Source organism: Vidua macroura, chromosome Z, assembly GCF_024509145.1.
Source record: "Vidua macroura isolate BioBank_ID:100142 chromosome Z, ASM2450914v1, whole genome shotgun sequence".
Taxonomy (NCBI): domain Eukaryota; kingdom Metazoa; phylum Chordata; class Aves; order Passeriformes; family Viduidae; genus Vidua; species Vidua macroura.
In genome coordinates this window covers 81862721-82005220 of record NC_071611.1, presented here as the reverse complement: position 1 = coordinate 82005220, position 142500 = coordinate 81862721, and the positions used below count along the sequence as shown (strand labels likewise).

The following is a 142500-nucleotide window of genomic DNA, read 5'->3' as shown; positions in this document are numbered from 1 at the left end:
CTGAAATATTCACACAAAGTAAACAAGAGGAGCACAAGTGTAGCCAAGTCAAATTCAGCTTTCTGTCTCAGTAAACACTTGTGGGAGCGTTTTTAGAAGCACATTTCTAGCCGTGCCTCGGTTTTTCAGAACTTCTAAGTACTGTTTTTTACAGAATTGATAAAAGTAATTAATTAAAGTAAATATTAAAGTATGTAAAAGTGTATAAAAGTATATAAAAGAACAAAGAACAGCAGAAGGAAACTTCTACAAAAATGAGAGGACTCAAAGCAATGAAGTCAGGCGTGAGTCTCGCCCTTTGTACCTGGACCCAAACTGTCAGGTTTTCAACCCCAGCCCCTTTTTGGCTGCCTTCTCCCCCAGAGATGCCCGCAGCAGAGAGGTGCACAAACACTCCTTGCGCAGGTTACCTGAGCTGGTCTGCTCCCGGGTGTGCCCGGAAACACATCCGAGGGAGCTGAGGGAGCCCTACAGCCTGAACTTCACCTCACCCCTGTACTGTGCGTGTCAGAAATTGGGATCACCGGGTAAATGTACGGCTGGAGCGCCAGGGAGGAGCTTTTCATCACCGGTTTGCCACTTTATGGCTGTTCGTGGGAGCGGTGGGTGGGAGGGCACGCGAAGGACACACCCTTTGGTGCCAAAAATCTCGATTTTCCCCGGCTCTGGTGTGTGTGTGTGAGGGAGGACACCTCCAATGGCAGGTTGCCTCCTAGTGCCACGCTCAGGAAATGACTGAGAGGCCAGAAACCACCAACACCAGGGCAGGTATTTATTTCATCGTGGTCCCACACCTCAGCGACATTTAATGCCTGCCTTTGTGCGCGGATCGTAATTTTCAAATGGAGAGTAAAATTATCTTAAGTCCACTTAAAGAAAAAAAATCCTAAAAAGGTGTTGTTTTTTTTTCTTTAATCCACCACAAAAAATGTTGTTTCTGGTTTCTGTGGTGGGTTAAACACCTGTTTTATGAAGTTTGTACCAGGGACAATCTGCATGTTTTTTCCTTACTTCAAAATCTAGTTTAGCTCAGTCAACCATCTGTTTTAGTTTTTGGTGCAACAAACCATTACCTCCTGCATCGCACATAGGATGAGAAAAGAAATATTTGTCCTAGTTCCTTTCCTTTTTCTCCTGAGGATGCCTTTTGGAACCACAACTCCTCCATCCTCGTCCCAGAGATGAGAATCCATGGTCTTTGCTTCTCCTTGCTCTCTTGGCAGAAGTAAACCTTTTTTTTGTTGTTTTTTTGTTGGTTTTTTTTTTTTTTAAAATCTCCCACCCATTCCAAATCTTCCAGTGCGAGCAGTCGAGCGAATTTCACACCTCACACCACTGGCAAAGGCATTTCGGGCACGCTGACAACGCCCTGCTCAGTGCATTTTTGGGGAGGAGCAGAAGGTACAAGTTTGTCGCGCACGCCGCTGGGAGCAGCTCAAGGGAGCGTTTTTTGCTCCTTCCATTTCCAGCAGGCACTCGAAGGAAACAGCAGAGGACGATGCCCAGGGTCTGCAGCAGCCCCGGGCAGGGGATGGGGGCGCCTGGGGCAGGGCTGGGGGGGCTGTGAGGGGGTGGGTGCGGGTCAAAGGGGGCACGACCAAGGCTTCACCCACCTGAGACCTCCCGGGCGGCCACGGGAGCTGCCTCACCTGCAGCATCCTATCCTGGAGCATCCTATCCTGGAGCATCCTCACCTGCAGCAGCCTCACCTGTGGCAGCCTTACTTGAAGCATCCTCACTTGGAGCAGCCTCACCTGGAGCATCCTCACCTGGAGCAGCCTCACCTGGAGCATCCTCACCTGGAGCAGCCTCACTTGTAGCACCCTATCCTAGAGCATCCTCACCTGTGGCAGCCTCACCTGTGGCAGCCTCACTTGGAGCATCCTCACCTGCAGCAGCCTCACCTGCAGCATCCTCACCTGGAGCATCCTATCCTGGAGCATCCTCACCTGGAACAGCCTCACTTGGAGCATCCTCACTTGGAGCATCCTCACCTGGACCAGCCTCACTTGGAGCATCCTCACCTGGAGCAGCCTCACTTGTAGCACCCTATCCTGGAGCATCCTCACCTGTGGCAGCCTCACCTGTGGCAGCCTCACTTGGAACAGCCTCACCTGGAGCATCCTCACCTGCAGCATCCTCACCTGCAGGAGCCTCACTTGAAGCAGTCTCACCTGGAGCATCCTCACTTGGAGCATCCTCACCTGTGGCAGCCTCACTTGAAGCAGCCTCACCTGGAGCAGCCTCACTTGAAGCAGCCTCACCTGGAGCATCCTCACCTGGAGCAGCCTCACTTGTAGCACCCTATCCTAGAGCATCCTCACCTGGAGCATCCTCACCTGCAGCATCCTCACCTGGAGCATCCTATCCTGGAGCATCCTCACCTGCAGCATCCTCACCTGGAGCATCCTATCCCAGAGCATCCTCACCTGGAGCAGCCTCACCTGCAGCAGCCTCACCTGGAGCATCCTCAGCTGTGGCATCCTCACCTGGAGCAGCCTCACCTGGAGCAGCCTCACCTGGAGCAGCCCCACCTGCAGCAGCCCCACTCCCAGGCGGGGCCGCTCTGCTGCGGCACCCCGGGAGCGGCGCCTCCTTCCCCGGCCGGGGCGAGGAGGAGGAGGAGGCAGCCCCGAGGGGAAGGGACAGCAGGAAGGCTCCGTGTGAAAAACCCTGACCGAGCCGACCCGCAGCAATCGCTGGGACAGCTCCTCGCCTTCTGGGCAGAGGCGCTTCCTCCAAAAACACAGCACCAGCAACAAAGTGCATTTTTACCAATATCTGTTGGCTCTGGGCAGACCCTGAGGAGATCAAACCCCTCTGGCTGCGAAGCCTGACCCAACACAAGGAGCAAAGGGAGCCTCGAGTATCCGCAGGAATTCTTGTTTATCCTCGGAAGGTCAAAACCTACCCCAGTTTCTGTTTTCAGCTGAACGTGGGGAGGGAGCTGCTAAGGTTGAGCTCTTGAAAAAACCTGTAATAATAAAATTGTCTGGAAGAAGAGGTTTGACTCTCTCCTGCAGGATTCATTACTTCCCCAATAAATGCAACATGGCACTTCAACATGTTTGTATTGTGACTTCACTAGCTTTTGTTATGTATTTGAAATATAATAATATTCGATAATGGTTCATGGCAGAGTTATTTTTAAAATGTATAATAGTGACAGCATTCAGACATATTGCAGACTTCATTTGAATGAGAAAAAGTTTATGATTCACTTGCCTTACAGAAATTGTATTTTACTGTCATTATCAAAATTACATTATTTAAGTACTGCACGATTTTCATACCAAATTATCTTTTCACAGGGAAAAAAAAAATCACTGTGGTAAATTACAGTGTATTAAAATTCTGAACACCATTTTCATATTACATTACAAACATTCTTTGTGCATTGTTTCTTCGCTGTAGATTCGCTCTTTCCTCAGATATAACCCAACATGAGATGCACAAAACTGGACTGAATGGGGAAGAATATACAGGAGATGCTGGTGCTGGGCTATGCTATGCTAAATGTGAATGTTAATTATCTGTGTTCCATTATGCTTATCTTCCCGTGGATTTTTGGCTGATTTTCCAGGTCCAGGGTATCACCAGATTTTGGTTTGTTTTTTTTTTTTTTTTTTGGTACGCATGGATTAGGTTATTGTGTAAGGGTTGGAATGGCTGAGAGGGTGAGACCAAAGAAATGCAGTAAAAATCTGCTGGTTGTGGAGCTGTAAACAGTTTCCAGCAGAAACGTCTCTGCCCACTCTGCTCAGCCCCAGAGCCTGGGGAAGGGGGTTGGTTTGATTGCTTGAACTCAGGGGTAGCTCTTACTGCTCCAGGTCGGTGATTAACGAGGGAAACGAGGCTAATGGCAAGAGGAGGTGCTGGCAGCCCAGCATTTATTCTGTGGAACCGTGCAATATCAGATAAAAGCAGTACTCACGTCACACTGGCTGCAAAACCGGCACTTTTTCAAACACACCTGAACCTAACCAGGCTTTCTTGGTGTTTATATCGCAGAAGACTGTGGCTGGAATGAATAGTAGGTTGTCACCCAACGGTTAACGCGACAGTCGTAATTAATGATTAATAAACTGATTAATTTAGAGATGACTCGGCAGCTGAACAAGCCGCCTCTGCCCTCCTCACACGGGACATCCCAGGCCCAGGAGGGAATTCCACCCCCCACTCTTTTTTTTTTTTTCTTTTGGTTCTGTGACAAGCCCCACTCCTTAAATGCCGATTATTTGTCTAATCTGTTTGGCTGGAAAAGCTGCACCGTCGGTCAGAGAAAGACCAGGTGAAATACCCACGGGTCGATGTGGAAAAGACGCAGCCAAAAGGGACAGCACAGGATTGGTGTGTGAGGCAGGGGCCTGAAATTGCGACCCCCGTGAGAGCAGCGCAAGGAGGGCCGACGTCCGCACTGGATTTCGCGGGGCTTCACTCAGAAACAAACCCAAATCTGGTCCCACGGATGGGGATGCTGTACTGGAGCAGGCTGGGTGGTCTGCCGAATAACGCTGAATTTCACAGCGGCAATTGCGTAGCTGCGCAAAGAGCAGAGCGTTCCCGGTCTCTCCCGTCAGAGGGGAAGCTCTGGAGCCGCTGGAGAGGCAGAGCTGCGCCTGCCACGAGCCAGCACAACATCGGCGTGGGGCAGGGCACGCCAGGCGTGGGCACGGAGCAGCAACGACCTCCCCCTGCATTTTTTTAATCCTAATGTACGTGGTGTCCGGGCAGGTACTGAGGAATGGGGTGTAACTGGTAGCAAGGGGAACGCGCAGGTAAACCTGCCAGGGCTGATCACTGAGCAGTCCTAAAAAAATGGCGAAATCCAGCGTTTAGAGAGGGGGGGGGGGGTGGAAAAAAAGGTGGTTTGCCATCAGGGACAGGCCTAACTGGAAAAATCACGCCCTCGCTAGGGAGGCCCACGTGTTCTCCATGCTGGAGGAATTAATTCCATTTCTTCAGAACACAGAGGGCAAGCACATAATGTTTGGGATGGGAATATATTTTGGGTTATTCTATACACACTGTGTAGCGTCCACACACTCTTCCTTTTACCTGGTAGAATTTTATTACTGTAAATACTAGAAATTAAATAAATTCTATATATATATCCTCATCACCATTGAAAACCAACTTCGCATCACCAGTGCTGTGAAACCACAGATAAAAACAGGACTCTTGTCCCAACATCATGGGAGATATGTTATGTCTTGACTCTAAATAAAACCCAAGCTTTCACACAATTCTATAGGAAATACAATTTTTTTGCATGTATAAAAAAGAATTTAACTTCTGGTAATTTAGGATGCATTCCAATCCAACCATCCAGAAAGGCCAAATGATACATAATAAATGATTGTTGAGGAAGAGGTATCACGTTATCTGCCTTGTCCACAGCAAATTATAAACCTATTCTAAACCACAAATGCTGACTTCTTAATCAAAGAAAACTACTTCCAATAATTTAGCTGCAGGTTTTTATACATCTGCGAAGACGTACGTCAGTCGGAAAGATGATAAAATGTTTTCAGAAGATCAAATGTTATTTAAAAATTCATATTGCTTTATGCCTTGGAACTGTACTGCCAGGCCTTTTCATTTCCCTTCAGCGTGGCCATAGGCTCTGTGGTCTTTGCAGCCAGAAATAAAAACACGGAAATGTGGGTTTTTTTGGGTTTTTTTTTCACCTGAACGGTGACATCACGGGGGGCGTAGCAGCAGCCTCTGAATAGCCAAGGTGGCAGCGAGATCCTGCCTCCTTCATCCCAGCCAAGGCAAGGCTGGCTCGGGGAAAGGGGGCTCGGATTGGGTCCCTGGAAACAGGAGATAACGAGCCACAAGCAAGGGGATAATGGGGTGATCGGAAGACGTGGAGAACGTCAGGTTGAATATCATTAAAATCTCCCTGGCAGCGAGCGCTGCTGTGCCGGGGAATGGCCTCGTCGGCTTCGACGGGAGCTCCGCCAGGGCAAGGTCTCAGGAGCAGCCCCGGTGCTGACCCAGAGCCCACGGGCTCTTTTGTTTTTTGTTTTTTTTGTGGTTTTTTTTTCTGTTTTGTTTTGGTTTTTTGGTTTTTTTGTTGGGTTTTTTTGTGGTTTTTTTTTTTTTTTTTTGTTTGTTTTTTTTTGTTGTTGTTGTTTTTTGGGGTTTTTTTGGGTTTTTTTGGGGGGTTTTTTTTGTTTGTTTTTTTTTTTCTGTTGGTTTTTTTTTTGTTGTTTTTTTTTTTGTTTTTGTTTTTGTTTTTGTTTTTGTTGTTGTTTTTCCCCATGCATCTCGTGCATAATACCCTGGTTAAATAAACTGGATCACGGGGGAGCTGACAGCCCCTGCGCCTGCTCTCTCCTGACAGACACAACCTGCAGGATTATGAACTTTAGCTGCTGCCTGGCTCCAGAAAGGCAGCAAGACTAAATATTGGTGGGAAGTGCCTCTGCACAAAGAATCTCACTCATACGTTGCTGGGTAGGCACCAGTGATCAAATGCGTTTTAATGCTGTAACTCAGTGAAGTGCCATAAATGCCAAATATTAAAAATCACATTTTCCCAACAGCAAACATGATGCTTGTGTGAATCCCCTGCACATAGGTTTTGTGGTTTTTTTTTTTTTTTTCAGCACCTGGTCCAGCCCTCCAGCCTGTCCATCGTGTTTTATGCTCTGGCAGATGCTGACGTGAAAGTTTCTGTCTCCCAGTGAAGTTTCTGTCGCTCACTGGTTGAGCTGCTGGTGGGAGAGAGGAAGGGGCTCACCCATTTTTATTCATTGCTACATGGACCGCAGTCAATGAGATGTAGAGACCTGCAGCACTCATCTGAGGCTAATAAAACCAGATTAAATAAAGTTCCTGTGGGTTTTTTTTGGGGTTTTTTTTGGTTTTTTTTTTTTGTTTTTTTGTTTTTTTTTTTTTAATGTAAATTTATTAAAACCTCAGGATCTGTGTGTGGGGAAAAATAACTAGACACCTCCTCATTTTTTTAACCTGCAGCACTTGCTGGTCTGTTGGAGAGAGCTTATCCAGTTACTCCAGCACTTTGTGATTATATTAGTTTAACCCAACGCAGAATGACACAGTGAAAGGAGTTTCACAGCTCTTTTTTTGGCATTTGAGCTCCTGTGTTGTGATTCTCTACATCGTTTCCCCTGCATCCCTGAATGGTGTCCACCTCTTCTTGCAGCACTCTGATGCGTTTGAGTTCTGTTTCACTTTGGGTTTTGTTTCACTTTGGGTTTCCACAGCTCCAGCACAAAGTCTGCCCCCACCCTGTGTACTTCCTCGTGTAATTTTGAGTTTACTAATTGAATTTCAACCGGATTTTCAGAGTTTTTCCTCATTTCCAACGAAAGTTTGAATTATCACCCTGCCCTTGACCATGACCTCCACTTGCTGTTATCTTCAGAGTAGAGAAACTTCTTGTGTTCTATTAACTAAGCCATTGCTAAAAACTGCTGTTCGGTACTGGACTAGAGGAGAACCCCCCCGGTGTGAAATCCCATTTGATAATCTGTTTCTACTTGGATGACGTGACACCTGTGCTCTCCAAACGCAATTTTCAGTAAGCTGATTTAGTGATTTCATGTTCCCCTACCTCGCACACGAGAGCTCCGTGGCACAGTGGCACGAAACTCACTGAGGCCAAAGCTGTGCCACGTCCACAGCTCCCTCCTGATGCCTGTGACTCTGTCACGGAACAAAGTCAGCTTGTTTTTGACCATGACCTGCTCTTGACAAACTCATCTTGGCTGCTGCTTGCCTCTTTGTTGACTTTTAGAAGACTGCAAGAATTTTAATTAATTAATCCACGACTTTCTCACTTGATTTTGGTCTTCGTACTACGATGCCTTTGAAATGCCCAGTTGTATTGAATATATATATATTTTTTGTCCTGGCTTACCCTTTTTTTTTTTTTTTTTTTTTTCCAGTTTGACCTAGTTTCCAACTTCCTGTACTCTCTTCTTGTGTTTTAAGCCATTGAAACATGCCTGATTTAGCTACATTCATTTCTACCCTGCTTCTGCATTGGCAGAGTTCGTGGTTCTGCCTTTAATATAGTTTTTTAAAGGAGCTGTCAAGTCTATTGGATATCTCAGACCTGTTCCCCAGAAAATCTTTCCATTTCTGTGTATTTATTGAACAACCACTTCCTGACGACCATTTGTTTTGTTTTGCTTCAAACTTCAAGCCGATTTTCCTCCTGTTTTCCTGCTTTCCTACCTCACCTCTGGAGCAGTTGAATTTCTGCTCCAGGGTTCCAGTGTTTTCACACAATTCCATCAGTTTACAAAAGCATCATTCACTTCAGCAGTGCACAAAAACTTCGATTTTTTTCCTGTTACTTTCACCCACCAGCTGGTAACCCACCCAACTTCTTTCCCACCCAGGCCTTGGGAAAATCCCTGCATCATCTGGACATTTAAGAAAACGCTCTCTGCTGCCCTCCCCACCCTTCCAGGGAAACTTATACCCTCACAAATTAATATTCCAGTCATGTAAATTACTTGAACAAGTGCCTGCTATGCTTATGAACTTGCAGTTTTGATCGTGCACCAGGACTTTCAGCCCTTCCTGTTAATTCACCCGCTTTTTGCTGCGCAAAATTTTAAGATACTGAGTAGGTGGCTTCATCTTCCTGCTTGTTCCTCCACTAACCACAAATATCGTAACTTTTGGTATTTATAAATAGCGTAAATATCCCCAGATATTCCACGTGTAGCCCTTTGGGCAGAACTTCCCCCGTGTCACTGTTCTGACCTGCCACAACTACTGCCAGGAGTGTGAAAAATCCTAAATTCTGGCATTGCCTTTTTTCCAGCATTTTTGAAGATGGACATTGCTTTTTTTTTTTTTTTTTTTTTTTTTTTTTTTTTTTTTTTTTTTTTGGTAAATGCAAAAGGAAATAATGACAAAGACTCCTGCAAAATAGTGTGATGTTAGCAGAAGTCTTCAAGAACTCTACTGAAAAAACTAAACTAGAGGCGAAATTCAAAGGTGGTTTTCTAAATGCTTTTTAAAATAAACCCCAGTTTTGATGAAGTTATGCAAAATGTGAAATTTTCTGCTATTTAATAATATTAAAATTCCCTGGGTAATACTGGAGCTCCGGAGATACTTAGAGGAGCTATTAGGGAAAATTTGGCGGGATTTAGGAGAGTCTTTCAGCATCTTGTGAAAGCACATTTTCTACCAGATGTTTGTAAAGAAAGGGGAAAAAAAGCATATTTTGATTCCATTGAATATTCAGCTGCATGAGAATCTTTGTCTTCTGAAAGCCCCTTAAGCACTTTCTCTGTATCAAATATTAAGAGAAACTTTCATTAATTAATACCATTTTTTTTTTTTTTTTTGCAGTAGATGACAGAGATTGGAACTTCCTGAGGAAATTTTCTGATGATCTGGAAGACAGGTTCTTATTTTCTGTTGCTTTTTTTTTTTTTTTTTTAGTTTTTCCAGAACATTACTAGCTGGAGAGTGGTGGAGCTCTCAACATCAGCAGAAGACGCTGTTTGTAACGCAGAACCCTTCCCGTCACAAAATTACGTGGGGGAAAAAAAAAAAAAAAAAATCTAAAAAATAATCTATTTTAACGCCACCGATAATCACCACCACTTAATAAAAGCGGAAGCACGTCGCATTCCTGTGGAGGGATTCGCTCGCTCTCCCTCTCTGCTCAGGCTCCAAACTCTCCGGGATGCTCGCACGCCTAATTGCTGCCGCCGGTTTTCCACACCTCCAGTTTATTCCACTTTCCCGAGGAAAACCCAACACCTGAGCGAGGCGATGTTCTCCCCCAGCGGCCGAGCAGCCTGGGAGGCTGCGGCCGCCCAACCTCCAGCGGACACGGCCGGGCGGGCGCCCCGGGGCTGCTCCGCTGAGCATCACCAGCGCCGCTCCAGATGTTTTGGCGGCCACCGCGGCCGCCCAGCTGTGCCGGAGCGGCGCGGCGGGCGGCTGGGCAGCCAGCGGCGGGCAGGGGATGCTCCGAGCGCCGGAGGGGGGGGGGCTCGGCGTGCTGCGGAGCAGCGCGGGGGGCTCCGCGGGCGCTGTGGAAATGTCTCGCTTCGCTCACTCGCCCCCTTCTGCCCCGTCCCTTCCTGCCGGGGCAGCGCCGGGGGGAGCGCGGCGGAGCGGCGGAGCAGCCTGCCGCGGTTTAATTAGCCCAGCTGAGGGTTAATTGCAGTCCAAGGCGCAGGACCGAGGCCAGTGGGAGACAAGCCTCCCGCGGTGTGCCGGATCCAGCTGGGACAATCAGGGAATTGCCTCCCCAGCGGCTGCCGTGGGGCTGTGTCCGGCCGTGTGCCGAGCGCGGGGCTGAAAATTCAGAGATGTTTTTGCCATTGCTGGGCTCACCCAGAGCCGAGGCCTCGTCCTGCCCCTCGTGTGGCCGCGCTGGGAGGCCGGAGGGGACCCAAACTGACCCCAAGGGATGTCCCAGCCCGCTTGGCACCGTGCTGAGGGCGGGAGGTGGAGGGCAGAGGGAGGAAGGGGATGTCGGCAGCCGTGGTGTTTGTCATCCCAGTCACCGTCACAGGTGAGGGGCCCTGCCTTCTGGGAGGTGCTGAAGGAGAGGCAGGGAATGAATTCCTTCTCTTGCTTTGCCTGTGTGCGTGGCTTTTGCCTCCCTTGCCTTCCCTTGCCTTCTTTATTTCAACCCACGAGTTCTCTGTGTTTTACCCACCCTGTTCTCCCCCGCCAAGTCCCACTGGGAGTGTCCATGAGGGGCTTGGCTGGTGGCTGGGGTGACACCACGACTCACAGACACCAGTGTCACTTCTGAGCTGGTGGAAACCCAGAAACTGCAGCAAATCCACAGCCCAGCTCAGCCCACAGCCACTTGTCCACATCTTACCCACGGATGTGTCCCCAGAGGGAGCCAGCCTGCTGCTGTCCCAAAACAGCAGAATGACCCCTCCCAGCCAGCAAAGTGACAGCCAGCTTCATAAGACAGGGGTCTGCTGCACAGTTGGATCTTTTGGTGGATGTACAGAGGGCTAAATCCAGTCTCCCAGCCCGAGAAACCCAAAGGCACCAACAAAAAATGCACCCACAAATGTAATTTCAGAAGTGTGCCTCCACTGTGGGCATTCCCCAGCTGAGGAATGTCACCCCGCAGCCTGGAGCAGCTCATTAATTTGCACATTCTCCTCAGTACAAAACAAGCATAGGTGTATCATTCAGGGCTGGGATCTCCTGCTCTCCCCGGTGTTCCATCTGTTTCGGTAGCTGCTGGAATCAGATGTTTCCAATAAAAGTTCAAGGAGCCCTCAGTGAAGACGTGCAGTGATCTGCCCAGTATCTGTCCGTATCTGACTTGTTTGTTCTAAGATTGAGGGAAGATTTGGAACCTAAGGTTTTATATCTCCCTCTGTACATGTTTGCTTTGGTTTATCTGCTCTGATTTCGAATGTTCTTGCCGCTCATAAAAAACGTCTGCTTTCTTTTGTAGCTTGGAAGCTGCTTGACCTCAGTTATCTGCTGTGGCAACGTGTTCTCTCATCTGAAGTCATGTGGTTTGATAAAATGTTTTCTTTCATTGGTGGTGAGTTTGTAAATACTGATGTTCCACTCTCCCTTTGTACGAAACAGTGGGAGCAGAAGCTGTCAATATTTTTTTTATTCTGCATCAAGCCATGAAATCAGCATTGGCATGGCGAGTCAGAGTCAGATCTGCAGAGAGATCCTTCTGCAGGCACACTGCCCGAAATGCCCTGCCAGTGCATCAACAAAGATCATGAATTTTAGGGAAACAGTACCTTCAAAGTATTGATTTTCAGTTAGGATTAACTTTTAGAGGCTCAGGAGGAAAAAAAAACCCTCTAGGATATGGACCTGGAAAGGGCCCTATGCTTAGAAGCGAATGATTTCTTCTCATGACCTTCACGACCTTTGGAAATCTTGGAGAGATCCTTGGAGTTTCTGAACCAAAACTCTTCCATATCTGAACTCCACGCAGTTTTTCCAAGTTTCGTGTTGTTTGTGCATGAGAAAACTTTGGACACAAGGTGGCAAATGCCTGAAGCTGCTTTGAGTGGAAAAAAGGAGAAGATGGCTGAAAAAGACAAGGAGCTGATTCTTGTGAGCTGCAACCTGAAGCAAGTTTTCTAAACAGCAAGACCAAGCATGTTAATTCTCCTGAGGTTGTAGAAAAACTTGAAAAGATAAACATAATTCAGTCTTTTATAGGTCGCAGTAGCAAGGGTTTGGCTCAGAAAAAAAAAAAAACCCAAACAGAATATGCATATAGGTGTTTCATTGGAAGTACAGGATTTAACAGGGAATCTGAATTAGGGTGATGGTGGATCTGAAGTAGGAAGTCTGAATTGGGGCAATCTGTTTGGTGAACCTGGGTTAGAGGTATTGGCTCTGGGCACCACACGTGAAACCCCCCCCCCCCCCCACATGAACACTGAGTCAATCCTTCAGCACCTGGGGTTGAAGTCACTTACCCTTCATAAGGAGAAGAGTTAATGTTCATGTGTGTGCCTGTGCGTCTAATCAAAGTGCTATCTTTTTTAGACGGCAAAAAAAAATCAGGCATTAATTAGCAGGAAGTAGCGGAGTTGGGCCGAGAGCCGTGTGGAGAATACAGCTGAAGGAGCAGAGCGGGCCAACCTGGAAAAAGCAGGAGGCAGAGCAGAGTCCACTGAGTGATGTAAAGCAACAGACTGGAATGGTGAGCCATCCCGAGCAGGGAATTAAGCAGGGAATGGAACGGGCCAGCCAGCCAGGAGGCAGCAGGGGCTTACTGGACAGCTCTGCTTTTAATGAGCCTCTCGCAAAGCCACACTTGCAGGATGTCAGTGGTGCTCCTGCTGCATCTATCTCACTTATGAACAGATGGATTCTCTGCGGCAACGGCAGAGGCTGAAATACCCCAAAGGCACCGCACTGCCCCCGCAGCCCCTGCACGCGATGGAGCCGTGTCACGACATGGTGGGACGTGTCACGACAGGTCCTGAGGCGGTGATGGATACGGAGATGTTGCAGTTCCCGGCAAAGGTAGCTCTGCCGATGGCAGGGATGAGCCCACGTGCACCGAACGTGAGCTGAGGGGCAGCCCTGCTTGTAGCGGGAAAAACAAGAGCGACGCGTCCAATTGCTCCCCTCCGAAAAAAAAATGAAATACCGCCCAACTTCCTAAAAAACCGGCGCTCCCAGGGAGGTCCTTCCATCCCGGGAAAGAGACAAGCAGCTGTGCCAGCGGGAATTCTGGGAATCAGGCACTCTTTGAGACAGAAACATGCCTCTGAGCATGTGCCCAGGGGGAAGCGTTTTTGGAACCCAGAAGAGCGCCGCGTGTCCGAGGAGGGCCGGCGGAGCACGGGAGGCTGTGCCGGCCCCACCGCGACCGGAGCCAGCTCAGCGGGGAGAGGCTGGGCCGGGCTCCCGGCTCCGGGGTCGCGGCAGGGCTGGGGCCGGCTGGCTGCTGCGGGGTCCCGGGCAGAGCCCCGCGGGGACCCTGCGAGCCCGGGCGGGACACGCACCGGGCACCGGACACGTCCCCGCGCCCGCCCGGCCGCGGCAGGGGACCAGGGGGACCCGGACCCCGCTTTCGGGACATCGCTGCCCGACCCGGCCCGTCCGGCATCCCCCGGGCCGAGCCCGAGCATCGCTCCCGCTCCCACTTCGCCTTGGCCGGGCACCGCCGTCAGCCGGAGTGGGAGGAAGAAACATTAACTCCAGCAGCTGTTTCTTGACCCCGGCTGTCAGCCCTGCCCCAGAACGGGGCGCGCTCGGGTCCTGCTCTTGCTTTTTTTTTTTTTTTTTAAATTTTTTTTATTTTTATTTTTATTTTTATTATTACCTCTAAAAATTTTTTTTCTCAAAAAAAAAATTTAAAAATATTAAAAAATTAAAAAAAAAAAAAATATAAATATCTCCAGATTCGGAGAGCCCAGCCATGGCCACACACGCACACACACACGAGCGGAGGCACGGCGAGGAGTTTTTCGGGGTTCAGTGCGCGACGTTGCCCCCCCCAACACCCCCCAACACCCCCCCTCCGCCCTTCCGCCCCCGCGCCCCCCTCTCCTCCCGCGGGGGCGCGCGCGGCTCCCGCACCGCCGCGCGCGCCCCCGCGGTCCCGCACCCGGCGCGGCCGCGCGGAGCCGGCGCTGGGCGCCCGCAGCTCCGGCAATTCCCCAGCATGGGCGGCTTGAAACTGCTGGGGCTGAATAGCATTTGCTGTTCCGTGCCCGCACCGCCTCCCGCCGCCGCCGCCCGGCGCCTGGCGCGGCTTCTGCTCCCGCCCCGAGTTGTGCTGACACAGGCGCTGCGCCCCCGCCGGCGCTGCCCCCCGCGCCCCGCGACCCCCGCGGGGGTCCCGTCCCCCCAGCCCCGCCCGGCCGTGCCCCGGGTGGGGGACGTGCGGTACCCGCGGCTCCCGGCGCCGCTTTGCCCCGTTGGTTGTTGTGGGGGGGTGGGGGGGGGGTGGGTGGTTGGTTCAGTCTTTTTTATTTTATTTTATTTTTAAATGTTATTTTATTTTTAATATTTAATTTTTTTATTTTTAATTTTTTTTATTTTTATTTTTTTATTTTAAATTTTTTTATTTTTATTTTTTATTTTTTATTTTTTATTTTTATTTTTTATTTTTAGTTTTTATTTGTAATTTTTTAATTTTTAATTTTTATTTCTTATTTTTATTTTTTTATTTTTTAATTTTTATTTGTAATTTTTTATTTTAATTTTTTAATTTTAATTTTAATTTTTAATTTTTATATTTCTATTTTTTATTTTAATTTTTATATTTTTAATTATTATTTTTAATTTTTATATTTAAAATTCTTATACTTTAAATTTTTATTTTAATTTTTTATTTTTAATTTTTTTATTATTTTTAATTTTTTATTTTTTAATTTTTTATTTTAATTTTTTTTTATTTTTAATTTTTTTTAATTTGAAAATTTTTTTTTTTAATTTTAATTTTTTTTTTGGGGGGGGGGGGGTGTGGCGCGGGGGGGTTGTGCTTTACTACACGTGCGGAAAGGGAGCGGCGTCGCTCGCGGTGAGGGCAGCGTCGCTCGGGGTGGGGTTTCACTGGAGGCTTCCTGGCGAGGAAGAGAGGTGCCAAAAACGCCCGTGCTTGTCCCCCCGCGGGAGGCGGGCAGGGCGGGCAGGTGTGCCCGCACCTGCAGCGCCGGGCCGGCCGGAGCTGCGCTCCCCGCGCCCGCTCCTCGAAGTTGCTTCCGCGCCGCCCGAAAAAAAGGGTTTGGGAGGTTTCGGGGGAACCGCCGGTTTGGGTGGTTTCCTCTTGGCTTCCGTGTCCTCGGAGGGCTCTGTGGAAGGAGCGTTTAACTCTTTGCGGGGCTCGGCACGCACACCCCGCGGGCGCTGGATGGACAGCGGGACCCTCCGGCCACGGCCGGACGCAGCCCGGGGTCACGGCCGAGGGAGGAAGGGGAGGAAGAAAGGCAGAGTCGCCCCTCGCTGGGGTCCGCGGGGCGTTTGGGAGGCACGCAGGAAGGAATCCCTGCCTGCTCCCGGCCCCGCTCCGTCCTCCCGAGCAGGGAAAAAGCAGCTCTGAGGAGAGCCTCTGCCTGCAATGATCCTGAAATCAGAGAGCCTGAAGTGGGAACAGTTCAACTGCTAGAGAAGGAGGTCTCTGGGAAGACCAGTTGTAGCTGAAGGAAAATGTCAGTGAATTGTGAGCACACTGCAGAAGGTCTGCGTGACATATAGATGCCTGCAAGAGCAAGAGAAGAGCCCCAAAGGCCAAGGAGGTCATTCAACTTTATGTTCCCACAGCCTGACTCTGACTGGAGCTGTTGTCTCCCACCTTGCAGAGCCTATCCCAGCCACTTCACACAGCCTACAATTCCAGCAGAAAGTATACACACGGAAGCCACGTTATAAACACCTGCAGAGTAAGGACTTTGAGAGGCAGACGGCTGCCAAAGACATCCAGTTAATCTACAAAGAGGCTGGAAACCAACCCAGCCCCTACCTGCTCTAAGTGTTCCTTCAGAGACAAGATGCTCTGGCAAAATTCTGGCAACTCCTTCTACCAAACCAAGCCTGAACCACCCTCTGCATTGTCTCTCCCACTTTTAATGTCCAATCTTATGTGAGGAGGTGGGCGCTGGGGCGAGGATGCCCTTGTGGGTGGGTGTGTGTGTGTGTGTGCACGGCGGGGGACAGGGTGTGAGGAGGAGGAGGAGGAGGAGGGCTCTGAGGGCTGGGGTGATCAGCCCCTCGCTCGTCCGGGAGACTCAGCCTGACCAACTCGGTGGGTGAAACAGTAGTTGTACGCCGTGTACCAGGAAAAACAAACAAACAAAAAAAAAATCTTGAGCGCATTTGTTGTGGATTGATCGAAGGATGTTTATCTTAAACTAGCAGGGATTATTCTTTTCCCTTCAAGGCAGAGTGGGAGAACCTCTGTGACTCCTCAGGTCCCTACAAACCTCCTTATTTTGAGGTGGTCAGTCATATTTTGAGTTCCTCTGAGCTTGACTTGATTGCAGCTGGTGAAGAACTTGTGTCATGGGTTTTTAAAATAAAAAAAAAAGCCATGACTGTACCAGTGAAAGCTCACTGATGTGTCCTGGAATGTCGAGCTGCCTGAGCACAAAGCAGGAATCTCTCACTGCCCTTACAGGAGAAATCTTCTAAACTTTCTGGAAGATACCGTGGTAGTGCATAAGTTGTGTTTCTTTCTTTTTTTTTTTTTCTGTCTGTCCTTCTTCTTCTTTTTGTTGTTGTTGTCGTCTTTATGTTTAGTCCAACTGTGTTTTGGGGAAAAGTAGTTGGAATTCCAGTAATAATTTGCTGAACATTTGCTTCTTTGCCAGCTGTGGGTGCAGGTGAGACATCAGCAACCACGCTGGAGGACAAGTCTCCAGATACAGAACCAAGTAAATACATATTATATATAAATCTATATTGCATATAAATTATATTATATATGGCTGTAATGTATAATGTCAAATATTACATGTGTAAGTGCGTCCTGCAGGGTTGTTTAACGCAAGTTTAATAACAATGCCAGTGTAGAGAACGTGTTGCACTGACCCTAAAGATAAATCCAGTGCAGCAGGAGTGTTTTCCTAAATCCAGTCAGAACTGTGACGTGTTCCACATCTTACACAAAGATTACTGTCATTTTAACTTCATTCTAAGTGCATCTTGTGCACGTTCTTAATCCAGATGCAGCGTTTGCCACTCATGAAGGGGGTGGTATCTGGGCAAAACTGTAATAATCAGAGTGTGTAAGCATGAGGCTCCTTTGCAGGACCCTTCAGCTGCTTCCACAGAAGTTGGTGATGGAGATCTCATGGGTACAGGATTAGTTTTCTAAAAATATTATGCTGCTACAAACAAATAATAATAATAACAATAATAATAATAATAGTAATAATAATAATAATAATAATAATAATAATAATAATAATAATAATAATAAATGAGAAGAGTAAGCACTTGGGAAAGCAAACTCTTTCATGGCCAATGCAGACGAAATTCACGTTTTTCTGAAGTTTTCATGGTAAGTTTTTTGCTCCTCCACAGTGCAGTTGATAACCATCTCTGTGATATTCCGTGCAGGAGCAATTTCACGTTGGTGCTGATGCCAGTTTTAACCCAAGAATGCCTTGCCTGCAGTTGGAATCTGGTCTGTGGTGTCTCCGTCGTGTTTTTACATGCTTAGCAGCAGAGCGCTCATGAAGGCATGGTGCAGAGAGGCTGTGCTGGTTTTATGGTTAGCTGAAACATAGATTTAGGTTTGAAAATGAAGGTGCTAAAAACTGGATAAATGAGGTCTGCATAAGCAGTTAAACAGCGCCTAATGGATTAAACTACAATAAATACTCGATGTGTACTTCTTTTTCTGCAAAAAGTCACATTGTGTTGTCCAATTATTAGAGAAATTTCTTAGGCTAGAAGGAGCAATTGCTGATTTTTTTTTTTTTTACCCCCATCATTTATGGTTATTAGCTTTTGAATTACTTTGGGTTCGGGCAGCAGTTTATTTATTGGTACAGTGGCTACCAGTCTTCTTGTCATGAGTCATGACACAGTATTTCAGTTATTTAAGATTTTGTGGACAAAATATTGAATCTTCCCTTCTTGTGGCAAAATTTACAATATTAGGAAATGACTTAAATAGTAGGCCAAACACCCATTCACACGTGGCTTAATTCCTCAGTATGTGCAGTTAAGAACGCACAGGCATGTGAAACGTGGATTTAACATTTCAGTGGCTCTCCAGAACGTGAACATGGCCAGCAGAGGAGCTCGGTGGCAAACTCAACTTTGAATTTATACCCCACCAGTTGTGCAGACCCCAGCTGCAAAGCACATACTGACTGCACAGTCCTGGAGCAGACAGTCCTTGTGTAAGTGTAACCTTTTCAGTTGAAAGTGCCCCAAAATTAAGAGCTTTTTGCTTGCTGACGAGAAAGATTAAATCTGGAGCCACAGGGCTGAGTTTGGTAAGAGAAGAATAGGGACCTTGGCTAACAAACAAGTTTATTTTTGTGGGTTTCTTACAAAAATTCTCCCAACAGTTTCCAACGCCCAGGTCCCGTTTTGTGTGCCCTGTATGTTTTCTGTTTTGGGGGGAAAGGGTTGCTGCATGTTACACTTAAAAGTCTTGGTACCAGTGCCTTTGGGTGTAGCACCGCCAGGCTTGCGTTAACCTTTGAAAACATTCTAAAAATGTACCTTTGTAAACTGGAATAATGGGAGCACGGGAGCCTGCAGCCAGGGTGAGAGCAGCAGGTTGCTTGGCTGTGCAGCTGTATTCCCTGTAAAGAAATTAACTGGGCAGGGTACAATGAGCACTGGCTGGTTCCTGCGAGTTGAGGGGGAAGGAGTGAAACCAGAGCAGAGCTCGTTGCTGCTGCGCTTTAAAGCAGGGTGTGAGAGGAATTTGGAGCAAGAAAAATGTTTGGGCAACCTTTTCCTTTTGTCTGAAGAAAGAAATAAAGAAGAGGGAAAAAAAAAAAAAAAGAATAAATCAGTTCATTTGAGAATTTTTTTTTTTTTTTTTTGGTCCTTTTTAAAGGGGATAGTTAGAATGATCCTTTTCCTGCCAGGAAAACAATCCTCATGATGTGTTAGGAAGTTTTTCCTTGCACGTGGAGGAGGACAGCAATAAGACAGGGGCTTCCACCACGGCAACAAGCCCATTGTTTTTTTGGTGTTTTTTTTTTTTTTTTTTTTTTTTTTTGGTTTGTTTGTTTGTTTTTTGTTTTTTTTTTTGTTTTTCTTTTTTTGTTTGTTTGTTTGGTTTTTTCTTTGGTTTTTTTTGTGTTTTTTTTTTTTTTTGTTTGGTTGTTTTTTTGTTTGTTTGTTTGTTTTTTTTTTTGGGTTTGTGTTTTTTTTTTTTTTTTTTTGTGCCAGCACCAGAGAAGCGAGTCTCTGATGCTGGTAGATCCTGCAGCTGAAGCCTTGGGTTTACAGGAATCAGGAGGGGATAGCCAGTGGGGAAATCAGAGAGGCTGGGGAGGACAGAGAAACTCCCAAAAGTGACACTGGAAACCCTCCCTCCATCCCTGTGAGGGAGCCCGGGTCCTGGCACCACGCTTGGCCACAGTGAAGGCTCCTCTGGCTGAGTGGGGGGGGCCTTCTTCTTAAAATCAATTTCATAATTCTATCTTTCCAGCCAGGGTTTAAATAAGAGCAGCAACAACAGATTAGAGACTGAGTAACAGAGCATTAAAAAATACACGGCTGCTCATTAAAAGGGTTTAATCTAATTGTGCCCTCAAAAAGGTGGGCAAACACAATGCAGATGAACCACTAATTACCACACCGGAATGCTGATGTCTAAAATTAACAAATTGAAGCTAAATTCTCTGTTCTGACACTTCTGAGTGCTAGACTTTGCAAATGTAATAGCATTGAACGCGTTATTTTATGCACAGTATGTATAAAATACTGTCAGTTCTGCTAATACAAATGGTGCTCTTCAGAGAACCCCTTTTCTAGAGGGAAGGTCACCTAAAATCCTGGAAAATTTCCATTTTATGGCAACAAAGAAATAATAAGTATAATTTTAATCCCTTAACATTTTCCCTAAAATTCTAAAGGGTACTTCTCCTCAATAGGAGAACCAAAATCAGAGTGAAGATTCCAGAGAAAAGTGCAGTCAAAATAAAACCAAAAAGAATTTTCAGCCTCTTCAGTATTCTTCAGGCATTTCAGTATTCTTTTTTTTTTTTTAATGTCCTTGAAAACATATCCTAGGGTGATAAGGAATGCAAAATTTTGGGGGAGTTATTTTATTACACATAAACAAACAAAAAAAACCCCACAAACAAAAAATCGAAACAACCCCCCCCAAAAAAACCCAAAAACCCAAACCAAACCAACCCCCCCACAAAACAAAACAAAACAAAACAAACCAATCAAACAACAACAACAACAACAAATACCAGAAGAAAGAAAATGCTTAAAAACAGGTTTATCTCAACCTCCAAATTCTTACCTTATCTGGAAAGTAGCTATTGCAACCTTTTAATGCAAGGTCAGCACAAAAACAAAGGCAGAGATAATGCAAAGGTTATGAGGCTGGTTTTGCTTTGTGTGGTGGATTGTGGGAGGACAGATGCACTTTTTTGGTTTTTTTTTTTTGGGTTTTTTTTTTTTTTGGGTTTTTTTTCCTTTTTTTTTTTTTTTTTTTAATTTGATTGAAAACTGCTGCTTTCTTTAACTTTCCAAGCATGTTTTAATTGGATTGCAAGTATTATACTGACTCCTCATTGATAAAATTTAAATAAATAATGAATTTCAGCTGCAACTGAAACTGATTGATACTAAGAGTGATTTTAGCATGGAGGAGTAACTTTGTGTGACCAGAATGACTCGAAGTCCAAACAAAATTGCGACACTGAAATGGGAAAATCTCTGGGTGATAAAATATGCTTTTTTAGCAAGTGATGAACAATGCAGGCATTCCCCAGTGAAATAAAACTCAGGGAAATGAGTATAAATAAAAACCCAAACGAGCTCTGATTCGTACAAACTTGTCCCTGCACACGCCTTCAAGAAATATTGCATACGCTGCGATCAAAAGGATCGTCTGCAGTTTCCATATGATACCATCACTTTGTGGCTGGCAGTTCATGCTGCAGCTCATGGATACAAACTTTGAAGAATATTAACAATATCCCGTCTAATGACCCTGTGTTTTTTTGCGCTCCCTGCCTCGGCATGTCTGCTCAGGGAGAGAGTTTCTCCTTCCTCCTACCAACCTTCTCTCACTGAGAGGGTCTGTGACGTTGCTCACGCTGGCAGAAGATGTAGCCTGGCACTGCAGCGCTGAGTGAACAAGCAAACAAGCAAAAAAAAAAAAAAAAAAAAAAAAAAAGAACACAGAATGGCCAAGAATGAGGCATTTCTTCACACTGCCAAGCTTTTCTTGCTCATCCACCCCATTAGGCAGCGGGTCAGGGCTGGAGTAGAGCGCATGTAGGACAGAAAAGTCCTGTTTCTGGGGTTCCTTTTGAACATGGGTTTCTCAGGGTGAATCTGTCTGAGCCAGAGCACTCCAGTGTTTCCACCACTTCTTCATAAAGCTGCAGCTCAAACAATGTCTAAAACACTGGGTAAGGTCTGGCCAGCTGTAACTGCTGGTGCTGTAGTCTTTGTATTTAAAAGACTGCACACAAACAGCACGGGACAAAAGGACCCAGGCTTGGAGGATGGATACATGCTCCAGAGGCAAGGCCAAGTGCCAGCAGAGTCATGAAGTTTATGTTAAGCATTGCACTGTAACCACATGCCCTGGAATGAATTACTGAGCTTCTTAAATGGTCATGCTAATGTTTTTACTTATGAGTTCTTACCTGTAGAGGTATGGTCTCATAATTACGGTAATTACAAGGCTTATGAGTCTCATCACTCAAATCACCTTGCTCCCTCAAGACATTCTCAAAATTGCTATCTGTCTGATTCCCACACACCGAAAAGGTAATTTTGGAGTAAGGTTTCCACAATGAAAAAATAGCTCGAATAGTCAGGGGGAAGAAATACTCAGCTCTGTTATTCAAACCCCTTCTTCACTTGCAGTTTTCCTTCCTGAGCTGACTGAACCTCTTGTGAGCAGGGGCTGGTGAGGAGCACGGTCGGTGTGGGGTGTTGCAGAGTGAGAACTGCAGCACCGAGTTTATTAACTGGTGCCTGAGTTAATGCCCAGCAAGAGATAGGAAGGAAGAAATATTTCTCCGTAGTGCCACCACTGGTGTTTCCAATACTGAGAGCTGCACTGGCAGCTCAGGATTAAGGTGGCTGAATATTTCTGGGCTTTGGTTTTTTTCCCTTTAGAGCTGTAGAATCATGGAATCACGGGTTGGTTTGGGTTGGAGGGATCTTAAACCCACCCAGTGTCACCCTTTGCCGTGGCAGGGACACCTCCCACTGTCCCAGGTGCTCCCAGCCCCAGTGTCCAGCCTGGCCTTGGGCACTGCCAGGGATCCAGGGGCAGCCCCAGCTGTGCCAGGGCCTGCCCACCCTGCCAGGGAACAATTCCTGACTGCCAATGTCCCATCCAGCCCTGCCCTGTGGCAGTGGGAGCCATTCCCTGTGTCCTGTCCCTCCAGATCCTCGCCCAAATTCTCTCTCCAGCACCCTTTTAGGTGCTGATATTAATTTATTGTGCCACTGGTTAGTGGTTCCCACTTGGATGCTGAGTGATTTCCTGTAACTTTTTGGATGCAGCCATCCAGCCAGGACCTTACCCATCCAAGAGTCCCTCCTTCAAACCTGTCTCTCCAATTCAGTGCCAAAGTCTGAGTCTACACAGAGCTAAGTAGTTCTGCTATGAAGACAGAAAATTATTTAGAATGCAAAAGAAATCTTGTATCCTACAGGGAATAGCTGTATGCTTAATTCTGAAAGTTCAGAATTGCCTTATGGCTAAATATGTGCATGTGTGAAATCTGGAATTTGTGGAGATGGTGGCTGTTAGCCCCCAAATACATAAGAGAAAAACAGGAGAAAATGTGAAAGAGGAACGTTTAGAAATGCACCCTTTCACAGTATAGCAAAGAGTTATTTTAAAAAAAAAATACTGTCTTTTGCAAGAATATTGAGTATATTTTGTATCTGAATTAAATTATTAAAGATATATGACTTCTGCTTTAAGACCCTAATTAATGCCTCTCTGGAAGGAAGGTGGAGGGGCATCCAGTGAAGAGAGAGGATGCTATAAATAGAAACCCCAACAAGAGGGCTGCTACTGGAATGCTCACGATACTGTGGAATCCAAACAAGCAGACAGAGTTCAATAAATGAAATGTAGGGTAACATGAGTTCCACACTCTGAGTGTTGTATCTCATTTATGTCTGACTTTACATCACGTACAGAACACTTACAGTTGATGTGATTAGTGGCAACGTGAGATTTATAAATGCCTCCCCTTTAGCCTTTTCTGGATTGAGCTGGAGTTGCTCCATTTCATGTCCTCTGGAAAGGAATACTGGTTGCTGAAGTAACATTGGCTCCTCAAAAGGAACCAAGGGAATTGAGGGCAACGTGGGTCACTTTGGACCTTTCATCTCTAATAAATTCAAACATGGTAAATCTCCAGGTGATTTTTGGTGGCAGGGTTCTTAAGAAAACACTGACAATTATAACAAACTTGTATTATCTCTGGTAAGCCTTTATTTGATTATATTACCAATAGTAACAAAACAGTAGGGACCTGAATCTAGACTTGTTAATGTTTTATTTGCTGATATGGTGAATATGGTTACAAGCTTGAGCCCTTAAAGCACCATTTCACAGCTTCCCATTCCCAACCACACTGCCATAACTCCTTCAGACACCAACATTGTGGCACCTGGGAAAAAGGCTTTGTGGTGAACATGTGGCGCTGGGTTAAAGGTTGTACTTGATGGTCTTAGAGGCTTGCCAAAACTCAAAGGTTAACATGAAAAAAAAAAAAAAAATTAGGGAAATTACCATTTCTTGCTAGAAATACCTTCCCTAAGCTCAATTAAAAATGTTTCCTTTTACTTACTTAATATCATGTCTCAAAATCCTTCAGTTACCGTGGTCTGATTATCTCATCATCCTGCCTTCCCTTCCCTTTTACTCTGAACAATACTGTACATTTTCATAATAATTATACTTTGATTTTCTATACACCCATGCTCTCACTTGAGCGCCTGAAAGGGCCTTAAGTACTACCGAATTGATCTTCCAAACACCTCTTCCATTATCCTCCTCATCCTCATTCTGCAGGTAGGTGGAAATAGCAGCAAGGAGCCAGTGACCTGCGAAAGGCAGGGGCGGAGATGGAAGAAGGCGAGAGCTGAAAATGGGGTGACACCAGCCCCCACCGTTATCCCCCGGCAATTCCCCAGTTGATAAAACAGGATAGAGCAGCTCTTCCTCAGCTTCTGGAAAGCTGTCACCCCCCAGGGTGCTCTTGGCCACATCAGTGTGTAAATGTTTTCCTGGAAAAGGCGAGGTAATTTACCGGACAGACAACGTTTGTAGGCGCTGCTGCAAACGTACGCGGATATGTATTTTTACATGAACGAAATACGCCTAGCCCTAAAGCCGCGTCGTTTGACTGAGCAGGTGAGGGGACAGAAAATGCTACCAAGAGTTGGGATAAAAGGGATTTAAGCAGAAAGTGACCTGGATTTGGGTAAACTGTCGGGTCGGCAGACAAAAGAACCCACGGCTGGGGAAGCAGTGCTCGGGATCGCTGCTGCTGGGTGGGTGTCCTTTGAGCTGGTGCTCGGGGGCACATTCCGCTGGTCTTACATGCACAATGACCACCTCTCTGGCCTCTAAAAATCCCCTACAAGCGTATGCGTCGTAAACCGGGGATCCACCGTTTAATTTTACACCTGGTCTTGGCTTCGTTTCTCGAACGTAGCTGGTTTCTGTGAAAACTCCTGGGAAGAGAAACCGGTCTCTTCAGCGCGATTTGGGTCTGAGTCTTACTGGACTTAACCCGGGCTGGTCATTCCTCAGGTGCTGCAGCCCCAGCGCCTGCCCGGATAATGCAGAGTGATTGCTGGGCTGAATGAGCTCTGGCACAGCCGCCCTGACTTCAGCGGAGCCGCGCGGGCGGTGGGTTTGGCCCGTGGATCCCATTGTTATGGTAAGGAGCCGTCAGCGCCGAGGAGCTAGCGCTGATGAGCTGCTGAAGGTAAAGCGCGCTGCTTCGCGGTGTTATTAAATAAATCATTCAAATTTCGGCGACAGATTGCTCTCAGGCTCTTCTCCTGCTGACTTCCTTTGACTCCTGCTGTATTATTTACCCCGTGAAAGGCCGGGGCTGGGGATTGGAAGTGGTTTGGATAACCCCCACGCCCTGCCCTGCCTGAAATCGTCCCGCGTGGAATAGCCGTGCTGTAATCAAATACTTCAGTGAGCCCTTGTGCCAGGGGAAATTTGGTCAAGTGGGGCCAGTGCTTTCGGGAATCGTGGACCAAAAGTAAGAAATTCCGAGGTAAGTATTTGGTGGGGCGACAAAAGTACTGAAACTGCAAGAACCTAGTGTTGAAATTCTACTGACACGGTTTGGAGGGTTGGAGCCCAACAAATCCCTTTTTTTTGCACACACTTCTGCAGTGGAAATTGTCAGCAGTTTCAGGGTCAGGAAAGTATCCCAGCAACATTCAAAGGATCATCTTGCTTGATATATGCAGTGATTATGCAGCATGCTGCAGGTTTCAAACTTTATCTGAATAAATGCACAGATGTTATGGGGAGAAGAACCACCAAACCCAAACAAAACCAGATTTGATAATAGCTCTAATTTAACTGCTGATATGACTTTTGGAGGTTCTGGTGAATTCCTGGACTCTGTAATTCAAAGAAAGGAAAAAAAAAAGTCTTTGGCCTTGTCCAAATAATGATAAACAGAAGCATGAGTGCTATAAATAAATTTATTTATTTAACAGAATATTTGGTGAAGTCTAGCACAGACATGATGTTTTAACACATGCTAACCTCTTCATTTCAGGCAGCAGGTATTTTCTGTGATGTAAAGAAAATTCTTATCATTAACAAATGGGAGAAAGGTATATTAAAAATGTAGAGTTAGAGGGCATGATCTTCTGTTGGTGAGGACATTAAAACTGGGATTTTCTCCAGTGCTACAACTGTTGTATTCGGAGTGCTAGAGAGTAGTAAAACTATTAGAATTCCTCGGGGAGGGGAGGCCTGAAGGAGAACTGTATAATCCCTTGTTTTAGGGCACTTTGTTTCTGCACCCATTTAACTCACATTTTTAACAAGTGGCTTTGAAATGCTCACAGGGAGACCATCGCCAGGCTATGCACTTGTGCTTAAGAGACATTTAATAACTTTTTTTTTTTTTTTTCCAAGTAAACTTTTAAGTTTCTTACAGAAGCAGCTCCAATCTGCTATTCATAAACTCACACTAGTATTACCAGCATGCCCTCTGACAGCACAAAGCAATTTAATTTCATCATTGCAGGCCCACGTCCACAGACCACTGGATGTTTTCTAGGGTACAGAAGCCCAGCCCTTCACAACTCCCAAAGACCTCCACAACCCATGACAATCCCCCCCCCGTAGCTCCACAAATCTCCCCAAATCCATATCTGCCCTATAGCCCCCTGAGATCCCCCAGAACTGCCCCAAATTCATGATAAGCCCTTATATCCCCACAGACTCCTCCTGAGCCCCCACATCCATGGTAAGTCCCCAGAACCCCTCCCAACTCCCCCAGAGCCCCCCGCTCCATTTTACCTCCCCATTAACCCTCCTGTCCCTCTAGAACCCCCAGAGCACCCCAGACCTCTCTAGAGCCCCTTCAAATCTATAACACCCCAGAGCCCCCCAATTCCTGTGCACTCCCAAAACCCCAAGGAAACCCCCTACAGACCTACCCCAACCCCCAAGCCCCCATAACTCCTCAACAGCTTTCCCAGACCACCACAAATCCATGATAAACCCCATTACCCCCTATAGCCTCCCCAGACCTCCCCAAAGACCCCCACAATCCCTCTACAGCCCCCACCAGACAGCCTAGAGTGCCCCAAATCTATAACACCCCAGAGCACCCCCAATCCCCTTGTGCCCCTCCAGCCCCCCTTAGACCCCCATAAGCCTGCAAAAACCACCCTACAGCTACCCCAAAATCACCACAGCCCCCCAGACCTCCCCCAACCCATTATAATCCTCCTAACAGCTCCCCCAAGCCTCTCTAACATCCCAGACCTCCCTTAAACCCATGATAATTCCCCTTTAGCCCCCTCAGACACCCCCAAACCTCCCCCAAAGCCCCTTGTACCCCTCCCCAGACCCCCCCAAACCCGGGACACCGCCCCCACAGTTTTCACCCAGCTGCCATCAGGAGGTGTTTTCACAGCTCTGGCGTGTCTCCAGGGTGCCAAAAGAACACTGCAGTTGTGCTGCTCCACTGCTAGGTATGTAACTGGCATTTCCTCCTGGGATCTGAGCAGTCAGAGAAGGATTTCACGGTCTCTAATAAGAGAAATTAGCTGTTACTAAAATAACAGGGAGTGATAACACTCCGTGGGTAACAACCTTACTGGGAAGGGCAGCAGCTGGAGCATGAGCTTAAGCTCCAGGGCTTGTCGCTTTGCTGTCGCAGGCAAAGGGAAAAACAGGGAAGAAAGGAAAATGAAACCAAATCTAACTCTTGGGACGATGCCTGTGGTGATCCTCAGAAATCCTGGGGTCAAACACACAGATCCCATACATCCCTGCTGTGCAGGGTTTTGTGTGCATGCAGTGCTGTGACATCAAGGACAAGTGTGAAGTCCAACCTGCTGGGACACAACCTGTACTGCATGTATCATACATTAATTCCATAACAAAAATATACAGAAATACTTTTAAACTTGTGTTACTTCTTGCTTGGCTTCTGGATAGTTTCTGTTGTCGAGCTACTTTATTTTCCAAACAAAAAAAAAAAAAAAAAAAAGAAAAACCCCTTTCACCTGTGTAGATTTTCCGTCCAGTCTTCACCTGGATCAGTCTCCTTAGGTAAAACAATTCTTTAGACCTGTATCAGAAGAGTAATTTACTCTGGAGCTTAGCAATAGGCTTAATTTATGTTATTTGCATAAAAGTAATCCTAGTTCTAATCTACCCACAAAAATATTTCACACACTGCACTTTAAACTTCTTTCTGACTTTTTAGCGAACCCGACACTGGCATTGTAGTTTGCTGGTGTAATAAAACAGGAGAGGAAGACTAACTTGCTTATTTATTAGAATTACATATATTTACTCTAGTTCTAAGTGTATCCTCTTACTGTAATTTCATATAATAATGACCTCTGCTCCGCTGTCTGCAGATATTTTAATGCTGTTTTGACCAAGAAGTTGTGAGCTAATTAGAAAAAAAAAAATATTCTGCATCAAGCAGTCCTCCTCATTAGCTGCAACGCCCCCCAAATTCAATTTCCCTTCCCAGGAGCAACACTTTTAAGACCTTCAGCTGTTGCTACCTTTTGTATGAATACCGCCAGTATTTCCTAGATAGCCTGTCTCAAGTTGAGTTTGATATATAAGGGGTTAATAGGAGAAAAAAATAACAACAACAACAAAAATCAAAACCAAACAAAAACAAACAAAAAACAAGACTGGAACATGAATAACAGTAACTTGAAGAGAATACAAAACAAATGAAAAAAAACCTCTGAACTCTGAAAGACTTATTCAACTTTTATGTAAAATGAAAAAGGTAGGAAAAATTGCTAAAAACAGAAGGTGGCAACAACTGCTGCATTGTGACTGTTCTTCCTTCAGTGCTGATTGGAAACATTTGCCACTGGAGTGGAATAAAAACCTTCATGAAAAATGAATGCTGTTTGTGTACCTCTCAGTTTATTTCCTTTTGAACTTTCTGCACAGTCACAGGGCCCAAGAGCTCAAACACTCGAAGGCACAGAGTACGAGTTGACAAAATTCATCTCCATTCACCAGCCCAGCAGTTACCACAGTCTTCAACAGGTCACTTCATTCCTCCTTTTCTGCCAGCAAAAGGAAAAATAACACTACTTGTGTACCTCACAAAAGAAGAGCAGTATTACAGTGATTACTGAAAAAATAGGGTTTGTTAACAATTTTGAAAAAGTAACTGTCCACTTACCGAGTTCCGTCAGGAAACAGGATTTTGACTACTAAGTCTCCTGAACAAACACAGCAGAAAAATGCAGAATATCTTATTTTTAATTCTTATTACATTATTAATACAGAAAATGAAGAAACTCTGTGTTATAGCGCATGTGAAATGGTTTGAGCATGCTGTCCAGCAGCCTCACAAGACATTCTCAGAAGCATTTTACTTTGGCTACAGCATTATTTCTGATTTGGCACACCTGGCAATATTCTTTTGTTACAAAACTTTGCAACACGGGTACTGCCAGGCACTGGCAATAGCAGATTATTATCTCTTTTTGTCCTAGCAACATCACTCAGTGTCAGAAATTAAGAGTAATCAAAGAGCAAAGTGTAAGAAGCAGCATCAGAATTACTGCGAAGAATTACTTTGTCAGGAGATGAAGCACACTGAGGAAGGTTCACGGGATGAAATGTAGATGGTGTTAATTCTGCCAGTCTGGGAGCTGTAATGTCACCTTTCCTCCTTTGGAGAGGGGAGCGCTGCATGAACTGCTCGACTGATCAAGGAGTTTGGGCTGGAGCCGCATTTCCTGGGACAAAAGAGCAGGATGAAGAGATGAAAAAGACCTTTCAGAGGTCATTCAGTCTGGCTGATAAAGGATTATTCTCCACGATCTTTATTTAGTTCAGTTCTAAAATTCACAATCAACTGAGTTCCTACAGCAGCTGTAATTTACTCTGAAAATGTTTTCGTTTTGATATTTGATAAAAATTTGGTATTTGTCTCAATGATTTTGCTCATTCATCATTATCATCAGCAATGATAATGTATGAAAAACAGATCTAGTCTAAATGCATAGTAATATACTTAGAAGAAAATTAAATGGTCTAATGACTTTTTAATGCATTTAAGTATATAAACATCCCAGCAGCGACACAAGGAACAGGGCTATTAATGCTCTTGCCTGGCAGAGATGAGATGGAAACCTGAGGCATTTTTTTTTTTTAGGCAAAAGGAGGAAGAGAGAGGAGAGAACCCCCCACTTTGGGACTTCTCGTCCAGTAATTTCAGAGCCGCAGCAGATGCATTTCCCTTGATAAAGAGGCACACACTGCAATCTACTGCAGTGCCCTGGCAACGGGGCTGGAGATGACCAAGCTGATACCAGGTGCTGCAAGAAACAGAATTTCACTCTGCTCAGCCTTATTTTTTCAGCCATGGCAACTCCTTTGCCAACTTTGATGCAAAATCAGGGCCCTCTCAGCCGCTTTTTATATGAGCCATGTCTCAAACCCAAAGATTCTTCCCTAAGATAATCCAGAGAGACAGTAACAAAGCTAAAATTAGAAATCAGGAGCTGTAGCTTCCAAGGAAATGCACATTACGTGACGTTTTTTTCATTACCACATGCATTTACTGTTAGCAAAAATGGCCCAGAGAGAACACTCCACAGTGAAAAATCCTCCCCCAAAACTCAGGGGTGAGTGACAACATGGTGTTTTACTCAACAAATTAAAAAAAAATTCAAAAGAAACAGTAAAGAATGATATAAATAATTAATTCTGATGATTAAATAAGGGCTATAGCATCACAGCCTGTAATGGCATCACCCAAACTATGCAGCTGATTTTAAAAATGGTGTATGCATTGAAGATACCAATCTGTGAAGGCACCATAACCTGTTCAAAGAATACAATTAATACACATAATACAATTAATAATTCTCCAGAATAACTTAATGAAGTAAAACTTCGTTTATATATACACCTAATGTTGAAAACTGCAAACTTAGATGGAGTATTTCATTGATCAGAAGTGGTGAAAATCATCTTTACACGTGGACTCTGGAATTTATTTGAAGGATTTGGCTGCTAACAGGGATTTTAAGAACTGATTTTAAGAAAGACGCTTTACCTCAGGAATAGAAGAAAAAGAAAAAGAGAGAAAAAGAGAGAAAAAGAAAGAAAGAGAAAAAGAGAGAAAGAGAGAGAAAAAGAGAGAAAAAGAGGAAAAGAAGAAAAGAGGAAAAGAGGAGAAGAGAGAAAGAAAAAAAGGAAAAGGAAAAGCGAAAGAAAAAGAAAAAGAAAAAGAAAAAGAAAAAGAAAAAGAAAAAGAAAAAGAAAAAGAAAAAAAGCTTTTGCCCTCCCGAGCTCTCCACACCCAGTAAACTACAAGGAATTTAGGAAATGCACAGCTGGGAAAATGTCACATCACAACACACCATTTGCATACAGAAGCTCTCCTAGAGTAGAGTGGTCTCCAGACTGGTGGGGTAGCTGTGGTTTGCTATACACACAACAGTCCTAGAACTATTTAAAGCAGTGGGTTATAGCTAAATAGGTAAAACAAACATTTTATGTCTATCCTGTTGTAGTGCATTCTGCACACGCTACCTTGGACCGCATAGCTGGGCCAGGCAAGACTTTACCACTGGAAGACGTATGGTTTAATAGACTCTTTAAATTAAAAATAATTCCGACAGCACTTGCGTAGCAGAGCAGCTTCCATGCTCCTCGCAAATTCTCAGACCTACAGGCAATTACAGAAACAGCGCAGCCGGGTAATGGAAGGAACACTGGAATACGTGCTGGCACCTCCTGGAAATGGCCTGGGAAGTGCCCAGGTGATCCCCCCGCCGCCACCTTAACTCCACACCTCAAAAAAGCAACAACATTATGTATTAATGCAGCGGGGACAGGAAGGTGACTAGGCCTGCTGTTGCCTGCTTGGTGAAAAAACAACCTGGGCTGGGCTGGGCTGAGAATCACGGAGGGCAGGAGGAGGAGGATGGCAGCACGGAGGGCTCCTCCAGGGCTGGCCGGGCACCCGCACCCCTCACCGGGCTGGGGTGGGCGGCTGCAGCCCCCAGGGTCCCCCAGGACCGTCACACCCCGCCGGCACCTCGGCGCCGTCCCTCCCTCACGGCCCTCGGCCCCTCATCCCTCATCCCCTCTGCCACCACACGCCGCTTGTCGCCCTCAACCCTGCAGCCCCCTCAGCCTTCATCCCCCAGAGCTCCTCATTCCCTCGGCCCCCCTCGTTTCCTTCGCTCCTCTCGTTCCCTTTATCCCCTCCTATGCCTTACGGCCCTCAGACCTTTCATTCCCTGCATCCCGCCTCGCCGCTCTCATCCCCCTCGCTCCTTCATTCCCTCACTCCCTCTCATCCCCCATTTCCTCATTCCTTCATCCCCCCATCCTTCTCATTCCCTCACGCCTTCATTCCCTCATCCCTCTTATCCCATTCTGTCACTCCCTCATCCCCTCACTCCTTCATTCCTTCACCTCTTCATCCCCTCATCCCTCTCATCCCCTCACTCCTTCATTCCTTCACCTCTTCATCCCCTCATTCATTCCTCTCATCCCCTCATTCCCTCACTCCCTTCATTCCCTCACTCCCACATCCCTCTCATCCCCCTCGCTCCTTCATTCCTTCATTCCCTCATCCCTCTCACTCCCTCATTCCCTTATCTCTCTCATCCCCCTCGCTCCTTCATTCCCTCATCTCCCTCACCCTCTCATCCCCCTCATCCCTCTCACTCCCTCATTCCCTTCATTCCCTCATCTCTCATCCCCCTCGCTCCTTCATTCCCTCATCCCTCTCACTCCCTCACTCCCTTCATTCCCTCATCTCCCTCATCTCTCTCATCCCCCTCGCTCCTTCATTCCCTCACTCCCTCATCCCCGCCATTCCCTCTCCCATTCCCTGTCCCCCCATTCCCGCCCGGCGCGCAGGCGCAGCCAGCCCCCCCCCCCCGCGCCCGGAGCGGCGGCGCCGCGCATGCGCAGCGGGGCGGGGCCGGCGCGCTCCCGGAGCGGCGGGAGGAGGAGGAGGAGGAGGAGGAGGAGGCGGAAAAAGAGGAGGAAAAGGGAAAAGGAGGAGGGGCGCACGGTACGTGAGGGGCGGCGAGCGGGGCTGGTCCCTCCCGCTCTCCCCGACCCTGTCCGCCGGGGCCGGGAAGACCGAGGAGAGGAGGAAAAGGAAAAATCTCTGCGGGGCTCGCCTGGCCTCCAAGCCAGAGCCGGCCAGGCCCGTGTCTGAGAGGGACGGGCCCGTCGGCTCGGGGCTCCTTCACGGAGTCTGGAGCAGGGAAGGGCGAGAGGGGATCCCATCCATCCATCCAACATCTGCCAGGGCTGCCAGAGGCTGGGCCGGGCTCTGCTCGGTGCTGCCGGCGGCAGCGGGAGCAGCGCTGCCCATAAAATCAAGGGCAGCGAGTTGCAGGGCAGCAGGAGGAAGAAGTTGTGTGCGTGGAGGGGCAGAGCCCTGGAACAGCTGCCCAGGGAGGGCCTGGAGTGTCCCTGTGTGGAGCCATGCCAGCCCCAGCTGGACACGTTCCTGGGCAGCTCCAGAGGAGCCTTCCAGCCCCAGGGGTGTGGGATTCGGTGATTCTTCACAGTGATTCTTCACAATGCAAATTCTTCACGATTTGCATTCCTTCGTCAGGGCTGGGGCACTTGGGGAATTGCAGAAACACCCGCGCTGTCTGTTTCCTGCTTTTCCCCTTTCCTGGCATCCAGGAGGCACAGAGCCTTGGGTTAACTGCTGTTGAGAGCAATGTGTTTCAAGTGCTAATAAATAATTTTTGTCGTGGGCAGACAGGATGATGATGTGACTCAGGGTCAGATAGCGAAAAATAATGAGCATTGTGGGAGATGCTGTGTCAATTGTATTTCTTGTTAAGGAGAGGTGTGATCTGGTTGTAATGGTTACAGGTTATTGTTGTCATAGCCACTGACAGGACAAGGGGCATGGCTTTAAAATTGGAAAGAGTAGGTTTGGAGTGGATAATGGGAAGGAATCCTTCCCTGGCAGGGTGGGCAGCCCTGACACAGCTGGGGCTGCCCCTTCATCCCTGGCAGTGCCCAAGGCCAGGTTGGACACTGGGGCTGGGAGCACCTGGGACAGTGGGAGGTGTCCCTGCCCGTGGAACAAGATGAGTTTTATGGTTCCTTCCATCCAAACCATTCCGTGATGCAGTGGTTTGTTTGTGGTGCTGCAGTGCTGCCTTATCTCCACAAACACATTAAACCAGCTCTGTTTGTGACACGTCCTCACTGAAATGGGCAAGGGGAGAGGGGGGTCAAGTAAAAATGACCAAATTCTCAGAGAAAAAAAATCATCTTCAAAACCCTGTGAGAAAGCCCTTTGAGGGACAGGGAAGGTTTTGAAGCCATATTTTTGGGCCACAGAGAGCTGCACTGCACTTTTAAGGAAATACATGTTAAAAGTGCAGCTCTGGGCTGCCCAGTACAGGGAAGACACCACAATACTGGAACCAGTCCAGCAAAGAACCCCAGAGATGATTAAGGGTGATTGGTGTATGAGGCAAGGCTGAGAGAGCTGGGATGAATCAGCCTGGAGAAGAAGTGGGATCTTCTGAATGTCCATAAATACGTGGTGGGAGGGAATAAAGAAGATGGAGCCAGGCTTTCTTCAGCCGAGACAACACCAGAGGCAGCAAGCACAAACTGATGGGTAAATGCTTCCAGGTAAACAGAAGTAAAAATATTCCCTGCTATGGTAATTGAGCACCGAAACAGGTTCCCTGGAGAGGCTGTGGCACCTGCATCCTTGGAGATAACCAAAACCCAAATGTAAGCAATCCTGAGCCAGCTGCTGCTCAGGATTTGACGCTGCTGAGAGCAGGGGGAATGGACCAAAGGTCTCTTCCAGCCTCAGCTGTTCTGCAGGTCCATGATTCCGTGATGGAATTTAAGTCTTTGTGCTATTTAAAGCAATAAACCTATTGCTTTTTTTCCCCCCTATGATTTGTTATTTTACTGTTCAGGTGCTATGACTTAGTGAAACTTCTTGCTGTTCTTTCTGATCTGCCAGCACTAACCTTCGGTTTGCTCTGCAGGTGTCCTGTAGCATGGCAGGTGAAGAAGACTTCTTTCTGGGGGAGAAAAGATTCAAGCAGTGCTGTGAAGACTTTGTTAAACATTCGCAGCAGATAGGAGATGGCTGGGAGTGGAGAACTAGCAAGGTAAAACAATCAGAGTGTTGACTTTCAGAAACTCTTGGTGGGCTTTTTGGGCTGTTGACTACCACCACAAGCTGAAACATCCTTTAAACTGCACAAGTGTGTTGATGTGGGGGCTTAGGCCAGTGCAGGGGTTGAAGAGGGCTGTGGATCTCTGAATCTTGGCCAATATATCAAAACCCTTTTTCAGCTGTGGGCAGGACCACACTATGAATGTGAAATCTAATCCCTCCTACTCTGGGCAACTTTGTGTGGTTTTATATCCAAGGTTCACTTTAACCCTTTAGGCTGAAACAGCACATAGCCTTTGTTCTAGATCCTTAGGTTAGTATTTTCCTTACAATACCTGTCAGTTGCATACAGCAGCCACAAATATCTGCTGGTATTCATGATCAATCCTCATTATTTGCTGCTTCTCCATAACTTTCAAACCTCTGCAATAATAACTACATATTGTTTCTAGGTCATTAATCAAAATTTTAAATAGCATAAGGCTAAGACTAGTCCCAAAGGACCCCATTAGAATCACTTCTTTTATGATGATTTCCCCATTTTTTAAGTTAGACTTTGAGATCTGTGAATTAATAAATTTTCATCCTATAGCATGTGTAAGATTAGTGTGGGATTGCTGTAATTTGTTTTTAATTTCCACTTGTGGAATCCACAGATATCTTAGGGAATTCTGAGCATGTATTGTTCCAACTTTTATGTTTATCAGCCGAACATGTCTTCTGAGATTACATTGACAAATTCTGTTTTCCTTAAGAAAAATGCTTTTACTATACATATTTTTTCATTTACTGAGTTCTGTATGACTTTTGTTATTTTGCTCAGGATAATGTCAAACTAATATGTGAATAGCCACACAAATTATCCAGTATATGTATTATAGTGTATAAATATATATTGATACAGTATATAAAAATTTATTGTTATAGTATATGAAGATGTATTGATACATGATGGCTTTCTCCAACATGTACGTTTTCATGTTCTCTCTTTTATGTATTCTTTCTCTTGTGGAAAATCTGCTAATCTAGCTTTTTTTTTTTTTTTTAGAGTTTAATGGCTTCAGTGGTTTCCCATGTTTTCATGAATTTTTTTGAGAAAAGTCATGCTTTTTCCAATGTGTGCCATCATTTTCACATGTGTAGTTGTACATTAATATTTGTAACCCTTTCATCACAGACAATCAAAATTTCAGTAAGAGGGAGGACCTTTGACTTAGATTTGTTAAATTTATGAGTTTTTATAACAGTGCAAATATTAGCCAAGTGTTACAATGCACCCTTTCTTACAGAAAACCATTGGAAACTGTAGATTTCAGTTCAAGGCTATATTTGTGAGGATTTATTCAACAAAGAAAGATGCTCTGAGCCTCTACTGGGAATTTAATACATGGGTCAAAGTCTGAACTTTCTGTGAAATAAGAAGCTTTGCTGGAAATAGCAGAATGAGATAGATTCTTGTTCTCATATAAAAAAATTCTAAGAGGGTTGTTTTCTTTTTTTAATGGGCCAAATTGGCGACTCTGTGATTTCAGTGTGTGATAAAAACCTGGCCATGGAGACCATCCATTTACAGCGTGGAGTCTGGGAAGAAAGCTTTTCCTCAACAAGATGTCTCATTGTCTTTTTGCCTTTTTTTTTTTTTTTTTTAATTTAACTGGCATATGTGTTGTGGGTAGTTTGGGGCACTCTTAATTTTGCTGATGTAATGCACTTGGATCCCATTCCTCATTCCTGACTCACGTGAATAGACCCATTGATAGCAGTGAGACCACACAAGTGAACCAGGCTGGTAGAACTGTGTTCCTGTGTTGCCGTGTTTTCTGTGGAGATTAAATTTAGATGATGAAATACTCATTGTTCTCCTGGAGCTGGCTCTTGGTACATAAGCTCACATGGCCCAGGCAGAACCCTGTATTTATAGCTGTAAGTGAAATGTTCCAAATGATGTTATTTTTATAATGTGTTTTCTTGGTTTGGGTTTGTTTTTTTTTTTCCCCACCGGAAGAAAGCTGTAAAAAAGCCAAGAGCACCTCTACTGCAGGAGCTGGTGGAGCTGAACTTGGGTGCTGCTGTTAAGGATAAATGGTTAAATCTTGCTGTGGAGGTCGTGATTTAGCTGAAGTAAATGAGGCCCTTTATGTTTGTTTCATATTTAGTGAGCTTAATCCAGGTAATCATACCAGAAGCTGCATTAGTTCCCTTTGGCTTTTGGTACAGCTGCAGTAGGAAGGGACTCCCTTAGCACATTAGTGGGATCAAGGTTCTGGCTACAGCTGTGATTTATAGGGGTATGGAAGAGTACAAAACACTACGGAGTGCAGCAGGAGGGATGCTGCTCCTTCCTGACTGCTCTGATACACAGCTACAGAGACTGCTGGCTCCATCCATCCATCCATCCATCCATCCATCCATCCATCCATCCATCCATCCATCCATCCACCCATCCACCCAGTTTTCTCGTGGCACTCACAGAGTGCAAGGGCTGTCAAGTTTGTCTGCGCTCTGCTGGGGGGAGGAACCGGTTCAGGGAGGAGGAGGCTCAGTCCAGCCCTGCCCTGGCGCGGCTCGCTGTGCCTTGGGGCATTTCACCCTCTGTGGGTGGCTGCAGCCCTTCCTCTGCTGCTCTTAGTGGGACAAATACCTGTGCAGGTATCTTTCCTCCTGCTCTCACTGTTGGGAAGCTGCACGAGGAGGCACTTGAGAGGAGCAAGGAGACGCTTGAGAGGGTGTTGATGAGTGAAAGAAGTGGATTTTCTATCACCAGTTTAGGCTTAGCTTTTCTTTCGCCATTCTCTGCGCTCTGGGCTCCTCCCTGCACAGGCTGCACTTAGCTCCGCAGCAAGGACTTGCAGGAAAGTTTGGTGGGTTCATGCTCTTAACGAGATTTGTTGAGAAAATAAGGCATACAGTAGGAGAAGTGAGCAGTGTAATTGCCTGTACTGTTATTCATGCTTAAAAATCAATGGAAAAAGTACATGTCGAGAGCATTATCCTTTCTTAAATGCGTGAAACTTGATCAGAACAAAGTAAACAAGGTGCTCATAGTAGATTTTGGAGGTGTGTTTGATCTAGGGCGTCTTTGGAAAGAGAGAACTAGTGTGTCAGTATAAAACCTGTGATGGTTTAAAGGTAAAAATAAATGGCATACACTGTGTCAGCAAAGGCAAATTAACCAAGGAGTTAAATCATAGTTAAGTTGCAGTCTTGTCAAGAAATTTAATGCTATGTTAATGAATTTTGTAGCGAGACTGTTTTGAATGGAATCCTTTTTCATCAGATGTTGTGCATATGCTCTCTGTTTGTCTAAAATAAAACGTAATGGAACAGCTAATAAACTGCCAATTTATTTGTTTCCTTTAAGAAATAAATCCTCGACGTGCAACTACTGTTCTTTGTGTTCTGTACATGCTTTATTCCTTTCAGAGCGTACCCGTTATTAAACGCTTTCTCTCCTCTTGCTCCTAATTAGGAAAAATAAAATGTGCAGGTAGACAGGCCAGTAATGCAGGAAAACTCCTGAACCTTTCTTCTGACAATCTGGGATTGTACAAGGAACAGCTGTGGGCTGTGTGGCCTGGGAAGCAAAATGATAAAATGTGAACTGGGAGAAGGCACAGCTTTGTCTTTTTTTTCTTACATTTGACCTCAGAGGTGATCAAGAGGAGGAAACAAGCTGTGACTCTGCATACATAAATTCTGGAGTGGTTTTGTTTTGTTTTGTTTTCAGAACTTTGTAAAGTTAGAGGGGGAAACAGCAAAACCAAACCAGCGTCGCAAGAGTTGGGAAGTTACTCCTGGCATGAATGCTTTGAAATAGGTCAAAATCGTTAATAGTTCCTCTTCTCTTCATCACCTTGGTGCACTGCCTTCCCGTTCTTTGGCACTTATCCTGATCCCCAGGGTGCAGTTGTCTTGTTCCATTAATAGCTATATTAAACTTTATTTTTTCCTGTTGAGGTCTTTGACTTTCTTCAACACCAAGAACTGGTGTAAACTATCTGTGAGAAGGTGCTGAGGAGCACTGCAGTCATCAGTGCCTATAAAAAGACTTGGAGCCTGTGCCTAAACACCATGCTCTGTTTATTTTCTAGAACAGTGAAGGCATTTAGCATTTTGGTTACAGAAAATTTCTTTTTTCTTTCTCTTTTTCTGAACGCAGGACCCTGGTGATGGTTATCTTAGTAAGACACATTTCCAAGTAAGAAACAGACACATCCCACCAGACCTCAAGGAGAAAAACAATGATAACACTGAACAAATGTTATTTGCACAAGTAGAAGTAAGTACAGATTTTTGAACTTACGTGTTTACAAAATAAGTAATAAAATTAAAAACCATTGTGCTAGTAAGTCCTTCCAGCAAGCCTTCAGATCTGAAGTTACCAGTGGCTTTTAATTAATTGTCGTATAGTTATAGGAAAACTAATTAATACACCTCATTGAGATGTACAGCTGTATTGGTGATGAAAATTGGGAAGAAATGAAAAAGATTCCAACATCCTTTATGTAGGTGTTCTCCTCACAGAATAATATTTCTTAGCATTTTGATTCACTAACATTAAGGAAACTTTTTTTTGTGTGTGTATGTTTGGAAAAATCAAGATTTATTTATCCTAGAGGTAAATGTTAGTTAAAAGAATAAAGGAAACTTTGAGCTTAATACTTACTTGAAGTGATATTTATTCAATAAGACTTTTATACTCAGTGGCTACTTTTCTACTGTGAAACTGACTTAAAGACTGAGGAATTTTTTGAAACTGGTGGCGGGCAATGAGATGTTTCTGAAGGAAAATAAATGTGTTTCTTCAAGAAGATGAAAACTGTTCATTAAACAGTGGTTGGACTGATCTGAATAATTATTTGCTTGCTTGAGTCTTCATTAGACCTCCAAATTATTGACTAATCAGAATATAAATGACAGGGATTCCCTCCTTTGTTATGTTGTTACCATAAATAAGAAAATAGATCTTGGGTTATAATAGACTGAAAGCAATGTATCCTGTATGCTATAAGCTGTTGAATAGGTGGATGTGGTGAACTTTGCAGTTACATTTTTCTGTGATTCCTTTCCCTGATTGCTTTTTTTTTCTCCCACTGAGACTCTGGTACATTTAAGACATTTCTGGTCTGAAATGAGTATTCTTTTGGCCTGGTTTCTGAAGGAAATGGCTCTTAAAACAGCTGTGCTATTAGTCTGTGATACAGTCATTTCTACTGATTTTTGAGCTCACTCACAGGTTTCAGCTGCATTTTAAAGAGGGATAGATATCCAAGTCATTTAAGGAATAGATGAGGCATTCTTCAAGTTTTTCTTTAAATTATATTCTAGTATTTTGTAAAAAGAAGGTGGGTATCAATGCTTCAGGGGTTGTTATTTAATTGTCATTAACAACAGTGTTTGTATACTTCAGTCCTGACTTGTAACAGCAGATTCCTGTTTATATTGAAAATTGCTTTTGATTATTGTGACCTTTTTTTTCCTTAAATAATGAATCAAGTCTTCATTACAGAGTGCATTTTAAAAGAACACCTCTAAAAAGCTACTGAGTCCTTCTTCTGGTGTCAGTTACAGAAAATACCATAAAACAAGAAAGACTCCAGAGTCTCTAACATACTGAAATGTTAAATACACAGGAATATTATAATAAATAAAACACTGAAATAAGCTTCCAGGCCAAACTTTGTGTTTTATCAAGATACTGAAGTGAGTAGTCCTTGAGATATTTGGAAAGATTTCTTTGTTTTGAGCCACAGTAACGTGCAGGTTGGAAGGACCCTCTGAGAGAAGGAGCCTTTGTGCCTGTCGTGTAGGAGCAGTAAGGATGAAGAGTGAAACAATAGAAAGGTCTCAGAAAACTATGGAGGTTATAAAACCATAAGAAAAATAATTAATTTCTTCTCCAAAATGTTCAATGCCTAATAGAGATGGTGTAAAATTTACATTCTACATTGAGCTGAAGAGTAACCAGACTGTTAAAGTTATTTAATCTATCAAATAGGAAAATTAAATTTGCTTTGGATGTGTAGAGTAAAGCTGTGCATTTAACGCTAAGAAATATGAAAATGGTGACTGTAGAGAGGTTACATTTTCTTAGGCAGAGTAGTTCCTGTGTAAGATGCATGGTCTTTTTCACAGATATTGAGTGCTAGAGACCATTTCCACTCTAATAACAATCTGTTATTTAAATAGGTGTTAGGTTTTGGATTTTTTTTTTTTTTAGTTTTAATATATGTTGTACCCATAAATCACATGGTGTTACAGAACTACTGCAATCTGTTTGAATAAGTTATTGAAATACATTCTGATGAAAAGCAAAAGTTGTGGTCTTGGTGGAAATTGGAAAGGTTTCTTCTCCTATATCCATTCAATATTTACTATTTTTTTTTTATTTTAGAAAAGTAATACATTTTATTTTTATATATTTGGAGCTTAAAAAAGCTCTAAATAGGAAATAAAATTTATTTTGGAAAAAAAACCCAGCCATTGACTGATAGTTGCATATTTCACAATTTTCAGTTCCAGAATTTTACTGTTATGATCTTGATTTTTCTATATTATATCTCTGTTATTTGTATCTTACTGGAATATTTCCATCTGTCTGATCTGATCTCCTCCAAGGTGTGGTAGATACGATGCATGTGCATATAATAGTATAATTAACCAGGAACAGTAAGAAAGGAAAAATACGGAAATTAAGATCTGAGTAATCAACATTCATTGTTAGGAACAATCAGTGTTGGCACAAATAAAAAAACACTGTGGTGTGGAATATGCCAAGCCACAAGGGGCCAGAAGATTTTCCTCCCCTCATCCTGGAAATCCAATTCAAAGGTTAGAAATAACACGTTAGTTTTGGCAGGCAAGGTGAAAATTTGGAGGAAAAACAGAAAACAGATTTTTGAAGTGAAGTTATTGATAGTGAGGATTTAATTCCTATGTAAGGGATTGAACCCAAGACACATCAGGGAGGATGTGATGTGGAGTAAATCATAAATATATCCTGTTGTAGTGGGGTACAGTTAGGATGTTTAAACTGCAGAGGGGCAAAATTATCATTGTTATACTCTTTTTTTAGTCTGTGAAGAGACACTGAAACCTAATGATATGATAAAGAAAATACACAAATAGCCTGAAGTAACTTTATCCAAATAGAAAATCAATTATCAGTTATCACAGTCTCAAAAATGTGCTAATCTTGTGGGGTCTTTTGGAAACTTGACCAATTTACTTGGAATTTGTTTCACCTCACTGATTAGCACGGACAGTTATTGTTTCCCACTTTCCATCTCATTGATTGGTCTGTAAATATCAGGGGCCTTCCTGGTAAAGGAGTGATGAATAACTTTGTATTCTGGTCTTTTCCACAGAGCAGTCTGTATTATGTGCTGGTTCCTTTTATACAAGTTGTGTTTTCATCTGAAAACCAAGAATAAAATTCTATGTGGGTTTCTTTCTGCTTATTTTGGGTATCTGCAATATCGAGCTTGTCACTTAAATCTTTGTTTCAGCCTGAGGAGGTAAAAAAGCATTTTTGGGTATAAATCAGTTGACCTATTTTAGGTGTCTCCTCTAAGAGAGGATGAGTCTAAAAGTGTGTGTTTTTCCTCAGGGGTGATCAAGGTTGAGCTGCGTGGCTGTAGATGCCTGCGTGTTGTCATGTGAGCCCCCTACAACAAAAGGTGGCTCTGGGCTCCTTACAGCACGGGGAATTTGTGCTGGTGTCTTCACCGGAGCTGAGATTTCACTTTGATGGTGGAGCTCATACTTAGTTGAGAGTCGTGTTTTGTGAAGTAGCAACTTCAAGACAGTTTAAGGAAGTTTGTCTTTTTCATACTTGGCAGTGTCTCAGTTGTCAAGCTGTTTATCTTAATGAGGTGTCTGGGGATCCTGTCTTAGGCAGACCCTATTTTTCCATTTTTCCATCCTCCTGGAAGAGGATTCACACTGTTCTTCTGGTATGCCACCCTCTGTTTTTTGTGGTTTTACTTCAATCACAATGTTTATTTCAACATTCTGATCGGTAAACATAAACTACTAATGACATTACAACAGATGATAAACTGTAGGCCAAGTTCTGACCAGTGAGATGAGATTCAGTCCCTTGGATATGAGCTGAAGAGTCATAAACCTTTTAGAGTCTCTTCCAAAAGAATAAAAATAGCCTGAGATGCAAAGAAAAGGACAGATAGGAACACACGGGCGCCATTTGAAAATTTTAAAGTTGCCATTTTGTTCTGGTTAAATTTTTATTGAATCAGTTGTTGTCTTTCTGAGCTGTTCTGACTTTATGCCAGCTGAGTGTCATCTGTACTTTTCCACAGACAGCATAAATCTTGTGTAACCATCATAAAGCGTTCTGGCTAATTCAACAGCAATCTTCAGTATGCATTTTTTCTTGATCCAAATCAAATCTGTCCTCCCAGGACATCTGTCAGGGTCTTTATCAGTGAACATGGGACTGTATCTTCTTTCCTAGCAAGGACAGAACAGTTACATACATTATTGCATGAATTGTTGATAAGGTGAAAAATACTGTACAAGATTGAAAGTGAAGGTAGTTCTCCTGCCTCAAAAGAGCTTATACTCTGAACGAGTAAAATGGGAAAATCTGGATTCACTTTATGCATTCTCTTTGTTTGTTATTCAAATAGCCCAAGGGAAGCAATAACTTGGAGTAATAATTCTCAGTGTGTGGTTTGTCTCAGCTCCTCTGGGTATTGCAGAAGAAGTGAGTCAGCACGGAACCATTCCTGGAGCTGGAGCCACTGCCACTTTATAAAGGAGTGGGCAGGTTGGGAATGCTGAAGGTCTGTTCATACCTGATACTGCCTTTGGAAAACAAGCACTGAGCCCCAGCAAAAACTGATGAAGTTATGCATTTGCTGCATTGTGGGCTCCACCTTTGCTGGCAGCTGTTCATGGGTGTTGGTGAGGATCTGCCTGATGGGGGATGTGGGAATGAGTCTGGCATCTTTCTTAAACGTTGTAATTCCATAATTTGCTGTTCAGCTGTGCTTTTAAGTTTGTAGAAAATAGAAAATGACAATTTTTAGCAATTTTTAATAATTTTTTCTCCAAACAAATCCAATATTTTTACAATTAAGAAGAGCTCCTTTTAGGTTTTTTTTTTTTTCTGTGCAAAAATAAATAAGATGAACGCAGTGTAAACATTTGCATAACCACAGTATTTGTTGGATGGTTAAGTGAAAACCCAGCAAACAGTGCTTAAGGAAAAAATGTAAACACATTTAATAGAATCCAGCATTCACTGCAGGAAATAATGGAAGTACCTTAATAAAGAGGAAGAAAATCAAGTATTGCATACCCAAACCATCAGTTTGTAGTAAATGTGTTGGGCTCAAGAGCAGTGAAGTTGGTCATGTACCAGCACTGTTTTCAAATGTCACAGAAATGAAACCCAAATGGAGACCTGTAAAAAATAAATTGAGAAACGACTTATGCTGAAGAGTTCTAAAGCGTATTGCAAAAACACAGTGAAGATCCTCATGATTTTGCTTAAAAATCTATTAATCTGAACAAGTGGAATTAGCCTTTATTAAACCACAGGAAAATATTCCAGTGTGGATTTTATTAACTGTTGTCTGCATGGAAAGGCTTGGCGAAATAACGGCATTGTTTGGAAATATCAAGGCTGGAAGGAACTTTGGTGTAAGACGTTACCCCCCTTCCTCGAGCTGGAGAGCCCTCAGAAAAAGCAGAATTCCTCAGGACAGAAGCCACCTGAGTCCCAGTCCTGCTTTGGGGCTCCTCCTGTGATGGGATGCCTGAGTCTTCCAGGAGGAGGTTTAAATGCTTCTGCTCCTGTGAAGTTCTGGAGGCACGGGAGGTTTTTGTCTCCCACACAGAGACCTTTGCGCATCATTTTCTGCATGTCACGTTGGAATCCTGGCAAATCTTGTTAGCAGTAGTTACATTTAGTTTCCAACAGCTTTGATGACATGCTGTTGGCTTGACTGTCGTTGAGGGTGGTGGGACCCTCATCTGAATTCTCTATCTTGCACATTCTTTGATTGCTGTTCTGTTCTACCCACTAATAACTTTCCACAAATCTTAGGAAATATGTCAAAAGCAAGTATATAAGCTAAATATGATGCATTTGGGAGAGCTGAAGGAAGACTTTGTATGACCCCCCCCCCCCAAAAGTGATTCATTTTCTGTTTAGATGTTAGCATGGAGTGATTTCAGCTTTTTATCTGCCATCTTGGTATTCAGAGCTGTCACTTAATATTAGAAAAAAATGCTACATCAGACACGGGAAAAGATGCTCCAATTAAGGTTTGGTAACTGAATGTGACAGTTTAGTTGGAGTCACCCTGGTTGAAGGCATGATGTCATTCCAGCACAATGTCTTTCTTCTGCAGTAAATAAACCTTCATTTCCTGTGGAGCGCACTCTGAGGCTGTGGGAAGTGAAGGTGATTTTCCCAGAATCTGAACTTTGAGAGAGTAGTAATGCCAGAGACAAAGCTATTTATAAGCTCGTCCTTTTGTCCTGGTGATCCTGAGTTCTAGATATTAAGAAGGGGTATTGTTGTTTTGTTTCCATTTAGTGCATTTTCTCATGATGTCTGGAAAGGTGTTTTGAAAAATCCTTACGATGCTTTAAGAGCATCTAGACAAGATCAAAATCAAAGTATTTACACTTTTTTAATTCTTCAAATTAAAATTTAATGAAGTAATTCTAGTTTAATTTAATGTCATAAAAGTACATTTTGCAGGGGTTTCTTTGTACAGTAAGTCATTATTATGAGATTGTAAAAAATAGTTTTTAAAAGTTGTGCCAGAGCAGCCTTGAACTGTGGCTGTCTTCACAAAGTAAATTGTGTTAATTTACCTTAGAACTGTGTGTAATTGCATATACAGCAGCAGTATCAGGCCACACAGTCACTCACCTACGTGGACTCTCTGCTTCCCCTTTCAACTTGCTGGGTTAATACGATTTTTTACAAGTCTTGGTGACTCTTCCATCAAATGTTTTGATGCTTGGCATGCCTTGATAGCTGGGCAAAACATCAAGAGGTCCCAGCTTCTGCAGTTTTATCAGTGGAAAGGCTTGTGAGAAACTAAAATCTTTTTTTCTGTTTCCAATTTAAAAAATATTACTGCTGTGGTCTTAATAGGAGAGACAGTTTTGAAAGAAAAGACATTTTTCCTTTGTTACATTTTTCACCTCCTCTCTCTCCCTCTTTTTTTCTCCTCAAAAAATGTTCAAAATGCCATGAACGGAGGAGATCCTGAACTGATGGCCGTATCAACAGTGCTTATGTTGGCACATTTGGCCACACTTTGGCTTCCTTTTATTTAACACATTGAACTAAAGCATGTTGTAACACAGTACCACTGTGACATATCCTAAGCAATGCTGTGTGCCTGGGGATAACAGGAATGAAGACATTGGGGGGGATCTAAATTCCCCAACTTTTGTGCAGTTTTGATATCAAGACACTTTAGGATGCAGTGGAACGTGATTCACATTGGTCATGGTTGCTCAGAGTAGTTTAATCACTGAAACATACACAGTGCAGAAGGATTTTTTTCTCCAAGCACATGCATTGAGATGTGATGTTAAATATCACAGAAAGATTAATCTTAATATTATTGCATTTCTGAAAGGAAATCTCCAGTATGTTTGTAACAACCTGACCATGCCAGGTGTAGGTGAATTTTGTAGATAAATACACATTTTCAAATACTTAACGACATGAATTCTCAAATGAGAGACACGACACTGTAGTGTTTGTCGATACTGTTTTACCACAATAGAAACAAAATCACAATCTAGTCAATTGTTAGCATTTTACTTTTAATGGTGAACCTCAAAACACTTCATGTTTCCAGCCTTGCATATATGCCTGCTTTTGTTCCTCTTAAATTAAATTGTACTGTTTCAAAGTTATGCTCTGATTTTCTGGGGATGATGATGCTCATCTGTATGGGAACAATACTTTTATTTTGGCCAAGTGCCTGTGCTTTTAGCAGTGTCATATGATTATCCTTCAGTGTGTTTGGATTGCTCGCCTGCAGCACACAGGTCGTGTTGGCTCAGAGAGAATATTGCAGATTTAGGGCCTCAGAGTGGCTTCCTGAGAACCAGGCTAAATGGCCAAACTTCCATATGTTGCTGCTTTGTGTAAAATTCATGGTTATTGTCCTTTTAGCTGTGAGGTCCAACTGTGAGTTTTGTTTCCTTCCCAACGCCATCTCACTCTCATTGTCTCTCAACTCTCAAGATACATGAAAAAATGCTTTTCTCTCCTTTGTTACAAAGAATGGTTGTGATTTTCTGCTCTTGAAAAAGATGCAGTCTCATACTTTCTTTTCCCCCCTGCATGATAAGGTTTACTTTACCATAAATCTTTTTGTTAGCCTTATTACTTAAGAAGCAGCCACTGCAGGTTTGTATTAATATTGTAAATAAAGCAATTTAGCTTTTTTCCTGAGGTCAGAACGTGGTGTTTCTCGAGAACATTGTAGAATTATATTGTGTAATCAGTGTGTGATTTTGAGGTCACGTCCTTTCTAGATATAACTAAAGAGCATTGAAGTTCACTGAAACTTAGGAACTTGTGCAGGAAAATGTGTTCTAGAGTTACAAATTATTTTTCATGAATGATAAAAATATCTTACTTTTCCCCATACAGACCAACACACAGAGAGAAGATACTGCTTTTTTACCTTGTAGGAGTCAAGACTTAATATATATACTTTAAAAACACGTCTATATATAAAGTGTGTATATAACATAAGACTTTTTTTGTACTGCACTGGTACTCAACATGATGCTGCCAGTGCAGAGTGCTAAAATTCGGTACTAACGTGATTATGAATGTCCCAATTTCAAAATTTTTATTCCAGTATGTGTCAGGAATTAATTTGGTTCTGTCAACTTCTATGATACAGGTGTTTTCCTGAATGAGCAAGACAATAGATCTTTTTAATACAGACTAGGTTTTTTTTTGGTTTTTTTTTTCACTTGAATTAGTTTTGTTAATGTTGTGTAATCTTTCTGCCCTAGTTTGCCAGGGACTAGTTCAGGCAGCACTTGGACATGCTCACTGACTTTTTTAAATGAGACACTCACTTCTACTGAGTGCAAGATACTGAGAGCACATCCTGAGCACAGGGGACATTAATGCTTGGGAATGGAAAATACACTTCTTGGCATAAATGGATGTAATTGGGAGTATTTCACTTAATGGGTGGCTTTCTTACGATGATCATGGTGGTAGCAATGAAAGTGAGTTATTTGAGTTGACTCAAACATCTCTTACCACTGTTTTTCTCTGGATTCTGAGGAAGATATAATGTTGTACACTAAATAAGATTTAAGTTTGCTGTTTGAAGAGGAAAACAATAAAGTGTAAGAACTTGTTGAGATCATGAGATAGACATTTTTCCGGGATAAGTGATCAGTGAAGTTGTGGAAAGGCAGACATGTCTAGTATGGCAGAGAGAAAGCTGAGAGACAAAAGACTTGTGCTGTAGGTCGTACTTTATAACATAAGCTTTGTGTCCATCCAGTGATTTTTGTAATATGATCATTAGTGTTTCCATCTGTATTTTGTGGTTTTCCCTATTTGATAGGTTGCCAATAAAATCTCTTTCTCAGACAGCTGAACCTAGCTTGCAGACTGACAGGGCACAAAAAAAGAGAAAAAACCCACCTTCAAAGGAAAGCACATTAAAAAGCTTAGAAATCACCCGAAAGCGTTAACGGCTCTGTTGGCTGTTACACGATGGGATGCAGGAATTGCAGTAATGTTCTCTTCCATCTGGTGCCTGCAAACTTGCTGTTTTCGGAGGCATTCACTGCTGTAGCAAACTGTTCACTTATTCATTCTTGTGTACTTGCCCGTTATTCTTTGGAAAAGACTTGGGTTGAAAGCGGCTCGGTTCTTTGTTGCAGAAGTGCTCAGTGTCAAACATATTACAAGGAGATGTCAGTCCAAATGCAAATACCATCAACTCTCAAAGCCTCTCCGCATGTTGTGTGTGTTTGGAATGTGCTGTGAAGGTGTAGTCCCAGGAGCGAGGATCTTGACTGACAATACTCAAAGGAAAATCATGCAATATCTGTGCCAAAACGTCTATCTCGGGCTGAAATTTCAATTTCCGCTTTAAATTTCCTGGCTTGTGTTAGCTAACATTGCAGCCTTGGTTTTCCTTCTTTTCCTAGGATCTTGGTGGTTATTTTCTTTGTTGCATCTGGACTGGTTAATTTTCAGGAAGGTGAGATAGCAACTGAGTGGAAGGTGTCGCTGAGAGGGAGGAATGGTTTAAGGAACTAAAGCAAGTGGAGACACATTTCTTATTGCCAGACCATGAGATAAAGGAATTCATATATAATTTCTGAGCACAAACCACTCAAGAATGTCCAACTCTTGGTCATCTGTGAACATCTAAAGTCACTATGTTCATACAGCAGTAGTCTTTGGTGATGTGTTTGTAGCAAGATGGGTTAGCCATCACCTGTCATACATGATCCTATCCCAGAATTTAAATTAGTCTCTTCAGTCCTGTGGTGTTGAGCAGGTAGATTAACTTGTTAATAGTTTTCCTGGAAGCGTTACAGGAATTCCCAGCATTCTGCCTGTTTCAGTTGAATGTTGTGTAATGATGTACGTTTATGTAAATCTCGTGTTGATTTCAGAAATTGTGAGCAGTATTGGGCTGCGTTGAGATGACCTTGGAAACATTAACTTCAGTATATGTAAATTTTCAGGTGCTGTACGATGTGCTTTGGTCTTTTCCAGCTTTTTTTATTTTCTGGAGGGGTTTGGTGCTGCCTGTATTGTGTGTGGGACCTGGCACTGCTGTATTTCCACGTGCTGCAGGTGCAGTGTCTGAAATGCCGGCCACCAGCTCTGCCCTTGAGGGCCTCAGGGCTTTTAGGATGAAAGCCTAGCTCTCACAGGCAGGTATGTGGGAGCCAGTGGTTGTGCCTGCTTTTGACTCAATTCCTTTGGAATTGCTCTGAAGGTTAAGATTAAGATTCTGTTTGTCACCACAGTGTACTCTTGAGGTTGTTTTGTGCTTTTGAGTACCTCTAAATTAAGATATTATCTGCTTGAGCTCAGGCAGCAGCAGTGCAGATGTGAGTAGATGGTCACGGTGACCTTCAAAACCAGTTATTTCTTCACCAACTAACTTGGAACTTTAGCCCTGAATATGATTTAATGATTCTGAATTAAGTGTCTAGCTTAAGCAAAATGAATTCCATCTTCCAGCTTCCTCAGTACTTCAGTTAGTGCTTGTGACACTTTTGTTTTCCCTCCTACGTACTCAGTGAAATCCATACTTTTGGGATGTTGGTAGGTAATACTGATCTTTTTGGAAGGGAGGTGTGTCAGAAGAATTAAACGTTGTTATCTGGGCCATACAGTTTCCAGCACTTGTGGAAGCTGAGGCAGGTGTCTGAGCTGACCTGGACCTTGGCAGCAGTGGGTCCTTTGCCTCTCTTCAGCAGAAGCTTCTGAGCACAAATGCTTGGGAAAATCAGGCCACGAAGGCACTTAAAAAGAGCAATGCCAATCCGAATGAGAATCTCTGATTTTGAAGGTATTGCACAAGATTTAGAAGCTAAGGCAAAGTTAAGCTGTACAGGTTTACAAGAAAGAGCAAGACAAGAGCTAGAAAAGCTTCCTATATGAAATCCTGAAACCTAGTAGGATGCATGGAATATATTTAAACATCTCCTTTGCAGGATTCATGTCTTTCAGCAGAATCACAGCACGTGTTCTAATACATGTTTAATGTATGTTTAATTAGTCCAGTGTTTAAGATGCTGAAGTGTAGTTAAAAATTGAAGAGAATATTGAATCAAAATTTTGATCCCATGGTCTGGTATAAGCTAGAAATATTTAGCACTCAGAAAAAAAAAATCACTACTGCTATTATTACTACTGTCCATTTAAATACAAATGTAAATGGCAGACTGTCTCATGGGTTTATAATTTCAAAAATATTTCTAATTGCTGCCCATTGTTAGATGCTTAAATTCCATATTCCCTAAGTTTTGTCCTATATTTTAGAAGGATAGAAACACATTTGATGTTGAACGTCAGATGTAGTTTTTGTGTAAAACATAACTGCACAAATTTGAATTCTGAGAAAAATGTTAAACCTTGGAAAGATGAGACTGCAAAAGGTCTGCTACACCACGGTTAGCAAGGTATAACACTTTCCTTTGGATTGTGTTAGAAAACCTGTTTTGATCTGTTTTTCTGTGATGTGTGCTTCACTCTCTGCCCTTGCTCCTTCTCAGAAATTCTTCTTTCTGTGGAGTGATGCTAACCCCATTTGAGCAAAGTAAAGGTTTTTAAAGATAATTAAGCTCCTGCAAGTTTTATGGAGGTAAGTGGCTGAGTGGAGGACAGGCCATGAAAGTTCTCTGCCTGAGGTAATTTACTGTGTGCCAGAGAATCCACACGACAAAGGCCTTTGTAAATGTCCCAGCTGGGGCAAGAGCCCTCTCCTTCCTCGGGCCTAACACTTGATGCACATCTGAAGGATAGAAAAAATCAGCCAGACTAAACATTTCAAAGTAATTCCAGGTAATTCTGGGCTTACGGTATTTAGCAAGCAACTTGATAAGCAATTTCAAAATATTTTGTCATCTGAATTTGAGGCAATACAAAATAATAAATATGAATTGATTAAAGAACTATGCTTGCATAAAAAAAAGCAACTGCTTTTTTGCTATTGATTTTCCCCCCTCTTTCCTCAAGTGCCTGTGCTTTAGGAAGACAGGGAGTGCATCTGATGGAATGTGAGTATTCCTGGCACAATATGCAAAGTACATGGATATGAAAACATTGCATTCTTTGGGGGAGCCCAGCTTAACTGTAGCTGATACAACATTTGTCCCTGTGAATGGCAGATTTGAATGCCTATGAACAATAAGAATACCTTGGCAAGGTTTTTTTTTTTTCTCCACTGTTAACCAGATCTGTGGTATTGGACTTTATTACCTGTGCCAGACTTTTTACCTCATCTACCAACTCTGCAGATTTTCTTTGTCTCTGCATAGAAAGTGCTGCCACAGTAGGGTCTCATTATAGAATTTTATTTGAAACCCATCTCTCGAAATATCTCTAAAAATAACTAGACTTTAGTGTCCTTTTTAAAAAAGTCTTTCTGAAAGCTGCTGAGATAATACTGTGACAGAAATCTTGGTAAAAAAGAAGAAATAGAAAAATAACTTGAGTGGGGTGCTTGGTGATGTTTGTCAGTTAATGTACTTCATTACCTCCCAAGTGTAATCTCTGTTCTGTTATACTTAGTTTTCTGGAAGGCGTTCTCACACTATTTCAATTAGCTGGTACTTTCAGATTTTGTCCATTGGTATTTTAAACTGTTTCTGAGAATTCACTTTTACCTGTTGTTTTTCAAAGGCAGCTGTGGTTCACAGACCTTGTTACCATGTGTAAACAGTTTGTAGCAGGTGTTCCATCATCTCTTTTTTCAGTCATGTCTGGGAATCTTGCTGTGATGAGCCGTTCCCTTAAATGTGTGAGGCCCTTCATAAAGGACAGCCCTCCTCAAAGATGTAAATAATATGTAATTAAAAAGCATAATCAATTTTCTGATATGTTAAAGAACATTTAATGGCCATGCTTGAGTAATACAACAAAGTGCTTAAGCAAATCAAATCAGAATCAAGTGCTTCAAAGTTTTTAAAATAATAATTATTAAGAACTGAACACTTGACAACTTTGAGCTGAACTTATTAATAATTTGTAGTCATAGAGGGAGGGAGTGAATGGATGAATAGAAAGAAGTGTGAAGAGTAGGAGGGAAGTCTGCTGATGCAATACTTTGATAAGGAAGAGGATGAGCCCATTCTAGTATTTGACAGGCATTTTTTTTTTTTGGTAGCTTCATAATGCCAAAAATGAGATTGCAAATAGTTTAATTTTCAGCAGCAGGAGAGCAGAAGGGTGGGGTTTCCCTGCTTTTTATTTATTTTCCTTTTTCCCTGTCTATCTTTTGAATTGTTTTTTACTTAAATTTTCCCCTACCAGTATAAAAAACCTGGATATTAAAAAAATTCTTTTCTCTGTAGAGTAGATACAGCTGTATTCAGTTGGTCCTGAATACAGGACTGTATTCCGTATTTTTCTTACTATTTTCTTAAATAATAAAAACAATTCAGAAAGCTTCTTCAACACTTCTTTCAAAAAATAGGTTAGGGATATTTGTTGTGGGACTGTAAGTCAGTTTGAGAGGATCTACAACTTTTTAATTTAAAAGAACAGTTGAAACAAGATTTGAGTAGGTCACTAATTGGATTTGAAGTCAGACTTGTAGAATTATTTCCCCCCACTAATCTATTGCAAGTGGCTTGTTGATAACTATGGCATTATTAAATTTAATTACTATTCTGGTTATTCTTTCTAAAAATGGTGAGAGTCTTTGGTATGTAGCAGCTGATGGATTTCTCTCAGCAAAGAGAACAGTCTCTGTGTTTTTTAATGAGCAAAACCTGAAACTCCTTCAGACTTGGTTTTAGCATGTAGTAAGAATTACAGAACACCTAGCCTGAGAAAACAGGCTCAAAAGGATAAATCATTAATTGATTCTGTTGAAAATAAATAGATGGACAACTTGAGTGTTTATGTTTCTTAATTTCCAAAGGGCATATTTTAATTTCTGGAAGAGGTTTAATGGTTTTGACCTTTCTTCAGTCAAATGTGTAGGATAGTCTGAGAGGCAGCCATTGTACCAAGATCATTAGGAAAAAATCCCCAACGCTTAGGAATGGCACAAAAGTATAATTTAAGCTTTTTAGATTCAAGAATTTTCATAAAGAGAACCTGCTTTATATATGGAAAATAGGTCTGAAAAGATGCTGAGACAAATACCAGAAGGTTATTTAACCATGCATATAGCAGTAGTAAAGAAAGAGAAACAAGCCCAGGGAAAAGATTGCAGACAAAATTATATTTTACTCTGTTCACCAGGTAAATGGAAATAAATTCCTATTTCGAGTAAAGATTATTTCAGTTGAGGCAGGATGTCTGGCGAGGATGTGTCTGATGAGTAACTACTGTAGATAGTAGATGCTTCAATCAAGGGGGAAACAATTTTTGAAAGGAGATCATGAAGTAGAAAGTAAGAGATAACTTCTACCCTAGAATTTCTGTCAGGTGTCAGAAATCTGTGGGCTTTTGGGTTTTGTTTTTTTTTTTTTTTTTCCTATTTCAAAATGCAAAAAGTTATATATTTATTCGTCTAGCATCAGTGGCAGTTAAAGTTCTCAAATCCTCAAAGAAGATTTAAGTAAAGGTTGAATATGGAAATAGGGTGGAATGCAAGGTGATGTTACAGAAGGTAGTGGATGTATTGAAACATAATCTGTGATCTGGCAAAAGAACTGAGTGACTGGACAAGGACAGTTCAGTGCTCCTAATTTGTGTAGAGTTTAGTAAAACTTTTTACTACAGAAGAACAAAGCTGTGTGATAATACCACAAAATTTCACCCTCAGACAAATCTCATTTTTTAAGTTGTGATTGCAGGACAGGGAGTCGGAGAGGGTTAATGAAATTTGCTGATGGCAGAATATCTGGAGGCATTGTCAATACAGCAGAAGGTAAGAAGCTCCTGTGGAGAGAGCCAGAGGAGCTGGAGGTCTGGCACAACAGAGCCAGGATGAAATTTAGTGCTGCAAAGTATAAGGTCATGTGCTTGGGGAGTAGGGGTAAGGTAATGCTGCTTCAGGAGCTTGTGGCTCATTAGTTGGAAATGACTGAGGAGGAGAAATAAATGGGTGTTTTAGTTGATCATAGGATTACTGTGAGCTGCTCATGGGCATGAATGAAATAAAGAGAGGTTTAGGTTCTGTCTGGCTGTTGCTCTCTGATGAAATTGGTATTAAACAAGGATGTTGAGGACTCGTCTGTCATGTTGTGTGTTTAATTACAGCTACTCCCGCTGAAACAAAAAATAAAGAGAATTAGAATAGAACGGATTTTTTTTTTAATGTTGATTGGAAAAATCAGATTGGGAAAAGAGAAAAGACCAGAAGAATTCTTGTTTAGTGTTAAAAAAAAAAACCTGAAAGGAAATATTATTTATCTCTGTTAATATGTCGGGCAAAAAAAGGTTTGAAATGCCAAGGAATGAAAGAAAGCTCCTTAAACTAAACTGTCATGTTGGCAGTTGCAAACTGAACATGGATAAACATGCAGTAGAACCAGAGAAGTGGGATGCTGAAACAGCTTTCCAAAAGGAGCCATAGGATCCTGAAGTCAGCTAGTTTGCAGATAAAAATGTATAAATGCAGAAGAAGGCGTTCTGTGATGTTTGATACCTGCGGTAATGAGATACTGAACTTCATCACCTTGGAGGTCCCTTAGCCTCCTGTTCCACAGATCATTGCTCTTTTGTGTAATCTGTGGCTGCAGTGCAGGATGCACATTTAGAGTTAATGCCTTTGTTTATATGTAAAATCAGATCCTGCAAGGCTGCTTGGAGAGCAAGGAAATCAAAGCAGAGGTTGCACAAGAACAAATATTTTCCCTGTGTGAAACGGGACCCTCATCTTTACATAGATCTGTGAGAGAGATTTTCACTTTTGGCCTAGATGAAGGGTCCTGAAAGCCTGGGATCTGATTTTGAGAGTGTGTGATCCTCAAAATCCCTCAGATTTTATTCTTTTAAAAAACTGTCTCCCAAGTTCTGTTTTCTTGTGAAGTTCAGCTAGGAGTTTCTTCTTTTATGTCCTGATGGATTAAAGAAGGAGAATACTGCAAGGTTAGTAATTTATTTCACCTTGTAGCCAGGCTTTGTCTTGAAGCAGTGAAACACTCTGGTCTTTAAAAATGCCATCTTTAATGACACACAATTTTAGATTATTCATAGCTTTAGATTTTTACTTTTTTTTTTTTTTTTTTTTTTTTTTTTTTTTTTTTTTTTTTTTTGCTTATCTTTTTTTTAGCTCTGTTGGAAAAAAGCCATGCTATTTTTTTTCCTGACAACATAATATTTTTCTTTCCTGGGTGGAATTTGTTTTCATTTTTCAGTCATTTGGTGTTGAAAAGGACCAGAACTGACAGACAGTCTTCTCCAAGGAGGATGTGTAACAGGAAAGCAGCAGGCAGGTAGAACTTGAGATAAGTTTGGGATTTTCTGGAGCTCTGCAGGAGTCCTGCCAAATGGAGGGGTCCATATGAGCACCTGGAGTCTCTCAGGTGGTAGGAAAACACCCTGGCAGCTTCTGTACAGAGTGCCTTAGTTGAAGTTTTTACTGAAAAAAAAAAAAAAAAAAGAAGCTAACCCTGATGACAGAATTATAATTTTATGTGATACAATCTGATATTAATATGCTCTTTTTAGGTTGATTTTGTCTGAGTGACTCAGTTCCCAGTTGTGATTGGCAGCCAATAGCAATGATATGAACACTGTCATGTTTCCTCATGGAGATGACAGGGCTTGGAGCAGACAGCATAATTGTTTGCTTTTCTGCACAGGTTCAGGTGGGATTGCACTGCTTTTGTTCAAAGGAACAAATTCATGGGACTAAAGAAGTCACTGTGTAAAATATCAGAGACAAAAGACTTATGTGGAGGGAAATGTAAATATAAAAAAGAACGGGCATTAAGTAAATTGTGCTAGACATTGGCAGCTCAACAGATTCTAATCTTACACCTTAAAACCAAATTAAAATCTGTAATAACTTTTTTCACTTCCCAGCATGGCATATGCTTTTTCTTCAGGCTTATCTCCATAACTAAGAATTCAATATTACTATTTTTTTTTTCTATTTTAGGTTAGCAAAGTTACATGTTTCTATCTAGCATCTGATTTTTCCCTTTGCCCATTCCCAATTTGGCTTGATTCTATGTCTATTACTTAATATCTGCAGTATCAACAATTCCTTTAATGCCTGTGTGATTAAGAGATAAACCAAAAAACCAGTTATTTTGAAAGCACCTAATATTAAAGGGATGAAAGACATAGAAGTTCTGTTGAACCATGGCAAAATGGAGCAAAGCAAATACATCATAGCTGGTCAGTCAGTTTTGGAAAGCTGTGTAACACACTCATCATCCTTCATAATTTTAAGGAAATATATGTATTTTTAGTTTTTGTTGTAAAATTCTTTTTGTGTGTATGTGCGTTTGTCTTTCCTCCAAAGACTATATAAAAAAGTTGGTATTTTCTTCTACAGAGGAAAATGTGGGAAAAGAATATGTTCAGTTGTGTTTTAAGTATGCTTTTGGCACCTATTTCTGTGATTAATGCTTTTTTGAATAGAAGACAAAATTTTCAAAAGTGTTAACTTTCCTAGTGTTGAAATTACATTTTCAAGTTGAAGATACAAACAAATCTTGCATTTACTGTTGCTTCTCTAGTGTGCTGGGTTTACACTGGAAGTTATTTACTAGCATGGTAATACGATTAATTCTACAGACACAGCTGTAGTGTTTTCCTGGGTTACATCTGATAAAAGTCTTGCACCACCCGAAGAAATGAATAAATTTTGGTGTTTGCAGCTTTGGGTATTACTGCATTCTGTTCCTCAAGGTTGCTGGAAATGGAATTCTTTCTGATGTGAGGGTCTCCACGCTTTGAAAATGTTGTCTGATAGTTCACAGAACTATTTGGCAGTGACTTTGTTTTTAAATGAGTGTCTAGCGCAGAGAGTTGTTATTCTTCAAAAAGTGATTTGTTAGATTGTTTCAAAGCACGGTTTTTACGGTTGTTAAAGCTGTGAAGGTGCCAGGGCGTGCTCCAAGGTTGTCTGAGGCATGATAAAGTTGTCCTGTAATTAGAGGTTCTCCTCACCTCTGGTGAAGCATCCAGCATGTTTTTTACCATTTTCAATTGTAAAATTAAACAGTTACCAAAAGGACTTTCAAAATACAAAGGTATTTTACTAACGAATGATTACAGCCCAGTAACATTTGATTTAAATTGTGGAATGTTTGGATTTGAAAACAAAGATATCTAAAATATGTGTTGAGTACCTTCCTGCCATCACTTGTTTTAAAGCTTGCTGATGTTCATAAACAGAACCAGTTTTGAAGTTATTTTTCTAAAATAGTGAGCTATGAAGTCACTAATTAGGGTGGGTTTTTTTTTTCTTGTGTACTTTTAAAAGTTTTTTGTTTGTTTGTTTGTTTGGGTTTTTTGGTTTTGTTTTGTTTTGTTTGAATGATTGGAAATACTCAACATGTTGGCAGTAGGGATCAGGATAACTAAATTATACTCTCTGTTCTGTTGTGATTTTGAAATGTTCATTTGATCAAAGCTTTTTACTTTTCTGTCTCTGTTTTCACAGAGTAGCTCTTACTTGTAGGGGTTAGAAGCAAACAGAATGAAATAACTTCGTAAAGTGATCTTGATATGGAATATTCACTGAGCTCTCTATTGTCACTTTGTATTGGAAAACCTTAAAATATTCACTGAAACCATTAAGGCAAGAACTTTACCTTGAATTAATCCATCTCTGCATTCCAATGTTTACTTTCCTTTCAACTATTCCTGTGTTAAACAATAAAAAAGTCTATTTAGGACTTTGCCTTTCCTGTTGTGTCTTGGTCTTCTCGGGTTTATTGCTGAAAATTTTACCTAACTTCTTTTAAGAGTGGAGCTGTAGGATGAGCAAACACGGTGCAGCTTAAAAGTCATATCACTAAAGACTGTTTTTGAGGACAAAAAACCTCAGTACAGAGCTGTTTGATATTTATGTTACAAATGGTCAACTATCCTTGGAAGTTGGAACAAACTTTGGGTCACATCAGAACTATGTGTAATCAGTATTTAGTGTAGTGCATTCCTCTTCCATCCTAAAACTGGTTGATAATAAAAACAAGACAAATGGGGTTAAATTTCTGTCTAGCTTAATGTCACATGTTTTAATGTACTGATACGAAATAAATGGATTTTCTGTGACTGTGAAGTGGGTTTTATTTTTCTCTTTTTTCAGAGTTATGACTGCAGTTTTAATGCATTCACTTTTCTTTTGCTTACTGCTGTGTGGATACAGTATGTGTGGTTGCAGTACAGGTGAAGGCATCAAGAGAATTTCTGAATAGAAAATCCATATTCTACAAACTCAGATTCTTTTCAAGGAACCTAGTATTCTAATTAGACAAATGAAGTAGTTCATCTAGGATCAGAATAATCCTATTGAAAATGTGACAAGGTTTTAAACTTTTCTGAAATTTTTTTTTTCTTAACAAGTTTAATAATCTGCTGCATTGCCCAGCAGAGCTGTATTTGTAAAATCTTTTCCCACTAATGCCCTCATGCTCACTGCCAGGATTATCAAACCGAATGTCCAGCTGATTCCGAGTGAGCCAGTTCAGATTTATATGGCACACTTTAATTTGGAAATTCTGACATTTTCTATTTTAATATTTACCATCTCAGACCAGAAGGTTTTTGTCCTGTGAAAAGTGCTCATATTTAACTTCCGTATTGATTAAAGAAAAAGACAAATGTTAAGGCAGCGGATTTTGTCGTGGAGTGGAAACGGCAGCATTTGGGCGAATCTCAGCATTTCTGGTTCTCTGCTCTGGGTGTAAATCACGGCTGAGGCAATGAGCTCTGTGGAGTGTGTGTGGGATCCCTGGTGGCAGCAGGGAATGAGGGGCATTTGTCTTGTGATTTGTTGGCCCTGTCAATACTCGTGTGACAGGGGAGAGCAGAGCTGAGATCAGCTCGTGGGCAAGCTCAGCGTGGCAGGGCTGGTGTTATAAACTCCATTTCCTGCCACGCTTTCCATCTCCTGCTCTATTGACTGTGCTGCCCAGCTTTGTATCATCAGCAGAATTTGTCAACAACCTCCTGCTTTTGTGCTCAGGTTGTGGAGGAATATTGTAACTAAGATTACTTTGCAGCCCAGCTGTAGAGGTGCTTTGTTAGTCGACTGTCTCCTGGTCAATAATTTTCTTTTTAGCTTTTCACGTTATTCTCTCCCCTTTTCCACTTTCTTGTGTATTACATTTTGAACATAATCCCCATCTTCTCCACTTTAAAGAACTGCTTCCCATTTGGCCTGATATCAAATATTTTACTGCATCCAGCCAGATTGCATCTCCTGCATTTCCTTGTCCACTAATTCAGTTATCTTATCAGGGGAAGGTATCAGGTTCCTTTGGCTTGCTCTTTCTTTGACAAAAACCAGTGTTAAGTTTTAATCCAATTTCCATAGCTCTGCTTGATGAATTATTCTTTCCTTCAGAAATTGTTCTAATCCCTTTTTGCCATTTGTAAGTACCACTTGAATTTTGGCAGTTCTTACTTTCTTCTTTAAACTTAGGCTTCAAGAAGTTGGGTTTTTATGCTTGCCATACCTCTTTTTTGTTCTCTATAGGGGTTTTCTTTTCAGACTCTTCGTATCATTTCTGAGGTGATTATTCACTCAAATGTGCAGTTTTATCATTTATATTGTTTTCAGTAGTTCAGGGTGTAAGTTTTAGGAAGTTTTTGTGCCTCTGATTTAAATAAATTTAAGCTTCTTCCAAATTCCAGTTCTTCCCCATTTAAATTTTTCTGCTTTAACTCATGGTCTCCCTTATTTCTCAAATATTTTTAAAAACCTAAACATAGATTTAGAAGGCTTATCACGGGCAGTTTCTGAACAGATGCTGAGTTCAAGAGGACCCATGAAATGCTCGTTCTGTGGTTCTGTGGTCACCTGGACAAGGCAGGCCAGAACACATTTCCCTGTCCACCATACAAAGATCTGATATAAAATCCCCACCTCTGCTTCCTGAACTTGTAAAATTCCTGTCTGCTCCTAGAAAGCAGAGCACGGTCTTGATTTTCCATTCAAGACATTAAAATTTCAATAATCTCTGCCAGTCTGATGGCAGATGAGATTCCCACCTGACTTGGTGTCTTGCAGTTGGTTATTTTTGAGATTAAGCAGGACCCAGCAGTCAAATAAACTTAATATCATATATGCACCTATCTTCATGTGTTTTTACTTGTATGTAATTGTAATCTTTGAGTCAGATTTATTTTATGTAAGCAGCTATCCTATAATCATCTTAGAACTTCGGTTATCCACATAAAAATATTATTGTTTGTTAATTCAGGAAATTTAGGTGAAGAAATAATACCAACATTGCATCCAAAACCACTGGAAACATAATTTTCCTGCAGTTTGTGTTTGTTTGTTTTTGTGTGGGTTTTTTGTTTGTTTGTTTGTTTGTTTTTTAAAAAAATTTAAAAAATATTTTATTGATATTTTGTATTTCTTCATCTGTGCTTTTATTCTCTGTTTGGGTGTAACAGGCAAATGTCTCACAACACTTTTCCTGATTTAAAACTAACCGTGCCAGGATCCTTTAAATATGAGTGGCCATGGTGCCTTTTTATTGAGAGAGGTCAGTTTTGTGTGAGTGCCTGTCAGCATTTGGACTTGATGGTTTTAGAGGTCTTTGGCAGCCTAAATGATTCCATGATTCTACAAAATCCAAAGCAGAATCCTCAGGGAAAGAAGTCTGCTGTAAAAAAGAGTTCCACAAACCTGCACTCACACTGTGCATGGGTGTGTAGACGTTTGTAAAAACAAGCAAATTGATATAAAAGTGCATCATTAACCTTTTTTTTTTTCTGTAAATTGGGTGGAGTCCTCTGGAATTCAGCTTATGAAAGACCCTGGGAGCTGGTTTCTGCAGTCATTAATTCCTGATCCACTCATGTGTTACTTCCAGACTCAATTAAGTCAGAAACTCTTCTTTTACCTAAAACATGATGGAACAGGGACTCCAGCAGTACTGTTTGAAATATCATATGGACACCAAGCCTTTTTTCTAAAATTACTCGTTCAGGGATTGCAGTTGAGTTGCAGAAACCTATAAACTGAAGTTAGGAAAAAAAAAAAATCAATTAACTTGTCTTTGATTTTGGTGCAACACTACAATTTGTAGCCTCTGCCTTATGAATTAAGCCATGGGATGGGATATTAAAAATATATTAACATATTTTTAATTGCTTTTTCTTCCCCAAATTCCCTGGTTTTGCACTTGGCTGAAGTTTAATATTTAGGGAAGCATGGTCCTGGTTGTCTCCAGTTGATTCCTTTACATTACCAGAGACAATTTAAGTAGTAAATATCTTGCTGTGGGACCCCGTTTGGGGTACAAGCAGCAGCACGCAGTACAATTAAAGGTTCTTGCAGCAAATGTTTAGGAAAATACTTTCCAAGAGATCTGCACATGATTAGAATTACTGAGTGCTCTCCTCTCTGGCTTCCTGTTTTGGAATTGAATGCCTTCAGGACACTTGGAATATCTCAGTTTTGAGAAGCAAGAGCAATTTAACCAAGTCTGTACTTCATTGTCTTAGCTATGATTTCAGTTAGTTGCAAACAGGGATAAATATATGGAATAACCCCTGAGATACCTTAATCAAATGGAAGGAATAAATTATAGAGCAGCTTTTGAGGGAAATGAGAGCAGATAAAGTGTCCCAGCAGTCAGAGGCACATTCTGGCTCTTTCTCTGCACATGTGTACAATTAGTGGCTCTTTCCTTGCTTCTTGTTTCCCATCCTGTGGGATAATGAGTTTGAACATTTTTTGGAACAACTTGCTAATTGCTTGAAGTATTTTATGTAGATTATTTATAAAGTTCGAAGGGAAAATTTGATATGGTTATTGAACAGTTTTATACAGAACAGTTTCTTGAGGTCCCTCCACCTAGTTCTGAGAATTTAACTACAAGAATAAGTCTTTGAAATTAGATTAATTTATTTGACAATTCAGCCTTTAAGCTGATTTTTTTTTTTTTGTTAGAATCCATGAGCTTGGCCAAGTGCAGTTTTGAACATCTGTACCATTTCTTGGTGTTTTTAACCCTTCTGCCACAGTGGTGGTGTCTGGTCACTGTGTTTGTGGGTGCTCTTGACCCCATGTTTCCCACCACATACAGCAGTGGAAATTCTTGGTTATTCTTAATTCTGAACTGGGCTTTCTTGTCAAAGAAAACATAGTTTGAATGGAGACTGTTAGAAGAGTCATTCCAGACAAAAAACATTGTCAATAATTCATGCAGATTTTCTACTTGGCTTTAAAGAATTGTAAAGCAAATTCGAAGTGGTTAAGTTTGCATCTGTATGTACCACATTTCTGGAAATTGAAAAGACCATGTAACACTCCATGGCAGTTTTCATTTGAGATCAGACTAACAAGGAAGTAATTCAGTACTTCTCTCCAGCCACTATGAATGTCTCCAATATACATTTGGTGTGTTTGTGATCAATGACATTTGATAACTTCGTGTTTGTTACTATTTGGAGTATTCTTACAGAGTATTTTGTTTGAAAATGAACTTAAGGGCCTTTGACCTGCCCCAGAGTGAGTTCAGAATTTTGTATTTTCTTTGTGGAAGTGATTACAGAGTTGAAGGTAAATACATCTGTATTGTATAATTTATGAATATAATAAACATCTTTTCAGAGTGGGCAAAAAGCTGAACATACTTGACTTGGTAGGGTCTGCCCCTGTTCCATTTAAAAATGTAGTTTTTATACTTGGGTATTTCCAAATGCAAGCAGTCAATGGATCCTAATGTGCTATCATTTTTTGTCTCAGTGTAGGAACAAATTCAGGTTTTCTTTTAGAGATTTTAGGAGTAACTTCACAACTATTTTGAGTAATTTCATAATTATTTTTAGTGATAGCTAAAATTTTTGAATTCAGGCTATTTTAAGTGGAAAATAGATCATCATAATTTAGTATCATCTTCGTGTTTTCTTAATAAGAGAATAACACATGTGCTTTAGCCCTAACATATAGATAATAGGATTGGATCTTTCACATCCAAATAAGCCAGCTGTAATTAAGCCACGTTGTTTATGATTATTGTTTCTAATGGTTGTGCTTATCTAATACAGTCTATGGCCAAGCATAGGTTAGCATCTCAAGTAACTCTCAAGATGTATCATTTTGTCAGATATTAACTTAATCAGTTACCATTTCCTTTTTCAAGTGGTGAGCATCCAACTGTTCTGTTTCTTGCAGTTAAGTCACTGTCCTGGTGTCACAGCTGTTCCCTTGGAGTGTCCTGGGTGGGCACCACTGCAGCCACTTCTAATTGCAACCCTTAATTTCAAATGTCTTGTTTTCACAGCGCCAGATTTTGTGATAATTTGAGCATTTCTGTCTGTAACTTTTCCACCAGAATTACTGTTAAACACTGTCTGTCAGTCTTGGCATCGTTTTCATACAGTTTCCCATCTGAGAAATTAATGAGGATTTGAGTTTGTCTTCTAAAAAGTAAAGGTTTGTAGGCATTTGCTGTCAGTCTCCCTGTTGAATTAAACGTGGCCAAAACTGGGTTGCTGCTGTGATTCACAAAGCAGAAATAATAATCCTTGTTCTAAAAAAATAAAGCTGACCTAAAATACAGCTGAACTGCTACTGTTGTCTTCTAGTTTAGCTTTCTTTTTTTCTTTTTTTTTTTTTGCCTGTTGTAAAGCACAGAGCCCAGTCCTGGAAGCACTTCAGTTCCAAAGAAGCAATAATCTTGTGGAATAGTACTTAACCTCAAAGTAGTAGCTTTCTCCAATTTGTGCAAATGGAAGATAATGACAAAAAATATGGGAAAATCCTCAAAAGGAGGCTCAGGGGGGACCTTGTGGCTCTGCACAGCTCCTGCCAGGAGGGGACAGCCGGGGGGGTCGGGCTGTGCTCCAGGGAACAGGGACAGGAGGAGAGGGAACGGCCTCAGGCCGGGCCAGGGCAGGCTCAGGGTGGGCAGCAGCAGGAATTTCCCCATGGAAAGGGGCTCAGGCCTTGGGAGTGCCCAGGGAGGGTTGCAGTGCCCATCCCTGGGGGTGTCCCAGGAATTCCTGGAGGTGGCACTCGGAGCTCTGGGCTGGGGACAGGGTGGGGATGGGGGCACAGCTGGGACTCAGTGTCTGAGAGGGATTTTCCAGCCTCAGTGATCCTGGGATGCTGTGGTTGTTGCTGGAAGGCAGGTGGCAAAAATGAGTGGGTACGGGCACCACGATCTCCGACTGCTCCTTATCCCACCGTACTTCCATGGAAAGAAAACTGCTGTGAATTCCTCAGTCTGAGGAATAACATTGGCACAGAACATTGGCAGGGGGGCAGTGGAGGTGGTTCCAGGTGGGGCTGCTCTGATCCTCTGTAAGGTCTGTGTCTGTAGCTTCAGGGAGACCTTCCTTTCAGGAGTTGTAGGTCCTTTGGGATGGCCCATCTTCCCTCAGCAGATGAGCTGTGTCCCTCTGTCTCCTTGGATTTCTTTGCCTCATTTCCCAGATTTTCCCGTCATTCCCACCAGAAGAGGTTTCCTAACACACCATGCTTTTCTGTTCCAGCCCTGTTCCAGCCCTTGTACTCTCTACTTTAAAACAAGAGAAAATGTTTCTTCTGTGGGAGGAGAAAAGCCACCAAATTCTGCATTTTATATGTGACAACTCAGGAAGAATGTGGAGTGATTTTGTAACAACTCCCCACCTTTATATGAAGACAAAATTCATAACTGTTCTGTTTTCACGGTCCATTGCTTCTTTTGCTTGAAAAGGCTTTGCTTTCACTTGCGATAGTGGTTTTGAAGCAATCAAAAGACAAATCTAATTTCCAGCTGTTAGAAATGATGGTTCATGCATGAGGAACTACTGCAGTTTTATGTGCCATGTCTTTTTGGGGTGGAAGTCTTGGTTTTGGTGTTTTGGTATGCCGTGAATAACAGAAGGTTTGGGGGCAGGGGGGAGCTTTTTGGGGGAAATACTTTGAAAAGGACTGGGTGCTTTGATAGTGTCATGGCCAGGGTGCTGAGTTCAGTCAGAAGATTTCCCTTTGGAAAATGGGATGTTTCAGAGATCCACTACCTGTTTACCTTGACTCCATTGGTGACATAGTGGCTTTTCAGGGCAGCTGCATCTTGCAAAAGAAAGCTCCTTGCACACAGTATTCCATGCATCACCAAATGATTTAAGAGCCACTTTCCTTCTCTGTTATTGAGTATTTAACCAGGTCCTTCACTTGGATGACTAAACTGTAAGAAGTCCAAGACAGTGGGGAGGATTTTGTAGCTGCACACAGAAAATAAATCCATAAGATAACTTCGTTATGCTTCAGACCACTTTTGTTATCCTTGTGTTTCCCTCATCTGTCACTAGTGATATCAGCACTAGAAAGCACCTGGAGGTGGTTGGATCCCACATGTGTTCTTCACTTAAGAGAGCAGTTTATCAACTTACATAAAAATGATGCAATTGGTGGTAAAGCGTTTTATACAACATCCATATTACACTGAAATTCTTCAGGGAGATGTCTGCATTTATACAGGCTGTGGTAGAGTGGGCTACTTTTGATTAGAGCCCGTAAATTTGGGCACAGTGTCTACATTTAGTAGTGATGAAAACCAGTGACAATCAGGAAATGCACTCAGTGTCCCCCTCCCCAGGCAGGGTCACCTCGCTGACCGCTGTGACCTGTGACAAACAGGTCTCAGGGCTGTTCCAGGCTGGGGGATGAGCTGAGATCCTGCACAGGAGGGACCAAAACCTGCAGGAAAATGTCCTGCAGAGGCTGGACCCGCGGGGGGCTGCAGCAGGAACTGGATCTGGAAGTTTGGATGCTTGGGAGAACAGCCAAGAGGAGAACAGAGATACCATCTCACTGCATGGCCACACCCTGCTCATCAGCCTGCTTTAAGTCTCCCTGATGAACACTGTCCTACCATTCAGTTTCTGTGCTCAAATCTCCCTGTTTGCCAGGGGAAAAGTATTGGAAGAGCTTCTCCTGAAAGTTCTTTTGTTTCGGTGGTGGCTCTGCACCTCTGAAGAGAGAGGAAGAGTGATACGTTTTCAACTTTAGAGGCTGAAATGAAATTAGATGTAAATGTATTCCAAGCAGTGAAGGCAAAATTGCTTACTAATCTGCGTTGCATCTCCTTTTTCCCCTCCTCACACTCAAAGCAGCATTACCAGTACCTCTGCCTGTGTCACCTCTTCCCAGTCCTGCTGTGTTCCTGCAGGAGCATCTCCCAGGAGCCTGGACAAGGCAGGCGTAAACAGAGGCCAAGGCAGCAGGAAAGGAGATGTGGAACATGGGAACTGGGAGAAGGGCAACAGCATCTGGACATACAGGAGGAATGTTTGTTTGCACCACTTCTCTTACCTTTTCCCCCAAAAGGGGGCCTGCTTCTTAATTTCTAAGGGGATTTAGGCTGAGCAAGAAAGTCTGTCTCACTGGGCCTCTGCAGGCGAGGTGGAGATAGGAAAATACTTGGTGTCAGTAGGGAAACCCATTTTTTTTTTTAGGTGATTCTGTCACCTTCCCAGTTTACCCTGTCTGCCTTGCCTTTCCTTCATGGTCTCCCTCCAAAGGTACCTTAACCCACACCTCCCTGCTGCCACCAAACTACCCAAAACCACAATTTCCTCTTTCCTGCTGTCAAATTAACTTGTTGCCACAGGTTTTAAACTTGCCTTCCTCATCAAGAGGAATAGAAATAGTACAAATATGTTATTCTGCCTTCAGAATGGCGCCTGGCAATGTTTCTTACCTATTGATTTAAATAATTTAGCATTTTAAAAGGAACAAATCAACTTAATTTGTTTTGGGGATACTTAAAGGTTGAGGACAATTTTATATCAATTAAAATCAGTGGTAATTCATTTATGATGGAACTAATGTAATTAATTAGGTAGTTGCTGCTTATCTTCTTTCTAATACATACATTACTTTTAAACATCTGCTCAATAGTCCATTATGATAGCACAGGAGTGATTTTACCTGAGAGCAGTAGAGGAGCAGATGCTTCCTGATGACAGCTTCCCAATTTGTTTAGGAAACAACCAGCCAGTCCTGGATTCACAGTTTTAACTTGAAGCATGGCAGGCGTGCAAGTAAATTTGAAAATCAGAAACAAAAACATTGAGAAACAAGTTTCTTCGTATAATTTTTAATGATTGCAGTTTGGTTAAAATGCCTTTTTTGGTTAGTGTTGTATATCACATTTTTTAAGGCTGATGTTTGTGTTTTGTGCTTTTTTTTTTTTTTTTGTGGTGTCTGTACACATTAATGTTTTGCAGCAGTTACAAAGCCATCCGAATTTAAATTTGATTTCAGTGTTGTCTAGTACAGTAACTAAAATTCAGCATTAGCTCAAAAAGAGGAAAATAGGAAAACAGAAAACAGGAAAATCGGAAAAGGAAACTAGAGAAAGAGTTAAAATAGGCTATCATGGCATATGTAAAAATAAAGTGTCAGTTTTGCTTTTTTAAAATAAATTACACCTGTGTTTTATATTTATGGCTTTTTCAGTACTGGTTAAAGAGTGAAAATGAGGTCTTCTGGGCTGATACAGAACTGTCTGAGGCTCCTTGGTTCTAGTGACCCATTTGTAGATTTTTAGATGTTTCAAAGATCACCTAAAATGACTGTACTCATTTTATTCATCTCATCAGCAAAGTTCATCTCATCAGCTACAGAGATACCATCAAAACTTGTAGGCTACAAAATGTACTTTCCCTGCAAAAATACTGTGGGCCGTACTTGCAGAGAATGTAAAGAGCACGATTGCACATCAGTGATGTGTCTTTTTAAATCAGAAAACGTGAAATTGCTGTTTCCTGAGAGGAAGGGGGATTAGAGTAGCCCTGAGAAGGATTCAGCTGTTTGCCTTTGTGCGCAGATCTAAAATAGTCACAAATTAGTCATTTTACCATTATGTAGAGAGCGCAGTTTATGCAGACAGTCTTTTTTCTAGAACAGTGGTATTTAACACAGAAACAGGTAGTCTTGCCGTTTCCAGAAGTATCTTTTAGGGCAGGGTAAGCTGGTGACTAAGCAGGAGGCAAGGCCGTGGTATCTGATGAAACATTAATGCCTGAGAAGCACCATGGAGGCTCAGTTCTGAGCACAGACTCTTTCTCTTCCCCACCCCTACACACATGAAAACCAGTCTGTAGCTGGGTTTGGTTTTTGTTGTTTTCCTTTCTCACAGGCTGCTGATGGTCTCTTTTGCTATTCTTACCGAAGCATTAATCAGTTTTAAAGAAGGTTCAGTGTTATATAGAGAAGAATTTTTTTTTTCTTATTTCTTTTTTTTTTTTTTTAAAGCTGTATTTTACATATAACCACTAATGATCTGTGTGGGGAGGAAAAGAATGTCCCTTCTTGGCCTGTCACTCATGTATGTGGGAGCTGGGCATATCACACCTGTCTTTATCTGGCCTGTGACATCAGGAACAGCAGTCAACACTGTCCTTCTGGCAGTGTTGACCTTAGGATCTCTTCACATACAGTTTTTAAAACTAGGTTAACCCAGAGAGCATGTTTTCAAACATTCCCATTCAGTGCTTTAGGCACTTGTTTCCCCATAAGCAAAAATCAGCCATTTTCCTGCAGACATCTGGGATTTACCAGGAAACCTCTGCTCCGTGGCCATCTGTGATCCTCTCGCTTCGTGTCCAAAAATTCATGGGCAGCTCCTTGGTCTGCAGCTTCCCAAGGTCTGGGCTTTCGTTTGTGGACTTCTGTCCCTCTGCCTCAGCAGCATCTGGGTGCCTAATACACTAAACCTGGGGAAAGTCACATCAGGGAAAAAAAAACCTGAAAATATCTTGGGGGTCATTACTGTTAAAGTTTATCAGTTTTTATGTTTTTTCACATATCGATTCATCCATTGCTGACTTGACTAAGGATGTGAGATAAAAATGCAAAATAGCTTTAAATTTCTGGTGTGTTGTATGAACATTGTGTTCAGAGGATGCTGGTTCTTCTTTTCTGCTCAGTCTTTCTCTGTTTTGCTTGGACAGATACCATAAGTCAATATTCAGGGTTGCTTGGCAATAGCCAAGTCATGAAATGCACGCCCAACCTGTGGGGCATTATGGTTGCTTAGTTCATGCATGTAAATTTGGGGGTTTGAGCACTGAACAAGTCCACACCCAGAGTGTCTTCTTGGAAAGTTTGTTCTTATGTTTAATCTTAATGGCATTGTTAATTTAATGGTTCCATTTTCAGAGACACTGAGTTATGACAGCTTTTAGAAAAGTCCAAACAACTGCATGCTTAGCACTGTTGGAATATTAATTTGAAATGTTGTGAAATTCATGCTGCAGCTGTGGTATATCTCAATGCAATTAGTTTCATCTATTTTGATTTGTTTCAAATCTACCATAAACTTTAGTACTTTACACCTGGAATATACACTAATAGGAAAAAAAAAAAACCTTCTCAGTTTTATTATTACATTTTATGTTATTATTATAATTACATTACACGATGTATTTTATATTATTAACAAAAGCAACTCCTGGCAAAGAGCCTTTAAAGAAAGTAGATCAGAGGATTTTTGGTGGATACATTTGATTTGTCTTTTGGCAAGCAAAACTGGATTATTTAAGGATACACTTCTAAAATGGTCTATACTGAATGTAATGAGGACAGGTACAGCTGTAGTCCCCTTATTGTGCCAGTTACTGTGCCATGAAGATTTTAGGGAGAGCCTTGGTGCAGCTCAGAAAGATCTCAGTTCTGGAAAGGCTTGCAAATAGTTCACAGTTTGTGGAAGGAAGTCTGTAAGATGTCCTTGTAGCTTTCAGACTCCCCTGATTTTCTTGCTAGCACTGAAAAAATTCCCTTGGGAGTTTGCACGGGCAGTGCTGCGAAAAAGGGGTGGTTGCCATTATTTCTCTCCTGCGCGTTCACTGAGTTCGTGGCAATTTCCCTGGGTACGAACGTTGACGTGTTGCTGGTGGCCACCTGTGTCGTTTCAGGAGCCCTCGGATGACCCTCAGGCCGCTGGGGCTTGCAGCACAGAAGAAGTGGTTCGCTATGAGTACCACGTCCTCTACTCCAGCAGCTACCAAGTGCCCGTGCTGTATTTCAGAGCCTGCTTTTTGGGTAAGGCCAGCATAGACTCTTGTCTGCTGGGCGCAGTAGATGTTGAAAATTTTGTGTTAAGTTGAGGAAGAGATGTAGTAAGAAACTAAGAGGTGAGGCTGCTCACCAGAGAATTTTTCAATGCTCTGGACTCAGAGCTCCAGGACTGTGGAGGACATGATATCATCTCAGCCTGAGGGAGGCTGATCTTTGGCTCCTGGCGTCTTGCCTGTGGTTGACTGAAACTGCTGGTCATTTTTCTCGTTCTTTTCTTGAAATGACTAGTGTTGCAGGTTTAAACTGGGCTGGGCAATCAGTGGGCATAACCACAGTGCTTGAGCCACAGTTTGAGCCACAAGGCTGGGGTCTAAAAATGTCTTTTAAAGTGTATGCTGTTTTCTGTTTAAATTTGCTGCTTAAGGGAAAATAAAGTAATACCGATAGGATATTGACTTTTTTTTTTTTGTATTGAAGCTGGCTCTTGAAACAATCTGATCCTGTCTCCTCCCTGGTTATGTACATCTTGCTACCCACTGCTCTGTGGCTGTAACCACTGTGATTTCAGCCCCCATCCTGTCAGGGGAGGAAGGAGGAACACTCAGCCTCCCAGGGAGGCCACTGTTGGTGTCACTCATTTAATCACCAGGCACGGAGTGATCACACTGCAGCACTGGCTGTGCTCATTCCTCGCTGCCCCAAGCCTGTGTACCTGTGCTCCAGTGGCACCTGGCTTGTGCCTGCAGTGGTGTGGCCAGCAGGACCAGCTTGTGGCACTTGTGGACAACGCTGAGTGGTGAGCATGGCTGCGTTGGGTTAAGGCTTGGACTAGATCATTTCAGAGCTCTTTTCCAACCTAAACGATCCCATGATCAGCATCTTCTGTGTTTTGAATAATATCTTAACTTTATCTAGATAAAGATGTCTGAATGTTGCCAGTGATATCTTTTCCTTTTTAATTAAAAAGTAGCTTAAGCTGCTTTGAATGTGTTTGGTAGATTTAATCACTCTCTGCCTTATATTGTTTAATGGTTTCTAATTTTGCAGTGTTAGCGTTTCAAAAAGCACTTCAGATTCAAAATTGAAGAACAAATTCTCGTAGGCTCCCTGGTGGAAAGATTTTAGTCTGAGGTGCAGTTTCAGGAATGGATAATTTGGGGTAAATTTTCAGAGTGGGACGTGGGGAACTGGGGACGTTGCTCTGCCTTTACCACCACCAAAACTCATTTGCACACATCCTGTTGCAAATTTATTTCCAGCATTATTACAGGCATTTACAAACGTGCAGTGTTCTGCCTTTGAACTTACTGTGCAGACAGGAACATGAAGGTAGTTCTGCTGTGAGAGACGGGTTAGCCTATTTGTGGTCCTGAAAAATGTCATCTTCTTGATTTTTGCTGAATTTATAGTGCAGTGTCTCTACAGAAGAGGACAGAGAATGGTGCAGGTAGAGGAAGTAGGACAGTATCTCTACTGTACTGTACTTCCATATAATTAGTATTCACCATAAGCAGTTAATCACCAGAGAAGAGCTCACAGAGACAAAACAAGTTGTTTAGCTTGTCAGCACCAGGGAATCGGAGGTGTTGAAACATGACTCCTTATAGCTGGAAGTGGATATTACAGGAGCCAGTGGATGATCTAATGCACAATCATGGTATTATGTGCCAACAGCTCCCCTTGCAGTACAGAACTGTAATTGCTCCTGCAAGTACAATTACCCTTTAAAACACTTCTTGGGAACCTTTCACAATGGAAAACAAGGGCTTTTTTTAGATGCTTCCGAAGGTCACCTGGGTTCTCTTCAGCACTTTACATTCTCTTTTAAATTATAACAATATCTGACTCTTGAAGGGAGCAGGATACTAAATGCTGGCAGTAAGTGTGTTTCCTGCAGTGTTACCAGCTGGTATTCTCTGATTTTAATTATGGGCAGCTTACTTTTGAAAATGAAGAATTCTGTCTTCCCTGCACGTTGTGGGTCTGCCTGTGCTGTGCTGTCTGAAGGTCCCAAAGTGGGATTTTTAGAAATGTACGGTTGGCACGTGCTCACAATCACTTGAGATACTGATATCCTTTGTCTTGTCCCAAACCTGCTGTGAGGAAAACTCTGGGAAATGCCCTGAGGTTTTTTTTTTTTTTTCTTTTGAGGTAATAGCCCATGTGATGGGCTCCTCACTTTGTTTGTCACACAGTCAGCAATGCTGACTGCATTGCTCACCTGCATGAATCAAGGAACAATCTCCCCAAGACCTACCTCAGTTTCCCAGTCTGAATTCTTACCATTATTTGTAGACCGGGCAGCAGGAGAGGTTCCTCACACGTCTCCTGTGAGCTGTTCCTGGTTCCCCTGGGATCCTGCCCATACTGATCCCCGTGCTAAATTAGAGCTGGCTTTGGGAGGTGGAGGTGAGCTGTAATCCTTCCAGTGGTTCCACAGCCCTGCCCCGTCTTGCCTTCCCCAGCACGGGGCACAGAGCTGGAATTCCGAGCTCTGCTTCCTCCCTGGCAGTGTCTGCAGTGCCCGTCACACCTGGGGAACAATGATTCTTCTGTTCAGCCCGGCCGAGGGCTTCTGCAGCATTCACCTTCCTCCCTTTGTATCACAGCAGCTGATGCCAGCCTGTCCAGATCTGCACTCCAACAGACGCTTTACAAACTTCTCTAGAATGTTGAAATTAATGAAATCCTGCCTTTCTCCCGCTGCATGTGAGTGCAGCTTCCATTTACTTGGTCTCTCAGCCCTTCCTAGGAAAAAGGCTCCCTGTGGAGTTGCTGGGAGGATTTTCCTGTGATCTCCAGCTTGGTTGTCATCCTCAGGAGCTTGTGCCAGTGAAAACATCCAGTTTTCACTCCTCTCTGCTAGAAGATCTGTAATTCAAGCATTACAGATCACTTCTTCTGCAGAAGGGAAGAAGTTGCATTGAATCCTTGCCCTTGCTGTCTAAATTGGATTAAATAACTTACTTTCTTGAACTCGTCTTTAGACCATTTTTTTTGTTGTTTGTGAGATGAAGTTTGCTACGTAAGGTGGTGTAAGGTAAGGTTTGAAATTTTGATTGCAACAGAACTAAAACATTTTGAGAGGCATATAAACTTCTTTGTAGTCTCAGGGGATGGATTTACAGGGAAGATCTTGTTCTATGCAAGGACAAATACTTCAGTTGAAAATAGTGATTAAGCGTGATGAGACTGTCTGGAAAGGTGTTTGGGAACATTATAGGGTACAAGAAGATATTTTTAGGCAGTTTGTATATACATAAGAAACATTTTTCAGTGCCTCATGATCCTTGCCACGTGGCATTTATTCCTAATTTCAGACCTGCTGAAGTCACAGTCAAGTGTCAGGAGCTCAGGGCAGAGGCTGATTTCTCCAAAATCAACCCTGTGCCTGCCATACCGTCCAGAAAGGGAGCCCTTCTTACTTCCCCTGGCTTCTGAGACTACCAAATAGGTAGTTGAAGAAATGCATGAACCCCTGCTGATATCTGATGTCAGCAATTAGCCCTCTTGGAGACAGATGGTATAGGCAATTATCCTTCCCCTTCAATGCTGGCATCAGCCAGATGGGCTGAGCTAGGTCCAGTAAGCTTTCTTTAATCAGCAGAGTATTTTCCTCTTTTCCTACTCTTTAAGATGTCAAGGAGCTTCAGTCTTTTCCTGAACCATCCCCATCTGAAGCCGGGCATTCAGAACCCTCTTGCCATACATTAGAAAACCCACAGTGAGGTATCAGCAGCACAGGTGAGCTCAGGCAGCATTCAGGAATCACCCTGTGTGTAGAGAAAATAATGGCTCGTCTCACACTTCTTCTTTTTCCTGCAAAGACAGAGGAAGCAGCAGGAGAGATGGCTAAACACTGAAAAGAATGAGCAGGACTAATGGGAGTCAACAAGGATTGCACCCTCACTCCTCTAGAGAAGAGAAAAGGAATGAGGTTTTCAGTCTGACCTGCTCAAAATACTCTCTCAGCTCAGTGGCAGCTAAATCCCTGCCAATAAAAACCATGCTAATCAGTGGTTAGAGAGAGGGAGCTTCTGAGATAGGGCAACTTCCTCCAACCCTGAAGGCATGACTTTCTGTATTCACAACCACACTGGGCCTGACTGAAGTGCTTTCCAGAATACAGATTTACTTCCTGAGCTCAAAAACATGTAACCCACCGTGTCCTTTCTCAGAAACACAGCTGCTCTAAAGACCATATCCTGTAAGAACTGGTTTTATTGTGCCTTTGGACATAACTGAAATTGAATAATTTCTGTGACCATATATTCTCTTAAGCTGTATGAGGGTTTTTTTTTTCTCATTTGGTAGTGGTTTCTTAATATTGTGTCTTTATAAAATACATCAGAATGAAGCCTCAAAACAATTTGTGCACAGTTTCACTCAAAGTGTCAAATAACCTTTCACTGAAAATGTTAGAAATTAAAAGCTTAATTAAAAGCTGAGTTAAAAACTTTTAATTGGGGATCTCTGAAATTACTAAAAGCCCTCACTACACATGAAGAAAATAGAATACAGCTACTTGGGAAGCCCGAAAATTTTCTCTGAAAATAAATACGGAATTTTGTCTGCCTAAAGAATTTCTGCTCTTTGCAGAAATTAAGGTCCAGCCGAGAACTGCAGCTCCTGTGTGGCCTGACAGCCTCACCTTGCTGCTGTGAGAGGGCACTCAGTATTCTGCCTTCTAACTATTTCTTGTCTGTGTTGACATGACCGAGTTAAGCGCAGCTGGGCAGTCAAGAAGCTTTTCTCAGAAAAGTTTGTTGTAGTCTGAACGGTGCGAATAATAAAACTATCCCAGCTGAACTTGGGATAAGCCTTGGGACACACAGCAAGCTGTGTCCTTGTGGGTGGATGGTGACTAGATAAATGCATGGATGGGTGAATCTGGAGCCTTCACCTTCCTCTCAGGCCCCTTCTCTTGGCTTGGAGCTGCCGTTTCCTTCAGGTTCCGGCTGAACTTCCCAGTTCAGCTCCATCCCAGGGAAAAAAAGAGGCACAAAGGCAAGAGGCTGCTTGGCTCAGCAGGTGCCTCAGTGGGCCCTTGTGGCCAGCAGCAGCAATTACTGACTGCTCTGTCACAGCAGCTGGATGTTTGAGGTCTCGGTGGGTTGTAGGAATGTGTAACAGGGCTGCTAAACACGTGAGAGTGCTGGAAGAAGGGGGTAAGAGAGCCCAAAGAACACAGATCTGTGTTTAGAGCAAGTCTGGGAGCTCGTGAACACAATGAACTCGCCATGTGGTAAAGACAAAACTTGTTTTTAACTATAACATGGTTAATATTTCAGTTACTTCTGATCATTTCTAAAAATGGGATCAACAGAGTCAGAGTAATCCATTGCATGTATATGTGAATCTGCTCAGTGTTGTTACAAAAATTCTCAGGGAAAGGTGTACAGAGCACAGTCTAGACTGGCAAATCAGATGTTGCACTAGAACATGTGTTATTGTAGATTTTACACTTGGCCTTTCTCTGCTGAGAACAAAATTGCAGGTATGCATGGCATTTTGTATCACCTGCACACAGGTGATCTGAGTGTAAATACATCCTTCTAAAATAAATTTATGCTGTTGTAGCAAATTTCTTTGTGAATGTTAGAGTGTCCCCAGCACAGCTCTGGTATCTGTCATCACCAGACAGTGGATATGATGGTCTGACAAGTCTTACCTTCACGAGGATAGCATGGAAAAGCTGATTAATATGCTGTTACCCCCTCAGATACTTTATTTGCCCCATGATTCTGCTATATCGTGCTTATATAAGTTCAGAACTTCATGGGTTTTTAATAAATATATGCAGAAAATAAAACAGAGGCTGTATGCAGCTGGTTTGAACTTGTGTCTAAACATGGCATTCAGATATTAATTGTGTGAATAAATCTTTTTCATTTTGCAGACATACAAATGTCAGTACAATAAAACTGATTATCAGAGGATGATGGTTTCTGACACCTGATAAATGCCAAGATGAAGCTACTTATTGAAAGTCTATCAAAATACTCTGCCATAAACAAATATTCATTAAAAATAGACATGCTTATTTTCTAAGCGGTTGACACTAATATCTTGGCATGATTCTAGAATCACAGCTAAAAACCTGATGCAGAAATGCTATAAATGCAGCTCAAGAAAACATTGTGTACACAACAAAATGCAGTAAACTTCTATCTGCAGAATTTTGTTCCTCAGATTTTCTTCAGTCAACTATGAGTTGCATATATTTACAGTAGGTGATTCTTCATGTTACTTTGTGGTTTTAAATCCACCTTACCAAAGCTCTGCTTTACAAAACCAGTTACACTTCACACCTTACAACCAGCACAGTGAGTAGTTACTCTCAGGGGACAGAGAAGAAAACCAGACAGGGAATTTAGGGTGGTTCTGTGTGCACCTTCAGGCAGGATTTGAACAGTTTTCAGTTTTAATTTTGCTGTTCTGTATTAAAGATACAACATGCCTAAGAGCTCTGGCTGAAGGTGGTTGTTTCTTCCCCCAGATGGAAGGCCTTTAACTCTGGATGAAATATGGGGAAGTGTTCATGCATCCTACCAGGCTCGTCTGCAGGAGGGGCCCTGGGACACTATTACACAGCAGGTGAGAATCCTCTGGTCCTTCATGAAATTGGAGAATGAAATATATGCCTGGGCCCTCAGTGGCCTTATTCCTCTCTTGGACAGAAGGGAAAAAAAAAAAAACAATAAAAAAAAATATATATGTCTGTATCATGTTGTGCTGAACCATTTACCAGCAATAGTTTCAGTCCTGGAATTTGAAGGATATATGTGTTCACCATTTAAGGCTTGCTTTGACAGTATCTCACATTTAAAATACTTCTCCAAACCCAGTCCTCAAAAATTCAGGCAGTTTCTGAGTAATTGTGAATTTGGGTAAATACAAAACCAGACTTGTTTATGTAAATAAAACATATCAGTGTAACATTTCACGGATTGTCTCATAATCAAATTACCAAAAAAGACTGTGTGTAATTTTCAGTTTTAAACAGACTTGCAGTCTTCAGGATTGAAGAAGGGAAGATTGGTTTCCTATCCAAAAATAAGTTGGTGCTGTCTACTAGCCACGTGGCTCAGAGCAAAGCTGTTTTTTTTTTGGTGTCTTCCTTTTGCTCCAGGTCTCATGAGCAAATCTGACAAAGAATTGAGACTCTCCAGGTGTGAGTTTTTTCCCCATCAGACCAAGATACCAATGTGTCCTCTCTCCCTCCCCTCCCCTTCCTTGATTTTTTTGTTATTTTAGCTCTTTCCAGGCACTCAGGCCTCCTGCCACAGCAGCATGACAAGGATGTGACCACTGGGTCCCTTCAGGTGCCCCCTTAATTCAAATAACACAGTTTAATTACAGGATGCCTGTTTGTAGATGGTGCTCAGCCATGGGAGCATAAGCAGAATTCTTGTTTTATTTTTTTTTTTAGCAGCCACAGACTATTGTTTATCTTACAACAGCTTCCTGAGAAGCCACCAAGCCATGGGTGTTCTGGTGATTGCTGTGCGTGTCTGAATTCCAGTTGTGAGCTGGCAGGTTCTTACAATACACACTTTTCACATGAAGCATTAATTACCTGGCTTGTCTGTGAATGAAGATGAGGAAAGTGGGTTTCGATAAGATAATGTAATAATGCGACACTGCTGAGAATAAAGCATAAACGGGATGTTTGGAATGTGTGAAATCAGAGTTGTGGAAGCCAAAAGGAAAATCAGGTCACTCCCACACGGGGATTATTTTTGCTTCTTAAGGGACAGTAAAGTAAAAACTGTCCTGCCTCTAATAACTGGAGGTGTGTGTGGGATACACACACACAGATTCCTGCAGAAGCAGGAGTTTTGGGTGGCAGAATGTGTGTAGTGATGAATCTGATTTTGGGACACTCTCCAGAGGTTGTACGGCCAGCTGTGAGTGCACTGACAAACACAGGAAGAACATTTTGGAGAAATTAGCTGAGTGAACAGCTGCAAAATGTGACTTTCTGTGAAATAAGGAGATTATGGAAGATAATGAAAACTAGCCTGCAAGACTCAGATCAAAGCAAGAGTCAGGTCTACAAGAGATAAAACTGCTTTTCTCTGTCCAATGAATCGGGGTTCTGGACCGAAAAATGGAGTTTTGTCTTGCCTTGCTGCTTTTCTGCTGACCCATTTTGTTATGTGGGTTAGGCTTTGCCTGCAGGGACGCAGATCCTATAATGCAAGTCACTGGGCAAACTCATCAAATCAGGCTTGAGCACTCAGAACACATGAGCAGCAGAGTAAAAAAAAAGGTTTAGGATTTTAATCCAGAAGAGATACAAATTTTAGATGCTACAAGCACTCCGCCACTGGGAAGAAAAATTGAGCTTGCCAAGGGTCCATGCATGTTACTTCACTTTTAACTAGAGCTGATCTACACTGTGATTGGCAGACCAGGAAAATAAAGGTTTATTGACTTTTTAAGACTTTTTTTCCTGTGTATTTGATGAAACGAGCGTGCCAGACCCGTGCACGTTTCTGATACAACTGTATTTTGGTGTATACTCCCTGTGGTAGAACACATCTATAATGAAATACATCTCAGGAAATGAGACAAGCTGCCAAGAGTGGAGATATTTGACATCTGCAAATTTTAGGTAAAATTTTGACTTTTGTAGTTAGTTTTGATTATGGTGGAAAGTTATGCTCATTTCCAGAGAAAGCATCTTGAAATATTTTTCCTGACTCGATTACTGCAAAAAGCAGAAGTCAACTAGTTACCTTCTCATAAATAAATTAACATGATAAGGTTGCATAGTATTTTATAATGATAATTGATAAATGGTGATGATTTAATTGCACTTCCTCTAGCAATAATCTTAAAATGCTCAAATGAAGTTCCTGTGATTGGCTTTCTTGTGAGTTAAATCTCCCTGGGGTTTTCAGTCATCCCTTCTCTACATCCGGCGATAACTTGCTTTAGCTGTTTTAAATAATACAAATCAATTAGAACACACAGCTGTTTAACAAAACTTCCAAATGTTGCTACAGGTCTCTGTGGGTATTTCCTGATGACTTATAATGATATCAATTTAGCACACCTGGTAAGATCTGTGTGAGCTGGAAGTGGCTTAATTCTGCAATGACAGGAAAATTAAGGAGTATTTATGGATTACCGTTGCCTTCCAGAAATGTTGCCAACTGTGATTTTCAGATTCTTTTTAGGAGGATTCAGAAGTGGAATTACAGATACTGCAGCCCCATCTCCTGAATTGTTTACTTGTAACTTGGTGGGTGCTTTTTTAGTGTTATTTATTTATATTGGTAATTTAAATACCATATAAACATATATTATACGTATGATGTATAATATTTATATTAGTTATTTATAAGATAGTATACACAAATGCATAGTGGTATTTCCTCAATAGCTCAAACTTATTGGGCCCTCTGTTTGTAATAAATATAGTAACTAGCAGGTGTAATGTCCCAGTTAAGAAGGCAGCAGCCCAAAAGTGCCATGGTCAAATGCTAAATAGTGAGGCAAATTGAGAGAATAAAACCTCACAAGAAAAGGAAAAAAAAGGTTAAAAAAAAAAAAAAGAACCAACAGAGAGTGGAGAACAGAAATGAGACAAATGGGGAGAAATCTTCCCAAATATGAAGGTGAACATATTTTGTCACATGGTAGTGTGTGGTGTAAGAACCAAACCCAGATAACTAACACTGAGCTAATTTGTAGAGGCTGCACTTCACCTTTTATCATTTTGGAAACCTCTCTGAAGATGAGTGGAGGATGTGAAGCAGCAGAGAGTGACTCTGTGGTTATAGCCAGAACATCAGGCTGTGTGGCCTTGGTTGGGTCCTCTCTGTGGAGTTGGAAATGCAAGACTGAAAGGCTTTTGTTGTTAGGATGGGTGTGGGGTGGGCATTGTCAGGGCATGAATTTTCATCCTGCTGTGGCTGAGGGCTCCACACCTGTTTGGAAGTGCCTTCATCAAGGTCCAGGACAGTGGTGTAGCCTTTGCATCCAGGTATTTTCCACAGAGTGTGGAATGATGCTGGAGTGATGGATACAGTCACCTGCTAGGAGGTAAACTGAGGCCCATTCTCAAGCCTTCTGAAATTTAATAATAGTGGAATAAGGAACTGAAAAAAAAATTGGGTAAAGGCACTACTGAATCTTCATAATTTTTTTTTCCCCTGATGGATATTTATAAAAGTGTAGACAAAGCAGAAGGACTTTAACAGGGGGAGAGACAACAGTCTGACAAATATGCTTCTAATACTGTGACAAAGCTGAGTATTAATGTAGTTAATTCTATGAACACAGGTGCCCAAGTTAGTTTTTGATTCTTCTGCTAATCTATGCCTTCCATTAATTTTTTCCTGTGTGGAAGCAAACTAGCAAGAGAATTTTGTAAGCTGATGAATGAAGCTGATCACAGTCAGTAGCTTCACCAACAATTTTGTTTTTAACAGAGCGATGTTGTCATAAAGCCTGACCTTCCCCTGAGGAAACAAAGTCATAAACACAATCAAGTATATGTGCTAAGGCTTAATCAATGCTTAGTGATGGTGGAATGTAAAACCAAACATCCAAGGATAGAAATCGAATTGCATTATTACAGGAGGCTCAGGGGTTGAAAAACTACCCCATAAAACAAGAGCAAAACTTGGTGAAATGAAGATCCTGCAGAAATAGTCTTAAAAATTAATCTGTGAGTCGGGATTCCAAAGGGCTCTGGAAGCTGTGGAGCACCTGTGCCCATACATGACTCCCCTCCTTTTTAACCAGCGCTGTTCAGATGCAATTACCTCTGCTACCAAAGCTCTCCTGGGCGTGGGAGGGGACACAATTCATGTGTGACACCTTGGTTCTGGCTTTGCCAACAGTAAATCAGCATTTTCCTGGTTTAGCCATTTACTGTTGCTGCAGATAAGGTAACTCAGGCCATTCTGATACTGACTATATCCTACGTTTCTGAGTAGTGAGTGGTCAGGAATTTTGCATCTCTTTTTTCTCAACCATTCATTTCTCAGTTTCATCTAAACGAGGTGGTTTTCTTCTGTCATTTGATACTTAGCAGGTAGATTTAATACGTCCTTTCTGTCATATCAAAAGTATTCAACCAAACCTAAACTAGGGAAATCACAACAGAGAACTACACCTATTTCTGAGTTAATCCAGAGTTCTTTTTCAACCAGGAGTTAGGAATCTGGAGGACACATTCTTTATAGTACCTCAATAATCCTGTCCATTACATCACTTAATTTATAGCAGTGTTAACAGAAAAATCAATAAACATTATTTCTAAAATGTCAGGGATGTTAATAGTGTGATTTAAAAAAGGAGAAGGAGTCAAAACTCTGAACAGAACACATTGATATAGTGTTGTAGAGGCACATCTTGCTGAAAATGTGAAGGGAGGATTTAAATCATTACGGCTCAGTCATTTTGAAAAATGTGGTAAGGTATCTATTCTTAGACACACAAATCTTTCTTGCCATATTGTGGGATTTTGCTAAGTGGGGGAGGCTGTATACAGTATTTCTTAACAGAAGGTTGCTAGGATCGCTCTTAACGAATTTGAGTTGCATCAACAGTTGCTATGGATCCCCTGCTAATATTTTTGGAAAATTATTAGTACAACTTCCTGAGAAAAGGGAGTCTTACCAGTACAGACTGGAAAGCTATTTGACAGGGGGAAGATACAAAGATGGCAAAGCTGGGTGGGTATTTATTTGTCACTGAAATCTTCTACGATGTGTTGAACTCCTGGGGTTTAAACCAAGCTGTAGTATTGTACAAGCTACCAAGGAGGTTTTATTTTAAAACTGGCCACTGATTAATAATGTTCAGCTGTCCTACAGTTTAGTCATGCTTTTCCCCATTAAGACTTCATGGACAATAATCTAGTCCAACTAATTTAATAGAGGGAGAAGACTAAATAATGAACTAATACTACATGTAGAGTAAATGCAGAAGCTTAATGGATAAGCAGCTGACAGATGTGCAGCTGATGGCATCTGCCAGGACTTGTGCAAGGCATTGGACACCGTGTGACATGACATCCTTGTCTCAGAGCTGGAGAGCCATGGCTTTGGTGGATGAACCCCTGGGTGGGCGAGGGATGGGGCTGGGTGGTCACACTTGGGGGTTTGGGGTCAATGAGTCAGTGTCCAGGTGGAGACCAGGCACAAGTGGTGGCACCATGGGGACCTCAAGGAGCTCAGCAGGGCCCAGGTCAGGGCAGTCCCAGGCACCAGCACAGGCTGGGCTGAGCAGAGGGAGCAACCCTGGAGGAACCCTGGGGGTGCTGTGGGCACAGCTGGGACCCCAAAGCCTGAGCTGGGCTGAGCCCAGAGCCCAAAGCCTGAGCTGGGCTGAGCCCAAAGCCTGTGCTGGGCTGAGCCCAAAGCCTGTGCAGGGCTGAGCCCAAAGCCCAAAGCCTGAGCTGGGCTGAGCCCAGAGCCCAAAGCCTGAGCTGGGCTGAGCCCAGAGCCCAAAGCCTGAGCTGGGCTGAGCCCAAAGCCTGAGCTGGGCTGAGCCCAGAGCCCAGAGCCTGAGCTGGGCTGAGCCCAGAGCCCAAAGCCTGAGCTGGGCTGAGCCCAAAGCCTGAGCTGGGCTGAGCCCAGAGCCCAAAGCCTGAGCTGGGCTGAGCCCAGAGCCCAAAGCCTGAGCTGGGCTGAGCCCAAAGCCTGAGCTGGGCTGAGCCCAGAGCCTGAGCTGGGCTGAGCCCAGAGCCCAGAGCCTGAGCTGGGCTGAGCCCAGAGCCCAGAGCCTGTGCTGGGCTGAGCCCAGAGCCCAAAGCCTGAGCTGGGCTGAGCCCAGAGCCCAAAGCCTGTGCTGGGCTGAGCCCAGAGCCCAAAGCCTGAGCTGGGCTGAGCCCAAAGCCTGAGCTGGGCTGAGCCCAGAGCCCAAAGCCTGAGCTGGGCTGAGCCCAGAGCCCAAAGCCTGTGCTGGGCTGAGCCCAGAGCCCAAAGCCTGAGCTGGGCTGAGCCCAAAGCCTGAGCTGGGCTGAGCCTAGCCCAAAGCCTGAGCTGGGCTGAGCCCAGAGCCCAAAGCCTGTGCTGGGCTGAGCCCAGAGCCCAAAGCCTGAGCTGGGCTGAGCCCAAAGCCTGAGCTGGGCTGAGCCTAGCCCAAAGCCTGAGCTGGGCTGAGCCCAGAGCCCAGAGCCTGAGCTGGGCTGAGCCCAGAGCCCAAAGCCTGAGCTGGGCTGAGCCCAAAGCCTGAGCTGGGCTGAGCCCAGAGCCCAAAGCCTGAGCTGGGCTGAGCCCAGAGCCCAAAGCCTGAGCTGGGCTGAGCCCAGAGCCCAAAGCCTGTGCTGGGCTGAGCCCAGAGCCCAAAGCCTGTGCTGGGCTGAACCCAGAGCCCAAAGCCTGAGCTGGGCTGAGCCCAAAGCCTGAGCTGGGCTGAGCCCAGAGCCCAAAGCCTGAGCTGGGCTGAGCCCAAAGCCTGAGCTGGGCTGAGCCCAGAGCCCAAAGCCTGAGCTGGGCTGAGCCCAGAGCCCAAAGCCTGAGCTGGGCTGAGCCCAGAGCCCAGAGCCTGAGCTGGGCTGAGCCCAGAGCCCAAAGCCTGAGCTGGGCTGAGCCCAGAGCCCAAAGCCTGAGCTGGGCTGGGCTGAGCCCAAAGCCTGAGCTGGGCTGAGCCCAGAGCCTGAGCTGGGCTGAGCCCAGAGCCCAGAGCCTGAGCTGGGCTGAGCCCAGAGCCCAAAGCCTGAGCTGGGCTGAGCCCAGAGCCCAAAGCCTGAGCTGGGCTGAGCCCAAAGCCTGAGCTGGGCTGAGCCCAGAGCCCAAAGCCTGAGCTGGGCTGAGCCCAGAGCCCAAAGCCTGAGCTGGGCTGAGGCCAGAGCCCAAAGCCTGAGCTGGGCTGAGCCCAGAGCCCAAAGCCTGAGCTGGGCTGAGCCCAGAGCCCAAAGCCTGAGCTGGGCTGAGCCCAGAGCCCAAAGCCTGAGCTGGGCTGAGCCCAGCGGGGGCAGCAGGGCAGGGGGGATTCTGCCCCTCTGCCCCTCAGCTCAGAGCCCACCTGCAGAGCTGCCCCAGCCCTGGGCCAGCACAGGGAGGAGCTGGAGCTGCTGCAGCCAGGCCAGAGGAGGCTCCAGGATGAGCAGAGGGATGCAGCAGCTCTGCTGGCAGGAAAGGCTGGCACGGCTGCCATTGCTCAGCCGGGCAGGAGAAGCTTTGGGCTGAGCTCAGGGGGGCCTTGCAGGGCCTGAAGGGGCTGCAGCAAAGATGGAGAGAGACAATTGCCAAGGGCTGCAGGGACAGCACACAGGGAATGGCTCCCACTGCCACAGGGCAGGGCTGGATGGGACATTGGCAGTCAGGAATTGTTCCCTGGCAGGGTGGGCAGGCCCTGGCACAGCTGGGGCTGCCCCTGGATCCCTGGCAGTGCCCAAGGCCAGGCTGGACACTGGGGCTGGGAGCACCTGGGGCAGTGGGAGGTGCCCCTGGCGTGGCTGGGGTGGCACTGGGTGGGCTCTAAATCCCTTCCAACCCAAATCATTCCAGGATTCAGTAATAATTTACATGCAGAGATGAAGGCAGTGTGAAGTTCCCTCATGGTTTCTTGGGCATAATTCAGGACAGACTTTCAAGTCCCAGTACTATTGTTACTTGATTTATTCTGAATTGAAGATTCAATAATAATTTCCATGCAGATTTGTGATTAATCGAACAAATTACAATGTAATAGTATTGATTCTCTTGATTATTTTCTACTTCTGTGGAAAAACCTGTTTCACTGCTGTGCACTGCATTTACAGATAATTTATCTAGCAATGATTCTGCTTCCAGAGATCTTCCCAAGCAGAGATTTGTGCAGTAAGTTGTAAGAGCACATTCCCTGCCTGGTGTGGCATTTCTCCTTGTGAGCTGAGGTGGGTTCTGTTCTGGGGATTGAAAAAAAAAAAAATGGGTAAAGGCACTACTGCTGGCCATTCACTACTGGAAAGAATCTGCCTACTGAACATTCCCCCCTTATGGAAAATTCCTGAATGACACAGCAGCATTGACTGCACAGTATGAAAGAAATGAGGATCATATATGGCACATTCAGATCCAGTTGAAAGGCCACTGGAGTGGCCACAAGGCACTGTAAACAGTATTTTTTTTTTTTTTTTTTTTTTACTTCATTAATTTAAAAAAGCATTTTAAGTGCCACCGAAATGGGAGTTAGGTATCTGTGCTAACAGAAAGCAGTTTATACCTAAGCACCTGCGCTCTGGAGTGGTGGCAGCAGATGGTGTCAGCAGTTCAAAAGCATTTAGACAAATTCATGAGGCCACTTGTCCATAAATGGATGCAAAATTACCTGGCAGGAGTGTGTCCTGCAGTGCCCGGGGCGCAGATCTGCTGGAGCAGTGCAGGGGGAGTGAACCACAGAGGGAGCCCAGGCTTGTGCTGTCTGTCCCAGGTGCTGCTGGGGCATCCTCTGGCATCTCTGGCTTTATGGGATGAGCCCTTTCAGGCCACTTTTGTTAAATGCCAGCATGGGTTTGGAATTTTTTTGGTTTTTGGGTTTTTTTGGTTTTTTTTTTTCCCCCTTACCATTTTTTAATCAGGGTAGGAAATCTGTCTCCAGTGTCTTTTCCATGCTTCCACAGCTTGTTGGATCATTCAGTTTTGCACCTTAGATGAATCTCATAACTTAAGAACAGATTTTAAATAGTAATTAATTAAGACTATATGCTACATAACTAAAATGGTGACAACTGAATTAATCTACTTTTGGCAAGCATGGAAGAAGAATCATCTGTTTATTTTCTTAGGAAAATGGCTGAGATGCCATTTCTTGACAATGTAACTATGGACCTGCCAATTTTTAAGTATAAAGTTTTCTTTAAAAATCCTAAATGCATAAGTTACGTGCTTGTGAGAAGCTTTAAAGCCTGAAATGAAGCTTGTTAAGCTTTAGAAACATGCCTGAGTGTCACCTACTGCTTTGATTCCTCCTGTTCTTGAAATTAATAATTTAAGCCTTATTATACATGTATAAAATGCATCATTATGGACCAGCAGTGTTGGCTATTCTTGATTACTGTTTTGTTTGTCCTGCATTACCTCTCCTGCCTTTCAGGGATCTTCTGTTAGCTATTTAATGAAATAATAAAAAAAAAAATTAATTAAATAATAAAGTTATAAAATGTAAAAATAATCACCACCTCTTCAAAACTGTAAATACCCTAGAATCAGGCAGAATTGGGGCATAAAATATGAATTTTACAGAGTCACAGAATGGTTTGGTTTGGAAGGCACCTTTGTTGGGATCCATGATGGATTTTGAAGGAGCAGATGCAAAGTGGTGGGCGTGGTTCATCTCAGAGAAATTCTGGCTGTGTTAAGTGCCCTTGTATTTCTGTGTTGTAGGAGCTGCCAAAGCATCTCTGCTTTCCTCAGGAATACGCAGCCATTTAATTGCCTTTTCAGCTTGGACTTGGTGTTTGATGCAAGAAGGACGGGATCCAGCTTAACTGGCCGCTGGTGTTGGAAGTAGTGAAGGTGTTAATAAAAAAAAAAACATCACTGAGGTTGGTTGTGGGTCTCTGGGAGCTCTCTGGACAGGGACATTAAATCACGGGGACAACTGCAACTGCTGCCTGCAAAGAGCTGGGGTGTAAATCAAACCACTCTGCAGCCTCCTCCACGAAGACAGGCTCAGTAACCACAGAAATCTGCTTTTTTGGGGGCTAGTTTGCACTTCTTTGTCTCGTCAGGGTCCCTGCACACCCTGCTCCATCTGCCTTGATTGTCTGAGGAAAGCAGGAGAGCAGTGCCAGTGGCACTTGCCAGGTCATTCCTCAGCACTGTCACAGGCAGGGCAGGTTGTTCCACCCTCAGCTCCTGGATTTGGTGGGGTTTCTGCGTTTTGTTGCAAAGCTGGGGAAACTTGCCTCAGTTGTGCCAGCAGGATGAGCTGGCTTCTGGCTGTGAATTGAAGTCGGTGACCAGAAATACAATTTATCTATCCCAGGTCACAGAATCACAGACTGGTTTGGGCTGGGAGGGACCTGAAAGTTCAACCCATTCCACCCCCAGCCACGGCAGGGACACCTCCCACTGTCCCAGGCTGCTCCCAGTGTCCAGCCTGGCCTTGGGCACTGCCAGGGATCCAGGGGCAGCCCCAGCTGTGCCAGGGCCTGCCCACCCTGCCAGGGAACAACTCCTGATTCCCAAAATCCAGCATAACCCCAAGTGAGTAGGAAGGAGAAGCCCCGTGCAATTACTGTGCTACCAACAGCTTTATTACTGTGATTTACACCTTCTGTCAGGGTTGTAAAAGTTCCCTGTGTCATTACAGTTCCTTAACGTTGTGCTTGCAACGTAGTGATTCCATAGTAATGGATTTTCCATTGCAGTAATTCCATTATTAGAGGAAAATCCCTTTGACCTCAAGTCGCACACGTTTGAAGTTCCATGTGTGCAGTTGCTGTTCTGGCTGTGGGACTCAGGGTCAGTCTGAAGAGAGAAATCTTCCTGCCTTCTTTCTGGATGTGTAGAGTTGGATTATATTAACAAGTAAATTATTATGGATGTGTATGAAAATAAGGAATAAAAAAAAAATAAGAAGAGCATGAATTAAAGAACATAAATTACTTGTATGATCCTGAGTGAAGAATTTTTACTTAAATGTTGCTTCATTACATTTCAGTAAATGTGGTCAGAAATTGGATGGAAGGGAAAAACTCTTTATTAATTGCATCACTGTTTCCTTTTCCTAAACTGAAGAGATTATGGGGGGCATGTTTTATTAATTCTGCCTTCTTTTCCTGACCTGATGACTTCCTGGGAAAATGTCTGGAATCAATTGGCACTGGCTGTGGTGTTTGCTGGTAGGATCCTGCATGAACTTTTTGACACCCCTGTGTGAATTTATTTTTGCAAAGCAACATCATGCAAACCAGGCTGGGGAAGAGGCAGTTTCAGGCACAAATCCCCTGCACTATCATCAATGGAGAGACCATAAATGTTGTGATGGATGCTTGAAGGCAGTTTAATGTAGCACTGGAGAAAATAGAAGCCATTACCCCTGGAAGGGCTCCAGTTATGACAGAGAAAATAAATGGTGCTGTTACAAGAGATGTACTGACAACAAAATTCCTGCTGGCTGGGGAGGAGAGCAGCCGAGCACGGTACAGAAACCTACAGACAATTACCCCTTATCTGAAGTAATGTTTATTTTTGGTTTAAATCCGACATGGAGACTGCTTGATAAAATGACTTAATCCAATCTGACGGAAGTTTAGTCTTAATTATACTTGTGCTTGGGAACTGCCCAGTCTTTGCCACTGCTCAGATGAGTGCTGTGACATTTCCCTGCTCAGCCCCTGTGCGTGGAGGGCTGTACCTGCACAATGAGCAGAGCTGAGCTGCCAGAGCTCGCTCAGTCCCAGCCTGGGCTGGCATTCCTGAGCAAACCAGGTTCAGCACACAGGGAATGGCTCCCACTGCCACAGGGATATTGGGAATCAGGAATTGTTCCCTGGCAGGGTGGGCAGGCCCTGGCACAGCTGCATCCCTGGCAGTGCCCAAGGCCAGGCTGGAGCACCTGGGACAGTGGGAGGTGTCCCTGCACATGGCAGGGATGAGCTTTAAGGCCCCTCCCAGCCCAAACCATTCCAGGACTCTGTGATTCGTTTTCAGTCTACCCCATGGAACATTTCATGTCTTGCATCCATCTCTCTCTCCCAGGTTTTTTTAATGGGAGGGGTTGAGGCAGCAGCTACAGCAGCAGGCAGAACATCCTCACACATCTTTCCTGCGTCACCTAGGAGAGAGGTCTTTCTACAGAAAATAAATGAAGCAGCATTTTGAGCTTCCAAATGCAGCAGAGCTGGTGCCTGCCTGTGAAAGTATTCCTTCCCCATCCCAGCAGGGTCAGGAGGGATATGCAGATGTGTGATGGATTCCAGCGTGTGGTGCTGAACAGGCACTGCTGTAAATCAGCCTCATAGCTGGATAGATCCAAAATCATAGACAGACCCAAGAAAATAATGCTGTTGATTTCAAATGAACTGCGTGTCAGGGTATTACTGCCCAGAAGAGTTGTGGGCAACCTGCAAATGGGTTCTTGCAGTACAACGCCAGCGAGTGCTTGTGGGAATTGACTTGAAACTCTCACACAGTGCCCTGGTGCATGACTGACTGGGAAAAGATTAATTGTAAACAAGAAGTGGGATGATTCTTACATACTGTTTGTACTGTTTTGGGTTTTTTCTTCATGAAGTCCCAGTAGGACTTTATGTTTTTGCTGTAACCGAAATATAGTTACAGGCTGGCACAGGACCAGCCTAGATGAAGGGTAGAATTGCTGTCCTAATGTTTTGCTCAGGATGTATTTCAGTGCACGTGGAGTGTCATCCTTCTGCCAGGTAAGTGCAGCAGGCAGTGAGCTAATGCTAATGAAGCTGATGCAGCACAAACTTTTGTTCATTTTCACCCTTCTGACAGTGTTTGAGAAGGTCTTGGGGGTTCATCCCACCACAGACACCTCACCCTCTCTCAGGGCAGGCTGGGGGCCTGGCAGTGAGAGGCTCTGTAGCCCAGTGCCAAATCTGAAATGATCCAGGCCTTTGATAACTCCTGCATTTTTACTGGCAGCATCCCCATGCTTCCTCCTCAGAGCTGCTGTGTCAGTGGTTTAACCTTGAGTGCACATCAGAGCCTCACAGGATGCCACTGTGTACAGGATTTGGAAGGCAGCATTTGACTGAATCAGAGCTGATGCTCTCAGAGTGTTTCCCCTGATGCTCCACAAGCTTCTCATCCTCAGCCTTTTCCCTTTTTAAAGGCTGCTCCTTAATGGCTCTTGGCTCAGGATTTCTTTTGGTTTCTTGTGCTTCTGTGGTTTCCCTGGGAGTGCCTGACACATTCCTGTCTTTTGGGTAGCGTGGAATTCCTGCGTTTGGGAATGTTTTCAGTGTCACCCTGTTGTCCTGTAAGAAGAGGAAGGACTAAAGAATGATGTGGAATGTAAAGGGTAAAAACTGTTTCAAAAAATCAAGTCTGGCCTCCATGTGTCACTCACTGGTAGTTTGCTGAAGCAAGGAGCGCAGGGCAAAATCAAATACTGGGGGGTCAGGATGGTTGGGAATAACTTCAGGCTGAATATTCAGCTCTGGGAATTGTCTTCATGCCTTGTTAAGAGAGCTGAGTCACTTAAACCCGGGTTACTTCTCTCTTGTTTCTGGGAGTTTGTGAAGCTTTCTGAAATTTTTTGCACAATTTACTTTTTGGTGTTTTTTTTTTCTTTTTTCTTTTTCTTTTTTTTTTTTATTTTTATTTTCTAACTTTGTGTAATAATTTTGTAAATATTATTAGCTATATACTTTTTTTGCTTTTTTTTTTTTTTTTTTTTTTTTTTTTTTTTTTTTTTTTTTTTTTTCTGTCTTTAAGGTATACCATTGGCACAATCCATGTATTTTCTGGAATTATTTTGAGGCCTAAGTTAATCTGGGCAGATAACGAAAAGGGGGTTTTAATTCAAAATACTACTCTTTCTCAAAGAAAAACTGCATCAGTTCACTTTTGACAACAGCAGATGGTAGCATTCTTATGCAAGTTATCCGTTTGCAGTGTGAAACAAAGCTTTCTGAACACCCTTTTTTTCTATATTCTGAAGCTTCTGGGAGTTCTCTAAAGTTCTTAGACATGAAGGGATTTCCAGCATCAGAACCAAGTGGAAGTTGAAGCCACCTTTCTCCCTTCTTGCTGCCTCTCCAGACGGAGCCACGTGTATTTCCCAGCACCAGCCTGAGAAGACACGGGGGCTCAGGGTGGTTGAAGTCCTTGTTTTCCGGAGGGGAATGGTTTTTTTTTTTGTGTTACATTTGTGGTTTACACAGTAGCTTTGCCTCTCCGGAGCCAGGTAATGCTGATACAGTAACTTGAGTTACTTTCACAAACCATGACATTTTAACTAAAACAGTGGCGTAGCCTGGTTGCTGATCTTACTTCCCTTTCAGCAGAGGAGAATGTATATTATTGATGTGTAATGTATTCAATGTACATTAATTTGATAGGAAGAGCAATGTGAGCTGAGATTCTCAAGTGAGAACTGTTGCATCAGGGGCTGATTGCACCCTGCCTTGTCTTTTCCAGATGCACGTGATGAGTTTTCTGCTTTTCCCTCCCATGACAAAGCAAATTCTGTTCCCTCTTAGGAGCACCCCATCCTCGGGCAGCCTTTCTTTGTCCTGCACCCCTGCCGAACCAATGAATTCATCTCTGCTGTGCTGAGAGGCTCACAGGAGCACCACAGGTGAGGGGCACTGCTGGGCCTTGCAAGGCTTTCTGCAGTGCAGGTGAGGTCAGTCAGCTGCGGGGTGGAAATGGCCAAATCTACTTCCTTAGTGCCAGCAGAGTAGGGTTTCTGTATTGTCACCTCAGGCATGAAAATTAAAATACGTTTGTGGTAGGAAAAATGAGGGAACAGCCCCAAGTGAAGTTGTTTTGTGGTTGTTGAGTCTGTCTGCAATTCAGAAAAAGCTGGGATAATATGGTGCTTTTTTGTGTTTTTTTTTTTTTTTTTTTTTTTTTCTTTTCCCCCTAGAAACACAAATTACATCACACTGTGGCTCAGTACTGTAGGCCCAGTTGTGGGCCTGAATCTGCCTTTGAGTTATGCAAAACTGGCACCTGAGCAGAGCACAAATGCTGCTGTGGCTGACAGGTAAGAGAAAAGGAAATTATCCTTTCCTCTCCCATCCTCCTGTTCCAAAGATCAGATGGATAAATGGCAGAACCATTACCTCCTCCTTTGAAGCTCTTGGTTCAGTTAATTTAGGACTCACCTTTCAGGGTTTTGCCCACCTGCCTGCCTCGTTGCCTCACTTGCTTTGCAATGAAAATTTGTGCAGAGGGAGAGGTGCTCAGCCCATTGCTGACAGCCTTCATGAGTCCAGAGGGTCCCCGAGCTCCTGGGTGTGGAGAAATGTTTTATATTGGCTCCCCCAGCACAGGGCTGGGGGTCTGGCATAAGTGCTGCAAGGATTTTAATTTAACTCCTTTTTTTTTTTTTTTTTTTTTTGTGTTTGCTGTTGCCTCTCCAGAGCCATGAGCTGAAGGACTGGGAGTGGTTAGGTGTGATAAAGCTGCTGCAGACTTCCCTGGGGACGGAGTTGAAGGATCCTTCCTGGCTGGTCAGCCACGCCAGAGTGGAAATGGTTGCTCAAGGCTCTTTCTCTGGCCAGAACTCGCCACTGATGATGGTGGGAATTGGCTGCAGCTGTGGGAGCACCTCCCCAGCAGCACCCAGGCCTGGCCTCCCCTGAAGTCACTCATCTCCTGCCTCCCTGTGCCTCTGCCCTTGCTGAGGCTGCACACAGATGCACAAGCCAGAGCCAGAGTTGCTGGATCCACTTACCCCTAGAAAATCTGCACCATCTGTGGGGCAGAAAATGCAGTATAAACACAGAGGAATGCTCGTGGGACGCGGCGTGAGCTTGTGGCAGCCAAGGGTGTGGGCTGAGGCTGCTTCACCTGGGAGCCACCTTCTCCACCAGAGCCTGGAGAGCGACCAGCCCGTGTTGCCCAGCGCACAGAACATCCTCATCCCGGGAATATCCCCCACACATCACACCTCAGGGAGCAAACGGGGTCGGGGGCTGTCACAGACAGAGCCCTTGGAGCCTGCGCTGAGCGAGCAGGTCCAGCTCTGGAGCTCAGGTGCCTGGAGCAGCCGTGTGGGAACATCTGGCTCTGCCGTGCTCCGCTGCCCGCCAGGGAAGCTCTCCGTGCCCCCGGGAGCTGCTGCTGTTCCCAATTAGTGTTCCTCCTTGTAGCTGTGGTTGTTCACAGGTTTGCTCCCTACCCTGCACTGCTTCTGCGGCCTCCCCTGACAGCTGTTGGTTTTTGGGGAATTGCCTGGTGGTGCTGCCACTGAGAACCAGATTACGAGGAGCTTCCCTACAACCCATCCTGGCTTCTCTCCCAGTCCCATTTTATTTGCAGTGTAAAACAGAGTCTGAGCAGCTGACACTGGAACACAGATTTTACTCTGTGCATTCAGCAATTGTCACTTGCACGCAGAGTCTAGGGTGTGCCACGTCAGAGCTGGGAGTGTGAAATGCATCCCAGATTCTGTTTTTTCAGATTATGTTTTTAACTTCCACTACTTGCCATTGGTGGATATGGAATGCAGAGTGCAGGCCTTCAAATTCCATGGGTGCGGAATTTGTTTGCCAGACATTTGTAATTAATAATTAAAGCACATTGTTTATTTTGTTCTGTGTCATATCAACCTGGAAAGCCATCTTCCCCATGTAAGATTTACAAAATATGGCTCGCAGCTACATTGGTTTTTGTAACACTTTTGGTAACACATGCTTGATAATTGCATCCACAGCCCATTTTTAAATTTAAGTGAGACTTAGGAGGAAGACTCAACAAATAGAGATAACAGCACGTTTAAGAGCTGTTAAATGTTCACCCCTGTTCTGTGATCTTCACTTCTGATACCCTGGAACAGTAGAAACACTCAATCTTCAAAATGTGGAATTTATGTGTAAAGGAAAATACATATTTGTATTTTACATGGAACAAGTCTCAACACCCATTGCTTTCTACCTTAATTCACCATTTGCAAAGAAAGAGGAGGATTATTTGGCCCGGGCATTACACTGGGCTCAAACAGCGAGGGGACAGTGCAGTGTCTCATCAGTATCAGTGTGTCCCTGAAATTTGCCTGGAAAACCAAAATTCAGCTCAGTTAGTAGAAATACATGGAGGTTAGACAGAGGAACAAATACAGGCTAACATAAATATTTGGGAGATAAATAAGCCTGTTTGGATATCTCCTTTTTAATGGCTGGGGTGGGAGGTAGGCAACCAATTTCCTGTTTACATTTATGCCTGGATGACTTAGGATATCTTACCTGAATTTTTATGCATGAAAATTATATAATTAAAAAAAAAATCAAGTGAATCGTGGCACTGTTTTGTAATTATATTTTATGTTGTGATTCATTATTTAGTGAAACTATTGAAGATCCTTAGACCAGAGCTTGGGTTTTTTGTACATGCATTGTCTGAACTCTTGCGTCCTACCAAGGAGAAAATTTCCAGTTTAGATTTGTAAATTTGCTCAGTTGTTCATCTTTGCTAATCTGGGAAGACACGTCAGGGGAGGTTCTTCACTTCTGGGGAGCTCTTGTAACAGAGAACAGTCTCATACCTGCCCTGGGTGGCCAGAATCATCAAGAGGAATTAATTTTATGTGTTCACCTAAGCCAAAGAAATGTGTTTTTCTAGGGGGTGCAGCTGGTAGCCACGTACATAATCCCTCATTTGTGTCAGCACGACCAGGTAAGAATTTAACCCCCTGCCAGGAGATTTGAGCTTGCCTGGCTTTGCTTACTAACAGGAACATTCCTTTCCACGCAGGAAATGTGGAGCTACTTAATTACAGCTAAATGCAGCCACGTAATCAGTATCAATTCTTGCTACAACTCCATGAATTTCAGCGAGTCTTGCTCAATAACTTTTTTTCCCCCTCATTCTTTGCTGTGGTGATGGTTTCATGAGTCTGTTTGGACATCTGTATTTATACTGCACACGTATAAATTCAGTTCCAGCACAAAGGAAGGACGATTGCTCTTCCCTCTGAATGGTGAAATTACAATTATTCCCTCAGAAATACTCTCTTCTAGAGAACAGCGTGTGTATGGGTATTTATACCTATTTTTAACAACATGTAGGCTTTTAAAAGTGTTTCAAGGAATCTGCTGCATTTTTTAGCAATAAATTCTTACCACCTAGAATAAAAAAAAAAAAAAAAAAAAAAAAAAAAAAAAAAAAAAAAGCCTGAAGCTGAGAGCTGCAAAAGGAACCCTGTATTGAGTGCTCAGGATTAGGAAGGTGTCACACAGGTTGTTATCTCTTGGATTTCATGAAAATCTTAAAAAACCCTGCACCACGAGGAAGCTTTCAGTTCCCCACTTGAGAGCTTGTTGTAGCTGTCACCTCCTGAAGACAAATTCACCTTAAAGGCAGAGGGGATTTCCGTGCTGTGTTTGAACAGAGAATGGATTTATGGAGCACCCTCTTAACACCTTCCTCAAGTGCCTTACAAAACAACACCTCCTGTAGTAGCACGGTTGTTCAGTCAGGTGTTGCTGGTGTCACATGGTTGGCCAGCTGCTTTAATAAGTGAAAATATTAATTACTTTTGGTGATGAGGTAGAAAACGTGGCCAGATGGGGATTCGCCTCTGCTTTGGAGGATGTTTGGTTACATAATATATATTTTTTAGGCTCTAACGCTCCCTAGTAATGATTTGGTGATGCTTTGCTCAGCTCATTTTAATCTGAGTTAATCCTGCAGTGTCCAGGTAACACAAGCTATTCCTGGGCACTGGCACAACCACAGAATCACAGTTTGGCTGGAGTGGGAAAGGACTTAGAGCCCACCCAGTGCCACCCCAGCCACGGTAGGGACAGCTCCCACTGTCCCAGGTGCTCCCAGCCCCAGTGTCCAGCCTGGCCTTGGGCACTGCCAGGGATCCAGGGGCAGCCCCAGCGGTGCCAGGGCCTGCCCACCCTGCCAGGGAACAATTCCTGACTGCCAATGTCCCATCCAGCCCTGCCCTGTGGCAGTGGGAGCCATTCCCTGTGTGCTGTCCCTGCAGCCCTTGGCAATTGTCTCTCTCCATCTTTGCTGCAGCCCCTTCAGGCCCTGCAAGGCCCCCCTGAGCTCAGCCCAAAGCTTCTCCTGCCCGGCTGAGCAATGGCAGCCGTGCCAGCCTTTCCTGCCAGCAGAGCTGCTGCATCCCTCTGCTCATCCTGGAGCCTCCTCTGGCCTGGCTGCAGCAGCTCCAGCTCCTCCCTGTGCTGGCCCAGGGCTGGGGCAGCTCTGCAGGTGGGCTCTGAGCTGAGGGGCAGAGGGGCAGAATCCCCCCTGCCCTGCTGCCCCCGCTGGGCTCAGCCCAGCTCAGGCTTTGGGCTCTGGGCTCAGCCCAGCTCAGGCTTTGGGCTCTGGGCTCAGCCCAGCTCAGGCTTTGGGCTCAGCCCAGCTCAGGCTTTGGGCTCTGGGCTCAGCCCAGCTCAGGCTCTGGGCTCTGGGCTCAGCCCAGCTCAGGCTTTGGGCTCTGGGCTCAGCCCAGCTCAGGCTTTGGGGTCCCAGCTGTACCCACAGCCCCCCCAGGGCTGCTCCCTGTGCTCAGCCCAGCCCGGATCCAGCCCGGGGCTGCTCCCGTGCCTCTCTGGAGCCCCGGGTTTGCCCGAATTTCCCCGTTTCCTTAGTCACAACCCACGCAGGTTCTCGGCTCGAGCATTTCCCTTTCAGCTGTCCTGCTCCCTGCTCCTGTCGCGACATCTGGTGGCGACAGGGCCTCACGACAGCACCGCTGAACGCTCCTCTGGAGTTGGGAGACGCAGAACTTGGCGTGGGGACAGTCCCCTTCCCTCCCGCCTCCCCCAGGAGCTGGACTACACAAACCTCGGCAGAGATTCTGAACGTATTCTTAGATTCCTTTTCCACCGCCGTATAAATGACTGAATTCTCACATGAATTCCTGTACCAATAAGTGAATTATTTGTATCAGAGCCTTTCCCTCACCACGCAGACCAACTGCGGTTCTAACGAGGCAATGGTTCACCCTGACTTCAGCCAAATAAACGTTTTGAGGTTTTACTGCGTTAAGAAACTGTTGAACTGTGGATTTTTTAATCTGGCTAAGCAGGTGAAAATTCAAGTCAGTGCACAGCACTACTGTACTGCAACAGGTGTCTTCAAATTGGGCAGACTTGCCCCAAAATAAGCAGTTAATTTGTACTCAAAAAGGTGAAAACTCTCTGGGCTGGGCAGATGGTTCAATGACCCCTTCGTGGCCCACACCTGGTGAGTTCTGTGCCGATGCTCACACCTGAGACCAGGAGCACTGCCACAAACACCACTCCCAGAGACCATTTTTCATGTGAGGAAGGCTCTTTTTCACAATTTTGCATTAAAATTCATGCAGTTCTTCACGCCCTCAGGGGACAGTTTGATTCCTGATTAGCAGTCCTAAAGGGAACAACATTAAGGTTTGGGGCTTTTTCTTTGTCCAGGGAGAAATTTAATGTTTTAATGGGAGGATTTCTGTGACCGCCCCATCTCCTGCAGCACCCACTGAATAAGAACCCCTGAATAAATTTGGGCTTTTCCTTTGGCCACATCTAGGGAGAAATATTTTAATGGGAACATTTCTGTGACCCCCCCATCTCCTGCAGCACCCCCTGGGCTTTTCCTTTGGCCAGATCTAGGGAGAAATATTTTAATGGGAAGATTTCTGTGAGCACCCCCTGAATAAATCTGGGCTTTTCCTTTGGCCACATCTAGGGAGAAATGTTTTAATGGAAAGATTTCTGTGACTGTCCCATCTCCTGCAGCACCCCCTGAATAAATCTGGGCTTTTCCTTTTGGCCAGATCGAGGGAGAAATATTTTAATGGGAAGATTTCTGTGAGCACCCCCTGAATAAATCTGGGCTTTTCCTTTGGCCACATCTAGGGAGAAATTTAATGTTTTAATGCGAATATTTCTGTGACCGCCGCATCTCCTGCAGCAGAGATGAGAATGAGAAGCAGAGAACTCCTTTAAAACCCGAGATTTTATTGGCGTTCCTGTCAGACCGGCGAGGATTTACGACCTGGGTCTCTCCTTCTTGCCCTTGTAGAGGGCCAGCAGGGACACGTTGGCCACCTTGACCACCTTGAAGCGCACGCCCGGGATGTCGCCCACGGCGTGGCCCTTGCGCCCAAACCCGGCCACCAGCACCTCGTCGTTCTCCTGGGACAGGACAGGGTGTGAGCACCAGAGCCAGCCCCAAACACCCGCCCCAGCACAGCCTGGGGAAGGCACAAAACCCCCGCCCCCTCTTACGACCAACAGCGCAATAAATCTGCTTTTCACACCTCATTTCCCCTCCCCCGGCCACTGTTTCAGGCGGTTACCTCGATGAAGTTCAGGCAGCCGTCGTTGGGGACGAAAGCCGTGATCTTCTTGCCGTTCTTAATGAGCTGCACCCTGACGCATTTCCTGATGGCAGAGTTGGGCTGCTTGGCTTCTACCCCCCTGCAAAGGGAAGCGACCAGCAAAGGAATCAGCGTGGCCAGGGCCGGGAGGGGCACTAATCAACGCAAAATTAACCTTTTTACCTCGTGTTCAGCGTAAATGGTACCTGCATCCCAACACCCGTCAGCTGTTGAGAAGTACTGAATTAATAATTAATATATATTAATCTAGATTTATGCTTGAGCCCGTAAAAATACCACTTCCTAAGCCTAACAGAAACTTAGGTCATCCCCAGAATAATCCACTAAAATTCTAAACAAAAAAAAACCAGCCCAAAACGATCGAAATCGTAGACAGTGCCCCAAAACCACAGCTGTGGCAGCATCCCAATGAAATTAATAAATTACTGGAGAGGAGGAAAAAAAGGAAGGATTTATGACACACACACACTGTTTCCTTTCCATTTGTGCAAAAATAATCCAGATTATCACCTATACAATAAAAACAAAGAAAAACAAACAAACAAACCAAAAAAAAACCACCTTGGGTTTTCCCCTGATATTTAACTAAAATTCCCTATTTTTTCTTACTTTTAAAAGAAATTAATTTTCTCTAATTCTTGCCACAAATCCTAGATTTCCCTGGTTTTTAAAAAAAAAAAAAAAAAAAAACAACCCCAAACGTTTCTCATTTTGCTGCAAGTTGAGCCAACCCCTCCCATATTTTTAAACTGATTTTTCCCCCCCCCCCCTCCCCCACCACCACTTCTGGAAAAAAACAAAAACAAAAACAAAAAACAAAACAAAACAAAAAAAAAACAAAAAAAAAAAAAAACAAAAAAAAAAAAAAAAACAAAAAAAAAACCCAAAAAAAACCCAAAAAAAAAAACCCACCAAAAAAAAACAAAACCAAAAAACCACCCCGAATCCCTATTCTTCCCCATCCTCGGGGGGGTGCCTCCCGGGGGCTCTGGGCCGCCCATTCCAGCCCGGGAGGAGCACGCACACTTTCTCCAGGACGATGCCCTTGGCGTGCGAAGCTCCCCCGAAGGGGTTGGCCTTCAGCGCCGTGCCCAGGTGCGCCTTCTTGTACTGCTTGTCGTGCCACTTCTGGTCCCGGCGGTGGCTGCGAAGCTTCCGAGCGGTGCGGAGGCCTCGGCACTTCCCTGCAAGGCGAGACGGGGCCGGCGTGAGGAGGGGAAGGAGCCGTGAGGGGGAGGCGGCGTGAGGGCCATGCGGCGGGTAATGGCGGACGCGGCCTCACGGCCCGCGGCGCCGCTCCGCGCCGCAACCCAGCCGGCTGCGGGAGGGCGGGCAGCGCCTGCGGAGCGCCGCCGGGCGTGCCGCAAGCACAAGCCCCGGCCCCACCGCCGGCCCCGCTGCCGGCGCGGAGCGGCGCTCACCCATCTTCTCCGCGCGGCTGCCGAGCGAGAAAAGAGGGAGGACGCTCCGCGCCCGCCGCCTATAGCCGCGCCCCGCAGGACCCGCGCGGGCTGCCCGCGCCGCGCCTGGCTCGAAAGCCGACCGGCACCGCGAGGGGCGTCCCGGCGAAGGGAGAGGCCGCGGGTTCGAGTCCCGGCGGGGCGGTGCAGGAAGGACCCCATCCCGCTGAGGGCCGCGGGTTCGAGTCCCGCTGGCGCGGGCCTGTTCTGGCCTGGCGGAAAATTGGGAAATAAAACCTTGGAAGCAGAGCTGGGTGAAGAAAAAAAACCGGCGTTGATTTATTAGCGCACCGCTTGTGCGTCTCCTGTCGCACGCGCGCCGGGGCGCTCGCTTTTGTGGAGCGTTGCGGCGTTGGTTGCGCTGAGCGCGTTTCTCCCTTTGTGAAAAACGCGTATTTTACCGCTGGCTTTTCGCCAAATGTCGCAGTGAATATTACATGTGTAACGTTGGAAAGTTGTGCTGCATTAATTCTCTCTTTTTAGGTTGTAACGCAATGTTAAAATAGAAACTATACTATGTAAAATACTTTTTAACTAGCTCAAGAAAGAGATGGGATAATCAAGGAATTCTTCGTACAAGGATAACAATTACAGAAACCCCTAAATTTTCCAGAGGAGAGGAATTTATGGCTTTCCTTATCAACAAAAATTAACTTCTTCCAGCCTGACTTAGACTCAAAGGCGCCTGGGAATTAACAGAAACTTTTTGACAAGTACCAGACGAATTTCTTGTTTTAAATAAAATATATGCATAATCATGAAGTGTTTTGTATATGCAACAGGCTCTTGCTTTTAAGGTGATTCCTTTGTTCACAAGGCATGCTTGTCATGGCTTAAGTGCCCGAGAGCATCCGGACGTCAATAATTCTTTGCTTTTTATTGTCTTGTGATTGTCCTAACTCTACATTTTTATTACTCTAATTGTATCACTATTTTTATAACCATTTTATTATTATTATTACACTTTAAAAATTTTAAAAAAACCAAGTGATTGGTGTTTTCCACACAAACCAAAACTGGCATCAACCTGTGAAAAACTCCAATCACTTTTTCTTCAAAATCTTAAAAGTTAATTAGAAATAAAATAGTTATAAAAATTGTAATGAAATTAGAGTAATAAGAATTTGGACAGTGAGGATTAGGACACTAGGAGACAATAAAAAGCGAGGAATTTCAGATGTCCAGGTGTTTTTGGGCACTGAGCTGCCAAAACCATGCCTTGTGAACAAAGGAACAACCCTTAAAAGCAACAACCTGCTGCATATTCATATATCTCATACATGGTGCATAAATCCCTTGCAAATTAAGAATTTGTCTGGTTTTTGTCAGCTTCTTCCCCTTAATCCTGGTGGTTCTATAAAGAGGAGAGAAGCTGGAAGGATGTTTGTCTTTTCTGATAAGGAGGCCGTAACTCTTCAGGTTTCCTGTTGCTGTTATCTCTGTGTGAAGAGTTTCTTGATTATCTCATCCCTTTTCTTGAGCTAGTAAAAAATATCTTACATCTCATAGTTTCTATTTTAACATTACGTTGTAACCTAAAACTTTATTTATTTAACACACTAATTAAAAAGGATCAACACAGTACTACAAAATAACCCTCCGTAACACACACAGTATTCAATTTAATATTTATTTGTTTAGTAACGCGTGTCGTGAAACACGCCTTTTTCACAGTTGGACTGACTGGCTTTGTGGGTCTTTTCCAACCTCACGGGCTCTGTGATTCTTACTTGCAGCTTTTCACGGAATGATGGAGTGGTTTGGGTTGGGAGGGACCCTAAATCCCACCCGGTGCCACCCCCTGCCACGGCAGGGACACCTCCCACTGCCCCAGGCTGCTCCCAGCCCTGTCCAGCCTGGCCTTGGGCACTGCCCAGGGATCCAGGGGCATTGTGGCTTTAATTTCCGCCCTGCCCCTGAGCAGATCTGCAGGGAGTGAAGTCCTGTAGCAGAGACGAGCTTGTATTTCTCATTTCTGACAGCTGCTGCAGTCCACGCTGCACCCGTCCAAATCATGAACGCTCCCTTCCCTTTCGGGGATGACTCTGGAGAGGCACTAATTAGATGCTAACACATAATTTTTAACACATCCTGTGTGTGGCAAGCACATTTCTCTCTCTCTCAGGATTTTCTATTCAGGTGCACAGAGAGAAATGAAAGAGAAAACAATTTCTATTTCTGCTCCTCGTTTTTCTCTTGTGGAATGTGTTTGGAGAATTGCTTACCCTGAGTGAGTGCTTGGTTGGACCATGGTGGATTGTTTGGGCCTGACAGCCAGTCGGATCCACCTGTGTCTGGGCTCTGGAGAACAGGGTCACGAGTTGTGAGTTAGTTAGATATGATAGTTAGAGAAAGTAGCATGCAATATTTAGTATCCTCTTTCATATAGCATATTAATGTATTATAACATAATTATAATAAAGCAATCATTCAGCCTTCTGAAATGGAGTTAGACATCATCATTCTTCCCATTGGGTTCGCCGACATCTACAACAGCCTGTGCTCCACGGCTTAAGTGGAAAAATACACATTTTGTGTGTGTTTACGTAGGGCTGGTTTTACATTCAGTCTTTATACAATAAATAATGAAAAAGAAAATTCTAAATATGGTAAAAAATCCAACCTCCCCCTGCAAAAGAAACCCCAAGCAATCCCGGACAAAACCATAAACCCCATCAACACTCTGAGGAGAAAAACGTTACTGTTATAAAAGACAGCTCTTGGAGATGCAGTTCCAGTGTTGGAATGCAGCTGTCATTTGGTAATTTCCATTTTGTCTCTGTGGAAATGCTGCAGCTTTGCTTTACAAAGTTAGGAATACTAGGAATGCTTAAAAGCTGACTAGGAAGACAGTTGGTGAATGTATCATGAATATACCATGGAAAAATGGTATTTATTGGTATTTTTTATTATTGTTATTGTTTATTATTCATTAAAAGGTCAAGATCTGGGAAAGAGATGGTTTGCCGTGGAGCTACTATGGGGTTTGCTCTTTCTTTTTAAACTACACCAGGATTTTGGGACACTTCTGTTAAGACAGATTTTCTTTGTTTCACCACATTCCTCAAAATTACTGCTCTTGTTTTTTGTTTTGTTTTTTTTTAATCCAATATGTATGTCATGTTTTAACCCCAGATTGCAGCTAAACACCACACAGCCTCTCCCTCATTCCTCTCCCTCTCTCTCCTGGAAGGGAATTGTACCAAAAAATGGGCTCAGATGAAGAACAGTTTAATAGCTGAAATAAATAACAGTTAAAACCACGTGGCTGATTTGAGACAACAAATAAGAATAAAGTCAATATTGAGGCTAACGAGTGAGAGGTGTGCAGGCACAGGTGGCCCCAAGGTGTGTCCCTGGAAGGACAGGGGGTTGGAGCAAGGTGACCACTAGTGTCCAACCCAAACCAAGCTGACCACAGAGAGTCTGAGACTCCTTCCTTTCTGCAGAACTCCCCTCCTGGGCACAGCCCTCAGGGCACTCTGGGCAGCTTTGGGGAGCGCTGCCAGATAAGCAGATTTAATTCTAAAATTAAATGTCTCGCTTGGCCAAGCAGACAAATCCACCCAAAATCCCACCTCTTACCCTGAAACTCCCCGCCTAATCTGACCTCTGATGCCGGGCGTCCCGTGGTGCTGCACAGCCGGGGACAGCTGGGTTGTGGCACACGCTGGGATTTTTGTGGGGGGCGGGTTTTGGGGTGGTTTTCCACCCCCACCACCAGCCCTTCCCTGAAGGTGCAGGAAGGTCTGGAGTCCGCACGGGGAATTCCTCAGGGATGGGATCCTTCGGGGATGTGGGACCCAAAAAGGTGATCCCGGAATCCCAGACTATTTTGGGATGGATGGAACCCCAAATCCCATCCTGCCATGGCAGGAACACCTCCCACTGTCCCAGGCTGTTCCAAGTGTCCAGCCTGGCCTTGGGCACTGCCAGGGATCCAGGGGCAGCCCCCGCTGTGCCAGGGCCTGCCCACCCTGCCAGGGAAGCAGCAAAGGGTTGTAAAAGGATTAATTCTTGCATCCTATCCCAGAGGGATGCTTTTTGGCCTGGTTAGTTTCCCAGAGGGAGGGTGGTGTTGGAACTGAGACAAGATTTTTGTGTATTTTAAGGCCAGTCTTCCGCCCGTGCTTCCGTAGCAATGTCGGTGCACTGTGAATCAGAGCAGCAATGATGTTATTAGATTTAAAAGGTGATGTGTTCAGTGCTGATGCCTGTGAAGGGGCTGACACCTCACGGCTTTGGTTAATTTAGGAAGCCTCGTGGTGACCTGAGATGGCGCCGGGAGGTAACTGCAAACAGCTGGAAATGATTGGTGCTCTGTGTGCCCTCGGAGACGCGGCCGCAGGGATAAATTATCCATCCTGGTGCCATGCAAACCCAGCCTGTGCACAGTTCCTGCAGCACAGCCGTCATCCCAGGGTCTCCACGAGTGTCCATCTGGTCACTCTGTGTGACGGGGGCTGGCTGGGCAGCGGTGACACACCGGGGGTGGCCAGGGTGCCACGTCTGGCCTGTCACTCTCACTTGCTTCACAGCCCTGACAGAACTGTGAGCCTTTGCACTGGCTTCAACTGAATGCAAGTACCTTTCCTGAGAGGTAGATTAAAAAAAAAACACAAAAAAAACAAAAAAAAAAAAAAAAAAAAAAACAAACAAAAAAAAAAAACCCAAACCAAACAAAAAATAAAACCAAACAAAAAATAAAACCAACCAAAAAAACCCCAAACAAACCATTGTTTAGAGAACAATAAGAGCTGCAGTGCCTCCTGCCTGGGGGTGGGAATGCCTGGGCTGCCTGGCTAGGAGATGGGGAGCAGAGAAGTGGCACCTTGTCTGATCACCAGATTGCAGCTAAACACCACACAGCCTCTCCCTCATTCCTCTCCTGGAAGGGGATGGTACCAAAAATGGGTTCAGATAAAGAACAGTTTAATAGCTGAAATAAATAACAGTTAAAACCACGTGTCTGATTTGAGACAACAAATAAGAATAAAGTCAATATTGAGGCTAATGAGTGAGAGGTGTGCAGGCACCAGAGGAGGAGTTCTGCATCAGGAGTAGCCACAACCAACACCTCATCTCCAAATGGTGGGGGGAAAAAGATGATAAACAGCATCTTGCTTGGAATACCGGGCACTTTTCAGCCTAGCATAGCCCATCTTGCAGGCTGCAAGCAACAGGGCAAGAGGGAACGGCCTCAGGCTGGGCCAGGGCAGGCTCAGGGTGGGCAGCAGCAGGAATTTCCCCATGGAAAGGGGGCTGAGGCCTTGGAAGTGCCCAGGGAGGGTTGGAGTGCCCATCCCTGGGGGTGTCCCAGGAATTCCTGGAGGTGGCACTCGGAGCTCTGGGCTGGGGACAAGGTGGGGATGGGGGCACAGCTGGGGCTCAGTGTCTGAGAGGGATTTTCCAGCCTCAGTGGTGCTGGGATTCTGGGATTCTGCTGACTTCCTACTGACTTTGCCCGGCAGGTGGTTCATTTGTGGCCACCAAAAGTTCAAGGACGAAGCTTCTTCTGGTAGATTTCAACATAAACCAGGCAAAATTGCAACAGCAATTCAAAATAAGGTATCACAGGAGCTCCCCTAACCACGCCCTTGTCAGGACCGCTGCATGCAAGGCTCTGTTCAGAATTTCTTACAGACCCCAGCAACTTGGAGATGCTGATTTTGTCATCATTCTTCACCAGAATGAGGATCTAATTTCTTTTCAGGTACCAAGTGTATTTCTTTATGCTTGAACCTCACAAAAAAGCAGCATTTTTAAGAAATGTTGATTTGTTGTTACTGTCAGCAAGAGTCAAGGGGCGAGAAAAGGTTTTTACTCTTGCTCTTCGCTTCACTGGTATTTCAGTTGATTGCTGATTAATGATTTACTATCAGTACCCCTAGAATTAATATACAGTGAGAGAGTCAGGATATTTTCACTGATTTATTTTGGCTTAACCCATGCCTGCAACACACCCCCCCCTCCATTTTTTCTGAGCAAATTTGCAATATTTTTTCCTGAGGTGAAACGGTGGTCCAAGAAAACAGATATAAATTGATAAATGGAAACACGGGGGGTGGAAATGCAGCTAAAGGTGCATTCAGTTGTCACAAAGCATCGTCTGGGGTTCAGCCTGTGCTGACTTTACCTGTGGCCTGCCGTGTATTGTTCATGCTACTTTCTCTGCCCTCAAAGGACACATTTTCTTTTATTATTTTGGCCCCTACTGGTTTGTATTTCAGAGTTTTTATTTCTTAGCTTTTACTCCCAAGTGGATGAGGAATGCTTGGGAAACGGACGCACGTGGATCAAATCTCAAGGCACCAACTGAAAGCCCCTCTGTGCCTCTCCCTCCATTTATTCAGGAGCCAGGAGTGCTGAGGCATCAGGCAGTGACATTAGTGACCTCACTAATTGTGTGCTTAGAAAAGTGTGTGACACTTCTGTCCCTTCCATGGGCTGCTAAAATTTTTTTTAACTGAGCCGTGTGTCTCTTCTGGTGTAATTGCTCTAACTTCAGCATCATGCATTGCTGATGCTTCTCAGAAAATTTAGGGGTTATCTTCAAGTGGTTTCTGCTTAATCCTACATTCCCTCATCTCATTTTTCAATCTGGGATTCTCGCATAAGCATCTTTACTCCTCCTTAAATTGGATAGAAGCCGCTCAACGGAGGACAAGCTGTTGGGGGATTTCTCAGATGAGCAGATACCCTCTGCATCCCAGAAGGAGAAATGAATTGAGATGGCAAATCCCTTTTAATGATTACAATGCCAAAGCCCCAGTCAGTCTCTAATGTCTGGAATGCCACAGGCAGGAGCTCCTAATCAGCAGAGTGAAGCCTCCCTGGTGGTGCCATCAGCAGCTAGCAGGACAGGACTGGGTGTCTGATGCCTGCAGGGTCATTTATGGCTCTGTCCTGCCTGATATTTAAGGGTTTTGGAACTAGATGACTTCCCAGGTCCCTTCCAGCCCAAACCATTCTATGGATCCGTGATTCTTAGGGGTACCAGCGTGTCTGACCCGCAGATCTCTCAAGGACCACCCTGAGCCAACCCCCCATAGTCACAGTGATGTGTGGGGGCTTCGGTGTCTCTATCTGAAACACAGACACTGCAATTCTGTGGGCATTTCACAGCTGGCCTAGAGCTTCCTACTGCCACAGGGCAGGGATACAGGGAATCAGGAATTGTTCCTGTGGCTGCCCCTGGATCCCTGGCAGTGCCCAAGGCCAGGCTGGAGCACCTGGGACAGTGGGAGGTGTGTCCCTGCCTGTGGCACTGGATGAGTTTTAGGATCCCTTCCAACCCAAACTGCTCAGTAATTTTAGAATTCAAAGTGCTGAAAGAATTGATCCAGACAGCTGGAATGCACTGCATTAGTGTTGAAGAAAGGAAACTGCTTCCGAATATTTGGCTCCCAAGCCTGTAGTATCTTGCTTTCACATCAGTTAAGTCATAATATCAGTTAAGTTATTTAACATACATATATCTATCTCATCTTTGTAAAATGTAGATGACATAAGATATTATAAGATAATTATAAGATAGGATAAGACCTCAGAATACATGCAGTTCTTTCTGTGAAGAGAAGGAGAAATTCCAGAGCTGCTTGTAAACATCACCCTCACCTCACTTTAAGGCTAGGGTTAATACAGATGAGAAGTGAACCTCAGTGTGACTTTGATAGTAAAAGGGTTTTAAAATCATGGGGATTTGGGGAGTTAGAAGGAAAGTTAGGCTTAGTAGGCCCTGGGAAAATACCCTGGGAAAGTCTAGGCCTTGTGCTTGCTAGAGCTGCACCTGTGTAATCAGTATATAATAAATTATATAATTGTTAGATGCAATCATTGTTTAGTAATTAGATATAAGTACTGTTTAATCGTAAGAATAATCATGAGAAACTGTGGTCAGGGGCTTGAGAGAGATCAGGAGAAATTCATGCTTGAATAAGGTCAATGTATACAACAGAACAATATAAGTTTAATAATTAATATGCAAGTTCTATAAGGATAGAATATAAAATATGTTCAGCTCGAGAGCCATGTCAGAGTCAGATTTGGGTCTGCACCCCCGATTCCCAGAGCTCTGCAATAAAAGCACCCGCACAGAATCATATCCCGTGATTTAAGTGTGCTCCTGAACGCTGACAACTTCAGAGCCCCTCTGATGCTATTCCTTCTCCCCCTTAGCAAGCAGCTCTCACCCGGGCACAATCTCCCCAGACCGAGTGATCATTGAGTCAGGAGCTGTGTGGGAGGTGCGGGGGGCACTCGGAGGGCGGCGTTAGTGGGGCTGGAGCGGGGATGGAGCGGGCGGGGATTGGGGATGGGGCAAGGGATGGAGCGGGGAAGGAGTGGGGATGGAGCAGGAATGGGGCAAGGAAAGAGCGGGGATTGGGCAAGGGATGGAGTGGGGAAGGAGCAGGGATGAGGAAGGAGAAGGAGCGGGGAAGGAGCAGGGATGGAGCGGGGATGAGGCAGGAGAAGGAGCAGGGATGAAGCAGGGGATGGAGCGGGGATGGAGTGGGGATGGAGCGGGGAAGGGACCAGGGATGGCGCGGGGATGGAGCGGGGATGGAGCGGGGATGAGGCAGGAGAAGGAGCGGGGATGGAGTGGGGATGAAGCCAGGGATGGAGTAGGGATGGAGAGGGGATGGAACCAGGGATGGAACCAGGGATGGAGCGGGGATGGAACCAGGGATAGAGTGGGAATGAGGCAGGAGAAGGAGTGGGGATGAGGCAGGGCATGGAGCCAGGATGGAGCCAGGATGGAGCAGGGATGAGGCAGGGATGGAGCGGGGATGGAACCAGGGATGAGGCAGGGATGGAACCAGGGATGGAGCGGGGATGGAACTGGGATGGAACCGGGATGGAGCGGGGATGAGGCAGGGATGAGGCAGGGATGGAGCGGGGATGAGGCAGGGCATGGAGCTGGGATGGAGCCAGGATGGAGTGGGGATGAGGCCGGGGATGGAGTGGAGATGAGGCAGGGATGGAACCAGGGATGGAGCGGGGATGGAGCAGGGATGAGGCAGGGGATGGAGTGGGGGATGGAGTGGGGATGGAGCAGGGATGAGGCAGGGGATGGAGTGGGGATGAGGCAGGGATGGAGCGGGGATGGAACCAGGGATAGAGTGGGAATGAGGCAGGAGAAGGAGCGGGGATGAGGCAGGGCATGGAGCCAGGATGGAGCCAGGATGGAGCGGGGATGAGGCAGGGATGGAGCGGGGATGAGGCAGGGATGGAGCGGGGATGGAACCAGGGATGAGGCAGGGATGGAACCAGGGATGGAGCGGGGATGGAACTGGGATGGAACCGGGATGGAGCGGGGATGAGGCAGGGATGAGGCAGGGATGGAGCGGGGATGGAGCTGGGATGGAGCCAGGATGGAGTGGGGATGAGGCCGGGGATGGAGTGGAGATGAGGCAGGGATGGAACCAGGGATGGAGCGGGGATGGAGCAGGGATGAGGCAGGGATGGAGCAGGGATGAGGCAGGGATGGAGCGGGGATGAGGCAGGGCATGGAGCTGGGATGGAGCCAGGATGGAATGGGGATGAGGCAGGGGATGGAGTGGGGATGAGGCCGGGGATGGAGCCGGGGATGCAGCGGGGATGAGGCAGGGATGAGGCAAGGATGGAGCAGGGATGAGGCAAGGATGGAGCGGGGATGAGGCAAGGGATGGAGCGCGGATGGAGCGGGGATGGAGCAGGGATGAGGCCGGGGATGGAGCCGGGGATGGAGCGGGGATGAGGCAGGGATGGAGCGGGGATGGAGAGGGGATGGAACCAGGGATGGAACCAGGGATGGAGCGGGGATGAGGCAGGGGATGGAGTGGGGGATGGAGTGGGGATGGAGCAGGGATGAGGCAGGGGATGGAGCGGGGATGAGGCAGGGATGGAGCGGGGATGGAACCAGGGATGGAGTGGGAATGAGGCAGGAGAAGGAGCGGGGATGAGGCAGGGCATGGAGCCAGGATGGAGCCAGGATGGAGTGGGGATGAGGCAGGGATGGAGCGGGGATGGAACCAGGGATGAGGCAGGGATGGAACCAGGGATGGAGCGGGGATGGAACTGGGATGGAACCAGGGATGGAGCGGGGATGGAGCGGGGATGAGGCAGGGATGGAGCGGGGATGAGGCTGGGGATGGAGCGGGGATGAGGCAGGGCATGGAGCTGGGATGGAGCCAGGATGGAGTGGGGATGAGGCCGGGGATGGAGTGGAGATGAGGCAGGGATGGAACCAGGGATGGAGCGGGGATGGAGCGGGGATGAGGCAGGGATGGAGCGGGGATGGAGAGGGGATGGAACCAGGGATGGAACCAGGGATGGAGCGGGGATGAGGCAGGGGATGGAGTGGGGGATGGAGTGGGGATGGAGCAGGGATGAGGCAGGGGATGGAGTGGGGATGAGGCAGGGATGGAGCGGGGATGGAACCAGGGATGGAGTGGGAATGAGGCAGGAGAAGGAGCGGGGATGAGGCAGGGCATGGAGCCAGGATGGAGCCAGGATGGAGCGGGGATGAGGCAGGGATGGAGCGGGGATGGAACCAGGGATGAGGCAGGGATGGAACCAGGGATGGAGCGGGGATGAAACTGGGATGGAACCGGGATGGAGCAGGGATGAGGCAGGGATGGAGCGGGGATGAGGCAGGGCATGGAGCTGGGATGGAGCCAGGATGGAGTGGGGATGAGGCCGGGGATGGAGTGGAGATGAGGCAGGGATGGAACCAGGGATGGAGCGGGGATGGAGCGGGGATGAGGCAGGGGATGGAGCGGGGATGAGGCAGGGGTGGAGCGGGGATGGAATCTGGGATGGAACCGGGATGAAGCGGGGATGAGGCAGAGATGGAGCGGGGATGAGGCAGGGGATGAGGCCGGGGATGGAGCGGGGATGGAGCAGGGATGAGGCCGGGGATGGAGCCGGGGATGCAGCGGGGATGAGGCAGGGATGAGGCAGGGATGGAGCGGGGATGAGGCTGGGGATGGAGCGGGGATGAGGCAAGGGATGGAGCGCGGATGGAGCGGCGGCTCCGCCCGCAGCCGCCGCCCCCGCTGCTGTCCCGCCCCCGGAGCTCGGCGCTGCCGTGCCGGGCGTGGAGGGGCTCCGCGGCTCCCCATGGACGGGAACGCTGCCCTGCGGCTCCTGCTGCTGCTCGCCTGCGCCGGGCTCGGCGGCTCCGAGGAGAAAAGCCCCGCGGGGAACAGGTCGGTACCCGGGCGCGGTCGCGGAACGCTGGCGGAGCTGGGCGAGCGCAAGTTTTAAACGCTGTCGTTCGTGGCACGTTCAGAACGCGAGGACATGGCTGTGGTTTCCTTTGCATAAAACACCCCGGGCTAACGCAGAAATTAATTATTTTGAGGCAGTCGGTGCGTTAGAGATGTAACTTTGAAACAATTTTGTGAACGTTGTTTAAAATCGGGCGTTTTCTGTGCGTCCGCCCTAAGTTTAATTTTGCTTTATTGACTCCCATGCTGACTTTCCGTGGTCCCTGGGAAAAGGGAGTTATAAATAATATAACGGCAAGGGTGTGAAAACTCCTCCAAGAAACCCAGGAGCGAAAATGTTCTGCTTGTGTAGAATATTTGAAGCGTGCATTCAATACTGCAAGTGAGTATTAAACTTTAAAAATTACTGGAGATTTGGGTTTATTATTAGTAGTGCTGTTTCACACTCTGATGAAATACAGTGAGCCCAGATCATAGCAGGGGGAAGAGGGGGCTTTGTAGAGCCAAGCGTTAAGAAAGTGAAAACAGCCTGAGATGTGTGAGTTGAATGATGCCCTAAGTCACCGAAAACAAACACAAAACCACAGAACAAACATGCTGTTGAAGGTCGCAGCTGTCAGTAAAATCTGTGCATTTGAGGCAAGAAGGACATGTGGTGATTTGGTTAAGCTTGTATTAAGAGATCTGGTAGCCAGTTACTGATAAATACTACAATATGTTTTCATTAAATAGCTCGCTTGCTGCTCTCCCCTGCCAGTTCTCAGATTTCTTACTGCTCTCCTTACTAAAATTTCACTTCTTTGTCTTTCAATCAGACCAAAATCTGACAGATAACAAGGAGTGGAGCATTACCTGACCTTTATTGCAGTAAATATTAACAGTTGAAGTCATGATCTTGATGCCAGTGAATCAAATGGGAATTTTGCCTCCTTGGGAGTGGGATCGTACCTGCGCAGTGTTACTTTGCTAGAAGTTTTATGAGCTCAGTTTCTCTTTTTTTTTTTGTGTTAAAAATGGAAGCTTGAGTGCCATCTTGCTCTGATCCAGACCTTGTTGGACATCCATTACATTGCAAATCAGCCCCAGTAATCAGTGCTTCGTAAAATATTTATGGAAACCTGTCTCCCTGTGTCAAATCACACATTAAAAAAACAGAAGAGTCGGGGGGGGGGGTGTTGTAGATATTTCTTATTGATAGAACTTACACAGAGGCATGTAAAAGTCAGTGATGTTTTTTGTCAGGGTGTTTCTTAGAACATTAGATGCTCTTTGATGTTTCTCTTTCCTTGAATCTGGTCTCTCCAAACTTACACATTTTTAACATTAATAACTTCACTGAAATTCCTTATGTTGAGTGTCCTTAGGACTACAAGCAGTGCATTGCCCCCAGGTGCTCCTCACCTTTCATAATTTTATTTTTAGTGCGTTTCAGAGGTCACATGTCATTTTCCAATTGGATGTCTCATAAATTAGCTGTGACCAGTTCAGCAGCCAGCGAGGAATTCTGCAGCTGGAGATTATCAGTCTTAGGGAGATGACCCTACAGTAATGGAAGTACAGAAATACTGCTTTTCTAGATGTAGAGTGCCTTTTCCCATCTGTGCAGCTTATCAGAGCAGTGATATGAAGAGTAGAAGTGTGGACAAGGCATGAAAACTGCCTGTGGCCTCCACACTCAACCCCTGCTGAGTGCCAGGATTATTAATGTGGTTATTTGAGGGGGGAAAATGCTGTTTACATGGAGGTCCTCAAGAGCTGGAGTATTTATCAACCTTTGCAGACAAACAAGCCAGACTTGGTTATCTTACGTAGATGGATAATGTCATCTGGTAAGAGGAAATTTACACTTCTTTATACTTATAATCCTATTTAATTGGGTTTTACACAGTGATTAGTCATTCCAGTGCTCTGTATTAGGGCTAATCCAATTTCATGTGGGTTCTTAACATGCTTGGTGTGGTAAATTCAACATAGAACATACGTGCCTGGGTGCATCTGAGAGAGCTGTTTACCAATGGGCAAGGGAAAATATGGCTCATCAAAACATACACCACTTGTGATCAAATGAATTTGAAATTTCAGAGTAAAAGTGGCTGATAAAAAAGTCTCTAACTCAATGTGCTAGAAATTATTTGCTGTGGAGAATGCTCCAGTGCTGGCTGGTTTCTTTTCTCTTATACATGCACTTACCATTTTTATAATCAAAAGGGGATACATATTTTTTAGCGTGTAGCTATTTTCCCTTTTCTCACTTTCAATACTTTGATTTCCATGAGGACGACAGGGCTCTGCTCTGCTGCCTGTGGGTTCCCCAGCTGGCCTTTCGGGTGGAAAAGCTGCTGTTCTGGCAGCAGGGCGGCCCCGGCATGGATCACACCCTGGTGACACCTCAGGGCTGAGTGTCAGAGGCAGGTGACAGAGCTGGTAACGTCCACATCCACCCGTGCCTGCCCCGAAAAAGGGACAGCAGGATGGGACTGTCCCCGCGCGCCAGCGACAGCCCGGCTGTGCCACGGTGACATTGACACGGGGTGATGGATTTCCCTTCCTGCTGGCACTGCATGCCTTCTGCACTGCTAATTAACAGAGTAATTAGCAGGAGGGCCTGGCTGGTCTCGGGGTCTGTCTGTGTGTCGGGATGACCCCAAGAGTGTAAAAGTCCTCATTTCCCAGCCCGTGCAGCCAAAGGAGGAGTCTGAATGTGTAGGATCAGCTTCTCAAGGTTGTTCATTTTCCCTTCTCTAGAACATTCTCTCTCTGCCCTGCCGAGCTCTGTCCAGCAGCTCGGCCATGGCATTCTGTCTGCCCTCAGGGCAGTGTTCACATTTTATACCAAAAACTCCGTGTGCCGTGGTTACAATAACGTGCCAATGTCTGTCATTGATGTTGGACAGTGTGTCTGTGCTTGAAACCAACAGAAAAGTGTCACCAGCACAGCGAGACATGGAGGGCAAGGAGAAGGAGAAGAAGGTCAGGACATGCCCAAATCCCTCCATCTTGTCCCCCTAAACCCCATTCTAAAAAGCCACAAAATTCTACTTTTCCACCCCGTGTTAGTTCAAATATCACACTACTCAAACCCTTGTGGCTTGTAATTCCTCACACAGAGTTGGCAGTTTTTTCCACAGGCTAAAATGGAAGCCACAGGTGGTTTTGACTTCGTGCCAAGGTCCCCGAGCCCCCTGCCAGGGTCTGGAGACAGCCAGAGGGGTGTGCTGGGCTCCCACAGGCTGGAGGCAGCTCCCTCCCGGTGCCTGGCACGGGGCTGAGCGTGTTCACGGTGCCGTGGTGGCTCCCGGGTCACTCTCTGCTCTGCATTCCTCATGAAAACATGAATATTTCACCAGCCGCGCACATTCATCTCTGCTTGAGTGTCTTCATGCTGAAAGCAGAGATGTGACATCTCTCCCGGAGTGGCTGTGCCTTCACGGGGTGTGGAGGATTCATTTTTCTTAATGGGCAGTCGCAAAAACAGAATTAACCTTTCCTCTTCCATACACAGCATAAAAACCTGTCAGGGAATGGAATGAATTGCACCAGTTTTACACCATTCTTCTTACAACCCCAGTGTTTTAGTCCAGGTACCACAGCGTGGTGATTTCCAAGCTGGAGTAAATGGCTATGAGTGCTTAATTATGCATATATGCATATAGAGTTTAATTATGCATATGGAGGGGACCTAAAAGTATAACTAAGCATAACTAGATATATATATATAGCTGCAACGAAGTATAACTAAAGTCAGTATAACTAAATAATGTACATTCATGTCTTTTTGGCGTGCCCTGATTTTGTAGCTAGCATCATGAAAAAAAATGCCCCCCCCCCTCCCAAATTACCTTTTTCAGCCTGAAGGCACGATCTGTCACGAAGAAAGACTGGAAGAGATTAAAAAAGCTGCATCAAACTACAAGACACATGTTCCTAAGTGTAGAACAGCCTGAGAGAGGGTTTTGCTTAAGCAAGGAAACAAGTTTTGGTCCATTGTAGCCACATCTTTTGTTACCTGCTTGTCAAAATCTGAGTATTTCTACCCATCTCTGCTTGCTGTTGGCATGAGCAGCCTCAAGCCCCCTGAAGACCCCAGGCTAGCACTAACCCTGGCACCCAAAAAGCACTGGGAGAAAGAAGACCCACTCTGAAAGTGCTTCTTGAAGCCACTGGGGTTTCAGAGCAGCCACTGAGGACGAAGTTGGCCTCTCCAAATGTAAATAACACCATTGTAAAATGCAGGTGAACGCAGTGGGGAAAAAACGATGATGTTTAGTTCAGAAGGTTGAATGATTTCTTTACTATAACTATGCTATAATGCATTAATTTACTATTTAAAGGAGATACTAAAACTACAAACCTACTTTTATAACTACCAAATGTAACTCACTCACAACTCGTGACCCTCTCTGAGAGCCCAGCCACAGGTGGGTTGGGTTGGATTGGATTGGATTGGATTGGGTTGGATTGGATTGGATTGGGTTGGATTGGCCACCAGGCTCAAACAATCCTCACCAGAATCCAACCAAGCAATCACCCCAGGTAAACAATTCTCCAAGCACATTCCACATGGGAAAACAAGGAGCAGGGATAGAAATTGTTTTCTCTTTCTTTCTCTCCGTATACTTCTATGAAAAATCTTAGAGAGGAGTGTGCTTACCACATAACGCTGCTAGATAAACGCTGAGCAGAGCTGAACTTTCCTGATGTAAGTTCTTTCAGCCTGGCAGCGAGAGGGGTGGGCTTTAGGCTGTCCCATTTATCTGCCCTTGAGGATGCTGTGATGGGAATTAGGTTGGGATCACTCCTTCTGTGTGTCACACAGATCCCCCCCCTGCCCAGACCTCACCAGGGGAGGGTTCACTCTGCTGTCCAAGCACTCCCCAGGGGAGCCAAGCCCTGACTTTGCAATTCCAACAACCTCTGGTGGAATCTGCACGTCAACACTGAGAACTGCTCTAATTCCTAATATTTATACGCCAGCCTCGGCGTAAATAGCACCACAAATTTTTCCTGCTGTGGTGGTTTGGAAAGATGGTAATAAATGGGGCAAGGGAAGGAGATGGAAGTGTATTTCCATGTGCAGCGGAAGGTGAGGCAGGTCTGGAGGTCAGGGTGTGCAGGGTCTGTGGGCTGGTGCTCAGCTGGGAGAGTGGGAATTCTGATGGAAGTCTTGGGAAGGGGACAGAGGCCATCCCAGGAGCACATCGATGCACTGAAAGGGGGATGCAGTCCCAGGGAAGCTGCTGCAATGTGGAAAGTGTTCAGGGACTCATGGAGAGGATTCTGGTCGTGAGTGAGTCCTGGTTTATTGGGCTTTGATCTTTAGGTGTTTGTTGGTGTTTGTGAATCCACTGGGCTTGAGTCTCTAGCCCGGGAAAGCTGATTGTGCTGACACCAGCTGAAGACTTACGCCTAAGAGGAAAAATCAAATGCTGAAAAATGCACGAGCCTGGTAGTTGTCACTTGAGATGTGCCTCACCTGAGCCCAGCCTTGCAGTGACTCCCATGGGATTTGTTATTGCCTGGAACCATCCAGGAGCTGTCTTCACGTGGTGTAAATCTGTGCCTAAGGCATGCCAAGCCCCGGCTTTTGCTCTAAATCCAACGTGTTGCTTCTGATCCTCCCTTGGGAGGGTGGCCTGAGCTCTCCTTCATTCCCCTGCTTGTGCACTGGAATTGGCTCTGTTCCCAACACAAAACTGACATCCCATGGGATGGGACAGCGTGGAAAGGACATGGGAGTGCCTGTCAGGGCTGGTCCAGCTGAGTCATCTCTGAAAATGAGACATTTTCATCCAGGCTACAGCAGCTTCGGGATATTTTGCCCTGCTCTGTGGCCTTCACCAGCCAAGGACCTGAGTTGCCTTTGGAATGTTTTGTGGAGTGAAGCAGCAACAGGAGCTCTCCCCACTGAACTTGCTGCAGACTTTGAATTCAGATGCTGCACAATAAACGTTTTTCTCGTCTCTCCTAGTTCACATGAATTTTCAGATCAAGATTCTCTCCAGAGAACTGGTAAGGCTTTCGGTGGGCTGCATCCCTGGATGCTGGTTCTGTCAGTGTGGCTGTAGAAGATTCATTCCCAGATGTTGGAGGCTCTTCTGTCACATGTTCTGTTAAAGCATAACCCTCTTAAAAAATACCCTTTGAAGGATTTTCCTGTTAAAATAATAATTTGCTGTCCAACTCCGTGATGCAGTGAGGATGTGGAAGGAAAAAGCCTTCACCTTTTTTTTTTAACCAAATGAAAACAGATTTAAGTGCTTGAAGGATGGAGCTGTGAGAGTGCCCATGAAATGATCTGTGCTTGTGAAACTTCACCCTCCTGGCGTGGAGGAGTTGGGATGTCAGGGCATTTGCCACAGCTTCCTCTCTCTGGCAGTGCAGGGAGAAAGCTCCCAGCACGCTTCTGCCAGGCGATTCAGCACACACCCTTTGATGAATTTGCTGCACGAAGAAAAAAAGCAGCTTTTAATGTGTTTGAGATGAATAAATACAGATATAGACTGAATCCTGACATTTTGGGGCACTGGAGTTCCTCCCAGTGAGGGTGACGAGGTGTCCAATGAAAACAAGAGGAACTTTGGTGAACAAGAAAGGTAAATTAGAAGATACACGCAGCGAAGGCAGTACTTCCTGCAAGTCAAGTATTTTCCAAGGCAAAAGCAGTAATTCTGGCACACACATTTTGTGCAGAGGTAATTACTGTTTGCATAAGAATGTGCAACATTTTATAGATGTGTGTTTTTATAAATGTGTCTATAAATGGATGTTTATAATATGCTAATAATGAAATAACACTCCTTCATCTGCAGGTCAGCATTACAGTGGTCGTGTGAAGCCAAAGTTTAATGTCAATCAAGAGGCAATTAAACAGGTAATGCCTGGAGGACTGGATCTGTGAAGTCTTTTCACAGCACATTTAGGTCTTTCAATTCATTTACATTGCTGAATTAAATTGGATTTACTTTGTTTACAAGAAACAGCCAACAGAAACATGTAAAACATTGTGGTACGGTTCTGCCCCACCACTTGTACAAATATTCTCTGCTTTTCTGAGGAGTGCAGTGACACCTCAGGTGCTGTTGCTGGTGCTGGCTGGCCGTGGGTTTGGGACAAAATCCAAACAGAAATCCAATCCAAAATCCAGCATATCCACGTTCTGTGCAGTGGGATTTCACTGCTCTGACCAGTCTTGTTCTCATATCAGCTGGTGCTGAAGGAAGAGCTGAAGCAAAGCTTCAGATTTCAAAAACTGAGCATAAAAGGCTTCCTTACCAAAAGTGATGCATTCCAATGTTAGTAACATGTTGAATAAATCTCTCTCATATGGACTTCTGAGGAGACAGCCTTGTCATTTTCATAAATCCACTCATAGCCACTCAGCACATTTCCTGACCATGATCTTACCTTGCTTTCAGCTTGTTGCTGTCAGTGCTTATTAAATTTAATCCTAAAACATCCTTGTGCCATATGTAAGGTCCAGTATCAAAAGGGATCTTTCAGGGTCTGAGCTGAGAGTTATGATTTGCTAATCTAAACAGCACACACATACACAGAAAAAAAAAAAAAAAAATCTCTCTTTAAGCCAAGAAAAAACCTTGGGGCTTAACTGTGTCCCTTCTGGAGCGTGCTAAGATGCTGTTTATGACTGGGACTCAGAAAACCTTTCCTGTTTTGATGTGAACTTGCAATCATATGACATGGTAAAAACAGTCATGCAGATACTGTGTGCGTTACCCTGTTTGGATAGGACGGAGGTGGTGACTGGAAACCTGAGTGTGAAATTTGAGAATGGCAGTTAAATTCTTCAGCTCTTCCTGAGCCCTAAGTCAAATTGTCTTTTTTTGCTATGACATTTGGCTTATAAGGGATGGCAGTTTTCTGGTGTCTGCAGGGGACAACGGAAGCTGCAGTCCCTGGGTTTTAGCCCTGATTTTGCAAAAGCAGGGATCCCTACTCGATCCACCCCGTTCTGCAGCAGTATTTCCCTGATTTAAAGCCACGGTGAGCCAAGCTGCCTGCAGGTAGGTGTGAACTCAGGCATCTCCCTCACCTGCACGGCTGCCCAGAGTGCTTCCAGCATGGTGGGCTGTGTCCCTGGCACAACCTGAGTCCTTTCCAGTGGGCTGAAGCAATTCTTAGAGGTGCTCTAGAAAGTCTTCAGCTGAGGGGAGGGTGCGTGAAAAACACCAATCACTTGGTTTTTTTTAAAAAATTTTAAAAGTTTATTAGTAATGAAATAGTTAAAAAATAGGAATGAAATTAGAGTAATAAAAATGTGGACAACGAGGATTAGGACACTAGGAGACAATAGAAATCAAAGAATTTCGGATGTCTGGGTGGTTTTGGGCACTGAGCTGCCAAAAACACACCTTGTGAACAAAGGAACAGCCCTTAAAAGCAACAGCCTGTTGCATATTCATATATCTCATACATGGTGCATAAATTCCTTGCAAATTAAGATTTTTTTTTCTGGTTTTTCTCAACTTCTTCCCCTTGGTGGCATCTTCAGGGCTGGGTGAGGCAGGAAGAAGAAGTTAGTTTCTTCTAATTAGGGAGCCATGAATATTTTCCTCTGGAAGATTTAGGTGTCCTGCGGCTGCTATCTCGATGCAAGTACCTCATTCCTTCCTTCCCACGTGCATAGTTTCTGTTTTAGCTACAAAAGCTCTATTGTAACTACAAAACTGCATCTACCATACCATTAAAATGTTAATACAGCACTTCTAATCGATGTAAAATAATACATATAGTGCTCAATTTAATATTTGCGAAAAGCCAGCCACAAAATACGCATTTTTCACAGGGGGCACCTTCTGAGCTGGGGCTGGACGTCCTGTGAGGTGCCATCCCCGTGGTGGGAAGGGGAAGCAGGGGAAATCCCTCTGCTTCCTCAGGCTAGGGCTGCCCTCAGGTATCCTGGCAACTCCTAGAGCCACGTCTTGTGACAGAAATCTCTTGCGTGGTCCCTCCTCAGGCTGTCAGCTACAACTTGAGCAGGGGAGGAGTGTGGGAAGGAGCACCCTGGAGCCACCCTGGGTTCCCCCACAGCCACTGGAGCCCCCTGAACGTCACCGTCAACGGCACCCCCTGCATCCTGTTCTGGGCCAAGAGGATCGTGATCAGGTTGGAGAACCACACCCAGCTGGATTTGACGGAGAGGACGTTTGGAGTCCATGCCACCGTGGACGTTGGGGACTCAAACTGCAGCGAGGACAGCGCCATGTAAGGGGAACTCTGCCCTGCTGGGGGGCACTGGGGCCAGAAAACCACCCTGGGGAGTGCATGTGGTGCCTTTAGAGAGGTTTTAGCTTTTATGGTTTTCAAATCCTGCGCTGCTTTAGGGTATAACTTTAAAGTCCGTAGTCATAGCTGCTTTCTTCACGTTTTGGACAGACAAAACAATCCCTCTGGGCCTGAAACTCGGGGACACCCGACAGCCTCAGGCCCCAAAAGTATAAACAAAAGTGAATTGGGGGGGAGCAAACTGGGGGTGAATGACTTCATCACCTGGAGCTGGAATTGGAGGATGAACCCCTGAAATGCAAAATGGACCAAACTTATAATTGTGTGAAAAACTCGTGAGCATTGTCCACCTTGGGTGCAGCCTCTGAGAGACTTCTGACTGCCCAAGATGCACCTTTTCATTACCTTTAATAAACACCCACTCTATCCTTTTGACTTTGTTCTAGGCAGCCACTCCAAGGCATCAGGAGAGCAGCCCTTGCAGAGGCCCAGGCTTTTTCTGACCATGTCCTGCCCCGCAGGCAGCAGGGCTTTTGTACTTTAAGCCCAGCCTGTCCTGGACACTCCTATTCAGTTGTTCCAGTGGGGTAGTCCCTCCCGGGGGCAGCCAGCCTTGCTCTCAGTGCCCCTGGGGCTGAAGCTGTTGGTCAGTTTTACCTCCAGCTGTTTTACACAGCTGCTTGTGGGGTTAGAGAGGGGATCCTGTGCTGAATGTGGGTATTAGATGCTGCGCATGACTGATTTTCCCTTCATGGTGCGTGTGCCACTGATGCCTTTTTGGGGCTCCCCACAAACGGAGGCATGACAAAATGAAGGGAATTAAAAGTGGTTATATTTACTGAAGGGCCTTCAGGTAGATTTTGGGCAGGCAAAGCCCCTCCCCAGGGGCTACACCTAAAAATGGACCACGGGTCACGGGTTTTCACAATTTATAGTAATTGTGAAATTGTTTTTATAATTGTTTTATAGTTGTTTTTATAAGTTTGGTCCCTTTGCCCATTGGGGGTTAATCCTCCAATTACAGCTTCAGCTAATGAAGTCATTCACCCCAAGTTTCTCCTCACAACTCACTTTGGTTTGCATTTCTGGGCCCTGAGGCAGTGAGGTGTCCTTGATTGCCAGGCCTGGACAGGAATTGTTGTGTCTGCCCAAAATGGGACAGCAGCAGCTGACACTGAATGTGGAGCTTAGAGTTATACACTAAAGAGCTGCAGGACTACAAATATATGAAAATTATAAAAGCTAAAATCCTAGGGCATCACCAGCAGTGCTGCACAGGGTGCAGGTGTATATTTTTGGATGGTCACCCCAAATCCCAGGCTGGGATCCTTGAGGTGCTGGAGACAAAGAGTGGGCTCATCACAGGTTGGCCTGTGGCACTGGAGTGTCTGAAAACCTGAGCTTTAGTTTCTGAGTCATTAATTTCTTCAGTATCAACAGCATTTAGCAGTTTTGCTTAGTGTTTCTCACCCTGAGTGAGAAGCATTCAGCAAAATTTTGCTTTTTATGCTTCTCACCCTGGGTGGGAGCTGAACACGAGCCCCACTGCATCCAAAATCCTCCAGTGCCTTGGCTGTTCTAGGAAGGCAGGTGGTATTTTTTGGCTTCCTTTGCCACGTGCCTGATTGCTTCTCTCCCCCCCAGGCAGTGTGCTCACACCAGATTCCACTCTGGCAGGCCTAAAAATCCTAATTGAACATCAGCACTGATTCTACCCCATAAAAGGAATTTACATTGACACACGCAGCAATAAAAATGACATGAGCAAACCCAGCAGTTTCACTTGTCTCCTGCACAACATTTTACCTGTATGTTCTAAATGTGTTTTCACTCAAAAATAGGTGTTACCTCTTTGTGATTGTGCAGCACAAGGTGCACAGACATTTTAGTGAGGTCACCGGAAAGCTAAAAGTGAAACTGGAAAAGAACCCAGCATCACAATATTCAACAAGGCAGTTTGAATATTACATCATCAGCATGTGAACTTATCCAGCACTCTTTTGACAGGCAGAGGAAGAGAATGGAATAAGCTTACGTTAAAAATAAAAGAGTGATTACAAACATTCCTCCCTCTCTTATGGCCTACAATTTGAAAATAATCTTAGTGTGATTAGTAAATATTTTAACCTAACAGAAAATAAACTAAGGCAAAATTAAGTGTTTCAAAACACAGAGAATGGTATCAGATATAATAATCCAAGCTGAATTTTTTTGTTTTTTAGTTGAATGGCACATTTGCCTATGTCTAATCCTCAACTATCTCTGACTTCCCTTTTTAATAAAGCAAGGGATGGTCTGGATTCAGTGTCCTGTCTTAGAGGACCAGTGTTACCCAAGAAGTCTAGGTCACCTATGAAATTGTGGGGCTGGCTGTTTTTTTTCTTTGATTTTTTTTTTTTTTTTTTTTAATATTGTTGGTTTTTGGTTTGGTTTGGTTTAGTTTTCTCAAGTATTCTTCAGCTTTAATTTTGGAGGCCTTTCAGAACCTGCATGCTTTCACTATGCTTTCTTTTTGTCTCACTTGAACAATCGGAATCTCCATGCAGGTTTTAAGGGGCAAAACATCACTTTTAACATCACTGAATATATTCAGCCTAATCATGTATTGCATTAATTAACCTGGTGGGGCCTTTCACTTTGTTGAACCTCAGGTGCCCAAGGCTGCTGCAGGTGAACAGCCTCACAACCAGGGCATTTGTGAGGCTCCCACGAAGGAATGTGGAAATCTGAGCTCTCACCTCTGCTTTCTTTCATGCTCTGATATTTAAAAACATGAGGACAAGGTGTCTGTTTACACTTTCTAATGACAGGCAGGGGTGGTGCTTGACTGAGATGTCCTGGCTGGAGGAGAACAGACATCCACTGAGCCTCATTGTCAGCTAAGGTGGGAAGCATTGGGATTGAGTTGTGTTGGAAGCTAAACATGGATTTCTATTCTTTCCAGGTAGTCTGGGCCTCATTCCAATTAACAGGTGAACGAGTATATTTCACTGGAGGAAGACTTAATCCTTTCAGGTTTTTTTTCCCCACTGACTTTAAGGGTAGACTGAGCAAAAAATTCCATGTATAACTGAGCTTGATCTTTTGTAGTACTTTTTTCTCTGAAGATCTCTGATTTTTTTTTTCCTAGCCTGATGTTACTTGCTTTTTGACCTAGGCTTTCCCTGAAGTTTGGTGACATTGGCAGTCTAAAGGGACTTGTTATCAGGTAAGTTTATATAATAAAATCCTTACCAGATAATAACATGGTAACATACATTTGTTATGCGGTTGCTTGGGGAATTAAAGAGAATTAATTTAAGCAAAAAATAATGTGAGAGAAACTCTTGTGTAACTGGAACACCTGCATTCAGCATGTCTGTCACCTGACTTGTTTTATTAAGGCATTTTTTCCTTCTACGTTGAGTTTTCTACTCATGGAAAAGTTTGGGCCATCTCTTTTGTGTAGAATTGTCCCACGTCTGAGATTTTAGCTGAAACTTGATAATTCACTGTGGTCTGGGCACCAGACTGTGACCTACTTTATGTTTGCTTCTTGGTGATAGAAGAGAGCCGCATTTCTTGCTAAGTGACTTTCCATACGCCGGGTGCAGGTACACTGCCGGTGTTGCATTCGTATTTTCCCCAGTAATTAGGCAAAATCCCCTCATATTCTTATTGCTTGGTGGGAGAAACCAGACTGCTTCAGCTGCCACAGCAAGCAACCTCAAACCACAGAACCCCCGGGTATCTGGGGCTGGAAGGGACCCGTGGAGATTGAAAGGCCCGAGGATGAGGAGGCGTGGTGTGCAGAGTCTGTTGCTGAAGTCCAGAGCAACAGCTGTCCCCGCTCCTTCCGTGGTGGCAGCACCAGGGCTCTCTGTCTCTCTACTGCTCTGCTGCTCAGAGCCTAATATAGTCTGTTCCTTCTTAGGTGATGGCAACAGTTAAAAGTCAATCAGGGGATGTGTTTCCCTCTTCCTCAGCTAGGGCATTTGCCTAGACTCCTCTACTGTGTTCAGTTTTTGATTTATATTCTTTTTTCCCCTCCTAAAAATACTCCCATGATCCTAAAGGGTTTCTATTTGCATGTTAGTCTCAGAGTGGCAGCGTGGAGGGGTGGGAGGCCGGTTGTCCCCAGGTAGTTTAGAGAAAAGAAACAGAGCAATTAGCTAATTAGCATTTCAATATCGGTACCTAGCTAGAGTTAGTAGTTTTCTTTTAGTGTTGCCATGGGAACTAGGAAGGCCCGCGTCTCTGGGGAACACCTGGAAACTGTTCATAACAGGGATGATCCGGTGCGATTCCCCTTGCACAGAAACCGGGGCTGGCATGGCTCCACACAGGGACACTCCAGGCCCTCCCTGGGCAGCTGTTCCAGGGCTCTGCCACTCTCTGTGGAGAGCTGTCCCTCCCCTTCCCAGGCTCCAGGGAAGGCTCATTCTGGCACAAGCTGGTCGCGCCAACGAGCCTTTGCGGAGCCGTTCAGCGCGCGGACTCGACACCTGCAATCCGCTGACTGATTTCCTTGCTCCCCTCTGCTCCGCCGCGGCGCTCCCCAGGCTGTTGTTAACCGCCAGCTACTACCAGCTGTCTGTGCAGAGCTGGTTCAGCCTGCACAGGCTGCAGCTGCTCTACAACCACTCCGTGCAGGCGACGTTCAACGCCACGGGGATCCACGCGCCCGCCACCCACTCCTTCCGCTGCGAGCGCGTCAGCAGCCTGCAGAGACACGACGCCCTGCTGGTGCCCAGCTCTGCCGACGACCTCTCCCAGCTCTGGGAGGTCACCTTCATCGACTTCCAGGTGATGCCATGGATTTCAGCCAGGTGGATCCCATGGATGGGTTGAGGGGAGGTTTTGCCCTTCTGTGCCGGGGAAGGGCGGTCGACTTCCATGCACAGTTTACACTTGTGCCTCACCTGTGATGTTCTTTGGGGCTACCTAAAAACAGAGGGGAGGCAAGGTTAAGAGAATAAAAAGCAGTTATATTTATTGAAGGGCTTTCAGGTAGATTTCAGGCAGGCAAAGCCCTCCCAGTGGCTACACCCAAAAATGGACAATGGGTTTTCACACTTTTATAAGTTTGGTCCATTTGCACATTGGGGGTTGATCTAACAATTACAGCTTCAGCTAATGAAGTCATTTAGCCCAAGTTTCTCTCCCTCAAGTCCCTTTTGTTTGCATTTCTGGGCCCTGAGGCAGTGAGGTGTCCTTGATTGCGAGGCCTGGAGAGGAATTGTTGTGTCTGCCCAAAATGGGACAGCAGCAGCTGACACTGAATGTGGAGCTTAGAGTTATACACTAAAGAACACATGGAAATTATAAAAGCTAAAATCCTAAGGCATCACATGGAGCACAAAATAGAAACTAAGATTTTTCCTGTCCAAGGCAGTTAAAGGCTGTTTTTTGTAGTCTTTCTGCTTGTGTTCCCTCTAGTGGTGAGTGAATTTGATTTCTTGTCATTGCATTGTTTTGAGCTGGGCTCTCACACTCAGCACCAGTAACAGCACCACACGCCCAGGCATGGGATTCATCTCACTTCACTTTTGATGGCTAGGAATTTTAACCTTGTGCCCTGATTATAGTCACCCCAGCCTGCCTCTAAAGCCACTGGATAATTCCCCTGACCCATCTTAAGTCCTTATTTTAGGATGAGATTAATAATCTTCTGAAAGTGCCAATTCTTCTGCGTTTGACAATGAGGGAGCCTAAGATGGCAGGACTAGTGTCTTGCATTTAGATACCTGAGTCAGAGGGCACAAAGAACTGAAAAAGGAATGGAAAAAGCTTTTGTCACTGTGTGAAAAATGTCCACGGACTGATTTAGTGGAGCAGACAGTCAATTCCCTGCATGCCAGAGTGCTAAAATCCACATTAGAACTGAAGCCACGAATAAAACTTGTTGGTGTTTTCCATAGCTGGGTGCATCTTCCTCTAGTTTAGCTGGTTTGCTGCCACATGCCACCCCTGTGGAACTGGTGAGAAAAATCTTGTCCTAGGGCAGGCACTTGAGAATCTTTCCTGCTTTGTCATGTTGCAGTTTGTGCAGTCTGAGGCAAAAACTCTGGAGACTGTCAGCAAGTGATGCTGAAGATGCACAGTTAACATGAAAGGTACCATGCTTGCAATTAAATATTTCTGAGCCACCAAGAGTGAGCATGGAGGGTTCTGTTTGAGGCACAGCTGCAAATCCTTTGGGCAGGAGAGTGGAGGGGATTAGAAGAGCTGGCACTTTCAGAAGACTGACCTGGATAAACTCTGAGCGTTAGCTCCAGCTACCAGTGGGAGACACAAATTTGTGCAGGTGTTAAATCAGAAATTTTTACTGCCAGCAGGAGCAAGTTAATGAAACACCCAGTACTTTATTTAACACGATCCCTCTTGTTCTCTCTGTAGATTCAGGGTTTCAACATCCAAGAAGGACATTTTGCCTACGCCAGAGACTGTGCATCCTTCCTCTCCCCAGCAATCCTGATGGGATTGGTGATGTCCCTGATTCTGCTGCTGGTCCTGGCCTATGCTCTGCACATGCTCATCCACCTGAAATCCCTCGACAGGCACTACGAGTGCAAAGCTTCTGCTGCCTATTTTGCACAGATGAAGGACAGTGACATGGGAGATGAGAAGGAGCCACTGAGAAACAGTGGGAACGAGTCCTACGAGCTCAGGAACCAGCAGTTTGGTAAAATCTATATTTAGCAGCGTGTATGTGTCTCAGAGAAACAAGAGGTGTTTTCTTCTGCTGGCACTGTTGTGTGTAGTCTGTGCAGATTTTTGTTTTTTACCAGCTGATGAAAGGAAAAATTTGTATAGCAAACAGATTGTTTAGCCAGTTATTCACTGATAATCATCTCAAAGATGCCTTGGGAAAGAAGGTGAGAAAAAAAAAAATTCCATTGTGAGTTAGAGATATTCGTGTTGTGGGACTTTATTCCTGTAGCAAAAAGCCAAATTGCATAGCTCTTCATCCAGCTTACCAAGTCTTGAAGAGAGAATCTGTAATGGACACTTTGAAATTAAATAAAGGTTAAAAAACCCCCCAAACCAAACTCTTTGCGTATTCTTTCAGAAGGCAAGATTTCCCCCCATTTTATATTTGCTCTGTGTCCTGACAAAACAGCATCAGTTTCTTTCTCAGGATGTGTTTTCCTTTTATTTCCCAAATCAAACCTCTTCCTTTTTGTCCCCATAAACTCCTTTTCCTACTCTGGAATCTTCAGGGCCACTTCAGGTGTGTTTTTATGTACTGCACAGATGAGACAGTGGCTGCAGGACAGCAGCACCCTGGTGCTTTCCTGTGTCTAAGCTGGAGATTTATCCCGAGGATCTGATGGGAAAACACCAGACATCTGCTCACAAAGGCTTACCCTCAACTCCCCGGCTCAGCTCCGTGCCAGGAGATGGATTATGAGCATTATGTTCTGTAATTCCAGGTAAATTTCTTTTCTACCAAATCCCATCAGTCTCCCTCGGGACTTGTACCTGAGTGGAGAATGCCAGATGGAAAATATATATATAAACAGAGAGGTGGAGGCTGCCAGCAGTGAAAAGGACGCTGCGCTATGATTTTCACTGCTGCTTCTGAGAGTTTAGGATAATGCCATCCCACTCATCCTTTCTTCTGTTAGGGGCAAAGTTTGGGAACTCCAAATTAGCCATAATTTGGCCCTGATTTCAAGCAAGTAGGAACACAGCGATGTTCTTAGCACTGCAGTGCTTTTATGTGACAAATAATGGAAACCACAGCATGATAGAAAATCAATCAAAACCAGATCTGCAAGCAAATGGCTTTTTAAAATTTTAGATTACAGAATTAATTAGTTGTTTGAAGCTTTTGCAAATGGTGCTGCAGTGGTCTTTAGACACCTTGAGAGATGTCCACATGTGTTCTGTTCATTAGTACAGGTGACACACAGATTATATGTGGAGTCCTCGGAGATTAGTTCATCTAGGAAGGCACTTCAGAGGGGAAAAAAATATATCTTTGACACATTATCAGGTGTAATAGACAGGCATTTGAGGACTTGCCAAGGCTGCCCGTGGCCAGCTGCTGCCAAACTTTTATCTTTTCCATGAAGGGAGCAAGCAAAAGCATGAATGTCTGAGTGGGGCTGGCAGGAGAAGGTGAGAATTAAACCCTGCCCAGGCTGGTCCCCTGCCCTGCACACAGAGGTGGCTGATGCTGGGCAGAGCTCAGGCTGCCAGTGCCAAACAGGAGACGTTGTTGCATCCCGGGTTTGGGTTCAGATTAGGGGTTCTATCTGTGTTAGCTAGCCGAGTTCTGTGTACCCCCGTGCACCCCACGTGTTTCCCCCGCCGCGGTGGTCGGCTCCGGGTCTCTTACCACTGGAGCCCGCCCTGCCACTCCTGTAACCAACCCCCTGCCCACTCCTGAGAATTCTCTGTTGGTCACCCCGTTCCTACGACCCCATTCGCCCCGGAGCCCCGTGTCCTCCCCTGCCGTGTTCCCGTTGGTCACCGTGGTCCACATCACCGCCACGGTGCCTGTCCCTGAAAATAAACTTCAAGGGATTTAGAGATTTTAGAGGAGCTAAGATTTTAGTTAGGGATAAGCCTTACTAGAGTCAATTAAAATAAATGAGTATGCCTTGATGAAGTTTAAGAGTTAGGAGTTAACTAATAATTGATTGCTTGTTGACACGATGTTTAGTTAGCTGGGTTTATAATGGAGAATATAGAAACTGACAAATAGCTTTTAGGAACATGAGACAATTGTGGGCCTCCTCTGCTCTGAAACCAACTGAAGACGAGGAATGGGAGTTCTACCAAGGTTCATTTGTCATATTTGCATTGAAAAGGTAGAAAGGTCAGAGTGAGGAAGACTTCATTTACTTCCTCATTTTGGGACCCCTCCCCATGAAAGGGACCACCGACCCATTTCAAGGAACAAACTACGCATGCTTAATAGCTTTGGGAATGATTAGCACACGAAGCGAGGAATGGGATGTACCAAAATGATGAATATGTGTTTGTATTTTGGGTATTCAATTCTGGTGTGGATAAAAGGACTCTGTAATCATTGGAAAGGTGCGGTGTGCATTTGGGAGCTATCCCGCACGCTGCCCAGCACCGCAATGAACATACACTTTCTAACTTTAAACTGTTAGAGAGTTTTTGTCCATCACAGTTGGACATCGGTACTAGATCAATATCCATATTTATTTTATAAATCATCCCCACTGGGCGAGGAGGGCTCCTGCCCTCCCTGTCCCACCCCCTATATCATCCCGTGCCATCCCGGTCCCAGCTCCATTTTCGCCCACGCGGAGTTGGGAGCGGTTTGTGGCCATTAAAGCCTTCCAGCCGCCACGTGGATGGATTTGGACAATTCCCTTGCCTCTTTATTTCTTCCCTCGTGCCGACAGCAAAGCGCGGCCAGTCCGCCCCGGTGCGTGGCAGGAGAAGCTCCCGGGAATCACGATGAGCGCCGGCCACGCCAAGAAGCAGAGGCGCCCAAACCGGGCACTCCGGAGCCGGGCGGGGCTGAGAAAAATAATGCATTGTCGCAAGATGTCCCCTGTGCTCTGGAGAGCCGGGCTGTCCTGCCTGGGGCTGAGAAAACAAAACCTGGCGCTGCTCAGAGGCAGCCTGACTGTTAAATTCGGTGTGAAAACCTCACCTGGCTGAGCTGGGCTTCCCAAACCCTGGTTCCTGCACAGGGGAGCCTCTTCCTCCCACAGAGGTCATTTCTCCTCCTGGCTGGTGTCTGATGGTGCTGCCAGGATAGTTCTGACCTGATAATTCATTTCCTTGCATGGTTTAAATGGGCAAATCAACACCGTTGCTGTGAGAAGGTTGTACAAGACTGAGATTGGGAATGAGGGAATTTCCCTCTGGTCCTGTCCCTCACTCCTCATCCCCTTTTCCAACCCAGCTGTGTTCCCTTTGCTTTTCCTTGGTTTTCAGGGCAAATATCTGCTGGCTTAGTGCTCGAGATGCTCAGCACTGCAAATCTCTAGCATGTGCCAGGCCAGATTTTGTGATGCAGAATTTCAAGGCTTTTGTGTGTGTGTGTGTGTGTGTGTGTATGTCCCTCCCAGCGCCACCTGAAAAAGAGACAATAATTAGTGCCTGAAAACTTAAAAGGAAAACTTCAGAAGTAAAAGACAATGTGGATAAAAATGAAAAAAAAAAAAAAAGAAAAAGAAAAAAAAAATTATTTCAGTTTATCAGCTTTCTCTAACCCATGGCGCGACTGGGATGTCCTGGGGAAAGGAGTACACACAGTAGTTATCTCTGCTGTGACGTTTCTGTGTTGCAGCTGGCAGTGCCAGGTAATTCTCCTCTGCCAGGTAGCTCCTGTGTCATCACAGTTCTACTCAAATGACAGAAGAATTTAGAAAGGATAAATACACTAATTGAATTAGACAGGAAATGCATTGTTGGTCACAGGACTGGAAGGATGAGCCATGTATTTGTAAAAAGTTAATGATGCTTTGGTGGAAAAAGGAAAAAAAAAAATCATCTTAATTGCAGTTTCTGTTTCCTGGTGCCACGTATAAAAGCAAGCAGCATGGCTGAAAAACACAAAAATGTGTATTCTTACATTCCCCTGTGAGCCAAACAATCCTTATCAAATGCACATTTTGGGACAACAGAGACATTCCATTGCCTTGGTCCTGAAACAGGAAAATTCAAGCTATAATTATTTGTGTTCTACAGAAATAAGGTGCAGTGGCACTAACAGACTGGTTTATAAAATTTAAGCTTTTTTCCCACATGCATAATTCCATTTCTGCATGAGAACACCTCAGGCTTTCCAACGTACATGTGTTCACTCAAACAAAAACCTCACAGCATCTTTTCAAATCTGATTCTGTGTTCCAAATTCAGGGTCCCACTCACTCCCACTCAGAGCTGAAAGGAAAAGTCTCGCTTCCTTTAACTCAAACAGGATAAATTTCACAGACTGTGATAATGCTGAATTGAGCAAATGAAAACATTTGTTCTTCATACATTTCACCTGCAGTAGTTGAAATGCTCTGTAATTGCCCCTTGCCCCAATATTTGGCAATTTCACATTGGTAGGAAACTGGATTTTTAGGAAGCACATCAAGCACTGTTGCTTGAACTGAAGTGGTGGATTAATTAAAAACGCACAAGGAATAATCAGAGCTGTTGTCACTGTAAAGGCAGGGAGACCAACCATGAGGCCACCAGCTGGCAAGTAACACTGAGCTCCAGGGAGCCAGGAGAAATAGATTTATTTCATCCCTTCAGCATTTTTAAATGGTGGCATTTCCCTCTCATCCTTGAAACACCGATTTTTTTGCCACAGCAGCTTTGCTGTTTTCCTTTTGAATTAAGGATTTCCAAGGAGCTGTGTGCAACTTCTCATTTCAGGAACTTTCCCCAGGAGCTCAGAGGGCATTTTCAGGGTGTTCTTCACCGTTATTGAACACCTCCTGAGGTGCTCTCCACCTCCAGTAAGCCTTTTGACATGGCATTTAACTGGTGCGAGATAGGCCTGAAATCTGAGTTAATGGTTCTTAGGTCACCCCTTAATTTGTTCACTGTAACAATGCAGTAAATCAATACAAAATTTGATGTTATAGGGCAAAACCTATACAAAATTGGGAGAAAGTGCTCAATTTTAAATATATATATTTGCACTTAAAATAAAAATTATATATGTATATATTTATATTATACATATTTATCTTACATATAAATTTATTTACATAAAGTATATATACATAAAGTATATATATATAAAGTATATATAAATAAATTATAGAAAATAAATATATATTTTATATATCTTTATATTTATATATTTTAATATATATTTATATTTATAGGTATATTTATGCTTGTTTATATTTATATTTAAATTTTTTTAATTTAAATTTTAATTTTTTTTTAATATTTTTTTCTCCTTCAAGCTGATAACTTATCATAAATCAGAAATTGCAACTTGCTTCTCCTCAGTCAGTAGTGTAAATTTACTCATGACTCACATTATGTTTAAAGCCTAAGAAAGAGTTTCAGCTCCTGAAAAATTTGGAACAGCCTTCCTGAACACTTTGCAGCTACGTCTGAGTGCTTTTTCTGGGTGAGTTTTTAAGGTTGTGGTACATCAGCATGCTCTGTGTTGGCTGCCTCAGTATCTGAATTGGTTATTGCAAATAATTGCCCGTTTGTAGGTAACTGCTTGGGAATATGAAGGAAAATTCACTTGGGATGGAAGCTGGAAAAGGAAGTTTTCCAGCTAAATGAAGCAACAATTTTTGTTTGGCCCCATGATGTCCCTTACACCATCGAGAGCCTCCCAGGTGTCCTGGAGCCAGTCTACAGCATTTTCTGCCATTTCTGCATGGCTGCAGTGGAAAGAATTCGTTATCAGTCCCCTCTCATTAAAAAAAAAAAAAAAAAAACAAAAAAAAACAAAACCAAAACCAAAAAAACCCCAAAAAACCAAAAACAAACCAAACAAACCAACAAAAAAACCGCAAATAACCAAAACAAAAGAGCAACCATAAACCTCCAAACCCCACCCTGCCCAAACCAAAACCACACACACACAAAAAAAAAACTGAATCCAAATTTTTCTGCTCTGGACATGGTTTCTCATTGTTTTCTTCAAGCCAAAGCTGGTCTTTCCAGTGGAAAGGAATTTGCAGCATTTTATCTCATCAACAATGAGCAGGTTTTTTACTCCCAGCTGCAGTTTTCTGTCACAAAATATCAGTCAAGGCTCTTCAAGAGACTGAAAAGCTCTGGTTCCAGTTGCACCAAAACTGCACAGATGTGGAGCCTGAGAGAAAGGGACAGTTTTAACTTCGGTTCTTTAAAAACCCCACATTCAACCACTCTGCAAACACAGCCTGTGAAATGGAGTATGGGGTCATGACAAATCCTGCCCCAATCAGCAAAATTAATTTAAACCCGTTCCCAAATGAGCACATCCTCAGTCTTAATGTTCTTCCTTTTCAGATCCGTCTCAATTGGCTAGAGGTACAGCACAAGAAAAAAATCTTACATCCCTTCTGTATCAGGGCTGTCGCCTTTGGTGCCACCTGGGAATTTTCAGGGGTTGAAATGGTTTGCATAAACTCAGTTACAGCGAAACTCATGGTCTGCCACGGCCCCTTGGGATTGTTGTCCCCAAAATACGCCATGCAGCCCCTGGAATTTTGCACAACTCTGCAGGGAAAATCAAAAAGGTGCAGAATTACACATATAACCTTGCTGCAGAGTTGGGAAGATTAATGGGTCACCAGCAGAGGGGAAATTATAGTGTAAACCTCTCCAAAGGCAGGTTCTTCATGTCATTAAAGTGATCAGGGAATCTTCAGTTCTCCTGAAAATCTGCTTAGTGAATGACATAAATCCCTGGTAGCAATTTGTGTGGAAGTAGCTGGAGCATCATTCTCCAGTACTGCCTGAGTATGTTTGGTTCTGTTCCTCTGGCTGACTGCCAGGAAGACATTTCTAGGCCACGTTATAATATTTTCTTTTTGTTGTTCTTTGTCCTACAGAACTAATTTTAGGGGGAACTTTATGTGCAAGCCGTGCAGGATCTAGGCTTGACACTGTGACCTCACTAATTTCTCTTTTAATCCTTCCAAACTGTGAAGTGAGTTACAATTATTAGAGGTTTGTTGTGTTGGTTTTTTTTGTGGGTTTTTTTTTTTTTTTTTTTGTTTTGTTTTTGTGTTTTTTTTTTTTTTTTTTGTGTGTTTTTTTTTTTTTTGGTGGTCCTTCAAGAGGCCTGAATTATTCTAACAACGTCTCAATTAATCTGAATTAGTAAAATCTCATTGCCTCCAGGACACACTGGGAAGAACGGCTGGGCATTTTGAAGGAAATGCGGGGAATAATTGAAAGATGAATTATGGAGAATGAAAGCCCCATAAGCAGAACCTACCCAGCCTTAGAGAGAAGCTTTGCTTGGTTGGGATTAACTCCTTGGTGTGCTGAATCAGGCCCTCAGCTGGTGTGTAAACCCTTTTAGATGCTGTGTGTGCTGCTTTGCCTTATTTATTCCTACCACTTCTGGCCACGTTCTGAACACAGGAATCTGACTGAAATGTTGCTATTGGACACAAAGTAAGTATATAAATGCTTGGTAAGTTTAAACGTTAAAAAAGAGTGTTTTATTCGAGTATCTGATATTTATAGAATTCTAGGGGTGACTGTGGATTGGAAGACGGAATTTCTACCTCTTTACCTACACTGGTCAAATCAACAGTTTATCAATTCTCTCTTCTTACAAAGAAGAATTCAAAACAATTGTTATTTACATGAACAGTGTGTGAGAACTCCAGTAGAAATATGTAAACAGATCAGAAGGTTGAAGAAGTTTTATGAGAACTTTAGGACTTTCAAAAGAACATTCCAGGGGTCCCTCCAGCGGGGAGAGGAGCCCCTGGCTCTGTGTTTGCTAGGAAAGCTTCATTTTTGTTCTCTCTGCCCATCTCACCCCTCTCTGTGCGGGCTCAGGCTGTGATGTCCCCTCCTGGCTGTCACTCAGGAAGATTGGTGTGAGTTTGCGGGCCCCACGCTGGGAAACTCCCTGAGGGCTCCCCTGACAGGGGAAAACCCTCCTGGAGCAGTCCTTTGTCAGGGAAAGCAGATGCACAGGACTTTTTCGGTCTTCAGGTTCTTGTTTCATTTTTATCTTATCGTGACTTCAGCACGCTGCCTGCACCCAGACCTTGCATGCAGGAAAAACAGCACAAAAATGGCTAACAAACTCGTGTTGCAAGGCCTTTTGAGTCTAATCAAAAACTAAGCTCCCCAATTAAGAAGTGACACCTAAACTATTTTCCTTTCTAACCCAATAACTGACCCCTTAAGAGCCACAATGCGGATTTTTCTACCCAATTACAAGATACCACCCAAACCCAAGAAGAAGAAGGAAGAAGAAGAAAGGAACTTGAGACAACACCCTGCACCCTCCATCTTGAATCCATCTGTAACATATTAAAAATCCTAAAACCTAAATTTCTCACCCATGTGACACACTACACTACTCCCCACAATCCCTACAATCTATTTCACACTTTTGTGGTTTCTGGTTTGCCTTGAGGCTTTGGAAGTTTTCTCCATGAATGAGGGTCAGAATCAGTGCTCCCCTGGGAGTCAGAGCACCCCAGGGCAGATAGGGGAATATTCCCCCTGCCCTGGGTTCCAACAGATTGGCACCTGCCCTAATTAGCCCCTGGAGCATCCTGCCTGTGGCCTTGTCCCCTCCTGCCACTCTTCTTCTCTGCTGGTTTCTGCTTGTGCCCTTGTCTCACCACTCCTTGATGCCTCAGGTTTGAGCTTTTCTATTTTTCAGATTCTGTGCTGCTTTAGTGTGTGGGTCTGGGCTTTATATGAGGGGATGGTGAGCTCTGTGCACAGAGCAGGGAGACAAAACAATTCCTTCTCCAGCTGGGCACCAAGGACAAATGATCCAAACCTCAGGCCCAGGAGCACAAACAGCGTGGGCTGGAGAGAGAAAAACAAGCAGGATGGGAGTGCCTGGGCTAAAGCTGGAATGGGACAATGAACTGCAAGGTGCAAATGGAGCAGAGCTGATCCCAGTGAGAGCCCCCGGGAGCGCTCGTGCATTTTGGGACCATTTTGGTTCCTCTTGGGTGCAGCCCTGGCTGGGCTCTGGTGCTGCCCGAGGTGGATCCATGGAGGAGATCCTTTTAATCAATCCCTGCTTTATTATTTAACTCTGTCCAACCTCTGTTCTAGGTCAGCCTTCACAAGGCATCATCCTGCCTGCCCTCCTCCGTGGCTGCTCACCAGTTACACACCAGTACCAGCTTTGGGGCACCACCCCACAGGACAGCAAGGAATTCTCCCCCCTCTTCCTCCTGCTCTCTCCCCTCTCCTTGTTTTCCTCCCAGCCTCTCTTGAACTCTGAGTGGTTTTATCCTTGACAAGCCTCCCCTCCCGCAGATTTATTCCTTGGGGTCTGAGCTTCCCCTGCTCGCTCCTGGTGGCTGTCAGATGTGATTTCCCGTGGTCCTGCACACGGCTGATGTGAGGCAGAGGGGCAGCCACCAGCCTCAGGCACTTCTTCCTCTTCCAGGAGAGGGTCAGGTCACGGCTGGCTGTGATGAGCCTTGCCAGTCTGGGGAAGGCAATATATTTAATAAAGGAATGCAGATCTGTTGCCCTGATTTTTAGAATTGTTAAGTTTTCTTTTATAGTTCCTTTGAATGTTTTAAAGTTCTCATAAAACTTCTTTAGCCTTCTGATAATGTTTACATATTTCTACTGGAGTTTCTCGTGCGCTGTTCATGTAAATAATGATTGTTTTTCATTCTTCTTGGTGGACTGTTGGTTTGACCAGTGTGCCTGGAGAGGTGGCAATTCCATCCTCCAATCCACGGTCACGGTTTGGAATTCTATAAATACCAGATGTTCGAATAAAACTCTCTCCTTTTTCTCTTTTGAACTTACCAAGCTTCTGTGTGCTCATTTCGTGTCCAATAGCGACACAGATGCTTGGGGAAAGGCAGCTCTCCTACAGTCCCAACTTGACTACAATTAAAAGTGTGGGAAATGTTTTTTTTTTTTTCCTCCTCACATCCTGAAAACCTCGTGGCAGATGATGGTGTCTCGCTGGAGAAGAGATTAAAGGAGGCTGTTGTTTGGTAGAAAGGGTCTGGGGTGTGTGAGTGGAAAATGCCCAATACCTGGGGAGGGCCAAACACATGAGGAGAATTTAAAAATACACCAGAAATATTTACCACGGAAATCCGAACAGGAGGAGGAAACACGAGAAATAAAATCTTTGAATTTTATTCAAAGATGACAAAACAGCCAGAGAAGAGGTATTTTCTCAGACAAACCCTTTACTCTAAGGAGATGGGGTCCCTTTGCAGGGCTGTATCTCTCAGACAAGTCAGCTGAATTTATTTGTGCCTTGCACAGGTGCAGTTCAGGATGGCACAAGGGGTGCAGAGGGATGGGGCTGCTCCGCCTGGCCTCACCTGCAGGAATGGTTTTGGCAATGCTGAGAGAGATGGGGAGGCTGTGAGATGGTCAAAAGGATCCAAATTTGTTGTGGGCTACCCATGCTTACATACTATTTTAGGAAGGCGAGTACTGTTTTACTGCGATGATTGGGTTAATCATCACATAAGCAAGCTTACACATTTTACAACACCTCTTGCTTGCAGAAGTCTTGATGTAATTTTCTTTTTCCTGTAAGTCCTGGTTTAATCTTCAGCTTCGTCTTGATTTAACCCTCAAAGTTCTGTTCGCTCTTACCAAGGCATCCTGTTTATCAAATCTCTTGTGCTAAAAAGGTCCACAGTCCATCCTCTGTCTTGTGTGTCCCTATTAACTGGGATCCTCCAGCTGCAGGAGCTGGGATCCTCTAGCTGCAGGAACTGGGATCCTCCAGCTGCCCTGGTGTCGATGTCTTGGGGTTCAGGCTGTCAGGGTGACCCCGAGATTGTAAAGAGTCCTTGTTCCCCTGGCCTGGCAGCCAAAGAAAGAGTCTGGAATGCGTTTTCAAGGTTGTTTATTTCTTCTTATCTGTCTCTGACCTGCTGAGCTCTGCCTAGCAAGGAGGCCATGGCAATCTGCTCTGCCCTCTGGGCAGTGTTTACATTTTATATCAAAAGTTATGTACAGTTTGTTTATAAAAATGTACCAATATCTAACATCTGTGTTGGACAGTGAATCTCTGCCTTAAACCAATAGAAAAGTGTCACCATCACACCAAGACATGGAGGGCAAGAAGAAGAAGAAGACGGCCAGGACATGCCCAAATCCCTTCAACTTGTACCCCCTTGAACCCCATTCCAAAAATCCCAAAATTCTACTTTTTCACCCTGTGTTAATTCAACTAGCACACTACTCAAACCCTCTTGGCTTGTAATTCCTCATACAGAGCTGGCAGTTTTTTCCACAGGGTAAAATGGAAGCCACAGGTGTTTTTGACTTTGTGCCAAGGTCTCTGAGCCCCCTGCCAGGGTCTGGAGCCAGCCAGGGCAGCCAGAGGGATGAACTGGACTCCCACACCCAGCCTGCTGCAGAGACATCTTCCCTGAGCTTTGCTTATGACCTGGAAACCTTGAGATCTGCCAAATTCACATCCCTTCAGGGCACAACACGAGAAAAGCATTATTTGTTAACAGAGCTGGATTCACAGACTGCTCTGGAAACAACTGTTACTTTTGTGCTAGGAGTGACACAGGAGCAGACGAGGATGCAGCGTAAAAAGGAAGAAAAGAAGGCTTTAATGGAAAGGAAACTTTGGCTTAAATAATCTGATACGACACATTCTATTTGATTGGTTAATTAATAAAAACATTTGTCTCACACACCGTCCTTGAGAGGAACAGAAAAGCAAGGTGGAAAAACACCACCGGCAGACTGTTTAGGCTAACAAGTTATCACATCCCTACAGCTCCCTAAAAATTCTCACAAGCCACTGTGAGAAACGATTGCCGTTTCTCTCTCCCGGACCAGGCTGGCATCCACAAACAACCCCCTGCAGGATTCCTTTTCCAGCAGGTTTATGACGTGTCAAAGGCAGCGCTGTTAGTGTTCAGGAGCACACTTAAATCACGGGATATGATTCTGTGCGGGTGCTTTTATTGCAGAGCTCTGGGAATCAGGGGTGCAGACCCAAATCTGACTCCCACATGGCTCTCGAGCTGAACATACTTTATATTCTATCCTTATAGAACTTGTATATTAATTATTAAACTTATATTGTTCTGTTGTATACATTGACCTTATTCAAACATGAATTTCTCCTGATCTTTCTCAAGCCCCTGACCACAGTTTCTCATGATTATTCTTACGATTAAGCAGCAATTGTATTTAATTACTAAACAATGATTGCATCTAACAATCTAAAATGTATACTGGTTACACAGGTGCAGCTCTAGCAAGCACAAGGCCTAGACTTTCCCAGGGTATTTTCCCAGGGCCTACTAAGCCTAACTTTCCTTCTAACTCCCCAAATCCCCATGATTTTAAAACCCTTTTACTATCAGCGCCTGTCAACTCGGACTCCTGAAACCCTTCCTGGAGTACCAGAGCTGCTGAGCAGTTCAGGAGTCCTCAGCTCTGGGCTGTGGGGCCAGGATGGATGACTCTGTCGCCCTGAGAGTTTTAAAGTTCTTCTAAAAGTTCCTATGCCTTCTGATATTTATGTATTTCAACTAATTTTTGTCACGCATGTTCATACAAACAATGATTGTTTTGCATTCTTCTTTGTGGGAGGAGAGAATTGATGGGCTGTTGGTTTGACCAGTGTGGTTGGAGAGGTGGCAGTTTCACCCTCCAATCCACTGTCACTTTTAATATTGTATATATAGTAGAGTCAGAAAGTAAAGTTTACTTTTTTTAGGTTCCTTTTCTTTTGTTTTACATCTAGCCTGCTTGTGTGAGTTATTTTGTGTCATAGTGTGACAACTCTGTGTCACCTGCAGGTGCTGTGTGTGGGGACAGGGACAGCCAGGTGTCCTCCAGGGACATGGTAGCAGGAGGGATGTCTTGGTTTGAAAAAGACAGGTGTCTGCTAAGGAAGGCAGGAACCTCCCTTGAAACAGAAAATGTAAACCCCCTCCCTCTGAATTATTGCTATTTTGAAATTAAGGGGCTCTCAAGACAAAGGTATGGGAGCAGGAATAACAGTTCTTTACTAGGAAAAAATAAACATAAATTTAAATAAAATGCAGCAATACAAAACAGCACTGGCAGAGTGAGAGCAGGCCCTGGCAGCCTGTGGGTCAGGGTGGTGGCAGCAGTCCCATTCCATGGGGGCTCAGCCCTCCTGCAGTGCCAGCTGTGCTTCTGCTGGAGCAGGATCCTGGACAAGGCTGGAGTTTTCCTCTGGAGCTCCAGGGCTGGTGGAGATGGGCCTGGGCTCCCTCTGGGAATGCAGTGGGGCAGAAAGCTGCTCCTCTGGGAATGCAGTGGGGCAGAAAGCTGCTCCTCTGGGAATGCAGTGGGCAAAGGCTGCTGTGGTGTCCCAAAGCCTCAGATTGTATCCAGGTAGGAATGCTTGGCTCCTTCCCCTGGGCAGAGCATCTCCCCATGGGATGATGGAATTTTATCAGCCATGCAGGGACACTCACTGGGCCTGAACAGAGGATAATTAATAATTAATGGCCCATGAGCAGAAGATAATTAATAATTAATAACCCATTAACAGAAGATATCTCCTGGAGGGAGGATTGGTGGTGGAAGAGATAAAGAAAAAACTGCCCAATGAACAGCAGAGAACTGCCCCAGCTCTGACAGATGGGGATAGAACACACCTCCAGCAACATCTTGAATTTCCAACCTAAGACAAGGGAGAAGACAGACAGGATGGGAAGACAGACCTTGGGAGTGGCAACTCCAGACCATTTATCCGGAGAGCGATCAAAAGGATCCCAGGAGATGTGGCTGCATTTTCCGTCTCAGAGCTGTGTGAAGGTGCCTCCCTCCTTCAGTTCCGTGTCTGGCACCGACTCTGTTTTGCTCTGAGTGATGTTTTATGCAGAATTCTGCAAATTGCACCCCTGGTTGCTGGGAGGCAGGCAGTGTGTTTAGCAGGCGATGGATTATCCCTGGCCCAATTAATGTAATTATATTTTGCAGCTGTGGACCAGCCTTTCCCTTGCTGACTCAAGGAGCTGGGATTCAGAATGTGCTGCATCACAGTCATCTGCCATATTTTGCATAAATTGTTTATTATAATTATATAAAATAATAATAATAATAATAATAATAATAATAATAATAATAATAATAGCATGACTTTTTCCAGGACTCCAGGGAAACTGAGGAGAGAAGGGCTGGTTAAGGTTTCCCTGACTGACCCTGCACCCAGCACCCAGCTCTGCAGAGTTAAGAAAACCCCAAAACGAAGCAGGCATCTCCCCTCAGGGTGCACTGATGGCAGCATCCCGCGTCAAAATGTCATTTGAATTTCTTTATTGTTGTGAAACACCGTGGAGCACAGCAGTTCCACAGAGGATTTATGGAAAATCGGGTGCACAGAAGCTCCTTCCAGAGGGTGGGTGCTAGCTTTGTCCACATCAAGAAACCAGGAACTCTGTCAAACTGCAGGCATCTGCCACATAACTTCAAACTTTTTCATTTTGGTCCAGAGAGAAAATAGAACAAAAATTTAATAAGATCTAAATGATTAAAGCAATTTTTATTTTGACCTCTTCAGGCAGCTGAGAATTCTCATGCTACCTCTACATCAAGGCAAACAAAAAGCTGTGTGTTCTTTTGGCAAACTGGAGCTCCTGTTGGAAGCAGCCTGCTTGGAATTAAAACATTGCAGCACCAGTGCTGAAAGAGCAGTAACACTGAAAGGCAACAGCTTCACCTGGTGTTTCTTCTCTCTCTGCCTCCCTCTTAGGTAGGAACAAATGTTTCTTAAATTTCTCAAGAGGTCACTAATTAACACCTCACAGCCCAGATGATTTTGGTGCTTGCTGATCTCAGGGTAAACCTAGACATCAGAAAATTGATTTTTCCTGTTAAGTCATGGACTTTTCTTGACTCTAAATTAGCCAGTGTTAGGTCTCCAGGGGCAAGCTTGTTTGCCTGGGCTTAGTAAAACCAAAGTAACTCTTTTTCTGCAGTCCTCTGAACAAAGGAAGCTTTGCTTTGGAGCATGTTTAGTTTTTAGTTATATTATTTTTCGTTATATTGATTTTTACCTGGGTAACCTTACCTTTATCTAAATAAATCTGGTTTAAATAACGATGTGCCAGGGTTGTGGAGCCACACTCTTTGTTTCAGAGGTGAGCAGGTTCAGCTGCAGAAGTAAAGATGTGAGGTCAAGCTTTGTGTCAAGGCCATTTCC

General features: G+C 44.4%; 3 protein-coding genes and 1 long non-coding RNA gene across 5 annotated transcripts; 2 read left to right on the top strand and 2 right to left on the bottom strand.

Annotated features, from left to right (window-relative positions):
* Window positions 1–27278: 27278 nt before the first annotated feature.
* LOC128822116 (uncharacterized) lies at window positions 27279–29695 on the bottom strand. Its single transcript, XR_008441361.1, has 5 exons — window positions 29453–29695; window positions 29055–29094; window positions 28782–28935; window positions 27898–27962; window positions 27279–27418 (listed from the first exon to the last, which is right to left on the bottom strand). It is a non-coding gene; the product is annotated as an uncharacterized LOC128822116 (long non-coding RNA).
* Window positions 29696–32852: 3157 nt separating this feature from the next.
* ATG10 (autophagy related 10) lies at window positions 32853–94741 on the top strand. Of its 2 annotated transcripts, none has more exons than XM_054003718.1 (8): window positions 32853–32918; window positions 34891–35016; window positions 39184–39303; window positions 70765–70891; window positions 77367–77464; window positions 91995–92092; window positions 92384–92503; window positions 92883–94741. In XM_054003718.1, exons 2-8 carry the CDS (start codon window positions 34903–34905, stop codon window positions 92893–92895), a joined length of 690 nt encoding a protein of 229 aa, XP_053859693.1. In that variant the 5' UTR covers window positions 32853–32918; window positions 34891–34902; the 3' UTR covers window positions 92896–94741. The 2 variants fall into 2 exon arrangements, with proteins under 2 accessions (XP_053859693.1, XP_053859692.1); XM_054003717.1 differs by lacking the exon at window positions 32853–32918 and adding an exon at window positions 34442–34505.
* A 3659-nt stretch (window positions 94742–98400) lies between these two features.
* Window positions 98401–100324, bottom strand: RPS23 (ribosomal protein S23). The gene is made up of 4 exons (XM_054003234.1): window positions 100225–100324; window positions 99828–99987; window positions 98762–98882; window positions 98401–98597 (listed from the first exon to the last, which is right to left on the bottom strand). The coding sequence occupies exons 1-4, from the start codon at window positions 100226–100228 to the stop codon at window positions 98451–98453; spliced, it is 432 nt and encodes a 143-aa protein (XP_053859209.1). The 5' UTR covers window positions 100229–100324; the 3' UTR covers window positions 98401–98450.
* A 10999-nt stretch (window positions 100325–111323) lies between these two features.
* LOC128822010 (V-type proton ATPase subunit S1-like protein) lies at window positions 111324–127730 on the top strand. The gene is made up of 7 exons (XM_054003482.1): window positions 111324–111455; window positions 117445–117485; window positions 118286–118347; window positions 120451–120698; window positions 123877–123927; window positions 125261–125504; window positions 127098–127730. Exons 1-7 carry the CDS (start codon window positions 111367–111369, stop codon window positions 127398–127400), a joined length of 1038 nt encoding a protein of 345 aa, XP_053859457.1. The 5' UTR covers window positions 111324–111366; the 3' UTR covers window positions 127401–127730.
* The last annotated feature ends 14770 nt before the right edge of the window (window positions 127731–142500 follow it).

What these genes read in the sequence shown, in the direction of transcription:
- RPS23 (XM_054003234.1), bottom strand. An exon ending in GGCATCGTCCTGGAGAAAGT is followed by an intron (nt 98,883 to 99,827) that starts GTGCGTGCTCCT and finishes TTCCCTTTGCAG; the next exon opens with GGGGGTAGAAGCCAAGCAGC. An exon ending in GCTGCCTGAACTTCATCGAG is followed by an intron (nt 98,598 to 98,761) that starts GTAACCGCCTGA and finishes GTCCTGTCCCAG; the next exon opens with GAGAACGACGAGGTGCTGGT.
- ATG10 (XM_054003718.1), top strand. Translation starts at nt 34,903, where the DNA reads ATGGCAGGTGAAGAAGACTTCTTTCTGGGGGAGAAAAGATTCAAGCAG. An exon ending in TGTTATTTGCACAAGTAGAA is followed by an intron (nt 39,304 to 70,764) that starts GTAAGTACAGAT and finishes GTGTCGTTTCAG; the next exon opens with GAGCCCTCGGATGACCCTCA. An exon ending in TTTCAGAGCCTGCTTTTTGG is followed by an intron (nt 70,892 to 77,366) that starts GTAAGGCCAGCA and finishes TTCTTCCCCCAG; the next exon opens with ATGGAAGGCCTTTAACTCTG.
- LOC128822010 (XM_054003482.1), top strand. Translation starts at nt 111,367, where the DNA reads ATGGACGGGAACGCTGCCCTGCGGCTCCTGCTGCTGCTCGCCTGCGCC. An exon ending in ATCAAGAGGCAATTAAACAG is followed by an intron (nt 118,348 to 120,450) that starts GTAATGCCTGGA and finishes GTCCCTCCTCAG; the next exon opens with GCTGTCAGCTACAACTTGAG. An exon ending in TCACCTTCATCGACTTCCAG is followed by an intron (nt 125,505 to 127,097) that starts GTGATGCCATGG and finishes TTCTCTCTGTAG; the next exon opens with ATTCAGGGTTTCAACATCCA.